A 122149-nucleotide genomic window follows, 5' to 3' on the forward strand; every position below is an offset into this window, starting at 1 on the left:
AGGGAAAGGAACCTAAAAAAATCTTTCACTAAATTTAGCACAATAATTTGCATCTAATATAGCTAAAAAATAAAAAACGGCGTCTGCATCTTCATTAAGAAACATGTCTTCTTACAAGATTTATCTAGCCACAGACATATGGAGCACAGGTTAATTTTAATAACAGGATTACTATATATTAGGCTAGTAACTTCTATGTGTACATACTTTCCTAATTGTAACCAACACATCTTTATTCAAATACTATTTTGGATAATTTTATAGGAGGCCTTGTATTCGGTGGATATCGTAATATTTCTCTAAATCATTCTGTGAATTGCTCTTTTGGCTACGCGTCGACATTTAACACTAAGACTAACATTTTTCTTTCTCTCAAAATTATATACTGCAAAACTTACAATCAAATTTATACTTTTTTTTAGCTGTCCCTGGTCAAATCATGGCTTTGTCTGGTGTTCCCCTGAAAGGCCAAAACATCCTGCTCCAAACATATATCTGGAGCTATGACTAGACTAAAGTCAATGACCCAATAGCTTTTGAACACATTTTAAAGTCTCTGCAAGAAGACTGTCTAACCATACCTTTAGTGTAGCCTTCTCTGGGGCTTCCTCTGCCCGTTATCACTTTCTGTTAGGGTACCCCAATGCCCTGTCCTCGTTCCCCTTTTCTAATCAATCTACACATCATCATTAGGTTCCCTAATAAAGTACCAAGGTTTCAATATCATTTGTATTCCGACGACACTCAAATCTACATCTCTGCTCCAGACCTATCTTCCTTGTTAACCTGTGTCACTAACTGTCTTTCTCACATCTCTTCATGGATGTCCTCTCACTACCTTAAGCTAAATCTCTCCAAAACTGAGCTCCTTATTTCCACCTTTTTTCTAAAATCTCCACCCCGCCATCTCTCTATAACTGTTGACAACTCCATCATTACCCCAACCCAGCATGCCCGATGTCCTGGGGTCACACTTGACTCAGATCTTTCTTTCACTCCTCACATTCAGGCTTTGGCTAAATTCTGCTGCTTCCACCTTAAAAACATCTCTAAAATTAGACATTTCTTTACACAAGACACAATAAAGATTTTAATCCACTCTCTCATCCTTTCCCGCCTTGACTAATGCAACTCCGTCCTCTCTGGTCTCCCTAGCTGCCATCTAGCTCCTTTACAATCCATAATGAATGCATCTGCCAGGCTCATCTTCCTTACACGTCACTCTTCATCTGCTGCACCTCTCTGCCAATCCCTTCACTGGCTTCCTCTTGCCTCCAGGATTAAACACAAAATTCTGACTCTGACATTCAAAGCCCTCAACTGCACTGCTCCCCTCTATATCTCAGACCTTGTCTCCAGATTCTCTCCCTCCCATCCCCTACGCTCTGCTCACGACCTCCTCCTCTCCTCCTCTCTTGTTACTGCCTCACATTCCCATTTACAGGACTTCTCCAGACTGGCTCCCATCTTGTGGATCTCTCTGCCTCGCTCCACAAGACTCTTTCCTAGTTTTGTAAGCTTCAATCACTCCCTAAAGACTCTTCTGTTCAGGGATGCATACAACCTACTCTAAACTTTCCTTTTTTTAAAAATCATTTATTTATAATCCAACAGTGTAGAGATAACAAAGAATTGCATTGATTTTAACAACACCACGCAGGGTGACATGCTTAAGAACCAAGAGGCCTATTTTTAATCATCAAACAATGTAAATCACTTAGATTCAGTTCAATGAAGAGAAAAAAATAATGAAAAATTATAATCTCGTATGACAATATAATGCCTATAGAATATATACCTCTACATTGTTGGCATATTTTTAGAATTGAATAATAAGAAAAAAAGAAAACAGGAGAAAAAAAAATGGGGATCATCTTCCCACTGTGGCCAGGGAAACCACACCCTAGATCTTTCTAATAAATATTATAGCAACTCAATCTTATTGGTCTACCCATAGAAAGGCCAAGACATATTTAGTTCTATTCAAACTCAGACTAGCTCTAAACCTCTCTATATAAAGATATCCAATTCGCTGGGAAAAAAATTAATAAGACTAATTAAGCAAAACTATCAGAGCTACAAAATGGGGACAGTATATGCTTTTGTATATGGAGCGGGTAAGATTTAATAATTGGTAACCAGCCGTTTAAGAAAGTTTTTATTCTTTTTTCTGATACAGATTGTAAATGATAAGATTCAAATATAATTTGTGGTTACATTTCTTGAAGTACCAGAGAAAATGCTGGGGCAGAACTGGCTTTCCAGTTTTTAAATATTAAATGTCTTACTGCAATAATTATAGTGTTAATATTAACACTAAAAATCCCAACTCTATGACCCTCATATAACTTTGATAGCCAAATAGCTATTTCTTTCATGTAATTGGCAAGTGTCCATGAGCTAGTGACGTATGGGATATACAATCCTACCAGGAGGGGTAAAGTTCCCCAAACCTCAAAATGCCTATAAATACACCCCTCACCACAACCACAATTCAGTTTTACAAAAATTGTCTCCTATGGAGGTGGTGAAGATTTCTATGTTGATATGCGCTTCTCAGCATTTTGAAGCCAGATTCCTCTCAGAGTACAGTGAATGTCAAAGGGATGTGAAAGGAGTATCACCTATTGAATGCAATGGTTTTCCTCACAGGAGATCTATTTCATAGGTTCTCTGTTATCGGTCATAGAGATTCATCTCCTACCTCCCTTTTCAGATCGACAATATACTTTCATATTCCATTACCTCTACTGATAACCGTTTCAGTACTGGTTTGGCTATCTGCTATATGTGGATGGGTGTCTTTTGGTAATTATGTTTTCATTACTTAAAGGGACACTGAACCCTTTTTTTTCTTTCGTGATTCAGATAGAGCATGCAATTTTCCGCAACTTTCTAATTTACTCCTATTATTAATTTTTCTTCTTTCTCTTTCTATCTTTATATGAAAAAGAAGGCATCTAAGGTTTTTTCTTGGTTCAGACCTCTGGACAGCAGTTTTTGATTGGTGGATGAATTTATCCACCAATCAGCAAGGACAACCTAGGTTGTTCACCAAAAATGGGCCGGCATCTAAACTTACATTCTTGCATTTCAAATAAAGATACCAAGAGAATAAAGAACATTTGATAATAGGAATAAATTAGAAAGTTGCTTAAAATGTCATGCTCTATCTGAATCACAAAAGAAAAAATTTGGGTACAGTGTCCCTTTAAGACACTTTCAGCTATGGTTTGGCACTTTATGTATTTATATAAAGTTTTAAATATATGTATTGTACTTATATTTGCCATGATTCAGGTTTTCAGTATATTTCCTTTTGCAGACTGTCCGTTTCATATATGGGAAATGCATTTTTTAGGAAAAATGTATTTCTTACCTGGGTTATAGTCTTTTTTTCAACTGACTGTCATTTTAAATTCGCGGGCAGAATTAGGCTTGCGAGGGCGCAAAATGCCAAAGTATATTGCGTCATTTTTGGCGCAAGATATTTTGGCACGCAGTTACGTTCAATGACGCAAATTTGTCTGCAGCTATGCTGTTTGCATTTTTTACCCATTCCTGAAACTACCATATAAGGAAATTGATAATTTTGCTTTATATGTTGTTTTTTTTCTCTTACATTTGCAAGATGTCTCAATCTGATCCTGTCACTGTTGGAACCCTGGTGCATGATAACAGTTCTACCAAAGCTAAGTGCATTTCTTGTAAATTTGTGGAGATTATATCTCCAGCTGTGGTTTGTAATAGTTGTCATGATAAACTTTTACATGCAGATAATGTGTCCATCAGTAGTAGTACATTGCCGGTTGCTGTTCCTTCAACATCTAATGTACAAGCTATACCTGTGAATTTAAAATAATGTATTGCTGATTCTATTCAGAAGGCTTTGTCTGCCGCCTTCTAATAAACGTAAAAGGTCTTTTAAAATTTCTCATAAAGTTGATGAAATTTCAAATGACCTATCTGATTCAGAAGATCCTTCCTCAGATATTGACACTGACAAATCTACTTATTTATTTAAAATGGAGTATATTCGTTCTTTGTTAAAAGAAGTGTTGATTACATTGGATATTGAGGAAACTAGTCCTCTTGATATTAAAACTAGTAGACGTTTAAATTCTGTTTATAAACCTCCTGTGGTTACTCCAGAGGTTTTTCCAGTTCCTGATGCTATTTCTGATATGATTTCTATGGAATGGAATATGCCTGGTTCTTCTTTTATTCCTTCTTCAAGGTTTAAAAAATTGTATCCTTTGCCAGCAGTTACATTAGAGTTTTGGGAAAAGATCCCCAAAGTTGATGGGGCTATCTCTACTCTTGCTAAACGTACTACTATTCCTATTTAAAATAGTACTTCTTTTAAAGATCCTTTAGATAGGAAACTTGAATCTTATCTAAGGAAAGCCTATTTATATTTGTGTCATCTTTTCAGGCCTGCAATTTCTTTGGCTAATGTTGCAGCTGCATCAACTTTTTGGTTGGAAAATTTAGCGCAACAAGAATTGGATTCTGATGTGTCTAGCATTGTTCGCTTGCTTCAACATGCTAATCATTTTATTTGTGATGCCATTTTTTATATCATCAAAATCGATGTTAAATCTATGTATTTAGCTATTTTAGCTAGAAAAGCTTTGTGGCTTAAATCTTGGAATGCTGACATGACTTCTAAGTCCAGATTGCTATCTCTTTCTTTCCAAGGTAATAAGTTATTTGGTTCTCAGTTGAATTTGATTATTTCAACTGTCACTGAGGGGAAAGGGAGTGTTTTTTTGCCTCAGGATAAAAGACCTAAGGGTAAATCTAAAGCTTCTAACCGTTTTCGTTCCTTTCGACAAAATAAGGAACAGAAACCTAATCCTTCCCCCAAGGAATCTGTTTCCAATTGTAAACCTTCTTCAAATTGGAATTAATCCAAGTCATTTAAGAAACCAAAGCCAGCCCCCAAGTCTGCATGAAGATGCGGCCCTCATTCCAGCTCAGCTGGTAGGGGGCAGATTAATATTTTTCAAGGATGTTTCTACAAATTCTGTCCAAAATTGATGGATTCTGAGAATTGTCTCTCAGGGGTACTGAATAGGATTCAGAGTAAGACCTCCTGTGGGAAGATATTTTCTCTCATGCATCCCAGCAATACCAAGAAAAGACTCAGGCTTTCCTGAAGTGTGTTTCAGACCTGGAGTTTTCAGGGGTAATCATGCCAGTTCCATTTCAGGAACGGGGTCTGGGGTTTTATTCAAATCTATTCATTGTCCCAAAGAAAGAAAATTCATTCAGACCAGTTCTGGATCTGAAAATTTTGAATAGTTATGTAAGAGTACCAACTTTCAAAATGGTGACTATAAGGACTATTCTGCCTTTTGTTCAGCAAGGGCATTATATGTCCACAATAGACTTACAGGATGCATATCTTCATATTCCGATTCATCCAGATCATTATCAGTTTCTGAGATTCTCTTTTCTAGACAATCATTACCAATTTGTCGCTCTTCCTTTTGGCCTAGCGACAGCTCCAAGAATCTTTTCAAAGGTTCTCAGTGCCCTACTCTCTGTAATCAGAGAGCGTGGTATTGCAGTGTTTCCTTATTTGGACAATATCTTGGTACTCGCTCAGTCTTTATGTTCTGCAGAATCTCACATGAATCAACTAGTGTTGTTTCTTCGAAAACATGGTTGGAGGATCAATTTACCAAATAGTTCTTTGATTCCTCAGACAAGGATTACCTTTTTAGGTTTCCAGATAGATTCAATGTCCATGACTCTGTCTCTAACAGACAAGAGATGTTTAAAATTGGTTGCAGCCTGTCGGAACCTTCAGTCTCAGTCATTCCCTTCAGTAGCTATGTGCATGGAAGTTTTAGGTCTCATGACTGCAGCATCGGACGCGATCCCCTTTGTTCATTTTCATATGAGACCTCTCCAGCTTTGTATGCTGAACCAATGGTGCAGGGATTATACAAGGATATCACAATTAATATCCTTAAATCCCAATGTTCGACTATCTCTGACTTGGTGGTTAGATTACCATCGTATAGTTCTAGGGGCCTCTTTTGTTTGTCCAACCTGGACTGTGATCACAACAGATGTGAGTCTTTCAGGTTGGGGAGCTGTTTGGGGATCTCTGACAGCACAAGGGGTTTGGAAATCTCAAGAGGCGAGATTACCAATCAATATTTTGGAACTCCTTGCAATTTTTATGGCTCTTCAGATTTGGCCTCTGTTGAAGAGAGAACCATTCATTTGTTTTGTTTTTGCCATATGTCAATCATCAGGGTGGGACTCACAGTCCCCAAACTATGAAAGAAGTATCCCGGATACTTGCTTGGGCAGAATCCAGCTCCTGTCTAATTTCTGCGGTTCATATCCCAAGTATAGACAATTGGGAAGCGGATTATCTCTGCCGTCAGACTTTACATCCGGGGGAGTGGTCCTTCCATCCAGATGTGTTTTCTCAGATTGTTCAGATGTGGGGTCTTCCAGAAATAGATCTGATGGCTTCTCATCTAAACAAGAAACTTCCCAGGTACCTGTCCAGGTCCATGGATCCTCAGGCAGAAGTAGTGGATGTGTTGATCATCATGGAGCAATTGTTTGTGCTGCTGGTTGCTCCAGCATGGCCTCACAGGTTTTGGTATGCGGATCTTGTTTGGATGTCCAGTTGCCAACCTTGGCCACTTCCATTAAGGCTGGACCCTCTGTCTCAAGGTCTGTTTTTACATCAGGATCTCAAATCATTAAATTTGAAGGTATGGAAATTGAATGTTTAGTGCTTAGTCATAGAGGTTTCTCTGATTCTGTGATTAATACTTTTATTATCGAGTTTGGAAGACTTATATTTCATGGTGTTCCTCTCATAAATTCTCTTGGCATTCTTTTAGAATTCCTAGAATTTTACAATTTCTTCTGGATGGTTTGGATAAAGGTTTGTCTGCAAGTTCCTTGAAGGAACAAATCTCTGCTCTTTCTGTTTTTTTTTTTCACAGAAAGATTGCCAAGCTTCCTGATATTCACTGTTTTGTTCAGGCTTTGGTTCGTATCAAGTCTGTCATTAAATCAATCTCTCCTCCTTGGAGTGTAATTTCTTTGGACATTAAACTACTTTCTTGTAAAGTGTTGTTTCTTTTGGCCATCTCTTCTGCTAGAAGAGTTTCTGAATTATCTGTTCTCTCTTGTGAATCTCCTTTTCTGATTTTTCATCAGGATAAGGCAGTTTTGCGGACTTCATTTAAATTCTTACCTAAGGTTGTGAATTCTAACAACATTAATAGAGAAATTGTTGTCCCTTCCTTGTGTCCTAATTCTAATAATTATTTGGAGAGATCTTTACATTCTTTGGATGTGGTGAAAGCTCTGAAATATTATGTTGAAGCTACTAAAGATTTCAGGAAGACTTCTAGTCTATTTGTTATCTTTTCTGGTCCTAAGAAAGGTCAGAAGGCTTCTGCCGTTTTTTTGTCATTGTGGTTAAAGCTTTTGATTCATCAAGCTTATTTGGAGTCGGGTCAAGCCCTGCCTTTGAGAATTACAGCTCATTCTACTAGATCAGTCTCCACTGCGTGGGCTTTTAGGAATGAAGCTTCAGTTGATCAGATTTGCAAAGCAGCAACTTGGTCTTCTTTGCATACATTTACTAAATTCTACCGTTTTGATGTATTTGCTTCTTCGGAAGCAGTTTTTGGTAGAAAAGTTCTTCAGACAGCTGTTTCAGTTTGATTCCTCTGCTTATGTTTTAATTTTTTTCCTTTCATTTATGAGAATAAACTTATATTTTGGGTTGGAGGTTAATTTTTTTCAGCGAAAAATGGCTGTTTTTATTTTTATCCCTCCCTCTCTAGTGACTCCTGCGTGGAGTTCCACACCTTGGGTATTGCTATCCCATACGTCACTAGCTCATGGACTCATGGCCAATTATATGAAAGAAAACATAATTTATGTAAGAATTTACCTGATAAATTAATTTCTTTCATATTGGCAAGAGTCCATGAGGCCCACCCTTTTTATGGTGGTTATGATTTTTTGGTATAAAGCACAATTATTTCCAAATTCCTTTGTTGATGCTTTTTACTCATTTCTTTATCACCCACTTCTTGGCTATTCATTAAACTGAATTGTGGGTGTGGTGAGGGGTGTATTTATAGGCATTTTGAGGTTTGGGAAACTTTGCCCCTCCTGGTAGGATTGTATATCCCATATGTCACTAGCTCATGGACTCTTGCCAATATGAAAGAAATTAATTTATCAGGTAAATTTTTACATAAATTATGTTTTTTTGCCATAACTGAAACATTTTTGGACAGAACCACAACATATGTGATAAGTCTGCTTGCGATTTTTTACAGGACAAACTGAAGGTGTTGCTGGAAATATTCTACCCAGTCTACACTGGGGGTCAGATAATAATTATTGATTATTTTCATATGAGACTCTTTCCAACTCGTTGAGATTATACATGTATTAAGGGCTGCAAAGCTTTTTTTTATTTTATCTGACTCCATATCGGAAAGTGACAGGTCCATAAAAGACACACCTTGTTTGGCCAGCATAATACCATACGGTAGGGAGATAGAGGCATCACCTGTGATAAATTTTTGAATACAAATCTCAGTATCGGACCATGCCATAGAGAGAGAATAATCAATCCTGTAAGAATTAATAAAATGCCTTAGCTGCAAATATGCAAAAAAGCTCTTATTAGAGATTTGATACTGTTGGTCTATAGTCTGAAAGGATACAATCTGTCTATTCTCTCCAAATATTTGTGAAACAAAATTAAGTGTCAGGGTGCCAGGAATCAGACTGAGACAAGATTTGCAAAAATAATCACACCTTTATTAATAGCAAAAAATAATAAAAAGTCCACAAGTCAAATAACAAGCCAGGAGTCAAAACCAGAGCTGGTAGTCAGATGAGCCGAGTCAGGAGCCAAAGCGAATAGGCAGATGAGCCAGAATCAGGAACAAGGAAAACAGCAGAGTCAGGAACAAGCCAGGGATCAGGAACCAGGAAGGACATCAGGCAGTCAGGTAATACACATGAACTCTCACAAACAGGTCTGAGACAATGCAAAGGCAAAGCATACTGAACAGAGGCCCTTTAAATAATAAGTGATGACATCACAATTCTGAGACTGCATCCTGTCTCACACGGATGATGCACACCAGTCTGGCCATAAAAGGAAGTGCAGGAAATGAGCAGCATCCCCCACAATGCACCATAGTCAGGAAGAGAGGTGAGTAAAATGGCTACCAGCAGCACATGGCAAACAAAACAGAGAAAAAACCCTGACATTAAGGCCCATCTCGCCCCATACTCTGAAAGCCTCATTATAGATCCCTGGAGTAAATTGTGAATTACCTCTTATGGGTAAATAGTCAGAGAAGCTAGAATTGGCCTAAATTAAGGTACAGCATTTATGCCACGCAATAATTAAATTTTAATTAAAACATTAGAAGGCAGTGACTCCACAGGGCAATGTAGAATTGCTTTAAGCAAGAAAAGCGAAATGAAATAATTTTCAATATGAGAGGCTGAGAAAATATTTGTCTCTACAATCCAATCAATTGCAATTTTACACAATGCAGCCCAATTATATAATTTAATATCAGGTAAAAGCAATCCCACAAACACTTTTTTTTTGCATCAATCTATCTAAGGAAATCTGGGGTTTCTTACCTCCCCATAAAAATTTACAAAACCATGACATTAGTTTACCAAGATCTGACTTGGGTATAAATACAAGTAAGTTTTGAAGAGGATATAATAAACAAGGAAAGATTATTGTTTTAATTAAATTGATATGTGCCGTGATAGATAACTGGGTAAGAGACCCACATTTCCAGATCTGTTTTTATTTTATCTAGGAGTGGATGGAAATTGAGTGAATACCATTTTTTAGGATTCTTATGAATCAAAATCCCCAAATATTTAATAGTTTCCACTGTTTTAAAAGGATGATCTTGTAAACTTGATTTTGATTTATTAATGCATAATAACTCACTTTTCTGGAGATTTATCTTACACCCTGAAAAGAGGCTAAACTCATTAAGACACTGCAATGACATAGGGATTAAAAATCTAGTATTTTATTAAAAAAAAGTAATAAATCCTCAGCATAGAGCAAAATATTAAGCTGCTGTGGGCCCAACATGATTCCCTTCATAATACCCCTTAGTTTAATGGCAAGTGGTTTAAACGCTATGTTAAATAGTAATGGAGATAATGGACATCCCTGCCGCGTTCCTCTTCTCAATATAATTTTAGGAGAGAGACAGTTATTAATAAGCAAAAAAGAAATAGGATGATTATATAATTTCTGCACAAACTGTGTGAATTGGTTCTTGAATCCAAATTTATTTATATCAGAGAAAAAGATATTGCCAAGAAATAATCGAAAGCCTTTTCGGCATCTAAAATCAAGAGTGCAATGTACCGTAAAGTACTATTCTTATTAAATTTTTTGATATTCCAACAGTAATCTACAAAGGTGACTACCTTTCAAATATGTCTGGCTGAGTTTCTATCCAGCTTAAAGCCAGTCTGATCCACATGTATAATTTTATCTATGCACCGGCACAATCTATTAGCAATAATAGAGGATAACATTTTGTAATCTGCATTTAAAACAGAGATGGGGCCATATGAAGCAGTATCTTGTGGGTTTTTCCCTTTTTAAAGGATTAGAGAAATATTAGCCGCAGAAAAATAAGCCAACATAGGATTGCTAGTACCAAAATAATAATTAAATAGTTTCTCGAGTGAAACCTTTATATCTACTGCCAAATTTTTATAAAATTCAGCTGGTAAGCAGTCTGGGCCTGCGACTTTATTTAATTTAAGGTGATCAATCGCTTTACTAATTTCCTCCTCAGAGATTGGAGCATTCAACATCAATATATCTTCTTCCGAGATCCTAGGTATCTTAATACTAGCCCAAAAGGACTCTTGTATATCCTGATTAACATCAATTTCTGTATATAGCTGTTGATTGAAATCAAAGAACCCTTTAGTAATATCTTTAGTTTCTGTAAAACTATTATCGCCTATTTTAATAACTGGTATAAAATTTATTTTTTTCCAGTTTTTCACTAATCTAGCCAGATATTTAGCTAAACACCCATTGAAGCCTTTAAAGTGCAGGTTAGCCTTTACATCTTGCTCTACTGATTTTTGTTTAAGAAAAAGGTCTCTCTCTTTTCTTGCCTTTAAATATTTGTTCCAGTTCATAATTGTCTGTGCCCTATGAAAATCTCTAAAAGCATTTCTAACCACGCTGGTAAGTTGTATTTCTGTTGCATGATTTCTTCTATTCATGGTGCATATGTATGCTTTAATTTCTCCCCGTAATACCGCCTTAGAGGCTTCCCAGAAAATTTCAATTTTATTAAAATATCCAATAATTACTACAGAAATCTTTCCATTTTTGCTTTAACCATAGTGCAAATTTAACATTTTGGAGGAGAAAACGTGGAAAAAAGAATGTTCGCAATTTATCTCCTGGTTTCGCCACTGGAGGAAATGATAGAGAAATAATGGCATGATCCAATATTAGAACTTCTCCAATATTGGGATATATTTTCTGGATAGACAGGGATTCAGATATTAAGAAGAGATCTATTCTAGAAAAGGTTTTTATAAGATTTAGACTCACACGTAAACACCCGAGAATCTGGGTTCTTCATTCTCCAAACATCAACTAGTTTGAGTTTGACACAATTTTTTTAAAGATTTTTGTACTTTTATTATAAATTCTCGGGTTTTTACAGAAAACCCTGTCTGTCTCCGGACATTGGCCTCTATTTATCAAGCTGTCTACCGCAAATATGCTGGAATTCCGCAGTGTATTTGTGGCGAGCCTGATTCGCCGTAGTTATCAAACCCTACAGATTGACAAAAGTAGAATATAGTGACGTAACATACGATCTGCCGGACTCAGTCCAACACAGATCGTCGGTTACGTCACTACAGATGTTCCGAACGCAAGTTCGGCACAATCTGACTACTTTTGGAAGTTATCAAAGAACTAGCAGGTACGCTCGCCACTTTTCTGGCTCAGCGTACCTGGTTTTCAATCCGCAGCCCTGGAGGCAGCGGATGCCATAGGAATCAATGGGAGTCTGACAGCAGCAAAAGCTCATGTTCGCTGCTGCCCGATATCCCATTGATTCCTATGGTAAATGTCTACACCTAACACCCTAACATGTACGCCGAGTCTAAACACCCCTAATCTGCCCCCCCCTACACCGCCGACACCTACATTATACTTATTAACCCCTAAACCGCCGCTCCCGGAGCCCACCGCCACTCTAATAAATTTATTAACCCCTAAACCGCCGCTCCCAGACCCCGCTGCAACTCTAATAAATGTATTAACCCCTAAACCTCCGCTCCCAGACCCCGCCACCACATTATACCTATTAACCTCTAATCTGCCTCCCCCTATACCGCCGCCACCTACATAAAGTTATTAACCCCTATCAGCCAGTCGGAATTCAAGGGATGCCATCTTGGATGACGTAATTTAAAGGAATATTCATTCGTCGGGTAGTCATCGGTCTGGATGGATGCTCCGCGTTGGATGTCATGAAGATGGAGCCGCTCCTCGTCGGATGGATGAAGATAGAAGATGCTGCCTGGATGAAGACTTCTGCCCGTCTGGAGGACCTCTTCTGCCCGGTTGGATGAAGACTTTGCCCGGCTTCGTTGAGGACTTAGGCCCGGTTGGGTGAAGACGTCTCAAGGTAGGGTGATCTTCAGGGGGTTAGTGTTAGTTTTTTTGAAGGGGGGTTTGGGTGGGTTTTAGAGTAGGGTTGGGTGTGTGGGTGGTGGGTTTTAATGTTGGGGGGGTATTGTAATTTTTTTTACAGGTAAAAGAGCTGATTACTTTGGGGCAATGCCCCGCAAAAGGCATTTTTAAGGGCTATTTGTAATTTAGTATAGGGTAGGGATTTTTATTATTTTGTCGGGCTTTTTTATTTTATTAGGGGGATTAGATTAGGTGTAATTAGTTTAAAATTCTTGTAATTATTTTTTTATTTTCTGTAATTTAGTGGTTTTTTTTGTACTTTTAGTTAATTTTATTTAATTGTATTTAATTTTATTTAATTGTAGTTAATTTATTTAATTATTTTAATTATAGTGTGTGTTAGGTGTAATTGTAACTTAGGTTAGGTTTTATTTTACAGGTACTTTTGTCTTTATTTTAACTAGGAAGTTATTAAATAGTTAATAACTATTTAATAACTACCTAGTTAAAATAAATACAAGGTTGCCTGTAAAATAAAAATAAACCCTAAGCTAGCTACAATGTAACTATTAGTTATATTGTAGCTATCTTAGGGTTTATTTTATAGGTAAGTATTTAGTTTTAAATAGGAATTATTTAGTTAATTATAGGAATATTTATTTAGAGTTATTTAAATTATATTTAAGTTAGTGGGTGTTAGGGTCAGACTTAGGTTTAGGGGTTAATATGTTTATTATAGAGGGGGCGGTGTAGGGGGGGCAGATTAGGGGTTAATAAATATAATATAGGTGGCGGTGGGCTCCGGGAGCATCAGTTTAGGGGTTAAACAATTTATTTTGTTGCGGCGGGGTCCGGGATCGGCAGGATAGGGGTTAATAACTTTATGTAGGTGGCGCGGTATAGGGGGCGGCAGATTAGGGCTTAATAGGTAATGTAGGTGGCGGCGGGGTCCGGGAGCGGCGGTTTAGGGGTTAAACACTTTATTTAGTTGTGGCGGGGTCTGTGAGCGGCAGTTTAGGGGTTAATACATTTATTAGAGTTGCGGCAGGGTCCGGGAGTGGCGGTTTAGGGGTTAATAACTTTATTTAGTTGCGGGGGGCTCCGGGAGCAGCGGTTTAGGGGGTAAAACAGTATAGTATAGTGTGGGTGCTTAGTGACAGTATAGCTGGGAAAAAGCCGAAGAGCAATGAGATCGATGACTGTTAGTTATCAACAGTCTGCTGCTCATCGCACCGTACTTGGTGCGCGACTTTTTGACAGCTTTTTTGATAATTTTGGAGAGCGTATTCAGGTCCACGGCGGCAATGTTAGGCGATCTTAGGCAAGCGTATTGGTGCCGTTGAATGCAAGAAAGTCGACGGCTTAATAAATAGAGGCCATTGAGTCAGATTAAAATCACCCCCCTACTATAAGATTTGCATTTCTTTAAGGAAACAGTTTAACTTGGATTTTTTTCCAAAATTCAGAAGAGAAGTTGTTTGGGGCATAAATGTTACAGAAGATATATTTTAAGTCATTTATTACAATATGTATTATAATAAACCTCGCTTCAGGGTCACTTTCACAGCTTTCAATTATATAGTTAAGTTCTTTGTTCAATAAAATAGCAACCCCACATTTCCTATTAGTTGTTGAAGCTGCTACTACCTTCCCAACCCATTTAATCTTTAATTTGGCCGATTCTAATTCAGACATATGTGTTTCTTGCAAAAAAAAGTCTGGCTTATCTTTAGCTAGCTGTTTAATTATGAGTTTGCGTTTAGCAGGGGAAGAGATTCCCCCTACAATCCAAGAGAGAATTTTAACATCATTTACCTTGGGCAACATTTATCTATCTCTAAAGAAATAAAATCCGGCCATAGGAGAGGTGGGGAGGAGGAGAAGAAAAAAAATTCCCCCTTAATAACAACATAACACACTCTAGAAAAACACATATTTAAGTCTGCATAAAGCATATTAACCATGCTATCAGTATATACAAATAATAAAAATAAACTGTTACACCTCTTGTAAGATTATCACATATCTTGGGTGCAATCATCATTTAGCCGAAATGAACTCTTTTGCCTCTGTAACATAATTAAGAACCAATCTATTAATCTTTGCCGGATAAATCATAAATGCCTTAAAACCTTTGCTAATCAACTATATAAAATATAGAGCCATAGACTTTCTTTTAGAAGAAGTTTCTGCTGAATAGTTTTGAAACAAAAATATTTTGGCGTTTGCCACAGTGAATAACCCTCGCTGATTTTTATATAATTTTAACAATTCTATCTTATCTTATACACATTTTAGGATTATTCAACCCAGTCAGATTGTGTTTCTTAATACTGACTCTATGAGCCTTTTCAATATCTAGGGTGATCTGCTGCGGGGAAAAGCCCAATGTTTGTGGAAGAAGAATGGACGTGAATTTCAAGAGGTCATCAAACTCTGGGCTTTCAGGTAGACCCACTATTCTTATGTTGTTTCGCCTAGAGCAATCCTCCATATCCTCTAGTTGATTCTACAAATTAGAAATTTGGGTTTCTTGTTTCTGTAGGGTATTTTCTTGGGAATTGACTAAATCTTCTATGTCAGACATTCTACTTTCTGCTTCTGTTATTCTTGAACCAAATTACCTCACTTCAGTGGATAAAGAGATCAACTCTGTTGATATATTAGTTAGGTTTTTTTTTATTGACTCAAATTGGAGTTAAAAGAGATCAGACAATTGTGATATTAAGAACTGAGTATCTGCTAAGATATCATTACTTCAGGTATAGATTCTATACTGACATCAGTTATCCTATTCCTTTTTTCTTTTTGCTTAACAGGCATTATGGGTGAATTTTGTTTCACCTGGGTGATACATTTTCCATGAATTATAGTGCATATAAATAAAACAGTGAAGATGCAAAAAAATACAGTGTACAAACCAAAGACCGGAAGAACCGAAACCAAGAGGAAAAATCCTCATACAGTCCCGGTACCGGGTAAAGAGAGGAAAAAAGTAAAAAAAAAAAAAAAATATATATATATATATATATATATATATATATATATATATATATATATATATATATATATATATATATATGTGTGTGTGTATGTATGTGTAGATAATTTTTTAATTGTATTTATTTTTTAAAATAAAATAAGTGCAAAACAAGTACAAAAAGCACCTGTTGTGCAATGAATAGCTGAATGTCTGATGTCAGAACAAACAAGCTAATGGTTGGACTGGTGTCATGATAAGCTAACAATGGAATATCTTCACAGCAGTCTTTATAGTACACAGAGGAGTTCACTAATATTAGTCTCTATATGTATCCATTTTACTTTCAGATGTTACAGGCTAGATACATAAAAACCTATGAGTACTTAGCAGATTTTAGTATTCCAATCAATATCAATATCAGAGCTAAACTAAATAGGTGATAGGTTGTAAATTTACACCCAGCAGAGCCAAGTATTGAATACAGGATATGTGTTTACTTTACCTGCTGAGGGATAAACACATAAAAACTAAGAAATACAAACAAATGGCAAATACAATAGGCTTTTTAGATGTGACAATTTAACTTTTTCTCTCAATAAATCTAATTCTCAAGATTTCAATACAGCAAGAACACAACCTCATGGCATTTTTGTGGATAATTACAATAGCGTTCTTCTATCAACTCTACAACTCTGACAATACTCATTATACAGCAAACAACTTGTCAGATAAATTTATAAGTTCCGTATAGAGAAAGTATTTATGATTTCCCGGCTCCACACAACAGGAGTATGGCAGTCCTTTTAGAGTATACTCTTGATATAATCTGAACAATAAAGGATTATCTCTAGCCATCTGGAACTCTTTAATCATGTCATGTTGTTTTAACAATATAACAACCAGTGATATTTCTTTAAATAAAAGGGGTAATGGTAAATCCTGAGATAGATCAGCAACTTAATAATTACTCCATTCCTTTGGAGCAATCTAAGAGTTCAATTGGCAACTTTACCATCCAATTACAATAAGATAAGCACACTGTGTGGCAATGCTCATTATAAATTCCTTGTTTATAACAATAATGCAGTCAACCAGCAATTGCCAAAATACCAATATGAAATATGCAAAAGAAAAGATATACTTGCGATCCTAAAAAGGGGCATGAGGAATTAGCACCAAATCCTGGTGGGACCCCTTAACCAGTAGCTCCGTGTGAGCCTAGGAATACCAAGTGATTTCTTTAATGGCCGGAGAGGGTTTTATGCAACTTTGGCTCCTCGACAAATGTTCTAAACTGCGAGGTAGGTATGTGAAACTTGGATCACTCTGCGTATCAACAATACTGTCCTCAAGCAGCACCGCCAACTCTGAGCCTCCAGGCACATATTGCTCTGCAACATTTTTTTGGGGTAAAAGTATTACTGATTTTTTTTCCCCATCTGGGAATAAAACACTTAACCCTATCTTACACAACCCCAAACAAGGGTACACCTGATTTTGTGACGGGGATCTTCTCCTGTACACAGGAAGCTCTGTTTTGGGGAAAGTGCAGGAATAAAAACGTTGAGTCCGTGGGCCCAACCGGCCTGAAGAACCTTCTGACTCAAGCGGGCGAAAGCCATACTGGGTGCCACACATGAACCCCCTCCAATCCTCGGGGCTAAATGGCGATGAGCTATGGAATCGTTTTCAAGGCAGCTGTTTCGTGGCTCCTCCCTCAACGGAGGTCAACAACCTACACTAAACTTTCCTAATTACAGTTTCTCTCCTCCATTGCTATCTGCCATGAACCCCCTTAGAATGTAAGCCTAAGAGCCCAACTGCTTGCAGATCACCTTTACAAGAGCTGGCTACAACAGTGCGAATCTAGGCAGGGCCCTCTACCCATTTGATCCCTATAATTGCTACCTTGTATACCGTCTATGTTTATAGCGATGCGGAATCTGTTGGCACTCTACAAATAACCGATAAATAATATTTACAAAATAATGCAGACTCTTCAGTGGCTGCTGGCACTTTATGAGAGGTTCATAAATATGTTCTGAGAGGAGAGTTAAAGGGACACTGAACCCAATTTTTTTCTTTCTTGATTCAGATAGAGCATGCAATTTTAAGCAACTTTCTAATTTACTCCTATTATCAAATTTTCTTCATTCTCTTGGTATCTATATTTGAAAAGCAAGAATGTAAGTTTAGATGCTGGCCCATTTTTGGTGAAAACCCTGGGTTGGTGGATAAATTCACCCACCAATAAACAAGTACCGTCCTGTCCAGGGTCTGAACCTAAAAAATAGCTTAGATACCTTCTTTTTCAAATAAAGATAGCAAGAGAATGAAGAAAAATTGATAATAAGAGTAAATTAGAAAGTTGCTTAAAATTGCATGCTCTATCTGAATCACAAAAGAAAAAAATTTGGGTTCAGTGTCCCTTTAATCTCCTTAAAAGCCCATAAAAAAGAGATGTTTAATCTATTATCTGAGTTGCAAAATAAACAAACTTGTTTAGCTGCACATTAAATAAAGACTATAAAAAAACTCTCCTTATTTTAAGAGAAAATATTATGAAGGCAACAACAATCAAATCTGCCTCCTTGCTAAATACCTTAGGGAAAAAAATAAATCTTACAGTTTATTGGTGAAGTATTTAAAAGAGGTCAGGCTCACACCTCAACAAAATATATAGCAGAAGCATTTAGAACTTTTTTTTAAAGGGAAATTAAACCCAAAAAGATTTCTTTCATGGTTTAGAAAGAGCATGCAATTTTAAACAACTTTCGAATTTACTTCTATTATCTTATTTGGTTCATACTCTTGATATTCTTTGCTGAAAAGCATATCTAGATAGGCTCAGGAGCTGCGGATTGGTGGCTGCACATAGATGCCTTGTGTGACTGGCTCATCCATATGCATTGTTATTTCTTAAACAAAGGATATCTTTATGAAGGAAATTAGATAATAGAAGTAAATTGGAATGTTGTTTAAAATGCTATTCTCTATCTGAATAATGAAAGAAAAAATGTGGGTTTAATGTCCCTTTAACAAACCTATATAATATTGATAATCAAGATTTTAACGCCTCAAATCCTACAGTCGAGATGAGAGCAGCAATTTAAGACTATGTCATAAGAAAAGCTTTATTAGAAAATATAAGCTTGTATTTGTTTGTTAGATTATTTTATTTTTGTTGTATGTATTTAATCAGCATGGAATGCTTTATCTGTATTGGTTTTTTTAAATTTTTATTATGCCTGTATTTTGAATTCAAACTACTGGCGAAAATTACAGGAAAAGCAGGCAAATTTAATAATAAAAGTGCATTGCAATTTTTGTAATTATGCCTAATTATTTTGAAGGGATCATTTTACAGTTGAGTTCTTCATAGTGTATATCTTCTATAGTCATTTTTAAAACTAGTTTGAAATATCTTTTTTACACTGTGGTGTAATTCAAACATATTTTGAAAACTCACAAAACACAACTGCATGCGCTGTGCAGGATTGTAAATAGCCTTTGGCACTAACATTGTTGACAGCCGTTGCCTTGGTGACAGGAGAAGCTTTCGTCTCTAGAGCTTTCTGGCGTAATCTGACCAATAGGAGGCGCCGCCTGGAGGCACGTGACGTTAGTATTAATATTTGGTGTGTCGGAGAACAGTAGTTGCACTCTTGTTCAGGCTGCAGAGGAGAACGGACCGGTGGTGGGGATCTGGGTTTGGAGCATTGAACCATCAGCAGAATGTTTGGCAGTTTGCTAAAAGATTTCGAAGAGGATCCATTCTTTTCGTGAGTGTTTATTTTGGTGAAGCTTTACTTGTATAATGTATACATAAGAAATATGTTTACGATCATTTAAAAAGAACTGACTACTTGTGACGTGAGTGCTAATTAAAATAATTGCATGTTAATGTTTAAATTTGTGACGACCCAAAGACCAGTGAATATGTTAGTAACATTTTGCACAAGGCATAAAGTTGTGTGATAGATTTGTTATAAATTAACTATACGCTATTGCAACTGTCATCAGCAGTTGCTGCAGCACAGTGACATTGGGAGAGCCTTTTACTTTATCAGCTTTATTATACTTGTTGCTTCCAACCTGGTATTAATCTTCACCACATACAGTAGTGAATGCGTTAATTTTATTGCATCTTTGTACATTTAACTATTATTTAAATACAAGTTAATGAAAGGTGATTTTACAGTAACAAAAAATTGCAAGGACAAAGTACACTGCTGGGATTTTTTGTTTGTCCTATAGGCTTTGCTGAGCCCCCAGTCTAATATATTGCTGCAGGCACAGTTTGCAAATGTGTTGCTACAAATGGCGATAATCCTACATTCTAGGTTACATCAATATAACCTTCAATGTGTCACTATAGTTAGCATTGTTGTGAAATGTGTCCGGAGCAGTTAATGGACAGCTGTATGAGAACAATATATGGCAATAATAGAACCGTTAGACCCCTTTCTGCATATTATTACTGAGACTGCATTTTCTTCAAAATAATTTGAAACTCTAAAATAATGTTTTTCCAAATTTTTTTAAAAATAAAACATTTTTTTAACTCATTGGCTCTAACCTGTAGTCTTTGATAGTGAAGGAGTTAAATCAATGTTTCTTCAGGGCAGTATATTATGTCTGAGCTCTGTTTAAACACATTTTCTAATATTAGAACCAGACAGGTGTTCATTTATTGCTAAGGCTTGACTGAAAAACATTGCAAAAGATGGAAGTTTAATTCATACAGACAATCTACTATACTGCCAGCATAATGATAGTTCATAAAAAGCTAACCGTTTTATCTTATATTACATGAAAGTGCAGGGTCAGTGTTGGCTTTTAAACATCTCTTGTTTTTGTGTAAACTTTGTTCCTGTCCTACGCTTCCTAGAAAGGCTATAAACGTTGAACAATCTTTGCAAGCCACTTTATTTTTATTGTTTGTTTTCCTGTAATTTAAATCTGAAAACAGTTTTTCAACTGTAACCAGAGAGTCTGGAGTGCAAATATCTTGAATTCCTCCTGCATGCTGCACAGTGGTTGCTTGATATATGCACAATGTTTATGTAAATCTCTAACTATCTGATCACAGTAAAGCAAATAAAAATAAAAAAAAACCCACTTAAAAATGTCTTTCAAAGGGCATGTCCGTTTTAAATAAGTTTAAAACGTATTTTGGTGCAGATTTTTTTTTTTAAGGTCTGTGATTAATTTCTGATGCATAGATAAAATAATACCTTTAGTGTCCCTTTAAAGTTCACTCCCGGTAGCTCAATGTCATAGGAGATACTGAAGCATTATTGTGCATGTGTGAAGGATATATCAATGACTTGACTGTTCTGCATGTGCACATTTAATGCTTGTGGGCTAAATTATTTCCTAAAACTAAATGTATAATTGCATTGATATTTAATCATATAAGCACCAAAAACATATGTAAACTAAAAAAAATGGAAGTATCTATCTATATGTATATATATACTGTGTATATATATATATATATATATATATATATATATATATATATATATATATATATATATATATATATATATATATATATATATCAGCAGGAAGGCACTCACAGGATTTTTCAAAAAAGATAAGTCCTTTGTTGACCTATGTTTTAAACTTTTTGAAATAAAGGACTTATCTTTTTTGAGAGATCCTGTGAGTGCCTTTCTGCTGAAAAATATATCCACACTTACAATTTGAAGCAGCACCCAGGTAAATGTTTGGCTGTACAGTGAGCACATGGTCATGTAAACAATGTTATATATATATATGTATACACTGTCAGAAAAAGGGTATAGTTGGGGTCCGTTTGTAAATACTTTAGGGTACAACTGCTGTGGTTGTTAATTACACCTTAAGGAACTAATATGTACCATTTCGGGGTAAATAAGGTACAAATATGTTTCCAACTGTCAAATCGTCTATTTCTGTACCATTTAATCCCCAAACAAAGGTATAATCACTTGTGTGACCAAAAGATTGAGGGGGTTGGGTGGTTCAAGGCTGCCAAACCCTGCAAGTCCATATAATTTGTGCACCTGAGCATTATTATTTCCCAAGATGGTAAACGGTTATTTTATTCTTAGGCTACATAGTTTTCCACAGTTATCTCAATTATTCAATAAGCCAAAATGAATTCAACATACACGTTGTATAGCAAAATAGTTAAAGGGACAATTAACCCAATTTTTTTCTTTCATGATTCAGCTATAACATTCAATTTTTTTTTTTTTTTAATTGTTTTATTTATAATCCAAGTCACTGTCCAAAAGCAATATCAACCATTTTGAAAACATGGCATAATCAAAAGATACAATAAATTTGACAACATAGTACTATGTTCATTTATACATGTAGTTAAATTTAGGCTAATCATCGCATTAATGAACACAAACATTTTATTTTCCTACAATGCTTGGAGTTTTTGATTTTCAGTATAACCCCCCCTCCCTTGTTCCCCCCCCCCCCCCATGCGAAGAGAAAACATAACAAAAAAAAAAACAAAAAAAAAAACCAAACAAAAACAAACAAAAAAAAAAAATTACCATCACTTTCTTCCTCCTGAAGCTTTACCAGTTCCCTAATAGAACAATTTCTGTATTTCTAAAGGGGAAGATTATATAATCTATTTCTGCAGCCGGAAAGATTTTTAAGAAGGCAGCCCATTTATCAAAGAACCTTTTAATGTCTTGTTCATTATTTATATCCGCGTTTCTCTGGTCTAAAATGCATTGTTTTTTCATGCAGTTTTTAATTTCAGTAATGCTTGGCATTGCATGACTTTTCCACTTCTTACAGATTAAATACCTGGTAGCAAGAATAGCGGAGATTATTATTTTTTCATCAGTTTGCTTACCAGGCTCTTCCTTAAGGCAGAGTATTATCTGATATATTGTCAAAGAGACATAGCCTATCTTAAGCACCTTTTTTAGCCAGTATTCGAGCCTAGCCCAGAGATTTTTAATCTTTGGACAATACCAAAACATATGTATTAAATCAGCTGCCTGATACGAACATTTAGGACATTTATTAAACCCTACATTCACACATTTGAAACCTCTCTCGGGGGTAAAATATGCCCCATGAAGGAGCTTAACATGTGCCTCCCTCCAAGTTGCAGAGAGCGTTACTTGTGCAATTTTTTTAATTGACAATTGAATAGTTTTAGACTCAATATTACTCTGAGGGATTGCTGTATTCCAGTAGAGGGCAATCTTTGCCAGTACCGGTTCTCCTTTATTTGTACCCAGAAGGTGATAACATGGTGCAATTGACATATGACCATTTCTTGTTAGAGCAAGCCAATCATCGAGTTTACCTAGTCCCCATTCCCAACCAGCTTTCTTAACTAGGTCCTGTGCAAAATGCCTTAATTGCAAATACGCAAAGAAGTCTTTATTGGGCAAATCAAAATCTCTTTTTAATTCCTGGAATGTTTTGATATATTTTCTCTCTTTATCAATTATTTGGTATACCTTGGTTAACCCCCGATTATGCCATTTCCTAAAGACTTCGGAATGCAATCCTGATTGAAAAATAGGGTTACCTATTATAGGCAAAAGACAGGTAGCACTATTATTAATTGAAAGAAAGGTTACTATCTTGTGCCAAGCTTTAAGTGGGTTAAGAATTGTTTTAAATCGTTTAATTTCTGAGGGGATTTCTTTAGGTACTAAGTGTATTAATGCAGATAGAGAATATGGGTAGCAGACACTGGTCTCGAGATAATTATTCAAGACATAGTTATTAGATGAGATCCAGTCTGTTACGACACGAGCCAGAAAGGAGAGGTTATATAGCCTTATGTTTGGTAAGGCAAGACCACCATCCTTTCTTGGTATTGAAAGTTTCATAAGAGATATCTTTGACCTCTTATTCTGCCATAAGAACTGTATAAGTGAAGTATTGATTGAACGTATATCCTTACCTAATAGAATTATTGGTGTATTTTGAAGTATATATAAAAGTTTTGGAAGAAGAGCCATTTTAAAAAGGGCAATCCTTCCAGAAAGTGATATTGGGAGATTTTGCCATAACAAAAGCTTTTCTTTGATCATTTTTACTACTGGGGGTATATTCAATGTATAGAGATCTACGGACCTTGTCGGAATATGAATCCCTAGATATTTAAAAGAATCTTTTACTTGGCGAAAAGGAGTTTCTAATATTGAAGTTTTATTTTTCCTGAGCCACACTATCTCTGATTTTGTCATATTTACTTTGTATCCAGAGAATGTACCAAATTGTTCCAAGATCTGAAAAAGTTTTGGTAAGTTCAGTTTGGTGTTAGCCAAATAAAGCAGCAGATCATCAGCATACAGACCGATTTTTATTTCGCAGTTACGAATTTTTATACCATCCAAATGATGGCGTATTTTAATTGCTAGAGGTTCAATGGAAATATTAAATAAGAGCAGGGAAAGAGGACAGCCCTGCCTTGTTCCTCTACCTAACAAGATAGAGGGGGAAATGTTGTTATTCACTATCAATCTTGTAGATGGGTGTTTATATAGATTTTCGATAAATTCAAGAAAATTACCTCTGATGCCAAATTGTCTTAACGATGTTTTGATATGTTCGTAAAATATTGAATCAAAGGCTTTTTCAGCATCTAAGGAAATAATAGCAAGGTCAGGTATGTCCTCCCCCCCGCTAGTTAAATTAGATAGTACCTCAAAATATTCTGTCACCAATAGGGCTTCCCTAATTTTTGAGGCTGAGTTGCGGTTATTTAGAAAACCTGCTTGATCAGTATGTATAATTTCTGAGAGGGGTCTTTGAAGTCTAGATGCTAGAATTGCAGTAAGAATTTTGTAATCTGAATTTAACAGTGCAATTGGTCTGTAGGATTCCTTGTATTCAGGGTTTTTTCCGCCTTTTAATATCAAAGTTGTGTAAGAATTGGTAAATGAAGAGGGGATCATTTTACCACTAATAAAGAAGCTGTTAAAGAGCGTGCAAAGATGTGGGGTGGCTTCACCAATCAGGATCTTATAGAATTCACTAGGCAAGCCATCTGGACCTGCTGCTTTATTTGAGGCAAGCTTGGATATTACTTTCTCTATTTCTTCTATGGAAATAGGGACATTGAGGCTATCAGCCATTTCTGATGTGACAGTAGGATACGTGATATCTCTCCAAAAGTCATCAGATGTATGCGTATCACTTGTTTTAAATGAATATAATTCCTGGTAATATTCATTAAATGCAGCTAGTATGTCTTCGGCTTTAGAAAGCTGAAGACCTTTATTATACAATTTGTCTATGATTGGTTGTTTTTTCTCATTTTTTATTAATTTGGCCAGCATCTTACCTGATTTATTACCATATTTATATAGCTTAGCCTGCATTTTTAATTCCTTTTGAGTTTCTTGCAGTAAAACAAAAGTATCCCTTTCATTTTTTGCTTTAATGTATTTTGCCCAATTTAAGGGGGTTTTGTCAAGCAGATAATGATTATAAGTGTTAGTTAAACATTGGCATGATTCTCTTTCTCTAGATCGAATTTTCTTATGCAGGGCTGAGCTATATGAAATTATTTCGCCTCTCATTACTGCTTTTGCAGTGTCCCAAAATACTTCAGGGCGGTTTAAATAGTCTTTATTAAAATGTACAAATTCCTTATATCTATTTATAAGCCAGTTCTTGAATTTTACCTCAGTCGTCAGATAGTAGGGAAAAAAGAAACGTGTTGCAGCAGAATACAAATGTGAAAGCTGAAACTCAAGTACAATCGGTGCATGATCTGAAAGAAATATTGGTCCTATATCTGTTTTTACCCCTCTCATCACCATACGTTCATCAATTAGAAAAATGTCGATTCTGGAGAGCGTCTTATGCGCCTTGGAAAGACAGGTAAAATTTTGAGTAGAAGGATTTTGCTGTCTCCAGATATCCCGCAGTGCTAAGTTCTGCATTATTTTTTTAAACATCTTACCCTCTAGATTATCTTTTTTTTGTTTTAACTGTTTGACATTATGTCTTAGCCTATCGATCGGGCATTGTGGTGCCATATTGTAATCTCCTCCCATAATTAAAGAGCCTTCCGTGAAGGATAATAATTTGGTCTGCAAAGTGTTCCAAAATTTTGGATCAAATACATTAGGGCCGTATGTATTACATAACGTATACATCTTCTGGGCAATCTTTATTTTCAGTAGTACATATCTCCCCCCGATGTCAGCCTCAAAATGTGTGACTTCGGTATCAATTTTCTTTCCTATTAGAATTGCTACCCCCCTTTTCCTCTTAACACTAGGTGCAAAATAGATTTCTTTTACCCATGTTGATTTAAGTTTTAAAGATTCTTCAGCTGATAAATGGGTTTCTTGAATAAAACCTATGTCAGTCTGGATCTTTCGCAGGTGATTAAGGATTGCTTTTCTCTTTATAGGGGTAGATATACCACCTACATTCCAAGATACTATTTTGCAATTTTTATTCAGCATATTCATTTATACATTAAGAAGGGAGAAAGAGAAGAGAGAGAAAAAATAAATAAATAAATAAATAAAATAAATAAATAAATAAAAAAAAATAAAAAAAAAAAAAATAATAATAATAAAATAAAATAGTAATAATAATTTAAAATTAGACACCTAAATTTTCTCCGCACAGGTGGGGGTTGGGTCCTAGGACTCACGTCTAGAAGAGACACGGTCTTTCCCATAAGCAAAAACCTATAGCTTACACTCAGTCTAATAATCAGATATTCAATATTGCTGTTATTAAGCTTAGGAACCCAGTGTGTTATAGAAGCTCTCAGCCAGTTGAGCTTCTTCAAAGAAGTGTGTGACTTCCCCAACTTTAACCTTTAATTTGTAGGGGTACATTATGGTTGCCTGGTACCCTTTTTGTATCAATTTGGAACAAATAGGAGCAAGCTCCCTTCTCCTTGCTGCAGTGTCAGCGGAGAAATCTTGAAACATAAGGATTGTAGCGTCTCCAGCCTTAACAGGCTGTTGTTTGCGATAATGCTGGAATAAGGTAAGTTTGTCTTGAAAATGTAATATTCTAGCGATAACAGGCCTAGGCCTAGTTCTATCTTTATTGCCTGAGCGAGGTAGACCAAGTCTGTGCGCTCTCTCCACTGGGATGGGATATAGGGTAGATGGCATCTTTAAAATTGTAGGCAAGGTTTCTGATATAAAATTAACAAGATTGTCATATTGTTGTTCTTCCGGAAGACCTATAATTCTTATATTATTTCTTCTAGAACGATTTTCTAGATCTTCTAATCTGTTTTGAATTTTCTGTACGTTATTATTTATACCTTCTAGATTAGAACTATGCGTTATTGTTAGATCTTCCAGGTCCGAAACTCTTTGTTCGGCTTCCTGCAGCCTATTGGAGAATTGACGAACCTCTTGTGTCAGAGAAAGAAAATCTTGTTTGATTTCAGCTCTAAGAGCCTCAAATTTAGGAGAGAGCGCATCAGATATACTAGCGACTAAGCTGTGAATATTGGTTACTTCTTGTACAACTGGTACATTTAACATAGTTGGTTGCGCTTCTGTGGGAGGCTCCTGATTACCCTTCAATTTTCTGTCTCTCTGTCTTGCTGCCATGGCTGGAGAAATATTCCGGGGTGAGGTGTGAAGGAATTTATCCATGTGCCAGAAAAGAAAAGAGAATTAAAAAAAATTGAAGTGAGGCAATTTATCTAAGTGAAGATCAATACAGGGAGTGAACTTAATTTTAGAGTTAAGTTTGAGAAGGTGAAGCGTTCTCAAATAGACAAGTGAGGATAGGGATGTGCACTATTGTGACCAAGTGAGGGAAAAGAAAAGGGGAGAGAGAAAAAAAAAAAAAAAAAAAAAAAAAAAGGAAAGAAAGGAAAAATAATAAACTGTGAATTAAATCGTGTTATTTAGATCCAGCCAGGGATGCAGAGATCAGGGACGTTATTAATGTTAGGCAATTTTATGCCAATTTGTTAATTGTCTTACTGTTGCTAATCTTCAAAAGACACAATAAAGGAAATGGTATCTCTGAAAGCAGCAACAGCAATTTCTTAATTAGATTTATATCCAAGAAAATATTATTCCAGCAATTATATACAGTATATTTTATAGGTAAGCAAACATATTCACAGTGACCTAGTTATATCCTGGTTCAGTCAGTTTCATTTGTATTTTATTTTCAGAGAAGTTAAAATATCTCTTCTTTAAAAAAAATTTATAAGGTAGTTTTAACTAATGATCTTTATATTTCTATATAAACTTTCTCCCTGTCCAATAGTAAGGGATAGTATTTTATTTTCAGGGAACGTAGGAGATTTATTCTTAGGAAAGAGTTATTAGATAATATAACTGAGGATCTTTTATCTCTATATAGCCCTTCCCTCCAAGCAGTAATAATGGGTAATATATCCTGAAAAAGGTTATAGTAAATTTCTCTGGTATTGAATTATTAATTCCTTATTCACACTCAATAACCTTTGATTTTTTTTTTGTCCTCCGCTTCTCCTCTCCCTTCTCTCTCCCCTGAGAATGTTTCACTTTTTAGAGGAGAAAGTACAATGTCTTTTTACATACTATGCACATTTTACACATTCTTAAGCATTAACATTTTTGCCTAGATTTGCTCAATACATTGATATGACAAAAATTGTAGCGACAAGTAATATAGTTAAATAAAATTAAATGTGCCAAACAAATCATATGCAGAAAAAAGAATCATATAAGGAGCCAATGAAAAAAAAAAAAAAAAAAAAAAAAAAGTTCCTTTATATAGTTAATAAAGTTCAGCCAGTTCTTGTATGTATGCAGCTCGTCACCTTACCTGGGTCATTCTATGCATCAGCGTTCAACTAATAGCCAGGTAGGTGGGCAGAAAGAGCCTTCAATATGAGAAAATGCCAAAATTGCTGATACCTATTAGAGGGGTTAATTATACAGCCATCTTCCATAGCATTTTTACCAGGATCCATACAGTGTTCCCCAGGACATGCAGCTCTGGTTGGTATCCCCAAAAAAAAGGTGAAGAGAGAAAAACATGCTCCCAGATTGAGCACCTCCTAATTTAGCGCTTACCCACAGCGTCTCGAGGAACCAGAGCAGAGATATGCAGAGGCGCTGCACAGGGAGATCTCAGCGGCAACTGCCAGGCTAGCTACACACAGCCCCGACCTCCCACGCAGCACCGGTGGGGGAGGGGGGATTCTCCAGCAAGCTTTCAGTCCGGCACCGAGCAGAGCCGCTTCGAGTACTTATCGCTCCCTGCTTGAAGATGCGGCTCCGCCACCACACTTCAGCTCAGTCTCACGGATGATTTCTGTCTCCCTCGCAACTTCGGTGGGGGAGAGGAAGGTATGTGGGGGGTCCGCCGCGCTGCTGTGGGTACTCAGGGCAGGAGTCAGGAAAAAAACATCAGGTCCTTTGTTAGTGCAGCAGTGTTGATATTTGTAAATAGCCTTATCCTCCCACGCAGCACCGGTGGGGGAGGAAAGGGTATGGAGAGAATCTGCTGTTATCCTGCAGGTAATTAGGGCCAGGTTCAAGGCAGTTTATCAGTATAGCAGAGAGAGTGTATAAAGATAGCCTCAACCTCCCACGCAGCACCGGTGGGGGAGGGAGGCACTCTGTTCCTCTTTGAAGTTATATCACAAGTTCTAATATATATAAAAAGAGGAAGCCCAAGGTATAGGCTTTTTGCAAGCTGACTAATAATGTCAGCACAGTGGGATGTCTGTCCACTGTCTGGTTCCAGGAGCGTTGATACAGGCTATCCAAGAAGCTACCCAGGTCCCTGGGTTTGGCACGAGAAACTCCACCAGCAGCTGCAGGACTGGAAGGTAATCACACACAGGTGTGTGCAGTTAGCTCCTCCTCCGGAAACCCCAGAGCATGCCTATAGCATTCAATTTTAAGCGACTTTCTAATTTACTCCTATTATCAATTTTTCTTCGTTCTCTTGCTATCTTTATTTGAAAAAGAAGGCATCTAAGGTTTTTTTTGGTTCAGACTCTGGACAGCACTTTTTTTATTGGTGGATTCATTTATCCACCAATCAGCAAGAACAATCCAGGTTGTTCACCAAAAATGGGCCGGCATCTAAACTTACATTCTTGCATTTCAAATAAAGATACCAAGAGAATGAAGAAAATTTGATAATGGGAGTAAATGAGAAAGTTGCTTAAAATGTCATGCTCTATCTGAATCATAAAAGAAAAAAAATTGGTTGCTGGCTATATGCAAGGGGTGGACACAAAAATAAAAATATTTAACAGCCCATCTTCACTGATGCTGTGTTGCTGGTTCTAACCACACTAGCACTTAACATTTAAATAGTATTTATATTTAGAGCATCAAGATGATATCTTTCACACATAAAGCAAATGTATTAACTTAAATTGAAAATGTCACTTTAAACTCTATAAAATAAACAAGAGCTGTTTAAGCGCCATCTATTGGTATAAGGTTCATCACCAAAATGTGTACTGGGGAAAAAAGACTAATTTGCATATATTTTGCATAAGGTGACAATTCAAATGTATAATTGTGAGTTTTATTGTTTATGCCACCCTTGAATCCTTCTTCCTTTTATTAGTTATATTTTATTATGTTTTTGTCTATATGTTTTCTCTATGTTTATGTTTTATGTGGAGTGTGTCACCATAACTTAAATGGTGTGTTGTTAGAGTCTAGTCCAATAAAACACTGATTAACTCCTTTTGGAATAGTTGGTCTTGCATGGTTCTTTCAGGAATCCCAGTGGAAGAGTCTTAGGATCTTCTATCGGGCTACACTTTCCAAAATCATCAAACTTTAGTGTGGCCGAATGATTATTATTTAAAGCCAAACAAATACTAATCTGTCTGAGCAGGAACACGGTAGGTGAATGTAAATTTGGATTTTATTGAATACATTTGATGGAACAGCATTTAGCAGACAAGAAGAAGTCAGCAACAGCTGAGCTGAGGATAGTTAGAGAGCTATATAAGGCAGCTCTTGCAAGCAAGGTTAGATTCATTTGGATCTCAGACAGGGAAGTAGCAAGACACTGGGAGAGTTATCTTGTTTAACCTGTATTAAAATGCCTAATGCTTTATCCTAGGAACTTGTAGGATTATATAAGTTGTGTGTTTTTCTGTTCTAAAGCACATGACTTTGTATGTGTACTACTTTATTTTGCTTGTTTGTTTAACAACAGAAAGAGTGGCTGTTTAACCCTTGAACTGCTGACTGAAAGTAAAGACTTTTGTTTTAAAGTGAAAAGTTATTTTGCATCATTCTGTTTGTGCTCTACATTTCCTGACAAGGTCCCCTCCATTACAGTAACACGTGGTGCTTACATTTCTGTGTGGCTTGATCTGGGGTTATTTAGGTCCCCTCATCAGAAATAGGACTATTGCACCTTAAGTGGGTGAGACTCTGCGACAGAGGAATCGTCTCAGGCCCAAAGGCAACCATTCAACCCTTAATTGGATTTAATTTGCTTTCATTAACCAAAGTGTATAGATTATATACATATAAATACAGTGTGGGTGTGTATGTATGTGTGTATGTATATATATATATATATATATATATATATATATATATATATATATATATATATATATATATATATATATCCATCCATATAAAAGAAGGGCACTCTTAGGATTTATTTAGAAGATGAATATTTTCTTTATTTAGTAGAATCACTAATACATGGTCGACATTTCGGCCCTCAGTTGGGCCTTCATCAGGACAAATATAATCTGAAAGACAGACACAAAGAAGAATACTAAAAATATGGATTTAACAAAACAAAACAGAAAGTGAAAAAAAAAAACCTATCTAACCACCACCAATCAGGATAAAAACTGACTAAACAGTCAGATGCAGGAATCATCAATAATCCAACAAAGGATAACCAAAGAACAATCAAAGAACAACCACACAAGAAAGTGGCACAAAATGAAATCACAAGAGTAACTAAGAGATGGCAAGAATAACAAGCTACAAACCACAGTGATACTGTATCCACATGATCACAACTAGGCAATTTGACAGGGTATAACAGCGACAATGTATTCATCAATTAGCCCATAGTATACAGCCACAAAACCTGATGCAAAACTGATAGAATATACTATCAAAAAGAAACGCTGACACATAAGCAGGCAGGCTGAACATAGGTGCAAATAATAGATAGACAATAACAAGAAATGAACAGGTAACGTGCCCTAAGCGTGTCCCACATAGTAAGAATAGAGAGTGTAGGACGCCACTAGTCCCCATAGTAAAAGAGGAACTAAATGCCATAACTTGCAAATGCTAAAGTCAGTGTATGCTGTATAGACAGTTAAACATGATTAAAAACTAATGGGAACAGGGACCCACATATCAAAATACCGCAAGCGATAAAGTGTGTGTGTTAAATACCAAGGGTTATCAGTGGCTAACCGGCTATGCATCAATCATATAATAATGTGTAAATCATAGCTGCTACACTGAACAGCATGTTCAATAATCTTAAGGGATAGACTCTGATAAGGAGTAAAACCGGGCCATGGTAAATAAAATCAGAGCAGAACACAAATAATGTTTAAAAATTATGTACCTTACAACTGTCGAGTAGCAGAGATCTCAGATCCAGAACAAACGAGTGACGCTAGCCACGAAAGCACGCCTTAAATAGGGGGAGTCATAGAACCAACCAGTGCGTGATAGGTCAAGCCCAGCCAACGCCTTGCGTTGTTATGGCAATCACACAGCTGATTGCAAAAAAATCCATGTATACCGAACATCAGTCCGACAGTGAAACACAAAAGCCCGGCAAGCGTGATTGGAGAGCGCACAATCACCCTTCGTACTCGACCATTTCAGATACCAAAAATTAGTAAGAAATGCGCATACCACACTGCAACTTAAAGAGTACAAGTCAATCCAATGATCAGTACAAGGGGAAATCAGAGTAATACACACAGCCCCAGCCAGCTACAAAGCCACATAGAAAATATGACCAAATAATCTCTCATATGAGATAGATCAAATGACAATGATACGAGTTAATACCGGCCCATCAGGTACATCCACAATGAATGATGCCAAAATGACATAATGTTCAAAGAGCAGACAGTCTGCAAAAAATGATATAAACTAATCAGCACCAAGAGGACGCAGCAATACTCAGGACATGCACCTTAACGTCAGCGGTAACAAGTGCACACACCAGGGTGTTCTGATTACATAAAACCGCAGCAAGACTAATGAACACAAGAGCCACTCAGTACGCAACCGTATGTATGTGGATAAAGGTACCACATAGCAAAAAATTCAAACATACGAAGTGGTAGACACAAGTAGGACGTAGAGTTGGACCTTTGCAACCCCAGTGTAAACACTATATATACAATTAGAAATATACCGGTATGCCTGGAACCTGCCAAAAAGCAGCGATCTTGAAACTGAGACAAGCGCGTGACACTAGCCAAGAGGAACGCGGCTAAAACAGAGGGAGTCATGGAACCACGCGGTCCAGAACTAGATCAACACTAATGGTATAATGACACTCATACACCTGATAATAGAATGTACAGGGATACGGGAACCACTAAGCCCACAATACTATAAGAAACACTAGCCTAGTCAGTGGTGGAGCGCACCAACACCCAGGGTACACGTTCAACCCTACAAGGTATCAAAGATAGGTAAAGCCAAATATGTCCCACCTTATCACTAGGTAGATGGCCAGATCCGAAGTCGAGTAGGGTAGTGAGATAATACAATACAACAAGACAAAACTCACTAAGATAGTGGATGCTGTGTGTTCAGAGCAGATGACTCGAGATGGGATCAAACTAAAAGGTAACCATGCCAATATTCATAGTGACACCAACAAATACAGGACAAACAGTGAAAAAAAGAGTAGAGAGTAGAATAAATAACAAAACAAAAACGAAAACAAAACAAAAAGTTTAAACAAGATCAAAAGAATACAGAAAAGTCCAAATGAGCGTTGAGCCCATGTGGGCTCAGAGTGTTTAATCGATAGATCCATTTGGATTCACACTTTAACAGTTCGTGGTTGCGATCACCACCTCTCCTCAGGGGTACTACTGTGTCTATCAACATGGCACGGAGAGTGGCAATGGGATGTTTCTGCTCCAAAAAATGCCTGGGCACAGGTTGGTCAGCTTGGTCATCCTTGAAAGCGGCTCTTATGGCACTTTTGTGATTGGCCAGTCTCTCCCTGAAGGTGGTGCTTGTCTTTCCGATGTAATAGAGGCCACAGGGACAAGATTAGAAATAGACAACATATTGGGAAGTGCATGTGAGCCTGTGCCTGATTGTGTACATTTTAGTGGAACCCGGGTGGTGAAATCTTTGGCCAGTGATCAAGGAACTGCAAGTGACGCAGCTCCCACACTTGTAACAACCAGTTTTGGTTTGAGCAAGCCAGGTTCTGTTTCTATGCCATTGGTCTGTTTTCATAAGCAGTGTCTTCAGGCTGGAGCCACTCCGGTGGACTACTCTGGGGTGTGAGAAATTTTCAAATGGGAGTGTCCGATCTTGATTGATGAGATGCCAATTGTCCCTAATGATATCAACAACCTGTTTGGTGGCTGGTGTATAGCTGGTGATAAAGTTGATGGGTGTATTGGCCTCTACCTGGACAACCTTAGGTTTTCTCAGCAAGAGAGAGGATTGTTCGTAGCAACTTACTTCTTTCACAATGTCGGATACCATTTTCGAACTGTAACCACGTTCAAGGAACTTTTTCTTCATGGACTCAACCTGGATGTCTCTCTGATCTTGTTCTGAAGTGTTGCGTAAAACTCTCATGAACTGTGATTTGATGATACCTCGTTTCAATTGCATAGAGTGATAGCTGCTGTTCAGCAGAAGGGTGTTTGTTTCGAGTAAAGGGGTCGTTCTCAAAAAACAACCCTGATCAGCTTCACACTTGTATATGCATAAGTCCAAGAAATGGATTTTTTGAGAGTCACATTCACTTTTAAGGACTCTACTACCCAGACTAGGGGCTTGTACTACTACTTTTCAGTGGAACTACTCTTGTTTCACTAACTTGTTGTATATTCCTATTTCCGTGCACAAGCACCAACCCACAGAGATTAATACAAGAATATAAGTGAAGGAATCTGATTATTTAACATAGTGGGGATTGCCTACAATAGTGCCATTGCTAACTTGTTTCCTGTATTGCCGGGCTTTTGTGTTTCACTGTCGGACTGATGTTCGGTATACATGGATTTTTTTGCAATCAGCTGTGTGATTGCCACAACAACACAAGGCGTTGCCTGGGCTTAACCTATCATGCACTAGTTGGTTCTATGACTCCCCCTATTTAAGGCGTGCTTTCGTGGCTAGCGTCACTCGTTTGTTCTGGATCTGAGATCTCTGCTACTCGGCAGTTGTAAGGTACATAATTTTTAAACATTATTTGTGTTCTGCTCTGATTTTATTTACCATGGCCCGGTTTTACTCCTTATCAGGGTCTATCCCTTAAGATTATTGAACATGCTGTTCAGTGTAGCAGCTATGATTCACACATTATTATATGATTGATGCATAGCCGGTTAGCCACTGATAACCCTTGGTATTTAACACACACACTTTATCGCTTGCGGTATTTTGATATGTGGGTCCCTGTTCCCATTAGTTTTTAATCATGTTTAACTGTCTATACAGCATACACTGACTTTAGCATTTGCAAGTTATGGCATTTAGTTCCTCTTTTACTATGGGGACTAGTGGCGTCCTACACTCTCTATTCTTACTATGTGGGACACGCTTAGGGCACGTTACCTGTTCATTTCTTGTTATTGTCTATCTATTATTTGCACCTATGTTCAGCCTGCCTGCTTATGTGTCAGCGTTTCTTTTTGATAGTATATTCTATCAGTTTTGCATCAGGTTTGGTGGCTGTATACTATGGGCTAATTGATTAATACATTGTCGCTGTTATACCCTGTCAAATTGCCTAGTTGTGATCATGTGGATACAGTATCACTGTGGTTTGTACTACAAACTTTGTAGCTTGTTATTCTTGCCATATCTTAGTTACTCTTGTGATTTCATTTTGTGCCACTTTCTTGTGTGGTTGTGCTTTGATTGTTCTTTGGTTATCCTTTGTTGGATTATTGATGATTCCTGCATCTGACTGTTTAGTCAGTTTTTATCCTGATTGGTGCTGGTTAGATAGGTTGTTTTTTTCACTTTCTGTTTTGTTTTTTTAAATCCATATTTTTAGTATTCTTCTTTGTGTCTGTCTTTCAGATTATATTTGTCCTGATGAAGGCCCAACTGAGGGCCAAAACGTCGACCATGTATTATTGATTCTACTAAATAAAGAAATTATTCATCTTCTAAATAAATCCTGAGCGTACCCTTCTTCTATATGGATATTTGCATTTATTGATTCTGAGGATTGCACCCAGGTCGTGGCTGCTCCACCTGGTTGGAGTGCTGGGCTACAGCCTAAATAGACTTTTAATATATATATATATATATATATATATATATATATATATATATATATATATATATATATATATATATATATATATATATATATATATTAATTGTGAGTGGGGGTGCGGAAGTCTTGGTGAGTTCCCACACTTTTTTTTTTTTGTAGGACTTGACCCCTGGCTCCCATGTTAAAGGGTACAGCGGGTGTACCTTTGAGGCTACTGCCTCTAAAGGTACAATTTTCTGGACATTTTCTCTTACAGTGTGTTTGTACCCAGTCTGCTCTGGGGTTAGCTCTGTCAACGGCTGTGCACCCAGTTTACTCTGAGCGAATACATCAGTAGATTCCGAGAGTGCTGCCAAGGCCCTGTTCTACAAAGAGGAAGACAATACACTTCTCATCTTCATCTTATAACTTTCACTCTTTGCTTTTATTTCATTTATTTTTTAATATCAAATTCATAGGTTAAACGTTTTTAGGTACTGTTAGTTTCCATTTGTTTCATAGTTTCCATTATATGCCCAAAAGTAGCAAGTACCTTAGCAATATCAAGGTACCAGTAAGTAATGTTGAGAAAGCAAACGCTCAGGTCAGGGCACCCATGTGCACATAAAACATCACACCACAGGAACCGCTGCCATCAGCCTTTTAGATACAGTCGCCAGACATATTTTTGCACTGTTCCCATGACAACAGTTAAGACAGTAATAAAGATGCACTTCATGTACGATGTTATCTAACATCACTATGGAAGTTTTATTTTTTATTTCTTGCTATCTTTCGCCTAGATTACGAGTTTTGCGTTAACAGGGGTGCGTTGCTAATGAGCAGTTTATGCTGACCACTCACTTACAGATAGCGCTGGTATTACGGGTTTTTACAAACCCGGCGTTAACCACAAAAAAGTGAGTGTAGAGCAAAATTTAGCTCCACATCTCACCTCAATACCAGCGCTGCTTACGTTAGCTGTGAGCTGGTAAAACGTGCTCGTGCACGATTTCCCCATAGAAATCAACGGGGAGAGCCGGCTGAAAAAAAACCTAACACCTTAAAAAAAGCAGCATAAAGCTCCTAATGCAGCCCCATTGATTCCTATGGGGAAAATACATTTATGTCTACACCTAACACCCTAACATGAACCCGGAGTCTAAACACCCCTAATCTTACACTTATTAACCCCTAATATACCGCCCCCGACATCGCCGACACCTGCATTATAATTATGAACCCATAATCTGCTGCTCCCAACATCGCCGACACCTACATTATATTTATTAACCCCTAATCTGCCGCCCACAATGTCGCCGCAACCTAACTACATTTATTAACCCCTAATCTGCCGCCTCCAATGGCGCCACCACTATAATAAACATATTAACCCCTAAACCTAAGTATATCCCTAACCCTAACCCCCCTGACTTAAATATAATTTAAATAAATCTAAATAAAATTACTACAATTAACTAAATAATTCCTATTTAAAACTAAATACTTACCTATAAAATAAACCCTAAGCTAGCTACAATATAACTAATAGTTACATTGTAGCTAGCTTAGGGTTTATTTTTATTTTACAGGCAACTTTGTATTTATTTTAACTAGGTACAATAGTTATTAAATAGTTATTAACTATTTAATAACTACCTAGTTAAAATAAAGACAAATTTGCCTGTAAAATAAAACCTAACCTAAGTTACAATTACACCTAACACTACAATTAAATTAATTACCTAAATTAAATACAATTAATTACAATTAAATAAAATGATCTAAAGTACAAAACCCCCCCACTAAATTACAGAAAATAATAAACAAATTACAAGATTTTTAAACTAATTACACCTAATCTAATCCCCCTAACAAAATAAAAAAGCCCCCCAAAATAAAAAAAGCCCTACCCTACACTAAATTACAAATAGCCCTTAAAAAGGCCTTTTGCGGGGCATTGCCCCAAAGTAATCAGCTCTTTTACCTGAAAAAAAATTACAATCCCCCCCAACATTAAAACCCACCACCCACACAACCAACCCTACTCTAAAACCCACCCAATCCGCCCTTTAAAAAACCTAACACTAACCCCTTGAAGATCACCTTACCAGGAGACGTCTTCACCCAACCGGGCCGAAGTCCTCAACGAAGCCGGGAGAAGTCTTCAACCAAGCCGGGCGAAGTGGTACTCCAGTTATTAAGTGGTACAATAGTTATTAAATAGTTATTAACTATTTAATAACTACCTAGTTAAAATAAAGACAAATTTACCTGTAAAATAAAACCTAACCTAAGTTACAATTACACCTAACACTACAATTAAATTAATTACCTAAATTAAATACAATTAATTACAATTAAATAAAATGATCTAAAGTACAAAACCCCCTCACTAAATTACAGAAAATAATAAACAAATTACAAGATTTTTAAACTAATTACACCTAATCTAATCCCCCTAACAAAATAAAAAAGCCCCCCCAAAATAAAAAAAGCCCTACCCTACACTAAATTACAAATAGCCCTTAAAAAGGCCTTTTGCGGGGCATTGCCCCAAAGTAATCAGCTCTTTTACCTGAAAAAAAAATTACAATCCCCCCCCAAAATTAAAACCCACCACCCACACAACCAACCCTACTCTAAAACCCACCCAATCCCCCCTTTAAAAAACCTAACACTAACCCCTTGAAGATCACCTTACCAGGAGACGTCTTCACCCAACCGGGCCGAAGTCCTCAACGAAGCCGGGAGAAGTCTTCATCCAAGCCGGGCAAAGTAGTACTCCAGACGGGCAGAAGTCTTCATCCAGACGACATCTTCTATCTTCATCCATCCGGCACGGAGCGGGTCCATCTTCAAGACATGCGACACGGAGCATCCTCTTCTTCCGCCGGCTAAACACAGAATGAAGGTTCCTTTATATGACATCATCCAAGATGGTGTCCCTTCAATTCCGATTGGCTGATAGAATTCTATCAGCCAATCGGAATTAAGGTAGAAAAAATCCTATTGGCTGATGCAATCAGCCAATAGGATTGAACTGGCATTCTATTGGCCAATTGGAAAAACCAATAGAATGCCAGCTCAATCCTATTGGCTGAATGGATTAGCCAATAGGATTGAACTTCAATCATATTGGCTGATTGCATCAGCCAATAGGATTTTTTCTACCTTAATTCCGATTGGCTGATAGAATTCTATCAGCCAATCGGAATTGAAGGGACGCTATCTTGGATGACGTCATTTAAAGGAACCTTCATTCTGTGTTTAGCCATCGAAAGAAGAGGATGCTCCGCGTCAAATGTCTTGAAGATGGACCCGCTCCGCGCCGGATGGATGAAGATAGAAAATGCCGTCTGGATGAAGACTTCTGCCTGTCTGGAGGACCACTTCGCCTGGCTTGGATGAAGACTTCTCCCGGCTTCGTTGAGGACTTCGGCCCGGTTGGGTGAAGACGTCTCCTGGTAAGGTGATCTTCAAGGGGTTAGTGTTAGTTTTTTTTTTAAGGGGGGATTGGGTGGGTTTTAGAGTAGGGTTGGTTGTGTGGGTGGCGGGTTTTAATGTGGGGGGGGAATTGTCATGTTTTTTAGGTAAAAGAGCTGATTACTTTGGGGCAATGCCCCGCAAAAGGCCCTTTTAAGGGCTATTTGTAATTGAGTGTAGAGTAGGGCTTTTTTATTTGGGGGGGGCTTTTTTTATTTTGTTAGGGGATTAGATTAGGTGTAATTAGTTTAAAAATCTTGTAATTTGTTTATTATTTTCTGTAATTTAGTGTTTGTTTTTTTGTACTTTAGATAATTTTATTTAATTGTAATTAATTGTATTTCATTTAGGTAATTAATTTAATTATAGTATAGTGTTAGGTGTAATTGTAACTTAGGTTAGGTTTTATTTTACAGGTAAATGTGTCTTTATTTTAACTAGGTAGTTATTAAATAGTTAATAACTATTTAATAACTATTGTACCTAGTTAAAATAAAGACAAATTTACCTGTAAAATAAAACCTAACCTAAGTTACAATTACACCTAACACTACACTATAATTAAATTAATTACCTAAATGAAATACAATTAATTACAATTAAATAAAATTATCTAAAGTACAAAAAAAAAAAACACTAAATTACAGAAAATAATAAACAAATTACAAGATTTTTAAACTAATTACACCTAATCTAATCCCCTAACAAAATAAAAAAAGCCCCCCCCCCCCAAATAAAAAAAAAGCCCTACTCTACACTAAATTACAAATAGCCCTTAAAAGGGCCTTTTGCGGGGCATTGCCCCAAAGTAATCAGCTCTTTTACCTAAAAAAAATTACAATTCCCCCCGCCACATTAAAACCCGCCACCCACACATTAATAGGTAATTAATTTAATTGTAGTATAGTGTTAGGTGTAATTGTAACTTAGGTTAGGTTTTATTTTACAGGTAAATGTGTCTTTAGTTTAACTAGGTAGTTATTAAATAGTTAATAACTATTTAATAACTATTGTACCTAGTTAAATTAAATACAAAGTTGCCTGTAAAATAAAAATAAACCCTAAGTAAGCTACAATGTAACTATTAGTTATATTGTAGCTAGCTTAGGGTTTATTTTATAGGTAAGTATTTAGTTAGGAATTATTTAGTTAACTGTAGTAATTTTATTTAGATTTATTTAAATTATATTTAAGTTAGGGGGGTTAGGGTTAGACTTAGGGGTTAATATGTTTATTATGGGGGCGGCAGATTAGGGGTTAATAAATGTAGGTAGGTGGCGGTGATGTTAGGGCCGGCAGATTAGGGTTAATAATATTTAACTAGTGTTTGCGATGCGGGAGTGTGGCGGTTTAGGGGTTAATATATTTATTATAGTGGCGGCGATGTCCGGTTCGGCAGATTAGGGGTTAAAATATTTATTTTAGTGTTTGCGATGCGGGAGGGCCTCGGTTTAGGGGTTAATAGGTAGTTTATGGGTGTTAGTGTACTTTTTAGCACTTTAGTTAAGAGTTTTATGTTACGGCGTTGTAGTGTAAAACTCTTAACTACTGACTTTTAAATGCGGTACCAGTCTTGACAGGAGAGGGTCTACCGCTCACTTTTTGTCAGACTCGTAATACCGGCGCTATGCAAGTCCCATTGAAAATATAGGATACATAATTGACGAAAGTGGATTTGCGGTATTTCCGACGTTGCTTTTTAAGCCTAACGCAAGACTCGTAATCTAGCCGTTTGGTATTAATGTGTTAATGAGCAATCATAATTTACTGCCTGTGCACAAAATTCCTAATGCTATTCATTGTATACTGATTGGTAACATTTCTAAAATGTGCCCCATGGTCCTCCAAGTGGGAAAAAAATAATGTTGCCCATCATGTGAAAAAGTTGGACACCTCTGACCAATTCTGATTTGATTAAAATAATAGGTAAAATATCCAAGACATACCAATTAATCCTCAGATATTATGGGTAAAACCAGTGGTGTTTTACAGAGGTGCATGGGTGTGCAAAAACACCCCCAATATTTCAGACTGCACACCTGTTTTGCTAAGGCCATGCCTTAGTAATGACCCAACCCCTTACATCCCAACCTTGTCCACAGACCGCTCACAATCTCCCCCATTGCTCTCGTTTGTTCCATATTGAAACCACCACTGGAAGTATATTCCTTAAAATAAATCTCTTAAATTCAGACCGTTAAATCACAATATAGTAATTTTTTTGTGTGTATGTGACAAAAAAGTTAAAATAAATACTTGCAGTCTGCATCTCAAGTAAACGGTTGTTTTACATAAGCATCTTGTATATTATTATGTATATGTATATAATACAATATTGCTTTAGTTAGCTAGTCTTTACATCTGGAAAAAGGTGCACATTACTAGCTATGACAAGAGTACATGACCTCCGTGCCTTACTTGCGTGCCTACAAGTGTTACATTGCAAACATGCTGAGTGCAGTTCACTGTTTGGATGAATTAACAGCTTCCTCTATCAGTGCACTATATATTCTCATGCCTACAAGTTCTAACTAGAGATCATTCTTTCTTCAGAGTAACCTTAGAACTGAGTTAAAGGAGAAAAGGAGACGTGCTCTGGGTATAAGATGATATGTAAGTGTTGATAGAGAAGCTGAAACTGTTCACTGTGTGATTACGGAATTCACATGCAATGACTGTTGGGTAAATCTTAATTTTAATCTTTCTTTAATCTTCTAACTTTCAAAAGGGAGTCGGTGCATTAGGCATAATACACTGATAGCTATGTGCTTGACACCAAGGATTATAGATAGATGGAACTGTAAATTGTTATAGTTATATAAAGACCTCCTGTACTAATTCTAGACTAATCGTGCAATGCTCTAAATGGAAACTGGATTACTGCACCTTACAAAGCGATCCTCCTTTTTTTCTCCTGTCACTTCCTTTTGTATCGTTTAAATATTACATTATAGGAAGTTCCCCATCACTACAGAGGTTGACACATATTTTTATTGGTATTATTCTTTATAAAGGTCCATTATAGTTGAAAAATGACATGCTCTAATTTGTTACATAATGTAATTTTAAAACCTCTGTGTTTTATCCCTGCAAAGTAGTTACACACATAGTTAAAATACCATTCAGGAGTCACAGAGCACTGCTGGTTCCGAGCTAAAACTGCTGTAGACCTAATTACCAACAGTAGTTTCACAGTTAGGTTCCATGCATCTCATCTATTTAATCAGAAATCACTGACATTTAACATAATCAATAAATTGATGAATGAATTAATTCATTCATTCATTGAACCTTTGGAGAGCTAAGGAGTGGGTAGGCAATAAAATTTGCTATTTCCCAAAAATCTGGCTGCCCTAGGGAAAGGCCTAGTTCATTCGGAATTTATTGTTTGGAATTTATGATTTTTTTTGTTTAAAAAATAGCACAAAATGGCCATGATCTGCACTGTCATAAGACTTTGTATTGCTAGGTATTGGTGGATGGAACCACCACGGTTTGAGTACATCAAAAGAAAAATAGAGTATCACTACCATATGTCTAGCGCCACTGCTACCCTTTTAAATACCAAAGACCGCTTCCTAGAGCAGTGGGAACCGTATATAATGTTTTACAAAGCAGATCAGAAAAAGACAATTAGAGGGCTGGGAACTAGGGGTATAAAAAACTACTGACTTGGGGAACTAATGAGCACATGTTCTATCAAATGATGTAAGTTCTCGAGTTGTATTCTAGTACTGATGTAACTAAAACCTTTACACTGCTTGTCTATTGGTGCCATGGGAAATTCTTAACCACTAGAAATAATTCCTTATTGAGATAGATCGATATGATGGAAGACACAGACACATTTAGTTTGATTATACTAACAAATCTTGTTTATTACTTTTGCAAAAAATATTTTGATGTTGTTCCTAAAGGGACACTGAACCCAAATTTTTTCTTTAGTGTTTCGGATAGAACATGCTATTTTAAGCAACTTTCTAATTTACTCCTATTATCAATTTTTCTTCGTTCTCTTGCTATCTTTATTTGAAAAAGAAGACATCAAAGCTTTTTTTTTGTTCAGACCTCTAGACAGCACTTTTTTATTGGTGGATGAATTTATTCACCAATCAGTAAGGACAACCCAGGTTGTTCACCAAAAATGGGCCGGCATCTAAACTTACATTCTTGCATTTCAAATAAAGATAACAAGAGAATGAAGAAAATTTGATAATAGTAATAAATTAGAGAGTTAGAGAGTTGCTTAAAATTTGCTTAAAATTTCATGCTCTATCTGAATCACAAAAGAAAAAAATTGGGTTCAGTGTCACTTAAGATTGTACTTTGAAAATAGAAACTAAAATAAAATGATTTCAACAAAACATGAGCACAAAATGGTAGAAAATAGTTAATTAAATTGTTAAAGGGACAGTCTAGACAAAAATAAACTTTCATGATTCAAATAGGTCATGTAATTTTAAACAACTTTAGAAATTACTTTTATCATCAATTTTGCTTTATTCCTTTGGTATTCTTAGTGGAAAGCTAAACCTAGGAGGCTCATATGCAAAGCCCTTGAAGGCCGCCTCTTATCTGAATGCATTTTGACATTTTTTCACAACTATATGACATTAGTTCACGTGTGCCATATAGAAAACATTGCACTCTTGGGGTTACCTAGGAGTCAGCACTGATGGGCTGAAATGCAAGTCTGTCACAAGAACTGAAATAAGGGGGCAGTCTGCAGAGGCTTAGATACCATGTAATCACAGAGGTAAAAAGTATATTAATATAACTGTGTTGGTAATGCAGAACTGGGGAATGGGTAATAAAGGGATTATCTATTTTTTTAAAACAATTACCATTCTGGTGTAGACTGTCCCTTTTAAATGAACTTGTTAAGCAGCTATAACAAATTGTAACAAAACAAGCAATATACTCATCAGCAATAACAAGTCGGTTTTTGGATAAAGCTCTCCTTTCCAATTGGCTTAATGTGTTTGCTTCTATATATGTAGACCTGTAAAGCCGGTGAAACGCCTACAACTTATAGGATTTTCTATTATGTTTATCCAGTCCAAATGTAAGAAATCCTAATGTTCTGAAAATGTCACTGACTTACCTCTGGCAGCTCATTATTTCAGAACAATGATTTTGAATTGCAAACTATAAATGTTTGGTCATAGTTATAGCAAGTTAATTTGAAAAACAAACTCTCAAAAAAAGGCAATACTTGAAGAAAATCCTGTATTTAATACAGAATGTAAAATAATTGCAAGCATTTTATTTACAGATTAGTTTACATATGTAAATCTGTCCACTTTCAAAATATTCTTTGTGGCACCTGAGTTTTAAATACATTTGCCAAATGCTGATTTATACCTAAATTCTTATAACTTTTGGTCACTGCTGGGCGTGGGTTGGAATTTTATTGTTTATTAGCTGTCCTCTTGGAAAGTTGGCAGTGGCTGTGTGAAAATACTGTTGGAAAACGTAAGGATGCCTTTTCAGTTACAAAGATTAACAGTTATTGGCAGAACATCATCTGTGGATGATTTTATTTTCATGAAATGATGAGCATATGGTGGTGCATAATTTCATAAAATATATTTTATACAGTGCATTTAATTTTTGTAATATTGCTGTGGAATATGTTGACACATAAATCATGGTATTAATATGTATCTAAATCCACAGCTTTTCCAGCATTCACCCTTTCCTTACCCAAAAATCTACAAAATAACTAATTCATTCTCTCATCATGTAACGTATTGATTACTTTTAAATGGCCTTCCCAGGCACTGCCTCTCCTCCTCCAGTCTAACATGAATGTTTCAGCTAGACTCATCCACCTAAGTCACCCGACTCTGCAATTCCCCATGCTGGCTTCCCTTACACTTTCAAATAAAATTCAAAACATTAACCCTAACCTATAAAACACTTAAAAACCACACTCCCAACTATATTTCCTCGCTCATCTCCAAATGCCCATTCTCTTCGATCAACCTCTGACCTACATCTCTCCACTCCTGTTATTTCTACTTCCCCGTCTGCCTATAAGACTTCTCACATGCTGCTGCTGTCCTCTGGAACTCTTTATACTGCTCCATCAGACTATCCAACCTTGTATAGTTCCAGGCATGTTTTGAAAACACACCTATTCTTAGATGCTTACCATCTCTCAACTGTTTTTCATATTAACCAAAATAAATCTTTAACTGCCTTAACTCGCAACTGCTATCCATGTGACAAGCTACCCCAAACCTTATGTCTCTGCACCCTCAACCTGTAGCGTGTAAGGTCTTTAGAGAAGTGTCCTACTCCTCCTATACTAACCTTATTTTTTTAGTCTGTTATGTATTTGTAGCTTATACAATAGACTGTCAAATTATCACCCAACTGTATTATAATACATCAAAGATGTGAAACAAAATATCACTGTGCACTTAAGATAGAAATTATATAGTCCTTTGTCTGTGTTTTTCTCCACTTGGAAACGTATCAACAAGTATTGAACCTCAGGAGAAAGAGATTAATATAAGTTCTGTTTATGTTTCAGAGAGATAGGCAATTGTAAGCTTACTCAGGTATTTCTGAGCTATCACTGAGCTCTTAGGGTAAAAGCATGTGTACCCACTCACTCCTTTCCAAGGAGGAAACCAGGCAGAGAAGGATGGATGATAAAGTGTACAAATTTATTAAAACATATAAAGCACATGACCCAAACACAAGGGTAGTAAAGGACCAGTTAACTGTTTTGAAAGATCTTCAACGGTTTAGCCAGATCTACATCTTTCTAGGGTTTTTGAGCCGTATATCTGGCTAAACAATGAGCTGGTCCTTTACTACACTATACTCTTGTGTTTGGGTCATGTTGTGCTTTTATATGTTATAATAAATTTGTACATTTTGAGCTAGATTACAAGTGGAGCGCTATTTATCGATCCCACATTAACTGCGCTCAACTTCAGCTTTTTTGCACTTGTCTGGTAGAGAGAAATATTTTAACTTGTAATACGCCTCTATTTCCGCTACAATTAGCACACCACTCATAACCTAGCTCTTTATCATCCATCCGTTCTCTGTCTGGTTTCCTCCTTGGAAGGGAGTGATAGCACAGAAATACGTAAGTAAGGTTACAATTGCCTATCTCTCTGAAATGTAAACAGAACTTCACTATATTAATCTCTTTCTTCTGAGGTTCAATCAAAAAAGAACTATATAATTTTGGTTTTAAGGTCACAGTATTATTTTGTTTCACATATTTGAGTTTATTCATTTGTATCTTACCACAAATCTTTTGTCTTTGTATATCCTTACTTATCTACCTAGAACTACGGAATTTTGCTGCATTATAAAAATATATCATAATAAATAAGAATTTAGAATACTAGAGACTTTTGTTACTTCATCTTTCTCATACTTATATATTTATGTTTTGATTTTTTTTCCCCCTAAAATTAATTTATTGCAAGTTTAGGTTGATTGATTGCTGCAACACTTATATCAGTAACTAATTCAAATGAATTAACTGCAACATTATTAACAAATAAGTTTCGATTTTGATGCCACATCTGTATAAAGATAATAGTTCTGGCTATTCATGTCAAATGCCTAAGATTGCTCTTTAGTGTCTCACTATTTATTTATTCATTGTGTTTGTCCCTACCACCCCCAATGGAATGCAAGTTCACTACCATTTCTATAAAGTTATTTTTCCACAAATTACTTCTACTAAGCACATAGAAATAGAACAGAGACTTTCCAATGGTGTGATGGCTTCTCTATTAGAGTTGCTTTTACGCGTTTCGCCTGTAGGGGCTTTGTCAGCATATTGATGTATTCCAATTTTATCTGAAGCAGGGGGGCGTAATTTGGCTTAGGCAAACAAAGTACTTGCCAGGGGTAGCACTTTTTCATTCTCACTACAGACACTGCACTACACATCCTCACTACACACATACTCTATAAACACAAACAAACACTCATCATACACACACACACACACACACACATGCACACTTGAACATTTACTTTGGAAATGCCTTGAAAAATAAGTCACCTTACACCATTACCAAAAAATATTATGGCCATAATAGGCCTAAAACCTGGTGTGGGCAGCATAATTTTGAGTGCCTATCACAGCACAAAATCTAAATACACCACTGATCTGAAGATCACAATGCTTATTTGTTCCCCCAACCTTTTTAGTTATTTTCATGAAGTATTTATGTGTACATTTATTTTAATTTCTGATTGGCCGATCTGCTGTTCTGTAGACATGGGACCATGTCAATGCAGAATGTAAATCAGATTGAAAAATTTATTTCACATAATTGGACAGTGACTGGTCACTTTTAAGAGCCCAGTTAGTGTATACATGTGTGTGTATATGTATGTATGTGTGTGTGTGTGTGTGTATATGTATATATATATATATATATATATATATATATAATTGACAGATGTATAATTATTTAAGAGGCAGTAAGTTTGAGCAACCATGGTTTCTGGACTCTTATAATTTGTCCATCCGTGCTGTAAATTATTTTATATGTTAACTAATTATTTAGTCTAGGACACACTGGACATTGCAAATAAGATAAGTCAAATAATTTTATGTTAATATTATTTGTCTTTTTGTTATGCTTGTAGTGATCCATTCCGTGCACACCAAGAGCATGTGCGCCAAATGATGAGAAGCTTCTCTGATCCTTTTGGACGTGATCCATTCTTCAGTACCACAGATGGTAGATCTCGAGGTCGGAGGGGGCAGGAAGATACCCAGGTGGCTCTGAGGGAAGATCACAGAGTAGGTTCTTTCCAAGAAATTCAATTTACTGTGCTGTCATCACCTGAGACTTTGTAGAGAGATGAATTTCAGATATCTTATTGCTGGCTTAGCTGCACTCTAGTACTGTATAGCAACTCTTAGCCTACCCTAGTTTTATCTATCCATGTGATACAAACCACAGCTGTTTACTGCCAGTGCTATTTATATAATTGTTTAACCCAAAACAGTTCATTCTAATCTATTTAACTGTTTAAAGAGATATAAAAGTGCAAACAAATCATGTTATGCATAGGGATTAAACACATAGTTAAAGTCAGATCTAGCACAGCAATGCACTACTTGGAGCTAGCTGAACACATCTGGTGAGCCAATAACAAGTCACATGCTGGTAGCCACCTGTCAGCAGTAAGTTCTTAACAATTAATATTCTGAATCATTATTTCAGATTTTCCTTTTAAGCTACTTATCAAGGCATATAATGCCCATTAACAAGCAGTGATGTATACATTTAGTTTGGTTGAGCCCCTATACCAGACGTCAGTTTCTATACTTCATACTGTGTAACTGACATAAGCAATCTTGGCTTCGTTCCTTGTACTTTAACACCATAATCTATTTTTCTGAAAATGATCTCTCTATTACAACCGCACATATATTAGTTCAGGTGCCTGGAGAATTCAACTTTTAAATACTGCTTTTATTTTGAAATAAAATAGAGAAGTACAGTTCTGTTTTAATGGTGGCAAAAAAAGTAAGTGAGAATCTCTGCTGTAACATGAGCCCACTGGAATCTTAGTCCAAGAATAAAGACACCACAGGGGTCAATGGAACTGTGCCAGGCCTGGGCACTGTAATATGAACTTAACTATGTGAGCCTTAATAAATATGGCTTTAGCAAAAGCAGTCATCCACAGGTCAATAGGAAGTTGCCAAGTTTATTCCCATGCTGTCTTGCAAAACATGGACACATATAGAAACATTTAGATTTATTTGATTTAAAGCTTTCATAATTTATTTAAATAAATATAATCTCACTTTTTTTCCAAATACCATGTAAATCACTTCTGAATGCAGCTTTACAGAGGGTGAATATTATTTTAACATTAAAGGGATAGGAAAGTCACAATTAAAGGGACATGAAACTCCTTTTTTCTTTCAGGATTGACATAGAGCATGCGATAATAAACGACTTTCCAATTTACTTCTATTATTTAATTTGCTTTGTTCTTTTGATATTATTTGTTGAAAAACATATTTAGGTAGGCCCAGGAGCAGCAATGCACTACTGGGAGCTATATGAACTCTTTGGGTGAGCCAGTGGCAAGAGGCATATATTTGCAGCCACAAATCAGCAAATAACTCATTGCTGTTATATTGGATGCCAAGATAATGAAGCAAATTAAATACTAGGGGGGCGAATTATCAAGCTCCGAATTGAGCTTGATGCTCCTGTTTCCGCTGCTCCATAACTTGTCTGCTGCCTCTGAGGCTGCGATCTTCAATCCTCCCATTCCTATACGATCGGGCTGATTGACACCCCCTGCTTGTGGCCGTGAATCTGCAAGGGCCGGCATTGCACAAGCAGTTCACCAGAATTGCTTGTGCAAAGATAAATGTCGACAGCATATGCTGTCGGCATTTATCGATGTGCAACGGACATGATACGCTACATCGTATCATGTCTGTCCGCATTTTAATAAATTGGCCCCTAGAAGTAGATTAGAAAGTTGTTTAAAATAGCAGGCTCTATGGGAATCATGTAAAAACTGTAGAAAAATGAAATGCTTTTAGTTGATTAGGGAACTATGCACCCCTTGGTCCATCGACAAACATACTGCTACATGCCAGTTGGACTATACCATCTCTCCCAGACCTTTCTGGGCTGGTGGGCAAGTAAATATATCAAGAGAAAAGGGAGAGAAAACACTAATGTAAATCTCACATAGGGGGCACTTCCTAAGTACTGATATACAAACTACCCACAAAACACAGCAAACCCAAAATATATAAACCAAGTATAGGGCAAATGTATATATAGACAAAGTGAATATATAAAAACCAAAAAAGTCCCAAAAAATAACTCCAATCTAGAGGCAGCTAGGATTGTCGAATGCTGAAGCAATAAGATCTGCAAAAGAGGACTACTGTTAAAGTTCCAGCCTGCCCCACTAGCACCATTGGGTGCACTACACATGTGAGTACCTGTCTAGTACCTGTCTATCTTGATATCGATTGTTCCTGTGCTGGTGGTACTAGGCCATTGTGGCGCCTCTGTGTTCTCTCTTTTGAAAGTAAATACATCAGTTTTGAGGAATTAAATCACTCCATAAAATTGAGGTAAACCACCTTCCTTTGGGCAAGCATCCCTTACCACATCCAAAGGCTTTGATAAACATTTCAATTGCATAAAATACCTTTTGTATGTCAATAGCAAAGTAAGAAAATACAACAAACGGTTTTGTAAGAAAACACAAACCCTGTTCTATGTAATAAATATCACACATTTTCCTCATCTTGCAAACAAACAAAAAACGTTTGGCCAGGAGGGACAAATAAAATTGCCTTGTACTGTCAGAAGATGGCTTCTTCAGTATGGTCTGCTGTAGCTCAGCGTGCTCACTTACTCTCTGGAGAAAGTTAAAACCCTGCCTTCTTTTTCAGCTGTAAGACTTACTGTCAGTATATCCTGTGTGTGTTTTTAGACATTAAGGCCTAGATTTAGAGTTCGGCGGTAGCCGTCAAAACCAGCGTTAGAGGCTCCTAACGCTGGTTTTGGCCGCCCGCTGGTATTTGGAGTCAGTGATTAAAGGGTCTAACGCTCACTTTTCAGCCGCGACTTTTCCATACCGCAGATCCCCCTACGCCATTTGCGTAGCCTATCTTTTCAATGGGATCTTTCTAACGCTGGTATTTAGAGTCGTTTCCAGGGACGTGCACTCATAAGAGGCAGGGGAGGCAGTGCCTACCCTGCCATATGTGGCCAAAGCTTAATTAAATTTTAATTAAAACGACAACAAAAAAGTAAAAAAAAAAATATTTTCCCCCCCATGTAATGCTATGAAGAGGCAGGTACAGGAATGCTTCTCTTCATTGCAGTACATGAGTCAAAGGAAAAGCTGTGCTGCAGCGCCACCTGTGTTCTGTCAATATATTAGCAGCAAAAATTGGGACCAATAGGAGGCACCCCTCTTGATGCCTCCTAGCAAGTGAAGGATATATAGATTAATCAGAAGGAGGATGCAGTGAGCAGGGTCATGTGACACAACTGGAAGCTGAGGTAGCCTAAGAACAGATGACACCAAGCAGAGTAAAGTAGTATTCTACATCTCTTGTGATTCACAAATTGTGTTCAGATACAGCTCATTAACAAGGGGGGACAGTAAGTGAACATAACCCAAGCAAAAGAGTAAAGTAGTATTCTACATCTCTTGTGATTCACACATTGTGTTCAGATACAGCTTATTAACAGGGGGACAGTAAGTGAGCATAACCCAATACTGACAGGAAGTCAAAGGGTCAATTCAAATTTAGATCCATAATTTAAAACCCAGAGTTTGAAGTTAAGTGTGCAGTGTCCACATTAATTAAACTAAAGTTTTTGACATTGAATATTGCTAAGCCTTCCTTTTTCATGGTTATTTTATTTAATTAGGTACAAACTCCATATATGTTATGTCTGTTCAGTCAGAGGATGCAGTATCTATTTTATTTTTCTCTGTGTCTCCATTTATTTAAAGACTGCTGTTAACTTGTAATTCACAAATAAATTGAAAGCTGTTGCATTGTGTTTTTAATATGTGCTGCTTTTATACAAGTTTATATTAATAAAAAGGAGATGTTATTTAAAAAATATATGTAATTATTGCAGTTAAATGTTTTTAGAAATAATGCCGCTGTAAAGTAACTGGTTAAACACATAGTCAAAGGGAGAGATTTAAAATTATACTTTCATGATTGAGGTAGAGCATGCTATTTTAATAGACTTTTCTAGTTATTTATATTTTGAGAATTAGCATCAACTGTTACTGGCCCCATGTCAGCAAATCAAATTAGTTTTTGAAAGGAACATGAAAGTCATAATTACATTTCCATCATTCAGATAGAAATTGCACACAAAAAAAACTTTCTATTTTACTTTTATTATTATTATGTACTTCATTCTTTTGGTATCCTTTGGTGTCCTTTGTTGAAGAGCATACCTAAGTGGGATGTGCACATGCGTTTCTTGAACACCATATTGCAGCAGCAGCTGTGTTGGCAGTATTGATAACTTGTCCTTTGTGTAAAATGTGTATGGTAAATTATTTCTATTTTTACAATACAGTAGTGAGTAGAGAAGAGATTGTGTATCATTCTAATTGCTTAGTAACTGGCACTGTGCCACAGAATTGTGTGAGTGTGTATGTGAGCAGAGTGTGTGTGGGTGTCAGTGAGCAGAGTATGTGTGCTTTATTTTCCAGGTAATCAATATATTTCCGATGAGCTGGTGCTTTAGTGCAGTGCTTCTCAACAATGGTCCTCAAGTACCCCCAATAGGCCAGGTTTTCATTATAGCTGAATCAGTGCACAGGTGAAGTAATCAGCTGATCAGTAACTCAGTGGTTACTAACTTGCTCTCACCCATCACCTGATTATGTCACCTGTGCACTGGTTCAGCTATCATTTAAACGTGCCCTGTTGGGGGCACTTGCGGTCCTCTGTACATGTGTTTATCCGTCGTATCATATCTAGTGCCTCACCAGCGTCTGACCTCACTGCACGTCACTGGTCGTTTCTGCAGTGAGCGTTAGAGCTCTAACGACAAGATTCCAGCCGCCTGAAAAAAGCAGGAGTTAAGAGCTTTCTGGGCTAACGCCGGTTCATAAAGCTCTTAACTACTGTGCTCTAAAGTACACTAACACCCATAAACTACCTATGTACCCCTAAACCGAGGTCCCCCCACATCGCCGCCACTCGATTAAAATTTTTAACCCCTAATCTGCCGACCGCCACCTACGTTATACTTATGTACCCCTAATCTGCTGCCCCTAACCCCGCCGACCCCTATATTATATTTATTAACCCCTAACTTGCCCCACACAACGTCGCCGCAAGCTACTTAAAATAATTAACCCCTAATCTTCCGACCGCAAATCGCCGCCACCTACGTTATCCCTATGTACCCCTAATCTTCTGCCCCTAACATCGCCGACCCCTATGTTATATTTATTAACCCCTAATCTGCCCCCCACAACGTCGCCGACACCTACCTACACTTATTAACCCCTAATCTGCCGAGCGGACCTGAGCGCTACTATAATAAAGTTATTAACCCCTAATCCGCCTCACTAACCCTATCATAAATAGTATTAACCCCTAATCTGCCCTCCCTAACATCGCCGACACCTACCTTCAATTATTAACCCCTAATCTGCCGACCGGAGCTCACCGCTACTATAATAAATGTATTAACCCCTAAAGCTAAGTCTAACCCTAACACTAACACCCCCCTAAGTTAAATATAATTTTTATCTAACGAAATAAATTAACTCTTATTAAATAAATGATTCCTATTTAAAGCTAAATACTTATCTGTAAAATAAATCCTAATATAGCTACAATATAAATTACATTTATATTATAGCTATTTTAGGATTAATATTTATTTTACAGGTAACTTTGTATTTATTTTAACCAGGTACAATAGCTATTAAATAGTTAAGAACTATTTAATAGTTACCTAGTTAAAATAATTACAAATTTACCTGTAAAATAAATCCTAACCTAAGATATAATTAAACCTAACACTACCCTATCAATAAAATAATTAAATAAACTACCTACAATTACCTACAATTAACCTAACACTACACTATCAATAAATTAATTAAACACAATTGCTACAAATAAATACAATTAAATAAACTATCTAAAGTACAAAAAATAAAAAAGAACTAAGTTACAGAAAATAAAAAAATATTTACAAACATAAGAAAAATATTACAACAATTTTAAACTAATTACACCTACTCTAAGCCCCCTAATAAAATAACAAAGACCCCCAAAATAAAAAATTCCCTACCCTATTCTAAATTTAAAAAGTTACAAGCTCTTTTACCTTACCAGCCCTGAACAGGGCCCTTTGCGGGGCATGCCCCAAGAAGTTCAGCTCTTTTGCCTGTAAAAGAAAACATACAATACCCCCCCCCCAACATTACAACCCACCACCCACATACCCCTAATCTAACCCAAACCCCCATTAAATAAACCTAACACTAAGCCCCTGATGATCTTCCTACCTTGTCTTCACCATGCCAGGTTCACCGATCCGTCCTGGCTCCAAGATCTTCATCCAACCCAAGCGGGGGCTAGACATCCACTGAAGAAGTCCAGAAGAGGGTCCAAAGTCTTCCTCCTATCCGGCAAGAAGAGGACATCCGGACCGGCAAACATCTTCTCCAAGCGGCATCTTCTATGTTCTTCCATCCGATGACGACCGGCTCCATCTTGAAGACCTCCAGCGCGGATCCATCCTCTTCTTCCGACGACTAGACGACGAATGACGGTTCCTTTAAGGGACGTCATCCAAGATGGCGTCCCTCGAATTCCGATTGGCTGATAGGATTCTATCAGCCAATCGGAATTAAGGTAGGAATTTTCTGATTGGCTGATGGAATCAGCCAATCAGAATCAAGTTCAATCCGATTGGCTGATCCAATCAGCCAATCAGATTGAGCTCGCATTCTATTGGCTGTTCCGATCAGCCAATACAATGCGAGCTCAATCTGATTGGCTGATTGGATCAGCCAATCGGATTGAACTTGATTCTGATTGGCTGATTCCATCAGCCAATCAGAAAATTCCTACCTTAATTCCGATTGGCTGATAGAATCCTATCAGCCAATCGGAATTCGAGGGACGCCATCTTGGATGACGTCCCTTAAAGGAACCGTCATTCGTCGTCTAGTCGTCGGAAGAAGAGGATGGATCCGCGCTGGAGGTCTTCAAGATGGAGCCGGTCGTCATCGGATGGAAGAACATAGAAGATGCCGCTTGGAGAAGATGTTTGCCGGTCCGGATGTCCTCTTCTTGCCGGATAGGAGGAAGACTTTGGACCCTCTTCTGGACTTCTTCAGTGGATGTCTAGCCCCCGCTTGGGTTGGATGAAGATCTTGGAGCCAGGACGGATCGGTGAACCTGGCATGGTGAAGACAAGGTAGGAAGATCATCAGGGGCTTAGTGTTAGGTTTATTTAAGGGGGGTTTGGGTTAGATTAGGGGTATGTGGGTGGTGGGTTGTAATGTTGGGGGGGGGGGTATTGTATGTTTTCTTTTACAGGCAAAAGAGCTGAACTTCTTGGGGCATGCCCCGCAAAGGGCCCTGTTCAGGGCTGGTAAGGTAAAAGAGCTTGTAACTTTTTAAATTTAGAATAGGGTAGGGAATTTTTTATTTTGGGGGTCTTTGTTATTTTATTAGGGGGCTTAGAGTAGGTGTAATTAGTTTAAAATTGTTGTAATATTTTTCTTATGTTTGTAAATATTTTTTTATTTTCTGTAACTTAGTTCTTTTTTATTTTTTGTACTTTAGATAGTTTATTTAATTGTATTTATTTGTAGCAATTGTGTTTAATTAATTTATTGATAGTGTAGTGTTAGGTTAATTGTAGGTAATTGTAGGTAGTTTATTTAATTATTTTATTGATAGGGTAGTGTTAGGTTTAATTATATCTTAGGTTAGGATTTATTTTACAGGTAAATTTGTAATTATTTTAACTAGGTAACTATTAAATAGTTCTTAACTATTTAATAGCTATTGTACCTGGTTAAAATAAATACAAAGTTACCTGTAAAATAAATATTAATCCTAAAATAGCTATAATATAAATGTAATTTATATTGTAGCTATATTAGGATTTATTTTACAGGTAAGTATTTAGCTTTAAATAGGAATCATTTATTTAATAAGAGTTAATTTATTTTGTTAGATAAAAATTATATTTAACTTAGGGGGGTGTTAGTGTTAGGGTTAGACTTAGCTTTAGGGGTTAATACATTTATTAGAATAGCGGTGAGCTCCGGTCGGCAGATTAGGGGTTAATAATTGAAGGTAGCTGTCGGCGATGTTAGGGAGGGCAGATTAGGGGTTAATACTATTTATGATAGGGTTAGTGAGGCGGATTAGGGGTTAATAACTTTATTATAGTAGCGCTCAGGTCCGGTCGGCAGATTAGGGGTTAATAAGTGTAGGTAGGTGTCGGCGACGTTGTGGGGGGCAGATTAGGGGTTAATAAATATAACATCGGGGTCGGCGATGTTAGGGCAGCAGATTAGGGGTACATAGGGATAACGTAGGTGGCGGCGGTTTACGGAGCGGCAGATTAGGGGTTAAAAGTGTAATGCAGGGGTCAGCGATAGCGGGGGCGGCAGATTAGGGGTTAATAAGTGTAAGGCTAGGGGTGTTTAGACTCGGGGTACATGTTAGAGTGTTAGGTGCAGACGTAGGAAGTGTTTCCCCATAGGAAACAATGGGGCTGCGTTAGGAGCTGAACGCTGCTTTTTTGCAGGTGTTAGGTTTTTTTTCAGCTCAAACAGCCCCATTGTTTCCTATGGGAGAATCGTGCACGAGCACGTTTTTGAGGCCGGCCGCGTCCGTAAGCAACTCTGGTATCGAGAGTTGCATTTGCGGTAAAAATGCTCTACGCTCCTTTTTTGGAGCCTAACGCAGCATTTGTTTGAACTCTCGATACCAGAGTTAAATTTATGGTGCGGCCAGAAAAAAACCCGCGGAGCGTTAACAGCCCTTTTACCGCCAAACTCCAAATCTAGCCGTAAAGTAGCATATATAACACAAAGACCATGAAATATACATTGTTTGAATCTATTATTAATATTTTGTTACATCTGTAGAGACATTCTGATTTTATTTTAATGAGGGATTTAAAAAAAAATCACAAATGAAAAGTACAGAGTCTAATGTGTGGGAAACATAGCACAATTCACAGTTTTGTGTGTGTGTATATTTATGTGAATACAAAGAACATTTTGTTCTAAGTGAAGAACAATAGTATTTCAAGTATTTCTCTTAAAAAACTAAATATTACATTTGTTTAAAATTGATATTTTATCTATGAAGGTGTTTGCCTGCAGTGTGTGTGTATACATATCTAAACCTTTTTAACATTTCTGAGTCAGTCCAACACCTTGACATATTCCATATCCCTTTTTAAACCCTTTTTATACATTTATTTCAGCAATAAACATACATTTATATATTATATTTAATATCTATGTGTGTATGTGTGTATATATATATATATATATATATATATATATATATATATATATATATATATATATATGTGCATATATATGTGTGTGTGTGTATGTATGTATGTATGTATGTATGTGTATATATATATATATATGTGTATGTATGTATGTATATATATATATACACACACATACACAGAACACGGGTGGGGTCAGCACTCTCAGGCCGGACCGGGTACACATGCTATGACCCTGTAACATGCACAGCCCTGGGTTCAAAACAGCACTCTCAGGAAGCTGCATTGTCACCAGAGTCACAGGCACTTTACCCCAGACAGGCCTGGGTACAAGGCCCAAACATGGAACATTACAAAAAAAATAATACATTAATAGCACACAGAGAAAGTCCAGCACTCACTCACAAGCTCTCAACTAAGAAAAAAAAGGCAGCAATGGAAGAGTCAGTTACCGCATCTGGCCAAATGGGAAAAGCCCAGGTACCTCATCAAGGTCTCTTACAAAAACCTGGGTCCCTAAACAGCCACACAATGCAGGCTCACAATCAAACAACTGTGAAAAAATGGAGGGTGCACAGGCTTATGTAATCTCCTCAAACATATACAAAACACGGGTGGGGTCAGCACTCTCAGGCAGGACCGGGTACACATCCTATGACCCTGTAACATGCACAGCCCTGGGTGCAAAACAGCACTCTCAGGAAGCTGCACTGTCACCAGAGTCACAGGCAGTTAACCCCAGTCAGGCCTGGGTGCAAGGCCCAAACAGCAAAAATTACAAATATATGTATGTATATATTTATGTAATACTTTATTTTAAAATGTTTTAGTGTTTTGTTAAACTTTTATTTTAGCCCTAACACTTCACTTGGTCTCAAGTTGTGCTAACTTTTTTATCGCTATTATGTGTTGCTCAACACATAACTTTCAACTTGTATTATGATGACGGCTGCACTAAACATTCTCTGGTAATTCTTCTTTACCATGGACTTGTAATATTAATTTGGGCGCTAATCCTAGTGCAGTCCAGCGATATTGATAGCACACTCTGCGCTATCAATAGCGATCCACTTGTAATCTAACCATAATGTGTGAAAAATGGTTATTAATCTATGTTGTACTGTGCAAAATTATTTTTCATTACCACATCCCCAATATCTGCAAGAAAGAAAAAAAGTGTTGTGAATGTCACAGAAATATTGGCCCCTTGCATGCACATAGTATGCCCATGACACATGAGCTGACAAGCCTTTGCTGCACATCTGTGGTCCAAAAGTGCATGAATGGAGCCTACTGCCACATAATCAAGCATTCATAGCACTTCTGGTGTGGAAAGAGATCTTTTTTACAGGATAGAACATTTGAAATTAAAAAAGAACAGCATATATGCAGTGTCATATTGGGACACACTATTTATGTGAAATCATTTTTAATTTTGAGGTCTCCATAAGGTTTTTTGTTAATTTTCTTAATTGAATCCCTGTTATGTATGTATCCTGCAAGGTGTTTTCACTCCAAACAGTTTAATATACTGATTAAAACCAATGCTTTTCCTACAGGCCTCAAGTCTTTGCCATATGCCCCATCAGGGTTTTAGTAACATGGTTAGTATATCTGAATGACTTGCTTTATGGAACATGTAATCTGTTTTCTACTAACATTGCTTCTTTTACATTATGGAAGTTTGTACTGTCAGCAGTTCTGCAGTGTGTAAATGTCTAATGTGCTTACTGAGAAATTTTGTAAAATTGTGTGAAATAAAATATTTGTTGCTCCTTTCTGAACGACTGATTGGCTAGGGGTGTGTGCATGACTAAGGGCTGTTGGGAAGTGTTTGTGCTTGTGTTTTTTTGTCTACATAAACATTAGAAAAGCATGGAAGGTGCTGCATGAACTGTAAATGGCACCATTACTAATGTCTGTCTTATAATAAATGTGTTTTGTTTTTTTTGTGTTGATTCTGAAATGCATTTACATATTATGCAAAACAGATTATTCTTTTTAAATGGCTTTACAAAAAATAAATTTACAGATTAATCAGTTGATGATAGAGGATGGGAAAAAGACTCAGCAAGTGTTCACTCCTTTATATTATGATGCTAGAAGACTTTAGCTTAATCTGATCCTGATATAAATATTTGTAATACATTATTTATCTCCTTATTGGACCTCTGCTAATGATACATGACATTAGGTTGTGTGGTCTATACTTGTCCTGTTCATTTATTATTTTGTTTTCATTGGGTACATTAGCAGCAATGACTGGGTACAAGTAAAATTATTTTAAAAACACAGATGGTGCTATCCGTAACAAACCTGTTGAGCAGTTCAGAAATGTGGAAAGAGGAGTATTTTCATACATACATGCAAGTAGGTGAAGAGCAAACAGATGTTTTTCTTTACACTGTGAATAGTGTAGTCACCCATTCTTTATTTGTGATGCACATCCCTGTTATCATTCACTAACATAGGAACACAATAGTCTGGATCTAGCTTGCACATATTCTCTATTTATAAAGCACTCGTGTACAGTCCTGTCAGAAGTGGCACCCAGTACACACTGCACACATCTATGCATGTGCTCTGTTGAAGTCAAGTGGCATCTTTCTTTGTCACATTGATTGCACTCTCCAAATGTCTGCCAAGAACATTGCTGAGAAGGCAGTGTGAAGCATGCTTTGTAAGACACAGAGCAATGTTCAGCTACTTCATCTAACCGTTACAGACCTCACTCTGAGAGAGCTGATAACTCAGGAACTCACAGCTACCCATTAAAGGCAACATATTTATATCATGCATATGCAATAACATAAGTAAGATATATTTTTAAATATAAAACAAGGTTAAGAAAAATCTCAGGAGATAAATCCCACATCTGTATTGTTTACTGACTAGGACAAGCCACCTTAAAGGGGCACTGAACCCAAATTTTTTCTTTTGTGATTCAGATAGAGCATGCAATTTTAAACAACTTTCTAATTTACCCCTATTATCAATTTTTCTTCGTTCTCTTGCTTTCTTTATTTGAAAAAGAAGGCATCTAAGCTATTTTTTTGTTTCAGCACCATGGAAAGCACCTGTTTATTGGTAGGTGAATTTACCCACCAATCAGCAAGAACAACACAATGTGTTCACCAAAAATGGGCCGGCATCTAAACTTACACTCTTGCATTTCAAATAAAGATACCAAGAGAATGAAAATAATTTGATAATAGGAGTAAATTAGAAAGTTGCTTAAAATTGCATACTCTATCTGAATCACGATAGAGAAAAAAATTGGGTTCAGTGTTTCTTTAAACTTGAGAACAAAAAAGCTTTTCACCAGAGGAATATGTATTTTAAAAAAATGCCACACATTTTTAAATACTGTTTTATGGAGCAATACAAATGATGTACAATACATTTTGTAAATATAGAAGAGCAAGATCAATGCACAATTTAAGAGAGGCTGATTACTGAAATAGTAGGGTCATCAACACACGTACAAGGGTCCTCCCACACAGTCCCTGTAGACTCTGCATCACCTTCCATATAGACCGCAGTTCGTGGTCTGGCTCAGCATCTGTTACAAAAGCATGACTTCTCAGTGTTGGTTCATGTAGGGTCACCACCTGTCTGTCTGAAACTGTCACTATAAATTATCAGCTTAGCCCATGCTGATTTCTCTGAATATTTCCTTACAAACTATAGGGACAGGTCCAATCTGTCACATATTACAGGGCATATTCTTTATATCAAGGTGTTTAACAATAAACTGTTATCAGACACATTCCTTTGTGTGTTGTCTTTTACCAGATTTACAATAAACATAGTGGAAACAGTCAATATGCCAACACTTATTCCTAGGTTATAAAAATTTTTTTAACAGAACTGATTGAATACTAATGATTGTCAGCAGCAAAGCTGCCCAGCTCAGTTCTGTAATGTCATTGTTAACATACATATTTGTTTGTATGTATGTAATATATATATATTGATGCCATTTTGCTCTTGCCTTACTGCTGCAGATAATTAGGACTCATTGATTGCCCTTGAAGCTAATGTTTAATTTTGGCAAAATAAATGAGTTTTTTTTTTTTTTAAATTCTTTTGCCTTTAACTAGATAGCTCACAATTTACCGTACATGTCCACTACAGCAAATTATTTCCTATATTTCAGTTTACCATGAGAAGAGAAGGTTTTATAATCTGTTAATACTTATCCCTACCTTTTAATTTATTTGTTCTTTCCCTCTTCTCATTCGCATCTCTCTCTCCTTGTCCTATGTAGAGCACTAGACATGTATAGAAAGAAAAGTTTGGGCAGCTGGTAGCTTTGATGTTGGTGGCACTTCAGTGATAAATAGGGGTGGTGCATAACCCCCTAAATCTGCCACTGACCATTATTTAACTTCTAATGGCAGAATGTATTAACTGTTTGGACTTTATATGGTCACAGAACCCTTCAGTGACATGTAAAAGGTGGCATATTTCATATGTAACACATTTATTAACACATTGACATTTATCTTTATGTAGTTGTTTTGAAATGTTCTTTAAACGCCTTCCATATACTTGTGAGTGGCTGAGTATACTTTGTGTTTAATGAATTTGCTTATTCACTTTAGATAAAATGCAAAACGAAATATAACATTGTGTGTAGGTAATGTTGCAGTGCAACAGTATTAACAATGCAAACTTGACGTTTGTCTACTCATTGTCTTATAGAAAGTGGCTTGTATCTATTCTTTTCCCACAATACTCTGCTATGTGAAGAAGGTTAATAGAAATGGGTTTAGATTTTACCTTCTAATCATGAGCATTTCTTTTCTTAGCAGTCTTCTGACTTAATGGATCCTTTTCACTCTATGGATAACATGATGACAAACATGCGGAACAGAATGTTAAACATCCACAAACAATTTGTAAGTTAATGCTGGGCTCTACTTTTCAAACTAAATCTATGTATATCTGGGTGTGTGAATAGCTTTGGTAGCCCCAAAAAAGACGTTTATGGCCATATAACTTCTAGGTTCCACTTAACTCATGTCGTATGAATCAATATCTCTGTGACCTGAGAGAAACTCTCCATTCACTGTTCTTCTGATGATTGATAGGCAAAACCTTTTTGGGCTTCCTGGAATCCAGCTTTATCTGCCAAAGAAAAGTTCTGTCTAGACTTTCCAAGAAACCATCTCAACCTTAATTTGGCTTGAATTCATAGGTTTATATTTTTGCTCAGTTAATTGCTATAAATAAGACTTCCTTTTACATAAAGTCAGTGTAGCGTTATCCCATTTTTGGTCATGATGCAATGGCAGAGGTGATTATGTGTAGAGAATATCTGCCAAATCTATGTTTGAGAGATTCACATCTTAACACAGTAATATTATCTTCTTTCTAATACTGCATCTTCGGTATTAAAAAAAAAAAAAAATTCTAATCTTCACTCGCACACAAGACACTCTAGCCCTGGGATCAGCATACTATAATTGTGCTATCAGCTCTCAAGCTTACATTTGCCCTTCCAAAAACGTACACACCGACAACAGCACAGCATGTGTATAATAAACAGCACGTAACTGACTGACAGCACCAGTCTGCATGTTGCTGGTTGGACACATTTTCAAACACCTCTGAGTTTTATGAATATCACAAAATACCATATGACTTTTTTGGCTTTACATCAAAGCCAGTATATGTGAGTTGGATTACATTTTGTAATAAACAAGTTTCATTATATCTCATCTGAAATACTTTATTACACATAGTTATGTGTTAATAGTTAATATGTAAACACCTGAAGCACTCATTTAATTTAAAAGGCAGAGGTACAAATAATCTCTTGAGTATTTGTGGTACTAAATTTAGTTGTTTAATCTACTATTTATTATAATACCCATTTTTAAAATCTGGCATTCTCTTTTAAAACCGTATATGTGTCTTTGTAAATTTGTTTGCTTTAAATGAACTATAACATCTTAGGTCAACAATTTCCTTTTATAAAACTGGGATAGTCTTGTACATATACTGCCTTTATCTCACGTATCTTCTAAAAGTATATAGATAGGTCAAACCAAGATATCAGCTGTTGCAAGGATGTATTAACTCATTTTAAACTGCAAATAAAATGTGTCAAAAGTATCCTTCATTGTTAAAAATACTGAAAATCATATTTTACAGAATATGAAAAGAATAATTGATACATAAAATATTATTAAATATTTTTTTGTTATGCATTTTTTTTTTTTTTTATGTAGTGAATGTCATTGAATTTTGCATTTGTTATAGATTATTTTGGTTTTGTTTTTATATCAGGAAGGATTAGCGGACAATCCAGACAGCCACCTGTTTAGCAGTTCTTCAGTTATGACATATTCCAAGGTTGGAGATGAACCTCCAAAAATCTTCCAAGCAACAAGCCAAACCCGTAAAGCTCCTGGGGGTGTAAGTATCTATATGACTTTTATGAAAACATTTTCTCAGACTGATAGGTGTATCTAGTTTGTAAACAAATCAGAGTGGACGAAGAGGCCACATAGGGGCCGATTTAACAAATGTCGGAACGGACATGATCCTCTATTGCCGATCATGTCCGCCCGACATCGCTAAATGTGGACAGCATACGCTGTTGGTATTTAACATTGCACAAGCATTTCTAGTGAAATGCTTGTGCAATGCCACCTCCTGCACATTCACAGAGAATCGCCGCCATCAGGTGGTGTCAATCATCCCAATCGGATACAGTGATTGCTTAGAGGTGGCGGATGATTTAAGGACCGCTGCTTCTTAACTTACATTTTCAATGAGCCGGAAGGTTTGCGCAGAATAAGCAGCATCCGCTGCTTCATAAATATACCCCATGGTTTTCTGTTTCCACACATAATAGCTATAGTCAATTTATAATTTTAGATTTAAAATGTATTTTTTATCTTTAGGTCATTCATTTAGTGTCTACTATTACACAGCTTCTAAGGGTTTGCATGAAATACAAAAATAATCCTACGTTCTAACATGCAGGTGTTTGCCAGACTTGTGAGAGGCTTTCATTGAATTTATACACTTCCTTCATGAAACTTCACATGTATTTATCCCACCTTTGTTGGTTTCATACAGTTTAAGCCATGGGTTGAAAAAAGTATATCAAATTGAGGAGCCAATTTTATACTAATAATCCCAGACATAAGCAAAATATCAAGAGCCATGGCCTTCTGGCTCACAGGATTTGACAAGAGCTGGGTTAAGACATCTACAGTGGCGTATTTAGGTTTTGTTCTTCTTTTTTTTTTTAACAATTCAAAAGAACATGGACTAGCAAAACACTTACATACAGGTGGGTTGAATTGCATGCATCTCATACCATTTTCTCCCTTAGAGAAGGGAGAGAAAAGAAGGGGAGGGGGGAAAAGGGAGGGAAAGGAAAGAAGGGAGGGAGAGAGAGAGAGAAGAAGAAAAAAGTGGGGAGGGAGAGGAGAAAAAGGGGAGGGAAAGAAAGAAGGGAGGGAGGAAGGGAAAGAAGGGAGTGAGTGAGTTGTGGGAGGAAGGGAGTTGAGGAAGGGAGGGAGAAATAGAAAGAAGAGATAGAAGAGGAAGGGAAGGAAAGAAAGAAAGAAAGAAAGAAAGAAAGAAAGAAAGAAAGAAAGGAGTGAAAGAAGGGAGGGTGGGAAAGAAGGGAGTGAGTTGAGGGAGGGGAGTGAGTTGTGGGAGGGAGTTGAGGAAGGGAGGGAGAAATAGAAAGAAGAGGAAGGGAGGGAAAGAAAGAAAGAAAGAAAGTGAAAGAAGGGAGGGAGGGAAAGAAGGGAGTGAGTTGAGGGAGGGGAGTGAGTTGTGGGAGGAAGGGAGTTGTGGAAGGGAGGGAGAAATAGAAAGAAGAGGAAGGGAGGGAAAGAAGAATACACTTTGAGACAATCACATGCAACAACATACAGTAATTACCATCCTTCAAGTAATGAAACATTTTAAGTGTCTGTTTACTATTTACTCAGTGGGTTCATGAATGCAGAGAAAGCTAGGTATTAGAGTTCATGATTAGACATCACAAGCTGATCTAAGCAGTGCACCGGCGCATCCAGTCTGTTAGTTACTAAGACCTGCAATAAGCACTGCGCTCACAGACTCACCACAGCAGACAAGGGGAGGCAGCATATCGGCACAAGGTCTTCTCCTCCAGCCTTACCTTGTAAGCATATCCCCGGGCAAGTTTCTTACCAAGAACGCTTCCACTGCAAAAATGCTTGCAGCTCCAAATGAAGCAATGGTTTAAAGGAGCACTGCCTGTGCAGAGCGACCTTAATCAGCGCACGTGTCTTGTCTTCGCTATAAAAGTCTGCACTTTATCTCTCACTGTCCTGTTTGCAGGCTTTTAGAGAGAGGATAGGGCAGATGTGCTGCCCCTTCCAAATCTGCTGCCCTAGGCACCGGCCTTGTTGGCCTAGGCCATAATACGCCCCTGGACATCTACATTTATTTTATGATGTGGTGTCACAGTAAATTCAAATAAAGTTTTTCTACACAAACTCATACACATTATCCATTTTGAATTTTTCTCTGAACATGTATTTCAGTTGTTTTCAGTTTCACTTTTCAGTCGAATCATGAGACGAGACAACTCGGTTTAGTTATTTCAGCTCTTCTAGTTCTCACTAGTGGCTCGATTGATCTAAAGCTCTCTGGTCTGGTGAAATTATCTAAGAGGTATTGTCAGTACTGTGCAGTTCCTACAATAATTTTAGAAATGCAAATTGTAGCTTGAACTATTTATCTCGTTATGCAGGGTTCTGGATGTGAAGGAGAGACAAATCGAATACAAAATAATGCTCAAAAATCTAAAACATTTGCAGTTAGATAACGAGTTGTGCGTTCATGTTTTAACGCGTTAAAACAGCAATGCAGCCATTACAAGTCTTGTTGGTATAGCTGTACCGCAAGCCTTTTAGCCTGTAACGCAACATCAGTCCAACGCTCAAAAAAATGATGTGTTTTCATTGGACTTCCATAGTGCTGCCATTAGAAGTTTGAGGCTAAAAAGCTTGCGTTACGCCCTATAACGACAAGTTTCGTACCGCCATCTGAGAGCAGTAGTTAAGAGTTTTATGCAACAAAACTGTTACATAAAACTAATAACTAAAGTGTTACAAAGTACACTAACACCCAAAAACTACCTATTAACTCCTAAACCGAGGCCCTCCCGCATCGCAAAACACTATTTTAAAGTTATTAACCCCTAATCTGCCGCTCCCGACATCGCCTCCACTAATAACATTTATTAACCCCTATTCCGCCGCTCCCCTACAACGTCGCCACTATACTAAAGTTATTAACTTCTATTCCCCCGCATCCCAACATCACCCACACTATATTAAAGATATTAACCCCTATTCCGCCGCTTCCCGACATCGCCGCCACTAAATAAAGTTATTAACCCCTAAACCTCTGGCCTCCCACATCACTACCACTAAATAAACCCTTAAACGCCAGCCCCCCACATTGCAACAACCTAAATTAAACTATTAACCCCTAAACCTAACCCTAACACCCCCTAACTTTAACATAATTAAAATAAAGCTAAAATAAAGTTACAATTATTAACTAAATAATACTTATTTAAACTAAATACATACGTACCTGTGAAATAAAACCTAAGCTAGCTACAATATAACTAATAGTTATATTGTAGCTAACTTAGGTTTTATTTTTATTTCACAGGTAAGTTTGTATTTATTTTAACTAGGTAGACTAGTTAGTAAATAGTTATTAACTATTTACTAACTACCTAGTTAAAATAAATACAAACTTACCTGTGAAATAAAACCTAAGCTGCCTTACACTAAAACCTACCATTACAAAAAAAAAATTACAAAAAATAACAAACAAAATTATCCAAAATAATAAAAATTATTCCTATTTTAATAACCTGTTTAAAAAAAACAAAAAAAAACCCACCCTAACATAAAAAACCCTAATCTATAATAAACTACCAAGGGCCTTTTGTAGGCCATTGCCCTAAATAAATCAGCTCTTTTCCTACAAAAGAAAAACAAACACCCCCTAACAGTATACAAACCCCCACCCCCCAAACCAACAAAATAAAAATAAAGTAAAACCTAATCTACCCATTGCCCTGAAAAGGGCATTTGTTTGGGCATTGCCCTTAACGTTAAAGTTAGGGAGGGTTAGGTTTAGGGGTTAATAGTTTAATTTCGGTTGTTGCTATGTGGGGGGCTGGCGGTTTAAGGGTTAATAGGTTTATTTAGTGGTAGTGATGTGGGAGGTCAGAGGTTTAGGGGTTAATAGCTTTATTTAGAGCGGGGATGTCGGGGAGCGGCAGAATAGGGGTTAATATCTTTATTATTGTGTGGCATATGTTGGGGTGTGGGGGAATAGGGGTTAAAAACTTTAGTATAGTGGTGGCAATATGAGGAGCGGCAGATTAGGGGTTAATAGATTTTATTTCGGTGGCAGCGATATCGGGAGCTGCAGCTTAGGGGTTAATAACATTATGTAGGTGTCTGCGATGTTGGGAGCAGCAGATTAGGGATGTTTAGACGAGGGGTTTATGTTAGGGTATTTAAACGTAACTTTTTTCCCATAGTCCTCAATGGGGCTGTGTTACAGAGCTTTTCATTCCGCTATCTCAGGCGTTAGGTTTTATTCTGACACTCTCTCCCCATTGATGTCTATGGGGTAAGCGTGCACAAGCACGTCAAAGCAGCGCTTGGATTTTGTGCGGTATGGAGCTCAACGCAGCCATATCGCACGCACAAGCCGGCTTTTTAAAAACTTGTAATGTAGGTGTTTGTGAGGTATCTCTCTCAATGCTGGCAAATTTTTATCATCAGGCCCTCTATGTTTACTGTAGCATGATGGGAAAATTTTATTGGAATACGAAGTAGCAAACTACTCTAAGTAGTCCTGAAAATTATTTGTTTACCATTATTTATGACTGAGGTTTCAACTGGAGTAAAATACATAATATACAGTATATATAAAAAAATATGCATAATTTCATGTTAATATGCAATTATCTTTGTTGACTTTAATTAAAATCTGAGTTTGGAAAATAGTTTTGCCTAAACCTTGAATTGTAATTGTATGTACATAGAGTGTGTATATATATGTGTGTATGTATATAAGTTTAAATGTATGTGTGTGTGTGTATATATACAGTATATATATATATATCTTTTTTTTTTATGAATGTATTCTACTTATGGTAATTTAGGTAATGATAGCATCCATTTAAAGATGTCCTTTAGCTGGCTTCTTTGCAGCTGTTGTATTTGATGCTATTAACAAATGTAAATTTGAACCCTGGAACTGGGTTCACATCTATTTCTATTCATGCAGTAAAACTGCTTCCTGAAAATAGCACAGTGATAGAGGCATTTGATTATCAAACGTCTCTAATAATATAACAACGAATACAGCAAGTGCCAAGAGTTTCCAGTCAATCAACATGTTAGCTCAGTAATTAGCTTTTGTTTTTGTTTTTTAAATAGTGATGCATAATTAATAATAGTTTTTTTTTTGTTTTTTTTTCGGAAGACTGTTGAAAGCTTTACATGTTCTATTTAGATTAGGTTTTGAGATGATAATGTTCCTTATTAAAAAAATATTTAAAGGGGTTATTTGTATTTTGTACATGAATGTTAATTTATTACCATTTATGTCGTTTTTGATCCTGCGCATTGGTAATATCATATTTTGGGACATTAAGACATGACAACTTTTGTGTTAAAGAAACGTAAAATGTCGAAGGTCATTTAATACATTTCCGTAAAAAACTCAGAACACCTTAATTATGAATCAATGTTTTCAGTAGAACATATTTAAATTGCGCTAAAAATGGTCATTGTTAATGCAGCCATAACTAAGCATTTGAAAGGATATAAAACTGATTTTAAAGGTGTAATCTATTACTCTACTGAGTACTCTGACAAGGTTTTTTCCAATGTTTGTAATATTGGTACAGACATGCTGTTTATTAATTGCGCCTGTCTGAAGATAGCAACCTTTACAATCCTTTCTCTAAATACTCAACCTAGGTGGCTCAGAAAACCTGCATTTGGTTAGGATGCATTAGGGACACATATGCACACTGAACCGCCTGTGACATCACTGATTAGATGTATAGCACTTGGCTGAATAAAGCTTCTGCACAGCCAACAGTTCACAATGATAATGCATGCGCCCTTATTTCAATACACTCCTCGACTGCTGCAATATAATAAAAAAACCTGAATGCTCATTTAAAAAAGACACTAGTACACTTTTTATATTGCAATTTTTTTTTAAATAGTATGACCCTTTAAAGGACCAGTAAATGCAGTAGTAGTAGTACTTAATCAACAAATGCATGATAAAAAGACAATACAATAGCACTTAGTCTGAACTTAAAATGAGTAGTAGATTTCTTCCCTAAGATATGGAGAGTCCACAACGTCATTCAATTACTAGTGGGGATATCACTCCTGGCCAGCAGGAAGAGGCAAAGAGCACCACAGCAAAGCTGTTAAGTGTCACTCCCCTACCCATAATCCCCAGTCATTCTCTTTGCCTCTGTCAATGGAGGAGGTGAAGTTTCGTGTCTGAAGAAATTAATTCCTTTTTTGGGTACTTTTCCCTGCAAGCAAGGATTTGGGTTTAGCTGAGTCTACGTCAATCTCTTCAGTAGAGTAGTGGTGGCTTTTAAGTAGTTAGGAAGTTGTGAGGTAGTCCTTGCTTTGTTTCCTAACACATTGCTGCCCATGGTACAGAAAGTCAGAGTTGGTTACTCTGTTCTTTCTTTTTCTACAGGTCTCTGTAAGGAGTATGTGTCCTTTCACGCCTTGTGAACTGTCTTGCTGCCGGACAGCTAGACTACAGGTAAGTGCTTTTGTCTTCTAGGTCTTGGAGACTTGCACTTCAGAAGAATATTTCATATGTAGTAGATGGGGACATTTTTAAAATCCTTTATACAGGATTTTCTTTGGCAGTGGGCAGGCACATTATGTATGTTAAGACTAGGGGTTAATCTTCCCTTTATTGGGATGTTTTTCCTCTTTGTGCTAATTTTGTTGAAATACTTTATTAGTATGTGTGTGGGGCTTATGTTTTATACAGGGATTTATGTATAAACTTAAAATTTGGCAGTTGGTTTTCTTTGCTTGCTTAGCTAGAACAGGCCAACTGACAGACTGCTTGAGCGTTTGTGCAAATTTAGCTCCGGTGTTGTAGGCAGAGGGAAACGCGGGCCTTTTACTTGCTGCGTAGTTTCCTCTTTCTGCTGGTCATGTGACTTCTCTCTGCTGTCGAATATTCACAGAGCGGAGTGGCATCATTAAATTTCAGTCTCTTCAGTGTCGATCTACTATACGATTGTTTTAGAGACTTCTGGCAGCCAAATTGTGTATAAGTGTTACGGTAAGGCACCTCAGCCTGTCTGAGGTGTATGGGGCCTGATAAGTTTATTATTTTAAATAATTTTTGCATAACGTTAAGTGGCTGTGGTATTAAAAATTCTTAAAAGTGACAGTGTATTTAAAAAAAAATCTACAATTTGGGATATTTTTTATATAGTATTATGGACATGGAAGACTCTGTCTTTTGACAAATGCTTGTTATGCCTAGAGGCACACATTGTTTTGCCTATGCAATTCTGTGCTGCATGCTTAGCTAGAACACTTCAATTTAAAGATAAATTGTTGCCCGCTGAGCCCAATGTCTCTCAGGATGATGCTGTTCAGGCAATACCACAGCTTTCTTCTCAAACGTCTCATGCCTCTATGGCGTCACATACCCTGCAGTTCCTCTCAGCCTCCTGAAGGAGTTTATTTGCCTGCAGATTTTGCTGCACAGGTATCTTCTGCGGTATCTGTGGCATTATCTGCTTTTCCTATGCAGGGAAAACGCAAGACGAAAATTAGACATTCAGATAGTAAGGTTTCTGTTCCACCTACTGCTACGCAGATTGCCCTCCCTCATAAGTCTGATGAGGAGGTTACGTCAGTAGCCTCTGAAGGTGAAATCTCAGATTCAGACAGTATTATTCCTTCATCTGATACTGAAGAAGTAATCTTCAGATTTAAGCTTGAACACCTTTGTGTACTGTTAAAAGAGGTATTGGCTACTTTCGACAACTCTGATACTTCTGTCGTTGTCAACCCTAAGAAGTCTAGTAAACTTAATAAATACTATGATGTTCCTTCCTCAGTGGAAGTTTTTCCTGTCCCAGACCGTGTGACAGAGATTATTTCACAAGAAACGGGAGAATCCAGGGATTACTTTCAATTCCTTTCTATTTTTGATATATGAAGCTGCTGTACGTATCTATCATCTGCTGAATTAAAGAACACTATTGACATTGGCTACTATTCCGGATTCCCTGTCTCTTTTTCCATTCCTTTCTCTCCATATCCCGTATTTAAAAAGATGTTTCCTGTTGCTGACTCCATTAAAGATTCTTTGCGTACGGTGCCTAAAGTAGAAGGGGCTATTTCTACTCTGGCTAAGAGAACTTCAATACCTATAGAGGATAGCTGCTCCTTAAAGGATCCCATGGACAAAAAGCTGGAAGCTTATTTGAAGAAGATGTATGTTCATCAAGGTCTTCAATGGCAACCTGCACTTTGTATTACCACAGTACCAATTGCAGCATCTTATTGGTGCGATGCCTTATCTGAATCAATTTTAGTAGAGACTCCTTTAGAGGAAATACAAGATAGGATTAAGGCTCTCAAACTAGCCAATTCCTTTTCTTTCTGATGCTAATACAAGTTATTAGACTGGGAGCCAAGATGTCTGGCTTCACTGTCCTAGCCCGCAGGGCATTGTGGCTAAAATCTTGGTCAGTTGATGTTACCTCGAAGTCCAAGCTTCTGGCGCTTCCTTACAAGGGTAAGACCTTGTTCGGACCTGGTCTGGCAGAAACAATTTCTGATATTACTGGTGGAAAAGGGTCTTTTCTACCGCAAGACAAGAAGAACAGACTCAAAGGATGTCAAAGTAATTTCCGTTCCTTTTGTAACTTCATAGGTCAATAGTCTACCTCTCCCTCTTCCAAGCAGGAGCAGTCCAAGTCTTCTTGGAAGCCCAATCAGTCTTGGAATAAGGGGAAGCAATCAAAGAAAACCTCAGCTGAGTCTAAGTCACCATGAAGACAAGATGTCCCAGATCCTTGGGCTGTGGACATAGTATCTCAGGGTTACAAAATAGAATTCAAAACGTTCCCTCCCAGGGGCAGATTCCACCTCTTAAGATTATCTGCAGACCAGGTAAAAAAGAGAGGCATTCTTGAACTGCATTCAGGACCTTTCCTCCCTGGAAGTGATTGTTTAAGTTCCAGTAAGGGAGCAGAGTCTAGGATTCTATTAAAATCTGTTTGAGGTGCCCAAAAAAGATGGAACTTTTTTATCCATTTTAGACCTAAAGTGCCTCAACAAGTTTCTCAGGGTACCGTCCTTCAAAATGGAAACCATTTGTTCCATTCTTCCTTTGGTCCAAGAGGGTCAGTTCATGAGGACCATAGACCTGAAGGACGCATGTCTTCATGTTCCCATCCACAGGGATCATCACAAATTCCTGAGATTTGCCTTTCTAGACAAACACTTTAAGTTTGTGGCTCTTTCGTTTGGCCTTGCCACAGCTCCCAGAATTTTCTCAAAGGTTCTGGGAGCTCTCTTGGCAGTGATCAGGTCTCGGGCAACTGCAGTGGCACCCTACCTGGATGACATATTGGTTCAGGCACCATCTTTTCAACAAGCAAACTCTCATACAAAGATCTTGTAGTTTTTTCTACGTTCCCACGGTTGGAAAGTGAATCTGGAAAAGAGTTTTCTTGATCCAGCTACATGGGTGGTTTTCTTAGGGACCATAATAGATTCTCTATCTATGAAAATTTTTCTGACGGAGGTCAGAAAATCCGGAATTCGCTCCTCTTGCCTCTCTCTACAGTCTACTGTTCGGTCATCAGTGGTTCCATGTATGGAGGTAATTGGTCTGATGGTCGCTTCTATGGATATCATTCCCTTTGCTCGATTCCATTTGAGAGCTCTGCAATTATGCATTCTCAGACAATGGAACAGAGACCATTCGGATCTGTCTCAGAGGATGGATCTAGACCAGTTCACAAGAGACTCTCTCCCATGGGGGCTTTCTCAGGACCATCTGTCTTAGGGCACATGCTTCTGGAGACCTTCCTGGGTGATTGTGACCACGTACGCCAGCCTGCTAGGCTGGAAAGCAGCCTGGGACTCTTTAAAGGGACTATGGACTCGGGAGGAGTCTGCTCTCCCCATAAACATCTTGGAATTGAGAGCGATTTACAATGCTCTCATTGGCTTGGCCTCAATTGTCCTTAACCCAGTTTATCAAGTTTCAGTCGGACATCACCACCTTAGTGGCTTACATCAACCACCAGGGAGGAACTCGGAGTTCCTTCGCCATGAAGGAGGTGGCACGGATTATTCAGTGGGCGGAATCTCACAATTGTTTATCTGTCATCCACATTCCTGGAGTGGACAACTGGGAAGCGGATTTCCTGAGCAGACAGACATTTCATCCTGGGGAGTGGGCTCTCCATCCGTAGGTGTTCTCCAGGTTAACCCTCAAATGGGGGGTGCCGGAGTTGGATCTGATGGCGTCTCGGCAGAATGCCAAGCTTCCAAGGTACGGCTCAAGGTCAAGAGATCCTCAGGCCACTCTGATAGATGCTCTGACGGTTCCTTAGGATTTCAGTCTTGCATACCTATTTCCTCCATTTTGCGCTCCTTCCACGAGTTATTGCTCTATCAAACAGGAGAGAGCATTGGTTATTCTAATAGCTCCTGCATGGCCTCGCAGGATCTGGTATGTAGACCTAGTGAAGATGTCATCTTGGCCACCTTGGAGGTTGCCTCTGTGGAAGGACCTTCTAACTCAGGGTCTATTCCTCCATCCAAATCTCGTTTCTCTGAAGCTGACTGCTTGGAGATTGAACGCTTAGTTCAGTATAAGCGTGGATTTTCTGAGTTGGTCATTGAGACCATGATCCAGGCTTGCAAGCCTGTTACTCAAAAAATTTACCATAAGGTATGGCGTAAATACCTTTATTGGTATGAATCTAAGGGCTACTTTTGGAGTAGGGTCAGGATTCCTAGAATTTTGTCTTTTCTCCAGGAAGGTCTGGAGAAAGGGTTGTCAGTCAGTTCTCTGAAAGGTCAGATTTCTGCATTATCTATTTTGTTACACAAGCGTCTGGCGGATGCACCAAATGTTCTTTTTGTCAGAATCAGGCCTGTATTTAAACCTGTTGCTCCTCTTTGGAGCCTAAACTTGTTCTTAAAGTTTTGCAGCAGGCTCAGTTTGAGCCAATGCATTTCATAGATATTAAGTTGCTATCTTGGAAGGTTTTGTTTCTTATTGCTATCGCTTCTGCTCAGAGAGTTTCAGAACTCTCAGCTTTGCAGTGTGATTCGCCTTACCTTATCTTTCATGCGGATAGGGCAGTTCTTCGTACTAAATTGGGGTTTCTTCCTAAAGTGGTTTCTGATAGATATATCAGGAAATTTTTGTTTCTTCTCTCTGTCCCAATCCTTCTTCTCATAAAGAACGTCTGTTGCACAACTTGGATGTTAAGCGTGCTCTAAAATTCTACCTACAGGCGACTAAGGATTTTCACCAGTCTTCTACCCTGTTTGTTTGTTTCTCAGGAAAGTGTAGGGGTCAAAAGGCTACTGCTACTTCTCTTTCCCTCTGGTTGAGAAGTATAATTCGTTTTGCTTATGAGACTGCCGGAAAGCAGCCTCCTCAGAGAATTACAGCTCATTCCACTAGGGCTGTCTCCTCTTCTTGGGTTTTCAAAAATGAAGCTTCTTTGGAACAGATTTGCAAGGCTGCAATATGGTCCTCTCCGCATACTTTTTCAAAATTTTCCAAATTTGATACTTTTGTCTCGGTTGAGGCCTCTTTTTGGAGAAAGGTTCTTCAAGCGGTGGTGCCTTCTGTTTAGGTCTGCCTGTCTTTTTCTCCCTCCCTGCTCATTCTGTGTCCTCTAGCTTGGGTATTGGTACCCACTAGTAATTGAATGATGTCTGGACTCTCCATATCTTAGGAAACAAAACAAAATTTATGCTTACCTGATAAATTTATTTATTTCTGGATATGGAGAGTCCACGACCCCACCCTTTATTAAGACAGTTATTTTTTACTAAACCTCAGGCACCTCTACACCTTTGTGTTATTCCTTTTCCATTTCCCTTCGGTCGAATGACTGGGGATTATAGGTAGGGGAGTGACACTTAGCAGCTTTGCTGTAGTGCTCTTTGCCTCCTCCTGCTGGCCAGGAGTGATATTCCCACTAGTAATTGAATGACGTCATGGACTCTTCATATCCGGAAAAAAATAAATTTATCAGGTAAGCATACATTTTGGGGGCTTTTCCGGCAAAGTACAAAATTATGTTTATTTCCACTCCCCCTGTATCATGTAACAGCCATCAGCCAATCATTAATGCATATATGTATATTCTGTGAAGTTTTTGCACATGCTCAGTAGGAGCTGGTGCTCAAAAAGTGTAAATATAAAAAGACTGTGTACATTTTGTTAAAGTAAGTAAATTGGAAAGTTGTTTAAAATTGCATGCTCTACCTGAATCGTGAAAGTTTAATTTTGACTTGAGTGTCCCTTTAAGTCTTTCTAATTATGTGTTTTTGTTGCAAATCATTTTAAAATGACTTGACCCTTTCTTTTCTTTTTTTATTTCTTTTTTTTTTATTACATGGATTGTACACAAAACTTTAGTAAAGAAAAAAGTGGCAAGCTAGGATAATGTGTAACAAGCATTCCCCTGTATTTCATTAGCAAGCTAAAAACTTACGGCTAGATTACGAGTTGTGTGTTAGGGTAAAAAAGCAGCGTTAAGAGGTCCTAAAGCTGCTTTTTTACGCCCGCTGGTATTATGAATCTTGAAGGTTTAGGGTCACCGCACACTTCTTTGGCCTTACCGCAAAACGACTTACGTAAACTTCGTAAAGTCTTTTTTCTATGGGACTTCCATAGCGCCGGTATTACGAGTCTGTCCTGGGAGGACAAAAAGTGAGCGGTACACCCTACCCCGTCAAGATTCCTAACGCATTTAGAAGTCAGTAGTTATGAGTTTTATTGTACAACGCCGTAACATAAAACTCATAACTAAAGTGCTAAAAAGTACACTAACACCCATATACTACCTATTAACCCCTAAACCGAGGCCCTCCCACATCGCAAACACTATAATACAATTATTAACCCCTAATCTGCCGTTCCGAACACTGCCGCCACCTACATTATATGTATTAACCCCTAATCTGCTGCCCCCAACATCGCGACACCTACATACTATTTATTAACCCCTAATCTGCCGCCCCCAACGTCGCCGCCACTATATTAAAGTTATTAACCCTTAAACCTAAGTCTAACCCTAACCCTAACACCCTGTAACTTAAATATAATTACAATAAATCTAAATAAATATTACTATCATTAACTAAATTATTCCTATTTAAAACTAAATACTTACCTGTAAAATAAACCCTAAGATAGCTACAATATAACTAATAGTTACATTGTAGCTATCTTAGGGTTTATTTTTATTTTACAGGCAAGTTTGTATTTATTTTAACTAGGTAGAATAGTTATTAGTTATTAACTATTTAATAACTACCTAGCTAAAATAAATACAAAAGTACCTGTAAAATAAAACCTAACCTAAGTTACACTAACACTTAACACTACACTATAGTTAAATAAATTAACTAAATGAAATACAATTACCTAAATTAAATTAAATTAGCTAAAGTACAAAAACAAACAAACACTAAATTACAGAAAATAATAAACAAATTACAGGTATTTAAACTAATTGAGTAATCAGCTCTTTTACCTGTAAAACAAAAATACAAACAACCCCCAACAGTAAAACCCATCACCTACACAAACAAGCCCCCAAATAAAATAATATCGAAAAAACCTAAGCTCTGCATTGCCCTGAAAAGGGCATTTGGATGGGCATTGCCCTTAAAAGGGCATTTAGCTCTATTGCAGCCCAAAGTCCCTAACCTAAAAATAAAACCCACCCAATACACCCTTAAAAAACCTAACACTAACCCCCTGAAGATCGACTTACCGGGAGAAGTCTTCATCCAAGCCGGCCAAAGTCCTCAGCGAAGCCGTAAGAAGTCTTCATCCAAGCCGGGCAAAGTGGTCCTCCAGATGGGCAGAAGTCTTCATCCAGACGGCATCTTCTATCTTCATCCATCCGGCACAGAGCGGGTTCATCTTCAAGACATCCGACGCGGAGCATCCTCTTCATCCAACGACTAAAGCTGAATGAAGGCACCTTTAAGTGACGTCATCCAAGATGGCGTCCCTTAGATTCTGATTGGCTGATGGATGAAGAAAGAAGATGCCGTCTGGATGAAGACTTCTGCCCGTCTGGAGGACCACTTCGGCCCGGCTTGGATGAAGACTTCTCCGGTAAGTCGATCTTCAGGTGGTTAGTGTTAGGTTTTTTAAGGATGTATTGGGTGGGTTTTATTTTTAGGTTAGGGACTTTGGGCTGCAATAGAGCTAACTGCCCTTTTAAGGGCAATGCCCATCCAAATGCCCTTTTCAGGGCAATGGGTAGCTCAGGTTTTTTTAGATAGTATTTTATTTGGGGGGTTGGTTGTGTGGGTGGTGGGTTTTACTGTTGGGGGGGTTGTTGTTGTTTTTTTTACAGGTAAAAGAGCTGATTACTTTGGGGCAATGCCCCGCTAAAGGCCCTTTTAAGGGCTATTGGTAGTTTAGGCTAGGGTTTTTTTTTATTTTGGGGGGCTTTTTTATTTTAATAGGGCTATTAGATTAGGTGTAATTAGTTTAAATATCTGTAATTTGTTTGTTTTTGTACTTTAGCTAATTTAATTTAATTTAGGTAATTGTATTTAATTTAGTTTATTTAATTATAGTGTAGTGTTAGGTGTTCGTGTAACTTAGGTTAGGTTTTATTTTACAGGTACTTTTGTATTTATTTTAGCTAGGTAGTTATTAAATAGTTAATAACTATTTAATAACTATTCTACATAGTTAAAATAAATACAAACTTGCCTGTAAAATAAAAATAAACCCTAAGCTAGATATAATGTAACTATTAGTTATATTGTAGCTATCTTAGGGTTTATTTTACAGGTAAGTATTTAGTTTTAAATATGAATAATTTAGTTAATGATAGTAATATTTATTTAGTTTTATTGTAATTATATTTAAGCTAGGGGTGTTAGGGTTAGACTTGGGTTTAGGGGTTAATAACTTTAATATAGTGGCAGCGACATTGGGGGTGGCAGATTAGGGGTTAATAAATAGTAGGTAGGTTGCGGCGACATTGGGGGCAGCAGATTAGGGGTTAATAAATAGTATGTAGGTGTCGGCGATGTTGGGGGCAGCAGTTAGGGGTTAATACATATAATGTAGATGGCAGCTGTGTCCGGAGCGGCAGATTTGGGGTTAATAATTATAATGCAGGTGTTAGCGATATCGTGGGAGGCAGATTAGGGGTTAATAAGTGTAAGATTAGGTATGTTTAGACTCGGGGTTCATGTTAGGGTGTTAGGTGTAGACATAAATTTTATTTCCCCATAGGAATCAATGGGGCTGAGTTAGTGAGTTTTACGCTGCTTTTTTGCAGGTGTTAGACTTTTTCTCAGCTGGCTCTCCCCGTTGATTCCTATGGGGAAATTGTGCACGGGCACGTACGACCAGCTCACCGCTGACTTAAGCAGCGCTGGTATTGGAGTGCGGTAATGAGCAAAATTTTGCTCAACACTCACTTCTTGTCTTTTAACGACGGGTTTGTAAAAACCCGTAATACCAGCGCTGTAGGTAAGTGAGCGGTGAGAGAAAACTGCTCGTTAGCACCGCATAGCCTCTAACGCAAAACTCGTAATCTGGGCCATAGATAGCATGGTTCTAGTAAAATTGAGTGTTTAATAACAAATACATATACCTAGTACAAAATCCTTTATCCAAACTGCTTGGGACCGGAAAAGGTTTGGAATAGTTTGGATTTCAGAATATTTGTGTATATTTGCAACTGTAAAATGGGACATCATGGAGAAAGGATGGGACCAAGTGTAAACAACAATTTCTTAAGCCATTTGGGCAATATTTACATGTCATAATATACATAGTACCATCAGAAAGATAGTACAGTACTGTAATCAGAAAGATAATAGTTGTTTTAAATAAACAAAGACTAGCAGAACACATGAAAGCACAGACAGAGAATTATGTGACTTACTTTAGGTAAAAGTATACTTGATTAATATTTTTTAAAAAAAATATTAATGAAAGTCAGGATTTCTGAATATTTCTGGATTTGGGGATTTGTACCTGTAATGCAATATTTAAAAGTTGTTTATGTTTGGTTAATGACTATATAGTTTTGATTTTTTAAAAAAAAGAGACTGAAAAACATTTTTTATTAAACAGATCAAAGAAACAAAGAAAGCTATTCGAGATTCTGAGACTGGTATTGAAAAAATGGCTATTGGCCATCACATTAAAGACCGAGGTCATGTGATCAAGAAATCTGTGAACAACAAAACAGGGGATCGTGAATTAAACCAAGAATTCCTGAACATAGATGAAGGTGATTTTTTCCAATATTTATATTGATAATTAATTTATAAGCACAGTTTCTTTCTTTTGACAATTAATTTGGAATGTCTTCTCCTTTCATGTATTACACGTTTAGAATATTAAATATTAATTCATAAATGGAAACTCTTGAAAGGATATCAGGAAGAATAATTCGGCAGATCTCATTTTTATGTTATCCCTTGGGTTTTCTTTATGATTTATTTCTCCAAATCATACTATAGAAAATAATTTTCATACTGTAGATGTTCCATTACAAAACCTCATGTTAAATGGTTTTATACTAAATGGTGTTTATCTCCATTGTACTACAATATATGTTGTTAATAAGATTATGTGTATTCAATGGGCATAGCATTATCAAAAACAATTATGAAATAAATAAAAGACAAGTATGCATACAAGTCAAGTTTAAAGTTGATAGGTCTGATGCACTTACAGCACCAAACTCAAAACAGTTAATACAGTAATGAAAACACTGTCCTACCAAAGCTGCACTTCCTTATGAAGCACAAATATTAGGCTAATTGCTTGTACCTTTCATGTCTGACAGATTGATGTTAAAAAGGCACCATATCACAAATTGGGTTTAATATCCCTTTATTGAATGATTTGTGATATGGTGCCTTTTTTAACATCAATTAAAGGGATACTAAACCCAAATTGTTTTATTTCATGATTCAGATAGAGCATGCAATTTTAAGCAAACTTTCTAATTTACTCCTATTATCAATTTTCTTCATTTATCTACATTTAGCCACCAATCAGCAAGAGCTACCCAGGTTCTGAACCAAAAATGGGCCGGCTCCTAAGCTTACATTCTTGCTTTATCAAATAAAGATAGCAAGAGAACAAAGAAAAATGGATAATAGGAGTAAATTAGAAAGTTTGCTTAAAATTGCTTGCTCTATCTGAATCATGAAATAAATAAATTGGGTTTAGTATCCATTTAACCTAACATACTGCAACAAATTACTTCACTGTAACAAGCTATACGCAAATTCCTAACTATGTGACGGACTGTGCAACATAAACATCTTTAACCAGCAATCTATATATACATTTTGGAATAGACTTCTTGAGCTCTCCTAAGCATAAATCTCTTACAGAGGAAGCGCCACAGTTTAATGATGAATGGGTAAATGAGATCTCCAAATACACACCAGCAGAAGAAAAGCCCAAGATTAAAGCTCAAGAGAAGCAAAAAAGTGTTCACCATGCAAAAATAGGAACTCGAGATCTGGCAAGACGGTAAGATTGGTCTTCTAAGTCTGCCTATTGGGACGAATAATGCCAAGTAATTATTACTGTTAGCATTTATTTAGAATCACTGTGAAATATATAGAGGTGGTAGCGGTGTACAGTAAATAAAGATATGAGCGTATGCAGGTGGAACGGTTACTGTTTCCTGCTCTATATAGAGTTTGCAATATTACAGTATAGTTTTTTTATATAAAACCCGCTTTTTATTACCACATCTTTTGAACATGGCTTACTGCACTTTTGTTGTTGTATCCCAATAGAAAACAGTCCCCCAGTCTAATACAGGCCAAAATGTACATCTGGGGTTAGCTGTACAAATCGTTCTTTCAGATGAGAACTGCCTGGTATTTCAGGGATAGTCTGGCTATATGGAGAATAGTGATTTACTGCAGAAAAGATCTCTTCTTTAAGAAGGCACAAGTGGGCTAAAAGAGGCTGTACCTGGGGGTATTTCATTCCATTAGCACTTAATTTAGGGGGTATAAAATCAAACTCGGTAAAGCTATATAGCAACAGTTGTCATAGTTACTGTGTACAGTATAAAAATATAAAATACTGATGCTTTTTAACAATCCTAAACTATAGGTCCGTCAGTAAATAACATCCATCCCTGCAGAATGCTCCCAGCATGAAGAATTGGCTATATTAGGACTTTATAGTCAGTGTTTAAACAGCTATTAGCAGACATTAGGTAAAGATCAAGAAATCTGTGAACAACAAAACAGGGGATCGTGAATTTAACCAAGAATTCCTGAACATAGATGAAGGTGATTTGCCCAATATTTAAATTGATAATTTATAAGCACAGTTTCTTTCTTTTGACAATTAATTTGGAATGTCTTCTCCTTTCATGTATTACACGTTTAGAATATTAAATATTAATTCATAGATGGAAACTCTTGAAAGGATATCAGGAAGAATAATTCGGCAGATCTCATTTTTATGTTATCACTTGGGTTTTCTTTATGATGTATTTCTCCAAATCATACGGTAGAAAATAATTTTCATACTGTAGATGCTCCATTACAAAACCTCATGTTAAATGGTTTGATACTATATGGTGGAACTGCCTGGTATTTCAGGGAAGAATTGGCTATATTAGGACTTTATAGTCAGTGTTTAAACAGCTATTAGCAGACATTAGGTAAAGATCTACAACTCTCTATTATAATTTCATAGTTTGTATATAGCTGCAGTGTTTCTATACAGGTACTTCAGCGTGATAGTGTTTTTATGTTTCTGTTTGCAATCTGTTAAAATGCATGCTTTTGTTTGATCACATTTATATATCCTCATTATTTATACATTTTTAAATGTAACTGTACTAAACCACAACAGACTATTTGGTATAGTTTGTGACTATGTTTTTTTTTGTTTTTTTTAAAGAAAATTTTTATTGAGGTATGAAAAACAATTACAAAGCAGATGAAAATTTGCCATACTAACACAAAAGTAAAAACACTATAAAATGAAGAGTGCTAATACATATGTAGGTACAATGCTCACCCCACACAAGTAAAAACAGTATACATATATATATACATATACATTGTCATAACCTCATAAGAATCAAAGATAGGCAAATCTAATATAAACCTCATTTTTTATAAAGATATATATACCACCTAATGTATGAGTAGGCAACTTTTGGACCCTCTTATAGATTAGCATATTAAGAATTTTTAGAGAAACAAGAGTGAAATATACTCGTATAGCAGAGTTATGTATAGCTTGGTTTGGTGGATCATTAACAAGTAATTCTATGTAACCCCCTATATAACAAAAGCGGCCACTTGTGGGCCGATGACCAAGCTATGGCTACTATATGGGGTACTGTTGGAACCTAAAAAGGGGGGAAGTCATCTATGTAGGGAAAATTGTAATTAACAATGTACTAATAGTAAGTGGTGGATCTCACCACAAATACACATCTTAACAAGAATAGTAATAAGCGACCTATTGAGTACGCTGGTGCTGATATCAATTGTGAATATAACACAGAACAGCCGCTAGGCTGCAAGGCAGGTTAGAGAGATTGAACTAGGCATGCTGTGCCGAAACCCCAAATCTGCAATATTCTATATAGGGCAGAGGCTGTGGGAAATGTAACTACAGTGAAAAACACGTGGAAAGAAAATGTAACTACTCCCTTGCCGTCTCGGCCGCAGACAGCCCGGGAGTCCCAGATTGTGGAAACTAGGGGTCAGTTGTATCTCATTTATGGTTTTCACATTGTAGGCTATGGCGGTATAGTCAGCTAACTACCGGCTAGATTTGGAGTTTTGTCGGTAACGACCCGAAAAACTAACGCCGGCTTTTTTCTGGCCGCACCATGAAAATAACTCTGGTATTGAGAGTCCACATAAAGGCTGCGTTAGGCTCCAAAAAAGGAGCGTAGAGCATTTTTAACGCAGCTTCAACTCTCGATACCAGAGTTGCTTACGCAAGCGGCCAGCCTCAAAAACGTGCTCGTGCACGATTCCCCCATAGGAAACAATGGGGCTGTTTGAGCTGAAAAAAAACCTAACACCTGCAAAAAAGCCACGTTCAGCTCCTAACGCAGCCCCATTGTTTGCTATGCGGAAACACTCTCTAAGTCTGCACCTAACACTCTAACATGTACCCCGAGTCTAAACACCCCTAACCTTACACTTATTAACCCCTAATCTGCCGCCCCCGCTATCGCTGACCCCTGCATATTATTATTAACCCCTAATCTGCCACTCCGTAAACCGCCGCTACTTACATTATCCCTATGTACCCCTAATCTGCTGCCCTAACATCGCCGACCCCTATATTATATTTATTAACCCCTAATCTGCCCCCCACAACGTCGCCTCCACCTGCCTACACTTATTAACCCCTAATCTGCCGACCGGACCTGAGCGCTACTATAATAAAGTTATTAACCCCTAATCCGCCTCACTAACCCTATAATAAATAGTATTAACCCCTAATCTGCCCTCCCTAACATCGCCGACACCTAACTTCAATTATTAACCCCTAATCTGCCGACTGCAGCTCACCGCTATTCTAATAAATGTATTAACCCCTAAAGCTAAGTCTAACCCTAACACTAACACCCCCCTAAGTTAAATATAATTTACATCTAACGAAATTAATTATCTCTTATTAAATAAATTATTCCTATTTAAAGATAAATACTTACCTGTAAAATAAATCCTAATATAGCTACAATATAAATTATAATTATATTATAGCTATTTTAGGATTAATATTTATTTGACAGGCAACTTTGTAATTTTTTTAACCAGGTACAATAGCTATTAAATAGTTAAGAACTATTTAATAGCTACCTAGTTAAAATAATTACAAAATTACCTGTAAAATAAATCCTAACCTAAGTTACAATTAAACCGAACACTATACTATCATTAGATTAATTAAATAAACTACCTACAATTACCTACAATTAACCTAACACTACACTATCAATAAATTAATTAAATACAATTCCTACAAATAAATACAATTAAATAAACTAGCTAAAGTACAAAAAATAAAAAAGAACTAAGTTACAAAAAATAAAAAAATATTTACAAACATAAGAAAAATATTACAACAATTTTAAACTAATTACACCTACTCTAAGCCCCCTAATAAAATAACAAAGACCCCCAAAATAAAAAATGCCCTACCCTATTCTAAATTACTAAAGTTCAAAGCTCTTTTACCTTACCAGCCCTGAACAGGGCCCTTTGCGGGACATGCCCCAAGAAGTTCAGCTCTTTTGCCTGTAAAAAAAAAACATACAATACCCCCCCCAACATTACAACCCACCACCCACATACCCCTAATCTAACCCAAACCCCCCTTAAATAAACCTAACACTAAGCCCCTGAAGATCTTCCTACCTTATCTTCACCATACCAGGTTCACCGATCCGTCCTGAAGAGCTCCTCCGATGTCCTGATCCAAGCCCAAGCGGGGGGCTGAAGAGGTCCATGATCCGGCTGAAGTCTTCATCCAAGCGGGAGCTGAAGAGGTCCATGATCCGGATGAAGTCTTCATCCAAGCGGGAGCTGAAGAGGTCCATGATCCGGATGAAGTCTTCTATCAACGGCATCTTCAATCTTCTTTCTTCCGGATCCATCTTGCAGACCTCCGACGCGGAACATCCTCTTCTCCCGACGCCTACTAGCCGAATGACGGTTCCTTTAAGGGACGTCATCCAAGATGGCGTCCCTCGAATTCCGATCAGCCAATAGAATGCGAGCTCAATCTGATTGGCTGATTGGATCAGCCAATCGGATTGAACTTGATTCTGATTGGCTGATTCCATCAGCCAATCAGAATATTCCTACCTTAATTCCGATTGGCTGATAGAATCCTATCAGCCAATCGGAATTCGAGGGATGCCATCTTGGATGACGTCCCTTAAAGGAACCGTCATTCGGCTGGTAGGCGTCGGGAGAAGAGGATGTTCCGCGTCGGAGGTCTGCAAGATGGATCTGGAAGAAAGAAGATTGAAGATGCCGTTGATAGAAGACTTCATCCGGATCATGGACCTCTTCAGCTCCTGCTTGGATGAAGACTTCATCCGGATCATGGACCTCTTCAGCTCCCGCTTGGATGAAGACTTCAGCCGGATCATGGACCTCTTCAGCCCCCCGCTTGGGCTTGGATCAGGACATCGGAGGAGCTCTTCAGGACGGATCGGTGAACCTGGTATGGTGAAGATAAGGTAGGAAGATCTTCAGGGGCTTAGTGTTAGGTTTATTTAAGGAGGGTTTGGGTTAGATTAGGGGTATGTGGGTGGTGGGTTGTAATGTTGGGGGGGGGTATTGTATGTTTTTTTTTACAGGCAAAAGAGCTGAATTCTTTGGGGCATGCCCCGCAAAGGGCCCTGTTCAGAGCTGGTAAGGTAAAAGAGCTTTGAACTTTAGTCATTTAGAATAGGGTAGGGCATTTTTTTATTTTGGGGGGCTTTGTTATTTTATTAGGGGGCTTAGAGTAGGTGTAATTAGTTTAAAATTGTTGTAATATTTTTCTTATGTTTGTAAATATTTTTTTATTTTTTGTAACTTAGTTCTTTTTTATTTTTTGTATTTTAGCTAGTTTATTTAATTGTATTTATTTGTAGGAATTGTATTTAATTAATTTATTGATAGTGTAGTGTTAGGTTAATTGTAGGTAGTTTATTTAATTAATTTATTGATAGTGTAGTGCTAGGTTTAATTGTAACTTAGGTTAGGATTTATTTTACAGGTAATCTTGTAATTATTTTAACTATTTTAGCTATTAAATAGTTCTTAACTATTTAATAGCTATTGTACCTGGTTAAAATAAATACAAAGTTACCTGTAAAATAAATATAAATCCTAAAATAGCTATAATATAATTATAATTTATATTGTAGCTATATTAGGATTTATTTTACAGGTAAGTATTTAGATTTAAATAGGAATAATTTATTTAATAAGAGTTAATTAATTTCGTTAGATTAAAATTATATTTAACTTAGGGGGGCGTTAGTGTTAGGGTTAGACTTAGCTTTAGGGGCTAATACATTTATTAGAATAGCGGTGAGGTCCGGTCGGCAGATTAGGGGTTAATAAGTGTAGGTAGGTGGAGGCGACGTTGTGGGGGGCAGATTAGGGGTTAATAAATATAATATAGGGGTCGGCGGTGTTAGGGGCAGCAGATTATGGGTACATAAGGATAACGTAGGTGGCGGCGCTTTGCGGTCGGCAGATTAGGGGTTAATAAGTGTAGGTAGGTGGAGGCGACGTTGTGGGGGGCAGGTTAGGGGTTAATAAATATAATACAGGGGTCGGCGGTGTTAGGGGCAGCAGATTAGGGGTACATAATTATAACGTAGGTGGCGGTCGGCAGATTAGGGGTTAAAAAAATTTAATCGAGTTGCGGCGATGTGGGGGGACCTCGGTTTAGGGGTACATAGGTAGTTTATGGGTGTTAGTGTACTTTAGAGCACAGTAGTTAAGAGCTTTATAAACCGGCGTTAGCCCAGAAAGCTCTTAACTACTGACTTTTTTCCTGTGGCTGGAGTTTTGTCGTTAGATGTCTAACGCTCACTTCAGACACGACTCTAAATACCGGAGTTAGAAAGATCCCATTGAAAAGATAGGATACGCAATTTACGTAAGGGGATCTGCGGTATGGAAAAGTCGCGGCTGAAAAGTGAGCGTTAGATCCTATTTTGAGTGACTCCAAATACCGGAGTTAGCCTAAAACCAGCGTTAGGAGCCTCTAACGCTGGTTTTCACGGTTAACGCCAAACTCCAAATCTAGGCCTACATTTCTTAATGCTGTCTCTTAGACTAGTTATTAACCATAGTAACAAAGAGTCTTAACGGAGTGTAGTTTGTGACTATGTTTTACCTATAGATGAACAGAATAGAAATGTTTTTTGATTTTTTTTGTCTATATAGTGTTAGAGGGACAGAGTCCTGTAAAATTGGTTTCCATTTGTGTTTCAAATAAACGTGTTATACCAGCAGCAGAATATAAAAGTCATGAGAAACCTACACATTTGGTAACACAAACAGTTACAAATTAGCACATCTAGTGAAACTATCTTTACTTAATTGTATAGTACCAATAGGAGATTAGATGCAACTACAGACTGCCAATGTAATATAACGTAAATGGTTAACAATATTTAATTCAGCAAATATTAGGAGATACTGGATAACCTACATAGCTATACAAGGTTAAAGGGACAGTCTACACCAGAATTGTTATTGTTTTTAAATATAGATAATCCCTTTATTACCCATTCCGTAGTTTTGCATAAACAACACAATTATATTAATACACTTTTTCTTTCATGTAAGTGGCAAGAGTCCATGAGCTAGTGACGTATGGGATATACATTCCTACCAGGAGGGGGCAAAATTTCCCAAACCTCAAAATACCTATTAATACACCTCCCACCACACTCATACCTTAGTTTTACAAACTTTCGGCTAGATTAAGATTTTTGCGTTAGGCTTAAAAAGCAGCGTTAGTCGGTCCTAACGCTGCTTTTTAACACCCACTGGTTTTACGAGTCTTGCAGGTACAGGTGTACTGCTCACTTTTTTGGCCAGACTTGTCAATACCGCAAATCCACTTACGTAAATTGCGTATCCTCTTTTTTTCCATGGGACTTGCATAGTGCCGGTATTACGAGTCTGCCAAAAAGTGAGCGGTAGACCCTCTCCTGTCAAGACTGGTACCGCATTTTAAAGTCAGTAGTTAAGAGTTTTACACTACAACGCCGTAGCATAAAACTCTTAACTAAAGTGCTAAAAAGTACACTAACACCCATAAACTACATATTAACCCCTAAACCGAGGCCCTCCCACATCGCTAACAATAAAATAAAATTTTTAACCCCTAATCTGCCGAACCGGACATCGCCGCCACTATAATAAATATATTAACCCCTAAACCGCCGCACTCCCACCTCGCAAACACTAGTTAACCCCTTAATGACCACAGCACTTTTCCATTTTCTTTTCCATTTTCTGTCCGTTTGGGACCAAGGCTATTTTTACATTTTTGAGGTGTTTGTGTTTAGCTGTAATTTTCCTCTTACTCATTTACTGTACCCACACATATTATATACCGTTTTTCTCACCATTAAATGGACTTTCTAAAGATACAATTATTTTCATCATATCTTATAATTTACTAAAAAAAATAAATATATAAAATATGTGGAAAAAACACACTTTTTCTAACTTTGACCCCCAAAATCTGTTACACATCTACAACCACCAAAAAACACCCATGCTAAATAGTTTCTAAATTTTGTCCTGAGTTTAGAAATACCCAATGTTTACATTTTCTTTGCTTTTTTTGCAAGTTATAGGGCAATAAATACAAGTAGCACTTTGCTATTTCCAAACCACTTTTTTTCAAAATTAGCGCTAGTTACATTGGGACACTGATATCTTTTAGGAATCCCTGATTATCCCTTGACGTGTATATAATTTTTTTTAGAAGACATCCCAAAGTATTGCTCTAGGCCCATTTTGGTATATTTCATGCCCCCATTTCACCGCCAAATGAGATCAAATAAAAAAAAATTGTTCACTTTTTCACAAATTTTTTCACAAACTTTTTTAGGTTTCTCACTGAAATTATTTGCAAACAACTTGTGCAATTATGGCACAAATGGTTGTAAAAGCTTCTCTGGGATCCCCTTTGTTCAGAAATAGCAGACATATATGGCTTTGGCATTGCTTTTTGGTAATTAGAAGGGCGCTAAATACCATTGCGCACCACACGTGTATTATGCGCAGCAGTGGAGGGGTTAATTAGGGCGCATGTAGGGAGCTTCTAGGGTTAATTTTAGCTTTAGTTTAGTGTAATAGACAACCCCAAGAATTGATCTAGGCCCATCTTGGTATATTTCATGCCACCATTTCACCGCGAAATGCGATCAAATAAAAAAAAATCGTTCACTTTTTCACAATTTTAATCTTCTCACTGAAATTATTTACAAACAGCCTGTGCAATTATGGCACAAATGGTTGTGAAATCTTCTCTGGGACCCCCTTTGTTCAGAAATAGCAGACATATATGGCTTTGGCATTGCTTTTTAGTAATTAGAAGGCCACTAAATGCCGCTGCGCATCACACGTGTATTATGGCTAGCAGTGAAGGGGTTAATTAGGTAGCTTGTAGGGAGCTTGCAGGGTTAATTTTAGCTTTAGTGTAGAGATCAGCTTCCCACCTGACACATCAGACCCCCTGATCCCTCCCAAACAGTGCTCTTCCCTCCCCCACCCCACAATTGTCACCGCCATCTTAAGTACTGGCAGAAAGTCTGCCAGTACTAAAATAAAAGGTATCTTTTAAAAAAATATATATATATATTTAGCATATTACATATGCTGATGTGTAGGATCCCCCCTTAGCCACCAACCTCCCTGATCCCCCCCCAGACAGCTCTCTAACCCTCCCTCTATACCTTACTGGGAGCCATCTTGGGTACTGGCAGCTGTCTGTCAGTACCCAGTTTCCCAAACAAAATGCTTTTTTTCCCCTTTTTCTTTTTTTTCTGTAGTGTAGCTTCCCGCCCAAAGAACAACCCCCCTCCATCTTACAGATCACTTAAATTTTTTTAAAAAATTATATTTTAGCCCCCTTTTTCTATTTTGATTTTTTACATTTTTTCTGTAGTGTAGCCTTTCCCACCCGCTTCCACCCCGTGCACGCGCCTGCCCCCGCCCCCCCCTGCACGCGCGCGCATCTGTGCGCGCCCCCGGTGCTCCCGCCCCCCTCCACTCCACACGGCCCATCGATGGCCGCCACCCTCCTCCCAGACTGGCTCCCACCCACCAACCATTGATGTCCGGGGCAGAGAGGGCCACAGAGTGGCTCTCTCTGCATCGGATGGCCAAGGGGGGTTATTGCAGGATGCCTCGATATCGAGGCATCACTGCAATAGCCGAAAAGCGGCTGGAAGCGATCAGGATCGCTTCCACCGCTTTCTAAGACCAAGGACATACGCCATACATCCTCGGTCGTTAACTGTATTTTTTTTTAGGATGTATGGCGTACGTCCTTGGTCGTTAAGGGGTTAAATATTATTAACCCCTAATCTGTTATTAACTATTTACTAACTACCTAGCTAAAATAAATACAAAAGTACCTGTAAAATAAAACCTAACCTAAGTTACAATTACACCTAACACTACACTATAATTAAATAAATTAACTAAATTAAATACAATTAAATAAATTGCATACAATTAGCCAAATTAAATTAAATTATCTGAAGTACAAAAAAACACTAAATTACAGAAAATAATAAACAAATTACAGATATTTAAACTAATTACACCTAATCTAATAGCCCTATTAAAATAAAAAAAGCCCCCCAAATAAAATACTAGCTAAAAAAACCTAAGCTCCCCATTGCCCTGAAAAGGGCATTTGGATGGGCATTGCCCTTAAAAGGGCAGTTAGCTCTTTTGCCGCCCAAAGTCCCTAACCTAAAAATAAAACCCACCCAATACACCCTTAAAAAAACCTTACACTAACCCCCTGAAGATCGACTTACCGAAGACATCTTCATCCAAGCCGGGCGAAGTGGTCCTCCAGACGGGCAGAAGTCTTCATCCAGACAGCATCTTCTAACTTCATCCATCCGGCGCGGACCGGGTCCATCTTCAAGACATCCGACGCGGAGCATCCTCTTCATCCGACGACTAACACAGAATGAAGGTACCTTTAAGTGACGTTATCCAAGATGGCGTCCCTTAGATTCTGATTGGCTGATAGAATTCTATCAGCCAATCGGAATTAAGGTAGAAAAAATCCTATTGGCTGATGCAATCAGCCAATAGGATTGAAGTTCAATCCTACTGGCTGATCCAATGTCTTGAAGATTGACCCGCTCCGCGCCGGATGGATGAAGATAGAAGATGCTGTCTGGATGAAGACTTCTGCCCGTCTGGAGGACCACTTCTGCCCGGCTTGGATGAAGACTTCTGCCCGTCTGGAGGACCACTTTGCCCGGCTTGGATGAAGACGTCTCCCGGTAAGTCGATCTTAAGGGGGTTAGTGTTAGGTTTTTTAAGGGTGTATTGGGTGGGTTTTATTTTTTAGATTAGGGTTTGGGCGGCAAAGGAGCTAACTGCCTTTTTAAGGGCAATACCCATCCAAATGCCCTTTTCAGGGCAATGGGGAGCTTAGGGTTTTTTAGATAGTATTTTATTTGGGGGTTGGTTGTGTGGGTGGTGGGTTTTACTGTTGGGGGGGTTGTTTGTATTTTTTTTTACAGGTAAAAGAGCTGATTACTTTGGGGCAATGCCCCGCAAAAAAGGCCCTTTTAAGGGCTATTAGTAGTTTAGTTTAGGCTAGGTTTTTTTTTTTATTTTGGGGGGACTTTTTTATTTTAATAGGGCTATTAGATTAGGTGTAATTAGTTTACATTTCTGTAATTTGTTTATTATTTTCTGTAATTTAGTGTTTTTTTGTACTTTAGCTAATTTATTTTAATTTATTTAATTGTTTTTAATTTATGTAATTTATTTAATTATAGTGTAGTGTTAGGTATTATTTCTTTCATGTAATTAGCAAGAGTCCATGAGCTAGTGACGTATGGGATATACATTCCTACCAGGAGGGGCAAAGTTTCCCAAACCTCAAAATGCCTACAAATACACCCCTCACCACACCCACAAATCAGTTTTTACAAACTTTGCCTCCTATGGAGGTGGTGAAGTAAGTTTGTGCTAGATTCTACGTTGATATGCGCTCCGCAGCAGGTTGGAGCCCGGTTTTCCTCTCAGCGTGCAGTGAATGTCAGAGGGATGTGAAGAGAGTATTGCCTATTTGAATTCAATGATCTCCTTCTACGGGGTCTATTTCATAGGTTCTCTGTTATCGGTCGTAGAGATTCATCTCTTACCTCCCTTTTCAGATCGACGATATACTCTTATATATATACCATTACCTCTGCTGATCTTCGTTTCAGTACTGGTTTGGCTTTCTACAATATGTAGATGAGTGTCCTGGGGTAAGTAAGTCTTATTTTCTGTGACACTCTAAGCTATGGTTGGGCACTTTTTTATAAAGTTCTAAATATATGTATTCAAACATTTATTTGCCTTGACTCAGGATGTTCAACATTCCTTATTTCAGACAGTCAGTTTCATATTTGGGATAATGCATTTGAATCAATAATTTTTTTCTTACCTTAAAATTTGACTTTTTCCCTGTGGGCTGTTAGGCTCGCGGGGGCTGAAAATGCTTCATTTTATTGCGTCATTCTTGGCGCTGACTTTTTTGGCGCAAAAATTTTTTTTCTGTTTCCGGCGTCATACGTGTCACCGGAAGTTGCGTCATTTTTGACGTTCTTTTGCGCCAAAAGTGTCGGTGTTCCGGATGTGGCGTCATTTTTTGGCGCCAAAAGCATTTAGGCGCCAAATAATGTGGGCGTCTTATTGGGCGCTAAAAAAATATGGGCGTCTCTTTTGTCTCCACATTATTTAAGTCTCATTATTTATTGCTTCTGGTTGCTAGAAGCTTGTTCACTGGCATTTTTTCCCATTCCTGAAACTGTCATTTAAGGAATTTGATCAATTTTGCTTTATATGTTGTTTTTTCTATTACATATTGCAAGATGTCCCACGTTGCATCTGAGTCAGAAGATACTTCTGGAAAATCGCTGCCTGGTGCTGGAGCTACCAAAGCTAAGTGTATCTGCTGTAAACTTTTGGTAGCTGTTCCTCCAGCTGTTGTTTGTATTGCATGTCATGACAAACTTATTAATGCAGATAATATTTCCTTTAGTAAAGTTCCATTACCTGTTGCTGTTCCGTCAACATCTAATACTCAGAGTGTTCCTGATAACATAAGAGATTTTGTTTCTAAATCCATTAAGAAGGCTATGTCTGTTATTCCTCCTTCTAGTATGCATAAAAAGTCTTTTAAAACTTCTCATTGTTCAGATGAATTTTTAAATGAACATCATCATTCTGATTCTGATAATGGTTCTTCTGGTTCAGAGGATTCTGTCTCAGAGGTTGATGCTGATAAATCTTCATATTTATTTAAAATGGAATTTATTTGTTCTTTACTTAAAGAAGTCCTAATTGCTTTAGAAATAGAGGATTCTGGTCCTCTTGATACTAAATCTAAACGTTTAGATAAGGTTTTTAAATCTCCTGTAGTTATTCCAGAAGTTTTTCCTGTTCCTGGGGCTATTTCTGAAGTAATTTCCAGAGAGTGGAATAATTTGGGTAATTCATTTACTCCTTCTAAACGTTTTAAGCAATTATATCCTGTGCCATCTGACAGATTAGAGTTTTGGGACAAAATCCCTAAGGTTGATGGGGCTGTCTCTACTCTTGCTAAGCGTACTACTATTCCTACGGCAGATGGTACTTCCTTTAAGGATCCTTTAGATAGGAAAATTGAATCCTTTCTAAGAAAAGCTTATTTGTGTTCAGGTAATCTTCTTAGACCTGCTATATCATTGGCTGATGTTGCTGCAGCTTCAACTTTTTGGTTGGAAGCTTTAGCGCAACAAGTAACAGATCATAATTCTCATAGCATTATTATTCTTCTTCAACATGCTAATAATTTTATTTGTGATGCCATCTTTGATATCATTAGAGTTGATGTCAGGTATATGTCTCTAGCTATTTTAGCTAGAAGAGCTTTATGGCTTAAAACTTGGAATGCTGATATGTCTTCTAAGTCTACTCTGCTTTCCCTTTCTTTCCAGGGTAATAAATTATTTGGTTCTCAGTTGGACTCTATTATCTCAACTGTTACTGGAGGGAAAGGAACTTTTTTACCACAGGATAAAAAATCTAAAGGTAAATTCAGGTCTTATAATCGTTTTCGTTCCTTTCGTCACAACAAGGAACAAAAGCCTGATCCTTCATCCTCAGGAGCGGTTTCAGTTTGGAAACCATCTCCAGTCTGGAATAAATCCAAGCCTTTTAGAAAATCAAAGCCAGCTCCTAAGTCCACATGAAGGTGCGGCCCTCATTCCAGCTCAGCTGGTAGGGGCAGATTACGTTTTTTCAAAGAAATTTGGATCAATTCCGTTCACAATCTTTGGATTCAGAACATTATTTCAGAAGGGTACAGAATTGGTTTCAAGATAAGACCTCCTGCAAAGAGATTTTTTCTTTCCTGTGTCCCAGTAAATCCAGCGAAGGCTCAAGCATTTCTGAAATGTGTTTCAGATCTAGAGTTAGCTGGAGTAATTATGCCAGTTCCAGTTCTGGAACAGGGGATGGGGTTTTATTCAAATCTCTTCATTGTTCCAAAGAAGGAGAATTCCTTCAGACCAGTTCTGGATCTAAAAATATTGAATCGTTATGTAAGGATACCAACATTCAAAATCGTAACTGTAAGGACTATCCTGCCTTTTGTTCAGCAAGGGCATTATATGTCTACAATAGATTTACAGGATGCATATCTGCATATTCCGATTCATCCAGATCACTATCAGTTTCTGAGATTCTCTTTCCTAGACAAGCATTACCAGTTTGTGGCTCTGCCGTTTGGCCTAGCAACAGCTCCAAGAATTTTTACAAAGGTTCTCGGTGCCCTTCTGTCTGTAATCAGAGAACAGGGTATTGTGGTATTTCCTTATTTGGACGATATCTTGGTACTTGCTCAGTCTTTACATTTAGCAGAATCTCATACGAATCGACTTGTGTTGTTTCTTCAAGATCATGGTTGGAGGATCAATTTGCCAAAAAGTTCATTGATTCCTCAGACAAGGGTAACCTTTTTGGGTTTCCAGATAGATTCAGTGTCCATGACTCTATCTTTGACAGACAAGAGACGTCTAAAATTGATATCAGCTTGTCGAAACCTTCAGTCACAATCATTCCCTTCGGTAGCCTTATGCATGGAAATTCTAGGTCTTATGACTGCTGCATCGGACGCGATCCCCTTTGCTCGTTTTCACATGCGACCTCTTCAGCTCTGTATGCTGAACCAATGGTGCAGGGATTACACAAAGATATCTCAAATAATATCTTTAAAACCGATTGTACGACACTCTCTGACGTGGTGGACAGATCACCATCGTTTAGTTCAGGGGGCTTCTTTTGTTCTTACGACCTGGACTGTAATTTCAACAGATGCAAGTCTTCCAGGTTGGGGAGCTGTGTGGGGGTCTCTGACGGCACAAGGGGTTTGGGAATCTCACAAGGTGAGATTACCGATCAATATTTTGGAACTCCGTGCAATTTTCAGAGCTCTTCAGTCTTGGCCTCTTCTGAAGAGAGAATCGTTCATTTGTTTTCAGACAGACAATGTCACAACTGTGGCATACATCAATCATCAAGGAGGGACTCACAGTCCTCTAACTATGAAAGAAGTATCTCGAATTCTGGTTTGGGCGGAATCCAGCTCCTGTCTAGTTTCTGCGGTTCATATCCCAGGTATAGACAATTGGGAAGCGGATTATCTCAGTCGCCAAACGTTGCATCCGGGCGAATGGTCTCTTCACCCAGAGGTATTTCTTCAGATTGTTCAAATGTGGGGACTTCCAGAAATAGATCTGATGGCCTCTTATCTAAACAAGAAACTTCCCAGGTATCTGTCCAGATCCAGGGATCCTCAAGTGGAAGCAGTGGATGCATTGTCACTTCCTTGGAAGTATCATCCTGCCTATATCTTTCCGCCTCTAGTTCTTCTTCCAAGAGTGATCTCCAAGATTCTGAAGGAATGCTCGTTTGTTCTGCTGGTAGCTCCAGCATGGCCTCACAGGTTTTGGTATGCGGATCTTGTCCGGATGGCTTCTTGCCGACCGTGGACTCTTCCGTTAAGACCAGACCTTCTGTCGCAAGGTCCTTTTTTCCATCAGGATCTCAAATCCTTAAATTTAAAGGTATGGAGATTGAACGCTTGATTCTTAGTCAAAGAGGTTTCTCTGACTCTGTGATTAATACTATGTTACAGGCTCGTAAATCTGTATCTAGGGAGATATATTATAGAGTCTGGAAGACTTATATTTCTTGGTGTCTTTCTCATCATTTTTCCTGGCATTCTTTTAGAATTCCGAGAATTTTACAGTTTCTTCAGGATGGTTTAGATAAAGGTTTGTCCGCAAGTTCCTTGAAAGGACAAATCTCTGCTCTTTCTGTTCTTTTTCACAGAAAGATTGCTATTCTTCCTGATATTCATTGTTTTGTACAAGCTTTGGTTCGTATAAAACCTGTTATTAAGTCAATTTCTCCTCCTTGGAGTTTGAATTTGGTTCTGGGGGCTCTTCAAGCTCCTCCATTTGAACCTATGCATTCATTGGACATTAAATTACTTTCTTGGAAAGTTTTGTTTCTTTTGGCCATCTCTTCTGCCAGAAGAGTTTCTGAATTATCTGCTCTTTCTTGTGAATCTCCTTTTCTGATTTTTCACCAGGATAAGGTGGTTTTGCGAACTTCTTTTGAATTTTTACCTAAGGTTGTGAATTCCAACAACATTAGTAGAGAAATTGTGGTTCCTTCATTATGTCCTAATCCTAAGAATTCTAAGGAGAAATCATTGCATTCTTTGGATGTAGTTAGAGCTTTGAAATATTATGTTGAAGCTACTAAGACTTTCCGAAAGACTTCTAGTCTATTTGTTATCTTTTCCGGTTCTAGGAAAGGTCAGAAGGCCTCTGCCATTTCTTTGGCATCTTGGTTGAAATCTTTAATCCATCATGCTTATGTCGAGTCGGGTAAAACTCCGCCTCAAAGGATTACAGCTCATTCTACTAGGTCAGTTTCTACTTCCTGGGCGTTTAGGAATGAAGCTTCGGTTGATCAGATTTGCAAAGCAGCAACTTGGTCTTCTTTGCATACTTTTACTAAATTCTACCATTTTGTGTGTTTTCTTCTTCTGAAGCTGTTTTTGGTAGAAAAGTACTTCAGGCAGCTGTTTCAGTTTGAATCTTCTGCTTATATTTTCAGTTTTTTTCATTATAAAATTTAAATTATTTTGGGTGTGGATTATTTTTCAGCGGAATTGGCTGTCTTTATTTTATCCCTCCCTCTCTAGTGACTCTTGCGTGGAAAGATCCACATCTTGGGTAGTCATTATCCCATACGTCACTAGCTCATGGACTCTTGCTAATTACATGAAAGAAAACATAATTTATGTAAGAACTTACCTGATAAATTAATTTCTTTCATATTAGCAAGAGTCCATGAGGCCCACCCTTTTTTGTGGTGGTTATAATTTTTTTGTATAAAGCACAATTATTCCAATTCCTTATTTTTTATGCTTTCGCACTTTTTTTTCTTATCACCCCACTTCTTGGCTATGCGTTAAACTGATTTGTGGGTGTGGTGAGGGGTGTATTTGTAGGCATTTTGAGGTTTGGGAAACTTTGCCCCTCCTGGTAGGAATGTATATCCCATACGTCACTAGCTCATGGACTCTTGCTAATATGAAAGAAATGAATTTATCAGGTAAGTTCTTACATAAATTATGTTTTTACAGGTACACAATGTGTTTCAGAACTAGAATTTTCAGGGGTGATTGTTCCAGTTCATCAGTAGGAATAGGGATTAGATTTCTATTTTCAATCTATTCATTGTCCCTAAGAGGGAAGATTTTTTTTCAGATCCAATCCTGGATCTGAAAACTTTAAATCATTTTGTAAGAGTCCCAATTTTCAAGATGGCGACTATAAGGACTATTCTACATTTTGTTTAAAAAGGTTATTTCATGTCCACTATAGACTTACAGGTCGCTTATTTTCACTTTTCGATTCATCCAGACCACTATTGTTTTCTGAGATTCCTTTTTCTAGACAAGCATTACCAATGTATTGCTTTTCCATTTCGACTAGCAACAGCACCAAAATTTTTCTCGAAGGTTCTTGGTGTTCTTCTTTCTGTAATCAGAGGGTAAGGTATTGCAGTGTTTTTGGACAATGTCTTGGTACTAGTTCAGTTTTTTCTTTTAGCTGAATCTCACATCAAACAACTAATGTTGTTTCTTCAAATATTTGGTTGGAGGATTGATTTACTTAAGAGTTTCTTGATTCTTCAGATAAGGTCACCTTCTTAGGTTTCCAAGATAGATTTAGTGTCTATGACTCTTTCTCTAACAGACAAGAGACAAATGAAATTGGTCTTAGCTTGTCTACACCTTCCATCTCTATAATTCTCTTTGGTGATTATGTGCATGAAAGTTTTAGGTCTTATTATCGCTGCATCGGACGCAATCTCCTTTGCTCATTTTCATATGAAACCTTTACAGCTTTTTCATGTGGCACCAGTGGTGCAGGGATTATACTCAGTTCTCACAGTTGATATACTTTAATCCCAACACTCAGCTTTCTCTGACTTGGTGGTTTAACCATCACCTTGTTGTTTAAAGGGGCCTCCTTTGTTCGTCCTTCCTGGATTGTGATTGCAACAGATGCAAGTCTTTCAGGTTGGGGAGCTGTCTGGGGATATCTGACAGCACAAGGGGTTTGGAATCCTCAAGAGGCGAGGTTTCCAATCAATATTTAGAACTCTGTGCTATTTTTAGAGCTCTTCAGGCTTGGCCTTTATTTGAAGAGAGAACTTTACTTTTGTTTTCAATCATTAAATGTCACAGACAGTGGCATATGTCAATCATCAAGGGGGACTTGCAGTCCTTTGGCGATGAAAGAAGTATCTTTGATATTTTCTTGGGCAGAATCCAACTCTTGTCAAGACTCTGCGATTCATATCTCAGGTGTAGACAATTGGAAAGCGGATTATTTCAGCCGTCATTTTATTCATCCGGGGGAGTGGTTTCTCCATCCAGATGTGATTTTTTTCAACTTGTACAGATGTGGGGTCTTCTAGAATTAGATCTGTTGGCCTCTCGCCTTAACAGGAATCTTCAGATACCTTTTTCAGGTTTGGTGATTTTCAGGCAGAAATGATGAATGCTTTAGCAGTTCTCTGTTTTATTAACCTGCTTTTCTTTTTTCCGTCTCTGGTTCTTCTTCCAAAGGGTGATCATAATGGAACAATCTTATGTGTTTCTGATAGCCCCAGCATGGCCTTCAGGTTTTGGTATGCAGACTTTGTTCGAATGTCCAGTTGCCAGCTTTGGTCTCTTTTTATAAGACCAGACCTTTTTTGTCTCAAATTTCTACATTTGAAGGCATGGAATTTGAATACTTAGTTTTTGTTCATAGAAGGTTTTTTTCTCTCTATGATACAGGTTTATAAATCTGTTTCAAGAAAATTTTAATTTAGGGTTTGGAAATCCTATATTTCAGGGTGTTCCACTCATGATTATTCTTGGCATTCTTTTGAATTCCTAGGATTTAGTATGTAAATCCTTTGTAAGGACAAAATATTTTTTTGTCTAATTCCTGATTTTCATTGTTTGGTTCAGGTTTTGTTTTTTCGTATGAAGCCTGTTATTAAATCAATTTCTCTTCCTTGGAGTCTCATTTTGGTTTTTAGGTTTTTGCAGGTTTTTCCTTTGGAGTCTCTGCATTCTTTGGTTATTTATCTACTTTCTTAGAAAGTGTTATTTCTTTGATTTTCTCTTCTGCTAGGAGAGTTTCTGAATTGTCTGTTCTATCTTGTGAGTCTCCTTATCTGGTTTCCATCAAGATAAGCTGTTTTGCGAGAGATGTCTTACATTTTTTTGCATTAGGTTGTGAACTTTTAACAACATTAATGAAGAGATTATTGTTTCTTCTTTGTGTTCTATCCCTAGGTATACTTCTAAGGGGTCTTTAAATTCTTTGAATGTGGTAACTTAAGAATGTTTCAATATTATGTTGAAACTACTTAGATTTCAGTAAGACTTCTAGTCCGTTATTTTTTCTGGTTGCAGAAAAAGTCTGAAAGCTTCTGCCATTTCCTTGGCGTCTTGGTCGAGCTTTGATTTTTAAAGCTTATTTGGAGGAGGAGCAGTATTCGCCTCAGCATATTACAGCTCATTCTACTAGATCAGTCGCTATATCTTGGGTTTTCAAGAATGAAGCTTCATTTGATCAAATTTGCATAGCAGCAGCTTGATCTTTGTATATTTTTACTAACATTTTACCTTTTTTAACGTGTTTGCTTCTTCTGAAGCTGTCTTTGGTAGAAAGGTTCTTCAGGCAGCTGTCTCAGTTTGATTCTAGTGCCTACGATTTTAGTTTTTTTATAGTTTTTATGAAAAACAATTAATATTTGGATTTAATTTCTCAGCGGAAATAGCTGTTTATATTTTATCCCTCCATCTCTAGTGACTCTGTGGACTTCCACATCTTGGGTATTATATCCCATACGTCACTAGCTCATGGACTCTTTCCACTTACATGAAAGAAAACATAATTTATGTAAGAACTTACCTGATAAATTAATTTTGTTCATAGTGGCAAGAGTCCATGAGACCCACCCTATTTTTTGGTGGTTATGATTTGTTTGTATCAAAGCACATTATTTTTTCAGTTCCTCTTTTTGTATGCTTTTTTACTCCTTTTTTACACCTCCCTACTTGACTATACATTAAACTAAGGTATGGTGGGAGATGTATTTATAGGCAGTTTGAGGTTTGGGAAACTTTGCCCACTCCTGGTAGGAATGTATATCCCATACGTCACTAGCTCATGGACATATGTGTGTGCATGTATGCATAAATATATAGGATATGTATATGTGTGCGCGCATTTATGCATGAATATATAGGATATCCTATATATTTATGCATACATGCGCACACACACATATATACATATTCTATATATTTATGCATACATGCGCACACATATATACATATCCTATATATTTATGCATATATGTGCACACACATATACATATCCTATATATTTATGCATACATGCACGCACACACAAACACACACACACACATATATTTATGCATACATGCACGCACACACACACACACACACATATCCTATATATTTATGCATACATGCATGCGCACACACACACACATATCCTATATATTTATGCATACATGCACGCACACACACACACACACACATATCCTATATATTTATGCATACATGCACGCACACACACACACACACACACATATCCTATATATTTATGCATACATGCACGCACACACACACACACACACATATCCTATATATTTATGCATACATGCACGCACACACAAACACACACACACACATATATTTATGCATACATGCACGCACACACACACACACATATCCTATATATTTATGCATACATGCACGCGCACACACACATATCCTATATATTTATGCATACATGCACGCGCACACACACACACACACACATATATTTATTTATTTATGCATACATGCACGCGCACACACACACACATATCCTATATATTTATGCATACCTGCACACACACACACATATATTTATTTATTTATGCATACATGCACGCGCACACACACACACATATCCTATATATTTATGCATACGCGCACACACACACACATATATTTATTTATGCATACATGCACGCACACACACACACACACACACACATATATTTATTTATGCATACATGCACGCGCACACACACACACATATCCTATATATTTATGCATACATGCACACACACACACATATATTTATTTATGCATACATGCACGCGCACACACACACACATATCCTATATATTTATGCATACATGCACGCACACACACACATCGATTGAAACATTCTACATAATAATATATGCTTAAGACGGAGGTTGTTGTTACAGTTTAACCAATATAAATTGTTTTCTCTTGTGAGCATTTGTTTTTCATTTAAATATTATTACTAATAAGGTAAGGATCATTACTGAGACATTATAATAATATGTCATAATAATTATGCTCTCTAGTCTCAATAACTTTTGTATATATAATTTTCCCTAATACATTTACATTGTTCATCTTTAATTTGATACGTCAAACTCTTGTTGATAGAGTACAATAGAGTGTGTTCTTATATATTGTAGCTTTTTATTTGTGTGTTCTTTCCCAGACCAGGAATTAGAACACAATATTTCCCCAGGTGTGTTATACTTCATTCCATATCTTGGTTTTGTGCTCTCTTTTGAAAAGGGATAGAAAGGTCACAAATTAAATGGGCATGAGTGTATTTCAATTTGAAATGTTGGCATTTTTGAAATAAACATTCATCAGCAAAAATGCTTCTATTAAAAGTTCTTACTGTTTTTCAGTGGCATATGCACATAGCCTATGAGGGCCGTGCACCAGTATTCAAACACCATGCTTGTTCAGATTGTTGGCAGTGGTGTATTTCTTCTGAAGACATCATTTGTGTCATAAAGCCACATCTTGTATGAAACACTAAGAACTTTTACTAGAAGCATTCTTGCTAATGAAAGTATACTGCAAAAATGCTTATACTTCAAATTGAAATGCACCCATGCACATTTCATTTTTCTCCCTTAAAAGTTTGGAGGGAATTTCACATTGTATTATTTAGAAGTGAATAGTCCTTGCAAATACTGCTGTGTTTGCTGTATCAGCAAACCAGTATCATCCAGTGCCTATACAATATCTAGCACTGTACACACAAATGCTATCTCTGTCTGTATTACAATACTTACAGAGAGCAATTGAAGATTAAAGGGACAGTCTACTCCAGAATTTTTATAGTTTAAAAAGAAGATAGATAATCCCTTTATTACCAAGTCCCAAGTTTTGCATAACTGACACAGTTATATTAATATACTGTTTACCTCACAGACATGCATTTTACCCAATCAAAGCTGACTCATAAATAACTTCACAGCAGTGAGCACAATGTTATCTATGACACACATGAACTAGCAGTGTCTGACTGTCAAAAACGGTCAAAATGCACTTGGATAAGAGGCAGTTCACCAGTTTAGAAATTAGCATACGAGCCTCAGCCTACCTAGGTTTTGCTTTCCACAAAGAATACCAAGAGAGCAAAGCAAATTTGATGATAGAAGTAAATGGGGAAGTTGTTTAAAAGTGCATGCCCTATCTGAATCAAGAAGGTTTAATTTAGACTAGATTGTCCCTTTTAAAATGTTACTTTCTTCTGTTAAGTGTGATCAGTCCACGGGTCATCATTACTTCTGGGATATTACTCCTCCCCAACAGGAAGTGCAAGAGGATTCACCCAGCAGAGCTGCATATAGCTCCTCCCCTCTACGTCACCCCCAGTCATTCTCTTGCACCCAACGACTAGATAGGATGTGTGAGAGGACTATGGTGATTATACTTAGTTTTATATCTTCAATCAAAAGTTTGTTATTTTAAAATAGCACCGGAGTGTGTTATTATCTCTCTGGCAGAGTTTGAAGAAGAATCTACCAGAGTTTTTGTTATGATTTTAGCCGGAGTAGTTAAGATCATATTGCTGTTTCTCGGCCATCTGAGGAGAGGTAAACTTCAGATCAGGGGACAGCGGGCAGATGAATCTGCATAGAGGTATGTAGCAGTTTTTATTTTCTGACAATGGAATTGATGAGAAAATCCTGCCATACCGATATAATGTCATGTATGTATACTTTACACTTCAGTATTCTGGGGAATGGTACTTCACTAGAATTACACTGTATGAAATACATAAAGCTGTTTAATAACTAGAGATTATGTTTAACGTTTTTGCTGGAATGTAAAATCGTTTTCATTTGCTGAGGTACTGAGTGAATAAATGTTTGGGCACTATTTTTCCACTTGGCAGTTGCTTAATCTGTTTTCTGACAGTTTCTGTTCTCCCTCACTGCTGTGTGTGAGGGGGAGGGGCCGTTTTTTGGCGCTTTTACTACGCATCAAATATTTCAGTCAGCAACTCATTGTATTCCCTGCATGATCCGGTTCATCTCTACAGAGCTCAGGGGTCTTCAAAACTTATTTTGAGGGAGGTAATTTCTCTCAGCAGAGCTGTGAGAATTATAGTTTGACTGAGATAAAAAACGTTTATTCTGTAATTTGTTTCACTGCTTTCAGAATTTGTTATCTTTGCTAATGGGATTAAACCTTTGCTAAAGTTGTGTTGTTTACAAGGATTGAGGCTATAACTGTTTCAATTTATTAATTTTCAACTGTCATAAATCTTCTGTGCTTCTTAAAGGCACAGTACGTTTTAATATTATTCTAATTGAATTGTATTTCCAAGTTGCAAGTTTATTTGCTAGTGTGTTAAACATGTCTGATTCAGAGGATGATACCTGTGTCATTTGTTGCAATGCCAAAGTGGAGCCCAATAGAAATTTATGTACTAACTGTATTGATGCTACTTTAAATAAAAGTCAATCTGTACAAATTGAACAAATTTCACCAAACAACGAGGGGAGAGTTATGCCGACTAACTCGCCTCACGTGTCAGTACCTACATCTCCCGCTCAGAGGGAGGTGCGTGATATTGTAGCGCCGAGTACATCTGGGCGGCCATTACAAATCACATTACAGGATATGGCTACTGTTATGACTGAGGTTTTGGCTAAATTACCAGAACTAAGAGGTAAGCGTGATCACTCTGGGGTGAGAACAGAGTGCGCTGATAATATTAGGGCCATGTCAGACACTGCGTCACAGGTGGCAGAACATGAGGACGGAGAACTTCATTCTGTGGGTGACGGTTCTGATCCAAACAGACTGGATTCAGATATTTCAAATTTTAAATTTAAACTGGAAAACCTCCGTGTATTACTAGGGGAGGTGTTAGCGGCTCTGAATGATTGTAACACAGTTGCAATACCAGAGAAAATGTGTAGGTTGGATAAATATTTTGCGGTACCGACGAGTACTGAGGTTTTTCCTATACCTAAGAGACTTACTGAAATTGTTACTAAGGAGTGGGATAGACCCGGTGTGCCGTTCTCACCCCCTCCGATATTTAGAAAAATGTTTCCAATAGACGCCACCACAAGGGACTTATGGCAAACGGTCCCTAAGGTGGAGGGAGCAGTTTCTACCTTAGCTAAGCGTACCACTATCCCGGTGGAGGATAGCTGTGCTTTTTCAGATCCAATGGATAAAAAGTTAGAGGGTTACCTTAAGAAAATGTTTGTTCAACAAGGTTTTATATTGCAACCCCTTGCATGCATTGCGCCGATCACGGCTGCAGCGGCATTCTGGATTGAGTCTCTGGAAGAGAACATTGGTTCAGCTACTCTGGACGACATTACGGACAGGCTTAGAGTCCTTAAACTAGCTAATTCTTTCATTTCGGAGGCCGTAGTACATCTTACTAAACTTACGGCGAAAAATTCAGGATTCGCCATTCAGGCACGCAGGGCGCTGTGGCTAAAATCCTGGTCAGCTGATGTTACTTCTAAGTCTAAATTGCTTAATATACCTTTCAAAGGGCAGACCTTATTCGGGCCCGGGTTGAAAGAGATTATCGCTGACATTACAGGAGGTAAAGGCCATGCCCTGCCTCAGGACAAAGCCAAAGCCAAGACTAGACAGTCTAATTTTCGTTCCTTTCATAATTTCAAAGCAGGAGCAGCATCAACTTCCTCTGCACCAAAACAGGAAGGAGCTGTTGCTCGCTACAGACAAGGCTGGAAACCTAACCAGTCCTGGAACAAGGGCAAGCAGACTAGGAAACCTGCTGCTGCCCCTAAAACAGCATGAATTGAGGGCCCCCGATCCGGGATCGGATCTAGTGGGGGGCAGACTTTCTCTCTTCGCCCAGGCTTGGGCAAGAGATGTTCAGGATCCCTGGGCGCTAGAGATAATATCTCAGGGATACCTACTGGACTTCAAATACTCTCCTCCAAGAGAGAGATTTCATCTGTCAAGATTGTCAACAATCCAGACAAAGAAAGAGGCGTTTCTACGCTGCGTACAAGAGCTCTTGTTAATGGGAGTAATCCATCCAGTTCCACGATCGGAACAGGGACAGGGGTTTTACTCAAATCTGTTTGTGGTTCCCAAAAAAGAGGGAACTTTCAGACCAATCCTGGACTTAAAGATCCTAAACAAATTCCTAAGAGTTCCATCGTTCAAGATGGAGACTATTCGGACAATTTTACCTATGATCCAAGAGGGTCAGTACATGACCACTGTAGATTTAAAAGATGCTTACCTTCACATACCGATTCACAAAGATCATTATCGGTACCTAAGGTTTGCCTTCCTAGACAGGCATTACCAGTTTGTGGCTCTTCCATTCGGATTGGCTACAGCTCCAAGAATCTTCACAAAGGTTCTGGGTGCTCTTCTGGCGGTACTAAGACCGCGGGGAATCTCGGTAGCTCCTTACCTAGACGACATTCTGATACAAGCTTCAAGCTTTCAAACTGCCAAGTCTCATACAGAGTTAGTGCTGGCATTTCTAAGGTCACATGGATGGAAGGTGAACGAAAAGAAAAGTTCACTCGTTCCACTCACAAGAGTTCCCTTCCTGGGGACTCTTATAGATTCTGTAGAAATGAAGATTTACCTGACAGAGGACAGGCTAACAAGACTTCAAAGTGCTTGCCGCACCCTTCATTCCATTCAACACCCGTCAGTGGCTCAATGCATGGAGGTAATCGGCTTAATGGTAGCGGCAATGGACATAGTACCCTTTGCACGCTTACACCTCAGACCACTGCAACTGTGCATGCTAAGTCAGTGGAATGGGGATTACTCAGACTTATCCCCTTCTCTGAATCTGGATCAAGAGACCAGAAATTCTCTTCTATGGTGGCTTTCTCGGCCACATCTGTCCAGGGGGATGCCATTCAGCAGACCAGACTGGACAATTGTAACAACAGACGCCAGCCTTCTAGGTTGGGGTGCCGTCTGGAATTCTCTGAAGGCTCAGGGACAATGGAGTCAGGAGGAGAGTCTCCTGCCAATAAACATTCTGGAATTGAGAGCAGTTCTCAATGCCCTCCTGGCTTGGCCCCAGTTGACAACTCGGGGGTTCATAAGGTTTCAGTCGGACAACATCACGACTGTAGCTTACATCAACCATCAGGGAGGGACAAGAAGCTCCCTAGCTATGATGGAAGTATCAAAGATAATTCGCTGGGCAGAGTCTCACTCTTGCCACCTGTCAGCAATCCACATCCCGGGAGTGGAGAACTGGGAGGCGGATTTCTTAAGTCGTCAGACTTTTCATCCGGGGGAGTGGGAACTTCATCCGGAGGTCTTTGCCCAAATACTTCGACGTTGGGGCAAACCAGAGATAGATCTCATGGCGTCTCGACAGAACGCCAAGCTTCCTCGTTACGGGTCCAGATCCAGGGATCCAGGAGCAGTCCTGATAGATGCTCTGACAGCACCTTGGGACTTCAGGATGGCTTACGTGTTTCCACCCTTCCCGTTGCTTCCTCGATTGATTGCCAGAATCAAACAAGAGAGAGCATCAGTGATTCTAATAGCACCTGCGTGGCCACGCAGGACTTGGTATGCAGACCTGGTGGACATGTCATCCTTTCCACCTTGGTCTCTACCTCTGAAACAGGACCTTCTGATACAGGGTCCCTTCAAACATCAAAATCTAACTTCTCTGAAGCTGACTGCTTGGAAATTGAACGCTTGATTTTATCAAGACATGGGTTTTCTGAGTCAGTTATTAATACCTTAATACAGGCTAGGAAACCTGTTACCAGAAAGATTTACCATAAGATATGGCGTAAATACCTATATTGGTGTGAATCCAAAGGTTACTCTTGGAGTAAGGTTAGGATTCCTAGGATATTGTCTTTTCTACAAGAAGGTTTAGAAAAGGGTTTATCTGCTAGTTCATTAAAGGGACAGATCTCAGCTCTGTCCATTCTGTTACACAAACGTCTGTCAGAAGTTCCTGACGTCCAGGCTTTTTGTCAGGCTTTGGCCAGGATTAAGCCTGTGTTTAAAACTGTTGCTCCACCATGGAGTTTAAACCTTGTTCTTAATGTTTTACAGGGCGTTCCGTTTGAACCCCTTCATTCCATTGATATAAAGTTGTTATCTTGGAAAGTTCTATTTTTAATGGCTATTTCCTCGGCTCGAAGAGTCTCTGAATTATCAGCCTTACATTGTGATTCTCCTTATTTGATTTTTCATTCGGATAAGGTAGTCCTGCGTACTAAACCTGGGTTCTTACCTAAGGTAGTTACTAACAGGAATATCAATCAAGAGATTGTTGTTCCTTCTTTATGCCCAAATCCTTCTTCAAAGAAGGAACGTCTACTGCACAACCTGGATGTAGTCCGTGCTCTAAAATTTTACTTACAGGCAACTAAGGAATTTCGACAAACGTCTTCTCTGTTTGTCATTTACTCTGGGCAGAGGAGAGGTCAAAAAGCTTCCGCTACCTCTCTTTCTTTTTGGCTTCGTAGCATAATTCGTTTAGCTTATGAGACTGCTGGACAGCAGCCTCCTGAAAGAATTACAGCTCATTCTACTAGAGCTGTGGCTTCCACTTGGGCCTTCAAGAATGAGGCCTCTGTTGAACAGATTTGCAAGGCTGCAACTTGGTCTTCGCTTCATACTTTTTCCAAATTTTACAAATTTGACACTTTTGCTTCATCGGAGGCTATTTTTGGGAGAAAGGTTCTTCAGGCAGTGGTTCCTTCTGTATAAAGAGCCTGCCTATCCCTCCCGTCATCCGTGTACTTTTGCTTTGGTATTGGTATCCCAGAAGTAATGATGACCCGTGGACTGATCACACTTAACAGAAGAAAACATAATTTATGCTTACCTGATAAATTCCTTTCTTCTGTAGTGTGATCAGTCCACGGCCCGCCCTGTTTTTAAGGCAGGTAAATATTTTTTAATTTATACTCCAGTCACCACTTCACCCTTGGCTTTTCCTTTCTCGTTGGTCCTTGGTCGAATGACTGGGAGTGACGTAGAGGGGAGGAGCTATATGCAGCTCTGCTGGGTGAATCCTCTTGCACTTCCTGTTGGGGAGGAGTAATATCCCAGAAGTAATGATGACCCGTGGACTGATCACACTACAGAAGAAAGGAATTTATCAGGTAAGCATAAATTATGTTTTCTATCTCTCCTACCTCTCACTGGGAGTGTAAATTTCTTCTGCTGGTTATTTTTATACAGCTTTCCTATAGCCAATACTTAAGGATTTATGAATGTACATAGAACTGGTGTATCTGGCTCCAGACATCAGGTTTAACCTGGTGTCTTGCTGCTGGTACCAGTGTTTAGCCAGGTGTGCCTAGCTCCTGGGTGTTCTTCTGCTGATTCAACCAGCTTTTCTAAGGGAGTTGTCAATATCATCTGGTGAGCAATAGATACATACGTCTCAGTTGTACACAAACATATATATGGGAGGATACACAAGTATTTTACCAAACATATCCTTAAAAGTAGAGAGACTAAATAAAAGCTAACAGTTTAAGAAGCAGGGAGATCTAACAGTCACCGATCTATATGCACTAACTTTAAAATAAAAGTGCACAGAAAAAGGTCTTTCACTGCACATTCATGCAGCATAGTAAAGAAACCTAAAAGTGCAAAAAGAAAATGCTGTGATGCTTTGCAACATGTATTATTGTACTACTTCTTGCATAAAACCCTGCAAGGGAGTTAATATCCCCTTAAACACATAGTTAAAGTCAGCATCAGTGCAGCAATGCACAACTGGGACCTAGATGAACACATCTGTTGAGTGAATGACAAGAGGCCCATGTGTGTATCCACCAATAAGCATATTAGAGCATCTTCTTTTTGCCCTTCTATATCTCTTTAAAATATGGCATGTGATTAAAGTAAATGATGTCATGCGTATTTCTTTTTTTTTAACGATGATCTCTAACACTATATATTTTTCTTTTTTGTTATTTCAGGGATAGATGTATTTCAAAAATGGTCATCTAGAACAACACATGTCTGTGGAGCACGATTGGATCCTCTGTAACATCAAATCAAAAATAAATGAGTGAAACGTACATTTGATTTGTTTTGCTATTTATTTAGGGGAACACTTGGCGCTATTTAAAGTTAAATCTTCATGATGTAAAGTAAACCAAACAAATGCTCATTCGAGGTTGATTCATCATTCTTGATAATAAAGCCCAATGAGTCACCGTCGTCACACTTGGACAATTAAATGAATTCCATTTACTGCTAGAAAGGACTAAGATTTCATTATTTTCTTGTTTCAAGGCATAAATGTGCAAAATCATTTTCATAAAGGGAGTACAAGATTTGGCTTTGATAAATGACAAATAGTAAACTATATTAGTTGTGTAGGAATGTATATTAGTCTGTTTTTTGTGGTCATTGGCCTAGATTTATGATTTGGAGCTTGCCAGTCAGACAATACTCTTCAATGTCTGTGTTCCTATGGAGCAAGTTTACTAATTGCCTAATTTTAGTGACTCTATCCGGGATCTATCTTGCATCTATCTACACATATAGATTTGTTTTTTTTTTTATAGGGACACTGCCAAATGAATTTGAATACAAATATAGTGAAATAAATAATTGTAGCATAATTTTGCATTTAAAAAGTGAAGGATTTCTTCTGTGTTGCCTCAAAGAGATTTCTATATGTCAGGGGTCAGCAACCTACAGTGTGCATGCCGTTTCTGGCAGAGTGATTTTTGTTTTTTTAATAACGTGGTGAGGGGTGAGGCTGAAAAATATTAATGGTTCCAACCACAGGTACGTGAAATCAAAGCAAGCCCCTCTGTTAGCTACATACCCACATCAGATTCCAGGATGACTCTGTAGTCTAGCTGCCAGCCACATAAACCACAATAGATAAGACCCATGGCCCTGCAGCCCCTGTGTTAGCTACATACCCACATCAGATCCCACTCTGAACCCCCCCCCTGTATTCTAGCTAACACAGGGGCTGCAGGGACATGGGTCTTATCTAATGTGGTTTATGTGGCTGACAGCTAGACTGTACGGTCAGGGTGGAATCTTATGTGGTTACGTAGCTAACAGAGGGGCTGCAGGGCCATCGGTCTGATCTATTGTGGTTTATGTATCTGATAGCTAGACTACAGGGACGGGTGATATCTGATGTGGGTATGTAGCTAACAGAGGGGCTGCAGTGCCATGGGTCTGATCTAATGTGGTTTATGTGGCTGACAGCTAGACTACAGGGTCAGGGTGGGATCTGATGTGGGTATGTAGCTAACAGGGGCTGCAGGGCCATGGGTCTGATCTAATGTGGTTTATGTGGCTGACAGCTAGACTACAGGGTCAGGGTGGGATCTGATGTGGGTATGTAGCTAACAGGGGCTGCAGTGCCATGGGTCTGATCTAATGTGGTTCATGTGGCTGACAGCTAGACTACAGGGTCAGGGTGGGATCTGATGTGGGTATGTAGCTAACAGAGGGGCTGCAGTGCCATGGGTCTGATCTAATGTGGTTTATGTGGCTGACAGCTAGACTACAGGGTCAGGGTGGGATCTGATGTGGGTATGTAGCTAACAGGGGCTGCAGGGCCATGGGTCTGATCTAATGTGGTTTATGTGGCTGACAGCTAGACTACAGGGTCAGGGTGGGATCTGATGTGGGTATGTAGCTAACAGGGGCTGCAGTGCCATGGGTCTGATCTAATGTGGTTCATGTGGCTGACAGCTAGACTACAGGGTCAGGGTGGGATCTGATGTGGGTATATAGCTTACAGAGGGGCTGCAGGGTCAGGAGTCTGATCTAATGTGGTTTGAGGCTGGCAGCTAGACTACAGGGTCAGGGTGGGATCTGATGTGTGTATGTAGCCAACAGGGGCTGCAGGGCCATGGGTCTGATGTCATGTGTCTGACTGCTAGACTGCAAGGTTGGAGTGGAATCTGATGTGGGTATGTAGCTAACAGAGGGGCTGCAGGGCCAGGTGTTTGATCTGATATGGGTACAGGTGTGACACAAGGGCTACAGGACCAGAGGCTGCCAGATCAGGGGTCTCGTGTAATGTAGGTATGAGGCTGACAGAGGGGCAGCAGGGCACAGTGTTTGATCTGCTGTGGGTACAGGCATGTTTGTATTGTTCTTTAAGCACCATGCTTAAAAAGGTTTGCTGAACCCTGATCTACGTAGGGAAATCTTAAAGGACCAGTAAACACAGTAGATTTGCATAATCAACAAATGGAAATGAAATGGAACTTAGTCTGAACTTCAAATGAGTACTAGTAGACTTTTTTCTGTCAAATTTCAGAGTTATATCTATTTCCACTCCCCCCCTGTATCATGTGACAGCCATCAGCCATTCACAAATGCATATACGTATATTCTGTGAATTCTTGCACATGCTCAGTAGGAGCTGGTGACTCAAAAAGTTTAAATATAAAAAGACTTTGCACATTTTGTTAATGGAAGTAAATTGGGAAGTTTTTTAAAATTGCCTGCTCTATCTGAATTATAAAAGTTTAATTTTGACTTGAGTGCCTTTTTAATAAAGAAACATAAGCATTGCTTTGAAACATCGAAAGCTGTATTTCTAAAATTAGTAGATGATTACTAACAATAAATGTGCTTTAAAGGGTCCTTCTAATGTAAAAAATATTTTGTTAGAACTTTTTTGTTTCTAAACAGATTCCATCCTCTTACCTAAACTCTATTAAAAGAGTTAAACATGGATTCAAAGTTGTTACAACCTGAAATACCAGATGAGGATATGGTCAGTGACTTTATGTATGCTTGCTGTTGATTGGCTTGCCTGTTGTATCCTCATCTGGGATGGCATGTGAACTCAACTTTGACCATTTATTAAAACTAAATGCATGGGTTCAACAACTTGTAAAATAAACAAATCTGTTTACAAATAAAATATTGCACCAGATTATTATTTTTTAAGCTATTACTTGTTTGAAACCATCTGTCTGTATCCCTTGAAATAATCAGCGCACAGGCTTATTTTTTTATCAAATGAAAAAAAGTCCAGCAAGAGAACCATTGACCGTTATTAACCCATCTAGGTCCAACGTATTCACTTGATCGTATCTATGGGAAATGGTAATCCATACCCATACCTGAATTAAGACAATCAAGATTGGTGCTGTTTCTACTTTGTATATTTGGGAAAAAAACTTATATCAATATAATAACAAGGATGTGTGCTACTTAATCATTATACATTTGAACAAGTCAGTAAATAGCATATGGACTTTTACAATTGAATATTTATTTGTTGTCAGTTTTATAAAGAAATATTATAATTTATAATAATCTTTACGTTCTATTATGTCTTGTTACACAATATCAGTAGTATTTTAAACACACACATTCTATATTGTGAGACAGAACAACATTTTAAACAAAGCTGAATGGTAATAGATTCTGATAACAGTAATACTGTATTTGTATGTTGATTGCCCAGATGTCATGTAATCATTTGCATAATCACTTAGAAATTATTGTGTCATTACTTAAAGGGATATTAAACAGTAAATACATTCTAGACTTTTTGATGTATTCAGCGCAAAGGTTAACCATAGAATAAAACGTAGATGCATTTTTTTCCAGTTATATTAGTTGTTTAAATATTGAAGAGAAGTGTAAAGGTTTAGTTTCTATAAAATACTTTAGAACATGTCATTGTAAAACCAGCAACCCTACACTCCTATATTTAACCCCCGCAGGTCCCAGCCAGCAGCATGAGTTTCCGCTCAGGACCTGCAGTGCTCTGTGGTTTCAAACAGTATTTCTTATATCCATAATGAATGCCTCTGCCAGGCTCATCTTCCTTGCACGTCGCTCTTCGTCTGCCGCACCTCTCTGCCAATCCCTTCACTGGCTTCCTCTTGCCTCCAGGATTAAACACAAAATTCTCACTCTGACACACAAAGCCCTCAATTGCACTGTTCCCCCCTACATCTCAGACCTTGTCTCCAGATACTTTCCCTCCCGTCCCCTTCGCTCCGCTCATGATCTCCTACTGTCCTTCTCTCTTGTTACCTCCTCACATACCCGTCTTCAAGATTGACTCCCATCTTATGGAACTCTCTGCCTCGCTCCACAAGAATCTCCCCTAGTTTTAAAAGCTTCAAGTGCTCCCTGAATACTCTACTATTCAGGGATGCTTACAACCTACACTAACCTTCCTATCTCCACTGCTATCCCCTAAAACCCCATAGCATGTAAGCCTATGAGCCCAACTGTTTGTAGCTCATCTTCATAAGAGCCGACTTCAACAGTGCAACTCTCGGCAGGACCCTCTCTCCCCATTTGATACCTGTAATCGTTTTTATATACCACCTATGTTCATAGCGCTGCGGAACCTGTTGGCACTCTTCAAATACCTGATGATAATAATAATAATTATTATTATATGCGTTTAACCCCTTTGCAGAGAAAATATATTCCCGACAACCTTGTTTTCACAGTCTCTTTTTTACTGGCTGTATTATATGTGTACTTAATTGTCCCCAGCAGAAGAGATCGAAAGAAAAAGCAGATCAAACATGAGAGCACCCATTGGTTTCCTAAATTCCACTGAGATTTTCAGAGTTACAGGAAAAGGGGGTAAAATAAATTATTGTGAAGTTGTTGTTTTTCAACTGCATATAGTTAAACATTTTTTGTTACAACCTGATATTGTTTAATATCCCTTTAAGTAGATGTTGTGCTCTGTATGTATAAAATATTGTCTGTTTTTATGGTACATTTCTGAAGTCGTCTTTATATATCTTGGAATACTGGTTAATTTCATTTGTTATTTGTCTGTGCATGTGATGTGGGGTTGGTTAAAGCTTTAAGTAAGGACTGTTCATTAATATTTAGCATTTCACAAAGACAAAAGTTTTGGATTAATTGTAAAGCTGGAACAGATACCAATATATGCATTAGATTCTCAATTGTGAAATGATTAATACTAGTGTGGAGGGGGAAGGGCAATTAATCAGCTTGACAAGAATTTTTTTTTTATATATTTTTGAAACTAAGAACCAACTTGGTTCTGAATTTATTAATCTACAATATTAATAAAATACACCAATTATTGATTAAACTTTGCGCAAGTGAATGGTTAAATCAATTGTGTTTAACTGGAATTATTCTTGAAATGGAAAAACAACCTGTGTAAAGATTTTAGGATATTATGTACATTTTGTTTCTTGGTTTAAATCCTGTAATATTACTGAATAAATTTCAATCTTTTTGACACAGTTCCTTGAGTTCTTTCAATATATAACTCATTTCTTAATATATTTATTAAGATTGCACCTATTAAATCTCATAATGGAAACAGCTTATATAAAAGCTATTATACATCTATGTTGACTAAATAATATTGTGTATGAAATAGCTGCATAATAATATCCTCATGTGCAAATGATGTAAAAGACCCAAAAGTTAATCAGTATGTTTTTATATACACTATTCCAACACTCTTAGAGCTTTGGACATGATCAACAGACGTTACAGTCCTGAATATTTGTTGGTAGGTAATGTCTACGCGGAGGATATGAGAGAAATGTAGTGAGACAGGACAAGATCACAACAGGAAATGTAATTCTGTGCACAAATCTTAGCGCTAAATGGTAATCCAGTCCAAAGTCAAAAGGTCACAGCACAAACAAGGACTGGTGGAATAGAATTATTAGGGAGAAGAGTAGTCAGCGAAACAGGAACCTAGAAATGAATCAAACGCTAAACAATCCAATCCTGCACCATAATCCAAGTGGCAGCAGAGAATATCAGTGCAATGTATAAACAATAAACCTTAATCTTCCACCAAGTTACTTCCTTAAGGTAAGCAGCTCCTGATAAATATAAGTTACACCTGTACACAGCAATTCCTGCAAATAGGTCCAGCTCGGACTCCATTATATTATGTTACTGGTAAATAAAATAAAGGAAAAAATATTTATCTCCTATAGGAGGCTCTAGGGCTGATATAATGAATATATAGTTTATAAAGCAATATATATATATATTCAGGTAGCCCTCAGTTTACGTCGGGGTTAGGTTCCAGAAGTAATGGTCGTATATCAAAACCGTTGTAAATTGAAACCCAGTTTATAATGTAAGTCAATGGGAAGTGAGGGAGTTAGGTTCCAGGCCACTCTCAGAATTGTCATAAGTAACACTTAATACATTATTTTTAAAGCTTAGAAATGAAGACTTTAAATGCTAGACAGCATTATAAACCTAATAAAATAATCACACAACACAGACTTCACTTGCATTTTTCTGCAAACAGTTCTTTCTATGCATTCCAATCTGGACTGAGTTACAGACAGGAAGATCTTGTTCCTTTGAAATCTGCTTGATAGCTCAGGTCTGGTTAAACTGATTAATTTCAGCTTGCTTGGCTTTGCTGCAAAACAAGCGGACAGCTCCACCTACTGGCTATTTTAATAAATGCACTGCTTCTCAATGCTTTTCAATAGCAGTCACATGACTGGAAAAAAGGTTGTTATTCTGAAACGGTGTAAATTGAACCATTGTAAAACGTTGGCCACCTGTACAGTAATGCTTGCACCCGGGATACTGTAAGTTAAAAATTACTCCCTTAGAAAGCATCCCTCCTAGTCGTCGCTACAATAGGTTCACCAAGCTCAGACAAAGGGAGACTTTTTGGATATACAGATTCCAAACTCTGTTTCCTTTACGTCTTAATTAAGTAATATGAACATGGGTTGGAGCTTATGTTATGAACATATCACTGAATATATTTTTTCTTTATTCTTATGTATCACTCTTCATTTTAGTTTATTTATGTTAATTTTATCACCATGTATTATTATTTTATCTTGCCTTTTTTGTACACCAGATTCTCAATACCAAATTGTTGCACCATTTATTGGTCTATATTTACCATTGGGGCTTCTAATATATATGTCATGAATTGACATTCTTCATATTTTATTTCCCTATATTTAGGGTGTTCACTTATCTACGTAATCCAATTTATACCTATATGCCATTCCTCTATATCCCCTTACCATCTTATTAGTATCTCCTTGATGCTGTTCTCCAGTACTCCCTTATTATCTTATTAGTATCACTAAATAGTTTTTTTTCTCTTGCTTAATGCAGGTCTCATATTTGACTTAATAGTATCTTTATATTATATGTCTCATTATGTATTATGCTCTCATTATGCCCAATTATATGCACAATTTATGCTCCCACTCTCATTAGCTCTAATATCACTGCACACACACATTACAATATTTATTGTTCCTTTTTATACGCACACCCCTTTTATTCACCCCCTGGTGTTAGTCATTCTCCATTCACATTATATTTCTATTGTCTTGGTAGTCACCCACACACTCCTCACATTATACACATATTTTGTCCTTCACATACATTTCTACTAGTATTATTGTTAGATCACACACCACAGATTAATTTATTGGATTATATTGTATCTTATATGTATATATTGGATAGACGCTATTATCTCACTTTTTGTGCCTATCTATTGGCATATCACGTAGATATATATACATATTGATGCATTACAGACATTGTATCAACCATTACGTTTTTATTTACAACCACGTTTGTCTGATCCGAAACTGGCAACATATATACTTACTAATATTGATGCATCATAGGCAGTGCACCAATCATTACGCATATATGGCAACCAATCAGTACTAATGTAGTGGACGGAGTTTGTATACGTATTTTTGATCCGAAACTGCCAATGGAATAGAACATACATATATGGTGATTGTATAATTATAATGGCGATCGTATAACTATTCTTTTATACACTAAGTAACATGTAAGTATTTTCCAGTATTCAGGTACGCCACCCCCGGCAAGGCACTTTTTGTATTAACACATCATATATTAGGCGTATGTAGCCTGTGATTGTAACGTATCTGTGGTTTTAGGCAAATGACTGATGATCTTGGATATTGAAGTTTTTATTTATATAGCGGCACCCACGAGCAGTTTGTCAGTTGCTATATTAATAATACATTACACCATATGAGTGATCGAAATAGAATTACACACAATGTTACTTTCTTTCCTACTTTATTTGGTTACATAGTTTTGCACCAATAATTGGATACAGGTTTAACAATTTGGTAGTTTTGAGATGAAGGGTTCTGATTGGGCTGTCTGCTCATTGGAGAGGGAGGGGTTGTATTTTCCTTTTGGTAGCGTAGCCCTATATAAGGGGTCTATTCATATCAATTTTATATGCTTGATGAAACGGTTCTTCCGAAAAACGCGTTGCATAATTTCTCCAAACCTTATGCTATAGTTTACATTGGAATCAGCATGATTTGTTTTTAAATATGTGTCTATCTCTTAGCCTCCGCTACCAAGAGGGCTGTCTGTTTGCCCTCTTACCACTCTCTGCTGCAGATCCTGTGTTTCTGTGTCTCTGGAGTTCAAGACACTCCAGAGTTTAGCTAGCTATGCTTTTAAAAAAATCCAGCCTGTCCCTATAGGCGCCTTTGTCACATGTGAGTACCCTGTGTCTCCTATTTGTGCCTTATACACCTTGTGTTACTGATTCACACATGCAGCACATCTTTCTGTCTTGTTGTTTTACTGGTAAATAAACAGCATAACTCCATTTCTAGCTATTCTAGGATCTACTATCCGTATTTTCACACTTGTATATTTCTAGGGTTGCGCAGATAAGTACCCTTGCTCCTATACAACCCTGCTCCCACAAGCAGGTAGGTAGACAGAAGAGAAAAGAAAAAAGTGTGTATAAGAGCGCTAGCAGCTATAAAGGGTTAAATAAATATATGCAAGATGTATGCAAGAATATATAGAAAAACAGTAAAGAGTAAAATATTTATTATGACAATATTGTATGAATTCTATGATGTGACCGGACACAAAACAAATATATTAAAAAAATACCTTATGATTAAACCATGGATACAAATCGACCACAGAGAATCACGTACTGTCCTTGTTGTTGAGTGGAATAGTGTGTATCACTAGAGGTGAATCTATGCCTCGTTTTCAAAGGTTCCTAGTACAATCCATTTAAAACAACTTGATACCTCCTACTCCCAAGGTATTGGTATAGTGCTGAATAACCAATGGTAGCAATTAGTCCACTATTCGATAGCCTAGTTTGCTTCCCAAAATTATTATACCACAGTGTGCTCCAGTGAAAATCAGGGTTATAACACCTTTACTTTGAATACCTAACTGCCACCAGCCATTTCAATCTTGATAAAGCTGTGCAAACGGCAAAACGCATTGATGGTGCCAGACCTTTCTTTATTCCTACCCTAAAGGATATTGAAGACAATTTTACTCCTTGAACCAGTTCTCTGCACAAGAAGCCCAAAAACGGAACCCCTATTGGCTAACGGCAGTTGCATGGTATGATGCCACAATGATAACAGACAAGGAAAAGCATTCAGCATACACCTGTGAGACGGCTAGCTGGCGGCAGTTACAGTCACTAAGAGTACAAGCCAAGGATACAAGGTATTCAACGTAAAGATGTTATAACCCTGATTTTCAATGAGCACACTGTGGTATATTAATTTGGGGAAGCAAACTGGGCTATCGAATAGCGGACTAATTGCTACCATTGGTTATTCAGCACTATAACAATAACTTGGGAGTAGAAGGTATTGAGTTGTTTTAAATAGATTGTACTAGCAACCTTTGAAAATGAGGCATAGATTCACCTCGAGTGATACACACTTTCCCACTCAACAAGGACAGTACGTGATCATCTGGTGGGTTTTTATCCATAGTTTTATCAAAATATATTTTTTAACCATTTTTAAATATATTTGTTTTGTGACCAACATTACTGTTGACTGCACTGATTACCTATATATACTAACATATCACTTAAGACTCACCAAGACAAAAAAGAAAATGAACTGGATAATTTTTATTTATTTGATAAGGTGGTGAGAGTCCATGATCCATTACTCCCTGGGATCAACTCATGGCCACTAGAAGGAAGCAAAGATTCCCAAAACTTTCAAGAGCCCTTTATCCCTCTCACCTTATTGGTATTCGCCAGTCTATCTTTGCTTCCGCAGGTGGAAGGTAAAGAATTAAGGTGCACCAGATTCTTAACTGAGAGGGGTCCTCACTACAATTTATAATTAACTTTTTGCAACTGTATTTTTTGAAGAAAAATTGCCAACAAGAAAACTGTATATATAAACACTTTTTAAGCATGCGGGTTTGAGAGCTTTGATTGTTTTTTGTTTTGTTTGTTTATTTTATTATTATCGGTTATTTGTAGAGCGCCAACAGATTCCGCAGCGCTATGAACAAGGGGGAGTACAACAAAACAATTATAGGGTAGAGGGCCCTGCCAAGAGTTGCACTGTTGTAGTCAGCTCTTAAGAAGGTGATCTACAAACAGCTGGACTTTTAGGCTTACATGCTAATAGGGTTCAGGGGATTGCAGTGGAGGAGAGGAACTGGTATTAGGAAAGGTTAGCGTAGGTTGTATGCGTCCCTGGACAGTAGAGTCTTTAGGGAGCACTTGAAGCTTTTAAAACTAGAAGAGAGTCTTGTGGAGCGAGGCAGAGAGTTCCACAAGATGGGAGCCAGTCTGGAGAAGTCCTGTAAACGGGAGTGTGTTGAGGTGACAAGAGAGGAGGAGAGTAGGAGGTCATGAGCAGAGCGAAGGGGACGGGAGGGAGAGTATCTGGAGACAAGGTCTGAGATGTAGGGGGGAGCAGTGCAGTTGAGGGCTTTGTATGTAAGAGTGAGAGTTTTGTGTTTGATCCTAGAGGCAAGAGGAAGCCAGTGAAGGGATTGGCAGAGAGGCGCAGCAGATGAAGAGCGACGTGTAAGGAAGATGAGTCTGGCAGAGGCATTCATTACACTGAACGATCAAAGAAAGGGCCCTGTCGATAGTGGTGACCACTAAGCAAACAACCGCGTCCAGGGCCGGATTTCCCATTAGGCACAGTAGGCATGTGGCATTTCTGAGGGTTTTAATTTTAGTAAGAATTGTGCTGCCAGCTGCTTACAGAGTTGAGTGTTTAATTGGGAATATGTTACAGCAGTCCAGGGAGCCATGAAGGAGAGAGGGGCAAAGATTAAAACTAAACCCCTCCCATTTTTGCCAGGCATGTTTACTGTGAAAGTTTCACTTTTATTTTCTGTACTTCCTCCCTCACACAGCCAAGCTCCATGCTGATGTGGAGCAGACACTTTTTGTTGAAGGAATAAAGGCTTCAGGACAGGTTATAACTGTACAAGGCTTCTCATGCTGCCTAGAATGACAGCATAACAAGCAGAGCACACTTTAACCCCTTGGCTACCAGAGAGGATTGCAGTATATTCACTTGTTATGTGCTGTATTCCTTTTTTATAGCCAGGGGGTTAAATTCTGCTTCAGGATGAATGTTT

The 122149-nt window shown here is 37.7% G+C and overlaps 1 protein-coding gene across 3 annotated transcripts; it reads left to right on the plus strand.

Annotated features, from left to right (window-relative positions):
• The first annotated feature begins 19370 nt into the window (after nt 1-19370).
• MLF1 (myeloid leukemia factor 1) lies at nt 19371-115986 on the plus strand. 3 transcript variants are annotated; one of them, XM_053710088.1, is made up of 8 exons: nt 19371-19507; nt 48276-48432; nt 59239-59283; nt 62494-62583; nt 63977-64105; nt 80117-80276; nt 81394-81535; nt 110716-115986. In XM_053710088.1, exons 1-8 carry the CDS (start codon nt 19461-19463, stop codon nt 110744-110746), a joined length of 801 nt encoding a protein of 266 aa, XP_053566063.1. In that variant the 5' UTR covers nt 19371-19460; the 3' UTR covers nt 110747-115986. The 3 variants fall into 3 exon arrangements, with proteins under 3 accessions (XP_053566063.1, XP_053566064.1, XP_053566065.1); XM_053710089.1 differs by having other exon boundaries at nt 62497-62583; XM_053710090.1 differs by lacking the exon at nt 59239-59283.
• The last annotated feature ends 6163 nt before the right edge of the window (nt 115987-122149 follow it).

Source organism: Bombina bombina, chromosome 4 (assembly GCF_027579735.1).
Source record: "Bombina bombina isolate aBomBom1 chromosome 4, aBomBom1.pri, whole genome shotgun sequence".
In the NCBI taxonomy this organism is placed as follows: Eukaryota; Metazoa; Chordata; class Amphibia; order Anura; family Bombinatoridae; genus Bombina; species Bombina bombina.

Coding starts and splice junctions, on each gene's coding strand:
- MLF1 (XM_053710088.1), top strand. CDS start 19,461: ATGTTTGGCAGTTTGCTAAAAGATTTCGAAGAGGATCCATTCTTTTC. Junction 59,284..62,493: donor ATCAGGGTTTTAGTAACATG/GTTAGTATATCT, acceptor TTCTTTTCTTAG/CAGTCTTCTGACTTAATGGA. Junction 64,106..80,116: donor CCCGTAAAGCTCCTGGGGGT/GTAAGTATCTAT, acceptor TTTATTAAACAG/ATCAAAGAAACAAAGAAAGC.